This window comes from Muscardinus avellanarius (assembly GCF_963383645.1).
Source record: "Muscardinus avellanarius genome assembly, chromosome: 21".
Classification (NCBI taxonomy): Eukaryota; Metazoa; Chordata; class Mammalia; order Rodentia; family Gliridae; genus Muscardinus; species Muscardinus avellanarius.
Window position 1 is genome coordinate 19,251,402 of NC_137807.1, and position 134,477 is coordinate 19,385,878.

The following is a 134,477-nucleotide window of genomic DNA, read 5'->3' on the forward strand; positions in this document are numbered from 1 at the left end:
TTTCTTTGTAGCTCAGGAACCTGGGATTCTCTGCCCCTGCTCCATCAGATGCAAATCCATTGAAGACAAGCGGTGAAACGTCCCTCTTAGAAACCTGGGACCACACAGCAAGGGAGGAGACCATCGCAACTACTCTGATGACTTCCAGCCAAGCCAAAAATAGCTACTAAAACATTCTGATCCACATCAGTGAGCGAAAAATTGAATTATTCCTCCCCTCCCCCCATTTAGCAAAACTAACAGTCCACCCGTGAGGAGGCCAGGGGGCCCCGCCCTCCCCGGGCCCACCCGGCCTGCTCCCGCCAGCGCCCTTGCAGGCCCCGAGGAGAACTGCAGCTCTGCTAGTCTGGGTTCAAGCTGGACAAATGCCATGCAATAATCTGGTTTGTTTTTAGTAAGTAGGCGAAAGGTCAAGATTGTATCATTTTCACGCACATTCTGTTGTTTGTATCTGAAACGACTGTACATGTGGTTTGTGCCAGACCCTTCAGCAATGCTCCACGTCAGCACACGCCCCCCACGCCTTCCCCACTTGGCATTCACGTCCCTTATATGCAGTGTTAGCCATCTTTGGCCTACATGGACTTTTTTTGTAAACTACACAGTTTCCAGATGACATTAAACTTTTTATATTACAAAATTTGCCATGTAAAAAGAACTTCATATTTTTATTGAGACTGCTAAGGCACTTGGCCTTCTTCCTTTGTGATTTCGGTGTCTATTAAAGCATGAGTTCCCTGGTTTTAAGTCCGTGTCTGCCTCTCTCTGTATACACCCTGTACCCTTCCAGGTCTGGGGCGAGCAGCAGAGCGCCTGCCCCTGGGCCCCCGCAGTCAGCGCTGGGTGCCAGGATTCTCTGCAGCTGAGGCTGGAGATAAGGTGGCTGTGAGTTCCAAGAAAACTTCCAGGAAGCATTTCAGAAAGAAGGAAAAGAATGCTCTGAACAAACTCTTCAGAACAACACAGGCCAGCGAGCGGACCTGGTCCATGTGGGCCAGGGAAACACGGCTGCAGAGAAGGCAGCCTCGCCCGGTCTCACTGAGGAACAGAGTGCCAGGCAGTAATACTTAACAAAGGCCACGAAGCAGTGCACCGAGGACCGGATTATCTTTAGAATAAGTGAAATATTCATAATCACACAAAAATAAAAGTAGAGGGCTCTATTTCTAAACTAGTTAGTAGAGGAGAAATAGATATATATTCATTACATATATATTTACATATGTTGTTCAATCCCTAGTACTAAAAGAACAAAAGTTCCCAAATGTATTTGGTGTGCTACTTTTCATACACACCAAAGTGCCCAGCCCCGGAAGCCTACCTTCTGTAAGCAAATGAGCAGAGATGCAGCCACAGCTCTGTGTTCTGCACGTGTCTGCGTTCGCCCCAGCACATGCTGCCCTGCTGGGGGGCGGCGGATGGCACTGCTCACTCTGGGACCCTGTGAAGAGGAGTAGAAAAAAGAACAAAACATCAGGAAAAATATAAAATAAGATGAAAAATAAAAAGTCATTCATGGCAAATGTAAATGAATTAAACAATTAAGAAGCAGATTGACAGATAATGGTAACATGCCGTACGGTCTTTAAAACCATGTCAGAGCTGGGCGTGGGGCGCACGCTTGTAACCCCAGCACTCAGGAGGATGAGACCGGAGGATTGCGGTTCGCAGACGGCCTCGGGTACTTAGTGAGGCCTCTGAAACTCAATGAGACTCGGTTTCAAAATAAAGAATAAAAAATAGGATGGAGGATGTCGTTCAGAGGTAGAATGCCCCTGGGTTCCATCCCCAGTACCACAAAAAAAGTCAATAAATAAATAAATAAATAAATAATAAAATAAAATAAAAACCATGTCATTTGGAAGCCAAGCATGATATCCCAGTACTTTGGAGGCTGAGACAGGAAGATCCCAGGATCAAGGACAACTTCACCAAGTAGTGAGATTCTCACCAACCTAATCGCTACTGAAAATAAATTGTTCATTCCATTTTCAAAATAAAAATTGAAAAAAAATTGGGCTAGGGGTGTAGCTTGGAGGTAGAATGGCCCGGGTTCAATCCCCAGTAACAACAAACAAACAAACGAAAGAAAGATAGATAGATTATATGGTATAAAAAAAAACTCCCAAGTGTAAGGGCCTCAAATGGTTGACAAGAAAAGGATGGGAAAATCAAATGCTTACGTAAAAGGCTGTAATAAAAATGAAGACCCACTTCCTAATGATAAACTTAGCAAAAAGGCAAAATTCTAAATCTGCATGCAGCTAACTACATAGTATCAAAATTCATAAAGACTTACCACTTCGAAAGAGACCCCGTTAAAGGGGGGTTTTAACTCCTCTTCTCCATCATTGAAAGCCCAGAGAGACAAAGCGTTTCAAAGCATGAGCAAGGCCTAACTAGGGCAGCAGAAGACGGACCCAGCTCCTCACGTGCACGTGTGCAAAGCTTCTGAAATAGACGCTCACAGGCCACGTGATTAGTCTCAGGAAATATCAAAGACTACACCGCACAATCAGAAGGCAGGACAAGTAAGTCAGACCTAACAGGCACAACCAAAAAGCCGACACGCTAAAATGCCTGCCACCAGATTGCACCAAATGTGTCTGTCAACAGATGAAAGGGTTACAAAACTGTGATACACACAGAACGGGTTTTTCCAGCCATAACGAAAAAAATGTCATTTGCAGGAAAATGGACGAGGCTGGAGATTCTGCTAAGTGACACCAGCCCGTCTCAAAGGGAAGAGCTGTGTTTGCTCCACGTGGAAGCGGGGGAAAGTGTGAGAAGCAAAAGGGGCGCAGACCCAGGAGGGGGGACTCCAGAAAACCATGGGGGCCCCGGGGGGTAGGGGCACAGACCCAGGAGGGGGGCTCCAGAAAACCATGGGGGAGGGGTGCAGACCCAGGAGGGGGACTCCAGAAAACCATGGGGGAGGGGCGCAGACCCAGGAGGGGGGCTCCAGAAAACCATGGGGGAGGGGCACAGACCCAGGAGGGGGGCTCCAGAAAACCATGGGGGCCCCGGGGGGGTAGGGGCGCAGACCCAGGAAGGGGGCTCCAGAAAACCATGGGGGAGGGGCACAGACCCAGGAGGGGGGATCCAGAAAACCACGGGGGAGGGGCGCAGACCCAGGAGGGGGCTCCAGAAAACCACGGGGGAGGGGTGCAGAACCAGGAGGGGGGGCTCCAGAAAACCATGGGGGAGGGGCGTAGACCCAGGAGGGGGCTCCAGAAAACATGGAGGGAGGCCCCGGGGTGGGGGGGTGAGGGGGCCTTCGTGCAACCACACTAGGTGCGCCCATGGGGTATCACTGTAGCCTCAAGGAGCTGTGCGGGCAGGCGCGGCGGGGAAACAGCTGGGCCAGTGGAGGTGCCTTCATCACTCAGAGCCTCAGGATGATGTATGATTATGATGCCAATAAAAGTATATTGCAACATCTATAAACTATGTATGGATTACATATGTTTGCACATAGGTTAATATACCTACATATAATATACTGGATTTTTGATATATGTATATACATATGCTTTAAAAACCCAACAAATTTATGTTAAAAGTGCACCTAGTGGCGTTATGAACCATGGAAGAACTCATAATAGAAGTGAGAAAATATTACACATTGAAATGGGCGCCGGGTGTGGTGGCGCGCGCTTGTCATCTCAGCATTCGGGAGGCTGAGACTGGAGGATCGCAGTTTGCAGCCAGCCTTAGCTACTTAGGCCCTCCGCAACTCAGTGAGGCCCTGTTTCAAAATAAAGAATAAAAAACTGGGCTGGGGGTGATTCGGAGGTCGAATGCCCCTGGGTTCCATGCCCAGTAACACACACACACACACACACACACACACACACACACAAATAGGGCTGGGGTATAGCTCAGAGGTACAATGCCCCTGGGTTCCATCCCAACTACCTACCTCTGGGCTACACACTCTACACTCCCAGACCTATTTTTTTTATGTTTTGAAACAGGGTCTCTTAAGCCAGCAAGGCTGGCTTTGAACCTGCGCAATCCTCCTGTCTCCGCCTCCCAAGCACGGGGATTACAAGCGTGTGCCACCACGCCCGGCTAGCCATTTGCTTTTTGAACCCAAATTGTAAAACTAAACAAATTGATATGTAATCAAGAATTTTTTTTATGCAGGTCTGGAGATGGAGGGGCATTTGACCTCCAAGCTACACCCCCTGCCCTATTTTTTAGTCTTTATTTTGAAACAGAGTCTCACAAAGTAGCTGAGGCTGTTTGTGAACCCTGATCCTCCGGTCTCAGCCTCCTGAATGCTGGGATCACAAGCGTGTGCCACCACGCCCGGCTTCAAGAAAAAATTTTAAAGGCAATTCTTACCTATCATTTCAAAACTTATTCATTCCACAAATACTTGCTTAGAGCTTATGTTGTTATAAATAGAATCTGGCATATAAACATAAACAAGTAACAATTAAGATGGGGCTAGAGCGTGTTACGGTTTGACCTGTTATGGTTTGGAGGGACCGTCCCCTAGACCGCCGTTAGGCTCCCGGAAACTGTTCCCGTGAAGGCGGGTCCTTGTCCAGACTTAGGACAGATGTACACTAGTCCGGACTCTTGCTGAAGACAGATGAGTTTGTTATTACCAAGACAGAAATGCAGGTTGTAAGTGTTATGGCGCCATTAGGAAGAGGGAAGGACAGGCTTAGAGTAAGCACTACCCCACAGAGTGACACAGTGGGATGAGCCACGACAATTCCTGGACACAGAGTATTTTTATAACCAGTCTTCTGACCAGACTAGATCTCAGCGGCAGGCCTTCTGAGGTGCAGATGGCCTGCTCTGTCTCCAGGACAGACCCCCAGCCTGCTGTTACACTCCAAAGTGTGTTGGGTTGCTTATCTGAGTCTGGGACCCCCCACAAACTTGAGGAAGTTCGCTTCTCTTAGAAGTGTAAAAAGGCCCTAGGCTTCTGGGCCCCTGTTCTCTTGCTGATTACCCTTAGACTGGAAATCTGCAGCCCTTTACTTGAAGCTCCTGGCTTTTTTTTTCCTACTACCAAAGATATATTTTGAAAACTGAAAATCTTTTCCAATATTGGTACATTAATACATTTTGAAGCCTCTTCACAATACTGGTATACAGAGTTCATGTGTCAAAGCTTCTGAACTTCATTGAAATATCGCCATCTCACACATAATTAAAACAGCTAATGCTAGATATGGTGGCACACACCTGTAATCCCAGTATTTGGGAGGCTGGGACAGGAGGATCTCAAGTTTGAGGCCAGCCTCAGCAACTAAGGCCCTCAGGCAACTTACTGAGGCCCTGTTTCAAAAAAAAATAAGATAAATAATAATAAAATAAGATAGGGCTGAGGGATGCCTGCGACTGGAGGAGCAGGCAGCATGCTCACGGGTTCCTCACTCTGGAAAACTGGTGGTCTCTGGTAAGATGTGAACACACAGCCGGGCATGGTGGGCACGCTTGTCACCCCAGCGCTTGGAGCCTGAGACAGGAGGATCGCACAGGTTCAAAGCCAGCCTCGGCTACTTAGGCTCTCAGCAACTTAGTGAGACTGTTTCCAAACAAAGTATAAAGTATAAAATAGAGCTGGGGGTGTAGCCTGGAGGTAGAAAAGCCCCTGGGTTTTACCCCCAGTAACACACACACACACACACACACACACACACACAGATGTAAACATACTCCCTATGACCCAGCTATTCTATGTCTAAGTATTTTCCAAAAGAAATGAAAAAAAAACAAAAAACGTTTCCCATAGAGATTTGGACACTCATGTTCATAGCTGGCCCCAAACCAGAGAATGAGATGCCGGCCAGCAGGTAAATAGCAAAGCAACTTTTGGTGTAGCTGTGCAGTGGAATTCTAAGTTCCAGGACGGTGTGAATGGTGCACACATCAAAACCCTGAGACGAACCCAGCATTCCAGAGTTCCCGCGCAATTCACTTACGAAGCCAGGACGGCGGGGTGCGGGTGGTGGAGAGGAGCGGGAGTCCTGGGCGCTCCGGGACACCAAGTGCTCTCTGCGCTGACTGGGGTGCTGATTACATGCGCGCAGGCACTTGTCAAAACTCAGTAAATTTCACCCTTAAGATATATGCACTTTTATTGTATATAAATTATAATAAAGTGCCCCAGCAGGGTTTTGTTTGGTAGGACTTAACAAGCCAATTCTAAATTTTATATGGAAATGCTCGAAGCCAAGACACCAAGGCGTCTGGAGGACGAGGTTGGAGTGACTGGCCAGGAAGCAGCGGAACAGACCACGCAGAGGACCAGAGTGGAGCCTGGCGTGGCCCTGAAGGCTGGAGTTGGAGGCAGCCGTGCGGCTGGGGTGGGGCGCCTTCTATCAATGGCGCTGGGCCAGGCTGGTAGATCAGTTCTCCATGCGGTGTGTGCCTGTGTAAAGGCCGGCCCAAGCAACCTGCTAGATGTTGTCTTACTAAAAAAGTAAATGAACAGAAGTGATGTGAGCAGAGTGTGGTGGTACACTTCTGCAGTACCAGTACTTTGGAGGCTGAGACAGGAGGATCACTGGTTGAGGCCAGCCTCAGACACTTAATAAAAGCATTTCAAAATAAAAAATATAAAATAGGGTTGGAGGTAGAGCTCAGAGGTACAATTCCCTGGGTTCAATCTTCAGTACTAATAAAAAAAGAAAAGAAAAAGAAAAGAAAAGAAGGGAGATGTAGCTCAGTGCTGGTGGGTTTGATTCCCAGCATGCGTGCGTGTGCGCGCGCGCACACACACACACACACACACACACACACACACACACACACACACACGATAAAGCCCACCTGGGTGCTGGAGAGCGCTTGTCTGCCAAGTGAAGGGTCCTGGGGTGAATAAAACAACCTCACCTGACTTTTCTGTCCAGCATTAGCCCCTCTCAGGTCGTCCACGATGATGAAGGGCAGCTCTACCCTCCCAGCTGCTCAGGACAAAGCCGGCAAGCGAGGCCGAGGCTCCGCGTCCCTCACCCCACAGGCTCTTCTGCCTGCCGCTTGGCCGCATCCCCCGTGGGGGTGAGGGAGCCGGGACAGGGACCGCCTCGGCGGGCACACGACCGTAGGCCGCTCCAGCGCAGACACGCCGGGTCCAGGCCTCCGGTGCCGCCCACCGGGAGAGCTCACCGACAGACACACACCTTGGACCAGCCCTCCGCGACGCCACGCTCCGCCCGGGTGGCTGTCCCCTGGGACTGGTCACTTGCTGATGCAGAGGTGAGTGGGGCCAACCTCAGCAGCCCAAGAGAGAAGAAGGCACCCACTCCGAGCTGGCGTCTCAGGACGACCGGCTGGAGAGGAATCGGGGCTCTTTGGAAGAGGGCTGATTTCAGGGCAGGAACGTCACGCACATCACAAAGTTGGAAACTGCGCAGAGCATAGCTGGGACTGGTCAGCAACGTGTCATAGCAAGGCAGAGGTCAGCTCGAGGAGGCGCCACTGGCCAGACCAGGTGCCATGTGAGTACTAAAACAAGTAATGCTGGTTAAGGTTAGAACCCACTGGGTAAAAGGGGAAACCACGAGTCCACACCGGTATAAACCGATGAATAAATTGAGAGTTGATGAAGGAAAGGATGGTGTTCATCTGTACACACTGAATTTAGCCTTTTAAAAAGATTTATCAGCCAGACGTGGGGGCGCACGCGTGTAATCCCAGCATTCAGGAGGCCGACGCAGGAGGACCGCGGTAATGTGGCCAGCCTCAGCTACTTAGTGAGACCCTGCGTCAAAATAAAGAATAAAAATCAAGGCTGGGGGTGTAGCTCGGAGGTCGAATGGCCCTGGGTTTCACCCCCAGTAACATCTCCCCCCCAAAAAAGTGTGTCGCCCCTCCCTGCGCTCCTCTGCCTTCTGGACATGTGAGCGTGTCTGTACCTGCTGTTTCCGCCCTGTCTTCTTACCCTCTCAGGCAAGCCACTTCTGTCGGGTTGGAATGAGTTTCTCCTCATAAAAGGTTACATTATTTTCCTGTCTTTTTTGTGTGTGTGTGGTACTGGGGGTGGAACCCAGAGGCTTTCTACCTCCAGGCTATACTCCCAGACCTATCTTTATAATTTATTTGGAAACAGGGTCTCACTAAGTACCTGGGAGTCTCACTAAGTAGCTGAGGCTGGCTTCAAACCTGTGCGATCCTCCTGTCTCAGCCTCCCAAGCGCAGGGATTACAAGCATGTGCCACCACGCCCAGCTTTTTTCCTGCTTCTTTGCACCTCTGGCAATTACTGATGAGATGCTGGATACCCTGCGTCTAGACTGTAGGGTGTTGGATTTTTTTTTTTTTTGGTTTATGTATTATTGCGTCCTTTACCCCATTAAGTGCCAAGTTTCTGATGTGAACGCAATCACTTCAAAGTTACAATAAGTAGCCTGTGTGTTGCTCAACGTCAGTCTTTAGAGGCATCTGGTGTGGATGCGGGGAGAACCGCCTGCCCACGCTCTCGCTTGCTGTCTTGTAGGGCAAGCACGGAGCAGCCTACCAGCCCTGCCACGGAGGGCCTCAGGGCTAGCGATCGCCCGTCCACGCTGTGGCTCTGGGTGTCCTGCCTGCTGCCCGCAGCGCCCTTCCCCGGCCTCAGCCGCTCCTGGCCTTGCTCCGCCCTCTGGCACTGTCTTGCTGGAGCCCAAATTCCACCTCCGCCGGAGCCCAGCGCCACTGGCCTCCCTCCCTGGGCTGCGGCAGGACAGGCCCTGCTGCCCAGCACCCAGGGTCTGGAAACACTGCTCCCTGCGTTCCACTCTACTTCTTCTATTGTTTGTTTGTGTCATTGTTATTGTTTAAAACAGAAGGGAAAACCCAGAACCTATTATTCCACCATGGCTAAGAGGGTGCGGGAAAATGGGATGTTTACATGGTTTCAAAGTAACAGGGAAGCCCTGCTACACTGTCAAAATGCTCATCAAAGCAGGGGGAGTAACTTTACGGAGAGCCTGGGAGGTATCATTTTAACAAATCGACCAAAGTCAACATTGCCAGAAATGGGACAAGTCGGCCAGCGTGGAGGCGCCACTTGTAACCCCAGCACTCGGGAGGCTGAGACCGGAGGATGGTGGTTTGCGGCCAGCCTCAGCTACCTAGTGAGGCCCTTTGCAACTCAGTGAGACCTGGTTTCAAAAAAAGAAAAGATAGAGCTGGAGGTGTAGGTCGGAGGTCGAATGCCCCTGGGTTCCATTCTCAGACCCGAAAAAAAGAAAAAAGAAATGGAAACAGTGCCATTTTATAATGAAGGTCTTCCTGAACACACTGAGAAGCACATGTGAAGTCTGTGCTATTTCTGCCAATGATGGACAACCTGAATCTAATCACCAGGAGACAACAGAAGAATCCAAGCAAAACCCACTAAAACAGACTGACCTGCGGACCGTGAGCACAGACGGAAAGAGACTGAGAGGCTGGCTAAGCGCCGACACCCTGGGACGCACCCACTGAACTTCACGGGCGCACAGACACATCCAGCCATACTCTACTCATACGTGTGCACAAGAAAAGACCCACAGCCTTGGCTGCCATAGCACTGCTGAGCACAGCCGAGCATTAAAGTCAACGTAAACGTCCACCGAGAAGACAAAATGTCTACGGCAAACAGAATGAAGAAGAGGTAATGCCGATGAACGCCACTGACGAGGAGAAGTAAAAACAGTCTGCTCCAGATACGCACGGCAGCGACAGCATGCATGCGGAGAGGTGACGGCGTGGGAGGGCACACCAACCGTTTCCACCGGACTCAAAATGTCTCATTTCCAGAATGAGACAGTGAACTGCGATCCTCTGGTCTCAGCCTCCCGAGTGCTGGGGTTACGAGCGGCGCCACCACGCCGGGCTAATTTGTCCCATTTTTCATGATGTTGATGTTGGTCAATTTGTTAAAATGATACCTCCCAGGCTTCTCCATAAAGTTACTTTCCCTTTTGTTTCCAGCCAGGCGTGATGGCGCACGCTTGTAATCCCAGCACTGGGGAGGCTGAGACAGGAGGATTGCGGTTTGCAGACAGCCTCAGCTACTTAGGCCCTTTGCAACTCAGTGAGACCCTGTTTCAAAAATAAAGAATAAAAAATAGGACTGTGGGTATAGCTTGGAGGTAGAATGCCTCTGGGTTCTATTCCCAGTACAGTAATAAAAAAGTAAACAAATAAATAAATCTCTGCTAAAATAGCTTCCTTGAGCACGTCTCGGGTTTTTGAGAAGTGTGCTCCTAGGACCTGGCATGAGAGGACACCAGGTACAGTCCCACTGTGTTAACTTGCCTAGCACCCACAGCAGTGGGACCGCGCAGGGAGGCAAGCCGGGCTCGGCGCTGGCTGAGTGACGGCGGTGCATCCCCGGTCCTGAAAGGCCGGGCGGACGGCCGAGCCCTGCAGCTGTGGCAACGCCACACACGCCACGTGCCAGGCGTCTGTAGGCATCTGTACGCGTTCAGCCACATCACAGATTAGCTCACCAACCTACAAGTCACTCTAACCAAGAGATCCGCTCGCCAGCCAGATGAACGCGCAAGAGAGCCTCCAGCTGCCAGGCCTACGGCTCCTGCCACAGGACGCGCAGGCGGCTGCCCCAGGCCTTGGCTGAGCCTCCACGTAAGATGTGACCCCGCGTTAGGAGCCACTGGGCTGCCGCGTACACATCAGTCTTTAGAACCAGCAAGAGCACCTGTGCGCACAGGTTCTCCAAGGCAGCATCTTCCCGTGACCGAGCCCACGCCACACGATCCACTGAGATCTCCCCGACTCCGGCCCCCAGCCCGTCTTCCCGCCGACCCCGGACACACAGCTGCACCTTCGGAACAGGCAGACGGCGCCGCGGTCCTGGGAGGATGGATTTGGATACGTATTCCTGACCACAGAAGGATGTCTGGAACCAACAGGTCCTTTTTAAAGAAATAGTTGCAAACAGCAGCTCCCCCTTAAAAACATGTAAAAAATTCTTTTGAGAGAAAACACATGAAATAGGACTTGCAGAATGCATTCCATAAATCCCTGAGAAACCTGTTCTTATATATGTATATATTAATTCATATGTTCATGCTATAATGCATGTAGAAATATATCACATATATATCCTTCCGTTTACAAAAAATGTTTTAAGGAGATTCAGAGGACGACGAGGAAGATGGTGGAGGCCGCCATGGCAACCGCGGCAGCCAAAAAGGACATGCATTCCTCAGGGAAGTCCTGGATATCAGATTTTGGTTTAATATCTGAGCGGGACAACTTAAGGAGATATTTCCAGCGTGACTTCCTACCTAGTATACAGGAGAGAGAGTGGATAATGGCAGAATTAGAAGCAAGATGACAAGGAGGCGCCCGCCACGCAAGAAAAGTGATTTTTGGAAGAACATCCCAGAAGAGATTAGAGAAAAAATGGCTTCAGCTGCATATGCTGGGGACTCTTAACAACATACCTTGTAAGAAAAATGATCCGGGCATGCTGGAGGGAGTCCAGCAGAACTGGGCGGGAAGTCCAGCTGCGTGTCCCGGGGAAACTCAGTGCGCCTGGCTGCCGCGCTCCGCTATGCTGCGCCAAGGGCTGGGATGTGCTCGGAACAGCAGATCCTGCTCTACATGGTGAGGCTGTGGGCCTCCACTCGTAGAGGGGAGATAAAATTCATTGCTGCTGAGTGCTCAATCTCACAACCTCCTTAAAACACACATACATACTGTCTTCTCTTATTAAAAATATTGGAGAGGGGCCAAGATGGCAGCAGCAGCAGCCAGGATCCAGGAGATGCAGACAAATCCTAACCAATCCACCTTAAACTTTTTGGGGAAAAAAAAGTCTCTGGGAAGGGGGACTGCTCCTGTCGCATATGCTTAAGAATTCTGGGCTTCATACCATGCAAGGAAGGAGCTCAGCAGAGAACCAGGAGGAAGGCGGTGGCAGCAGGGGCGGCAGAGGCCAGTATTTGGGAGAGGCAGAGATCCAACCAAATCGGTGGCAGTGACGATGGCGGCTGCGGCAGCGGTGGTGGTGGCTAGTACTTGGGAGAGATAGAGATCCGATCCAATCGGCGACAGTGACCGCGATAGCAGTGGTGGCGACGGCAGCACCTAGTATTTGAGTGAGGCAGAGATCTGACCCAATCCACCTTGATATTTTGAAGAAATCACCCCAAAGGTAGATTGCTACCATTGTGCTTGCTCAGGGATTATGGACAACATGCTATGTGGGAAAAATGTTTGGGAGAGAATTGAGATGGTAGAAGCAGGGGCAATGGCGGCAGCCAGTATTCAGGAGAGACAGAGATCTGATTCAATCCACCTTGAGCTTTTGAATCAATCACCCCAAAGGTAGAATGTTACTGCCGCACATGCTCGGGAATATGAGACAACATGCTTTGTGAATACGCTGCTCCGAAGAAAACCGAGATGTCTGTGGTGGCAGCAGCAGTGGTCAGTATTTGGTAGAGGCAGAGACCCAATCCAACCCACCTTAAAATTTTAGGTTAGGCTGGTGCTGGGGCCAGTGAGGCCTGCATCGGAGCCTGCCTTGAGGCAAGGCTGGTACTGGGGCCTCGAGGCCAGGATAAGAGCCTGCCGAGGGGTTAGGCCGGTGCTGGGGCCAGCGAGGCCGGCATCGGAGCCTGCCGTGAGGCAAGTCCGGTACTGGGGCCTCCGAGGCCAGGATAAAAGCCTGCCGAGGGGTTAGGCCGGTGCTGGGGCCAGCGAGGCCGGCATCAGAGCCTGCCGTGAGGCAAGGCCGTTACTTGGGCCTCCGAGGCCAGGATAAGAGCCTGCCGAGGGGTTAGGCCGGTGCTGGGGCCAGCGAGGCCGGCATCGGAGCCTGCCGTGAGGCAAGGCCGTTACTGGGGCCTCCGAGGCCAGGATAAGAGCCTGCCAAGGGGTTAGGCCGGTGCTGGGGCCAGCGAGGCCGGCATCGGAGCCTGCCTTGAGGCATGACCAGTGCTGGGGCCTCCGAGGCCGGGATCGAAGCCTGCCGAGGGGTTAGGCCGGTGCTGGGGCCAGTGAGGCCGGCATCGGAGCCTGCCTTGAGGCAAGGCCGGTACTGGGGCCTCCGAGGCCAGGATAAGAGCCTGCCGAGGGGTTAGGCCGGTGCTGGGGCCAGCGAGGCCGGCATCGGAGCCTGCCGTGAGGCATGACCAGTGCTGGGGCCTCCGAGGCCGGGATCGGAGCCTGCCGAGGGGTTAGGCCGGTGCTGGGGCCAGTGAGGCCGGCATTGGAGCCTGCCGTGAGGCAAGGCCGGTACTGGGGCCTCGAGGCCAGGATAGGAGCCTGCCGAGGGGTTAGGCCGGTGCTGGGGCCAGTGAGGCCGGCATCGGAGCCTGCCTTGAGGCAAGGCCGTTACTGGGGCCTCCGAGGCCAGGAAAAGAGCCTGCCGAGGGGTTAGGCCGGTGCTGGAGCCAGTGAGGCCGGCATCGGAGCCCACCTTGAGGCAAGGCCGGTACTGGGGCCTCCGAGGCCAGGATAAGAGCCTGCCGAGGGGTTAGGCCGGTGCTGGGGCCAGTGAGGCCGGCATCGGAGCCTGCCTTGAGGCAAGGCCGGTACTGGGGCATCCGAGGCCGGGATAAGAGCCTGCCGAGGGGTTAGGCCGGTGCTGGGGCCAGCGAGGCCAGCATCGGAGCCTGCCGTGAGGCAAGGCCAGTACTGGGGCCTCCGAGGCCAGGATAAGAGCCTGCCGAGGGGTTAGGCCGGTGCTGGGGCCAGCGAGGCCGGCATCGGAGCCTGCCGTGAGGCAAGGCCGGTGCTGGGGCCTCCGAGGCCGGGATCGGAGCCTGCCAAGGGGTTAGGCCGGTGCTGGGGCCAGCGAGGCTGGCATCGGAGCCTGCCGTGAGGCATGACCAGTGCTGGGGTCTCCGAGGCCGGGATCAGAGCCTGCTGAGGGGTTAGGCCGGTGCTGGGGCCAGCATCGGAGACTGCCGTGAGGCAAGGCCGGTACTGGGGCCTCCAAGGCCAGGATAAGAGCCTGCCGAGGGGTTAGGCCGGTGCTGGGGCCAGTGAGGCCGGCATTGGAGCCTGCCGTGAGGCAAGGCTGGTACTGGGGCCTCCGAGGCCAGGATAAGAGCCTGCCGAGGGGTTAGGCCGGTGCTGGGGCCAGCGAGGCCGGCATCGGAGCCTGCCGTGAGGCAAGGCCGGTGCTGGGGCCTCCGAGGCCGGCATCAGCCTGCCTTGAGGCAAGGCCGGTACTGGGGTATCCGAGGCCGGAATAAGAGCCTGCCAAGGGGTTAGGCCGGTGCTGGGGCCAGCGAGTCCGGCATCGGAGCCTGCCTTGAGGCATGACCAGTGCTGGGGTTTCCGAGGCCGGGATCGGAGCCTGCCGAGGGGTTAGGCTGGTGCTGGGGCCAACGAGGCCGGCATTGGAGCCTGCCATGAGGCAAGGCCGGTGCTGGGGCCTCCGAGGCCAGGATTGGAATCCTGCCAAGGGGTTAGACCGGTGCAGGGGCCAATGGCCAGCATCGGAGCCTGGCGTGAGGCAAGTTCACTCCTGTGGCCTCCAAGGTCGGGACCAAAGCCAGCTTAGGGGTTAGACCGGTTCAGGGGCCAGCGAGACCAGAACTGGGGCCTCCCATGAGGCAAGGCCGCTGCTTGAGCCAGCGAGGTCTGGATCAGTCCACTGAGTAGCCAGGCCACTACTGGGACCATCAAGAGTGGGATCGGTACTTGCAACGCAGCATGCACAGAGAAATATCGCAGAAAATATAAATCAGACGCTTCTCTTAATCAGCAATAACTAGGAGGAAAAGGGCAACAGGAAGAGGTTGAGCTATAGAAAGGGCCCTATAGTGAAGCAACTAATGTGACCAATCAGAGGGTATGTAATACTGGAGGACGGAGCCTCTTTAAAACGCAGGAGGTACATAAACAAATGTATCAAAGTAAATCACCAAAGAAGTATGGGATGGAGGGAGGGGGAGGGAATGGGATGGGGGCTGGAGGAGGGCTAATTGGATGATGTGTGCTTGTATATCCTCTCAAGTCTTGTACTCCAATGTGATTGATATATGACTACAATGCACCAATTTAAAAAATAAATTAATTTAAAAAATTAAAAAAAAAATTTAAAGAAATGCCGGGCATGGTGGCGCACACTTGTAATCCCTGTGCTTGGGTGGCAGAGACAGGAGGATCATGCAGATTCAAAGCCAGCCGCGCTGGCTTAAGAGACCCTGTTTCCAAATAAAAATATAAAAATAGGTCTGGGAGTGTAGCCCAGAGGAAGAAGGGTTTCTAAGAACCCCAGTACCACCAAAAAAAAAAAAAAAAAAAAAAAAAAAAAATTTAAAGAAATGTCCTCAAAGGTAGACTGCTACTGTCACACATGCTCGGGAGTTCTGGAAATCATACTGTGAGGGAAAGGTGTTCAGGAGAGATCCAAGATGGTGGTAGCAACAGCAGCAGTGGTGGTGACCAGTATTTGGAGGGGCAGACAGATCCGGCCCAATCCACCTTGAACGTTGAGGAAATCCCACCAAAAGTAGACTGTTCCTGCCACGCAAGCTTGGGAATTCTGGACTACATGCCAAGTGGTAAAAGGGTTTGGGGCGTATCAGAGGGAGCCCCGCATAGCCGGGACAGGCCACCACGCTGCGTGGTCTGGGCCACCACACTCCTCTTCACAGAGCGGGAGGCCAGAGTACAAGTGGAGCAGCAGAGCCTGCTCTCCAGAGTGAAGCTGTGGACCTCTTGCCTTTGGAGGGAAGACAAAATTCATTGCCACTAGGTACTTGGCGTCCCAGCTTTTGCAAAAGACATGTACTGCTTTCTCATATTAAAAAAAAAATGAAGAACGCCGGGCGTGGTGGTGCACGCTTGTAATCCCCGTGCTTGGGAGTTGGAGACAGGAGGATCACGCAGGTTCGAAGCCAGCCTTCCTGGGTTAAGAGATCCTGTTTCCAAACAAAGATATGTAAAAAAAAAAAAAGGTCTGGGAGTGTAGCCAGGAGGTATAAAGGTTTCCAGGAACCCCAATACCACAAAAAAAGAAAAAGAAAGAAAGAAAGAAAGAAAGAAAGAAAGAAAGAAAGAAAGAAAGAAAGAAAGAGAGTGAAAGAGGAACATCTGTAAACGACCTGCTCATAGTGACAGAGACCGGAACCCATGCACAACAAGGCTGGTGCTGAGGCCTTTGAGGCCAGAATAGGAGCCTGTCATGCGGTGAGACCAGTGCTGGGGCCAGCGAGGCCAGGATAGGACCTGCCTTAAGGCAAGGCTGTTGCCAGGGCCTCCGAGGCCGGGATTGGAGCCTGCCAAGGGGTGAGGCTGGTGCTGGGGCAAGGCTGGGATCGGAGCCTGCCGTAAGGCAAGGCTAGTGCCGGGGCCAGCGAGGCTGGGATTGGAGCCTGTCGAGGGGTGAGGCCGCTGCTAGGGCCAAGGAGGCCAGGATCGGAGCCTGCCATGAGGCAAGGCTGGTGCTGGGACCTCTGAGGCCGGGATTGGAGCCTGCCAAAGGGTGAGACCGGTGCTGGGGCCAGTGAGGCTGGGATTGGTGCCTGCTGTGAGGCAAGGCAGGTGCTGGAGCTAGCGAGGCTGAGATCAGAGCCTGCTGGGTGGCCAGTGCTAGGGCCTCCAAGATTGGGATCGGAACTTACAATGCGGCATACACAGAGAAATATCACAGAAAATAAAAAATCAGATGATTTCCCTAATGTGCAAAAACTAGGAAGAAATGGGTAATAGGAGGAACTCTAGTTGAAGAAAGCACCCTATAGAGGAACAATTCAGGTGACCTGAGTGGATGTACTTAAGCAAATATATCAAAGTCAATCACTATATCAAGCATGGGAATGAGGGAGGGGGACAGAATGGGATGGGGATTAGATAAAGGCTAATTGGGTGATGTGTGCTTGCATATCCTCAGAGTCTTGTATTCCATTGAGATGTCTGACTACAATGCACCAATAAAAATATAAAAAATTGTTTTAAGGAGCTCAAAATAAAAATAAAATCCATAAAAACGAGTCGATGAGAGCAAAAGAACAGTTTTTTTTTTAAATTAGATCTGGGCTGTGATATTGACAGCTGCCACCGTAGCCTCCCGGGCCATTTCCAGAGTGGATGGTGTGGCTGAGTGTGGTGCCTCCTTGCTGGGAACAGAGTCCACACAGGTGACTTTCCCTGTGCCCTGCGGCCTGGCGGGCGCTCCACTTGGAGCCACCAGGGCCAGGGACCATACTGTTACTGTTACCATGTTCTAAACACTATTCCAGTTGGGTGTGCTGGCGCACGCTTCATCCCAGCATTTAGGAGGCTGAGACCTCATGGTTCGTGGACAGCCTCAGCTACTTAGAGAGGCCCTCTGCAACTCAGTGGGACCCAGTTTCAAAATAGAGAATAAAAAATAGGGCTGGGGGTGTAGCTCAAAGGTGTGTGTGTGTGTGTGTGTGTGTGTGCGCGCGCGCGCGTCTCTGTGTTGTTACTGGAATTGAATGCAGGGCATTTTACCTCTGAGATACATCTCTAGCCCTTTTAGTGTTTCTTTCTGACACGGGATCTCGCAAGTCTCCTTAGGCTGCTGAGGCTGGTCTACGATCCCCGTCTCAGCCTCCCAAATGCTGGGATGACAAGTGTGCGCCACCATGTCCAGCTATTATTAGTTTTCTTAAATCTGGGATGGGAGCTAGGGCTGGCACAGTGCAGTGGACACCAGGGGTCTTCAATGAGCTTAGGGCACAGAAGCGTGGCCAGCCCTCCGTGGTGCCAGGTGCCAGACATGTGCGTCCTGCCTCCGGCACAGATGTGCAAACTGGTGCCATCTCTCTTCCCTCAGAACCACCCCGTGATGGCTGGGAAGGCTTTGGGACAAACTCCAGCATATCCAGGCCCTGTGGTCCTGGAGACCGCACACTTGCTGGGCAGCAGGGGCCGGAAGCTGACCTTGCTTCCACTTCCGACGTCCTGGGCTCTGGGTCTGGGCTCTCCCCTCTCCCTTGCTGTGCTCTGAACTCTAGGCAGGGGTTGGTTTATTGTAGAATGAACTGATAAGGGGAATCAGTAGAGCTGTCTGTTAACGTGACTCATAAACTTTAATGGTTTATTACCCTGAAAGACATCCAATTACCCCAGCTCAAATACCTTGCTAATCTTGTATTAAAGCCTGTTTTAAAGGGGAAAATGCCACTGAGTAGTATCAGTGCCTTCCATTTTATGAAAATTAAGCTGAACCATAAAACGATATCTAGTAAGCTAAGAATATACTTTTAATGCACCAGGATTTGACTATGATCAGCAGACACTTTCCAGATGAACTCAGAGCTCCTTTCTAGAGCACTGCAGTAGAGGACAGCCGCACCAGGAAAGCTCAGCACGGTGGGGCCCGGGCCTTCCAGAGCCCAACTGCAGAGGCGTGGGATTCACTGTCCAGCCACCACGCTCAGAGCAGAAAGCTCGCTGCGCCTAACCTCAAGGACACACCTCGACTGATCACAGAAAAGAGCTACTCTCCTTTGGAACCATTTATTCATTTTTATGAATGGAATTGTGTTTATAAGTACTTAGGGTAACACCATTTTGATGTGGTTAGATTTGTCTTTCTGCATAAGTATTTATATGTGTGTTTGTGTTTTGCTGGGGATTGAACCCAGGGGTAGCTCTATCTCTGAGCCAGCCTCAGCCTCGATTTTATGTTTTTGTTTTGGATCAGGGTCTTGCTAGGTTGTTGAGATTCTCGCTAAATTGCTGAGGTTGCCTCTCAACCCGAGATGCTCCTGTCTAAGCCTCCCGAGTACTAGGGTCACAGGAATGCACGACCATGCCCAGCTAAACTCGTCTCATTTGTATCAATCACATTCTAATGCAGTAATCATGCCTGAAAATTCACAAGGAAAAAAACCTTTTTTTCTGCAAATCTTTTCTAAAACAACCAAGTACAAGCTGGGTGAGGCTGCACATAGCGGTGATCCCAGGACTTGGGAGGCTGAGACAGGAGAATCGCAGGTTCAAGGCCAGCCTCCACAACTTAGTGAGACCCTATTTCAAAATAAAAATAAAATTAAATAAGGTTGGGGTATAGCTCAGAGGCAGAATGCTCTGAAATTCAATCCCTAGTACTGCACACACAAACAACAAACAAAAAAATTAAATCATCTAGAATTAATCTAGAATTGAATTAAAATCATCTAGATTCCTGAAAGCAGAGAAACAAACCCAGAAATGTTCAGGTGGGAAAAATTCACTGAGCTGCTGTTATCAGACTAAATGTCATGAAACTGCTTTTTATTTTCCACTAATTGTGGACCTTTGAGTTGGGGAAATACATTCGTACATATGCTCTCCTTTAGGATTAACTCGGCTAAAAATAAATGTTTTTCTATTTACAAATAATATGGAAAATACAGAGAGGAAAGGGGAGTCACCCAACCCACCAGCGCCTGCTAAAACCCTTCTAAGTCTGCTGTGCGCTCACTCCAACACCTCCCATTATGGTGACGTGTACGTCAAGAACTCCACCTCAGTCAGTTCTCAATGTACAACCTGATGACATTAAGTACGTGCAGTGTTACATAACCACCACCACGAAGACTTTCTAACCGTCCCAAAGACAGATTCTACTCCGGTTTGTCATGGGCTAAGTGGTGTCCCACAGATAAAGATGGACATTGAAGGCTTTCACAGAAAGTGGCCGTATGTGAACAGAGCCTTGCAGATGTGGTCAGCTTCAGGTGAAGCAAACACGGTCAGCAACAGGCCGGGTACGCAGCCCACCTGTTACTTCTCTCTTTTATGACTGTACTTTGGGGTCATACTTAAGATGATCGGATTAGAAACCTTTTATTTTTATTTTTTATTTTGGTACTGGGGATTGAACCCCGTGGCATTCTACCTCCAAGTTACATCCCCGTCTCCCCTTTTCTGTAGTACTGGGATGGAACCTAGGGGCATTCTACTTCCAAGCTACACCCCCAGCTCTATTTTTTACTCTTAATTTTGAAACAGGGTCTCACAGAGTTGCAAACAGCCTAGGTAGCTGAGGCTGGCCATGAACCATGATCCTCCTGTCTCAGCTCCCCAAATGCTGGGATTACAAGTGTGCGCCAACACATCTGGCTCCCCCATCCTTATTTACTTGTTTATTTACTTATTTATTTATTTATTTATTTGTGGTACTGGGGTTCCTGGAAACCCTTCTACCTCCGGGCTATACTCCCAAACCTATTTTTTTATATTTTTATTTGGAAACAGGGTCTCCTAAGCCAGCAAGTCTGGCTTCGAACCTGCGTGATCCTCCTGTCTCCACCTCCCAAGCATGGGGATTACAAGTGTGCGCCACCACACCCGGCTATTTATTTATTTTTAAAACAGAGTCGACTCTGGGCCCCGGGTCGGACCGTGTGTAGCATGCCAGATCCCTGGAGAAACCGGGCCCAGTACCCTGGGTCACAGGCAGGGGTCGCGCGGGGCACGCCAGCCGGGGCCCGGGTTGCGGGACTCTGGGCCCCGGGCAGAACAACGCATAGCACACCAGACCCCTGGAGAAACCAGGCCCAGTACCCTGGGTCCCAGGCAGGGGTCGTACGGGGCACGCCAGCCGGGGCCCAGGTTGCGGGACTCTGGGCCCTGAGCTGGACCGCGCATAGCACGCCAGACCCCTGGAGAAACCGGGCCCAGTAAGACCCTGGGTCCCGGGCAGGGGTCGCATGGGGCACGCCAGCCGGGGCCCGGGTCGTGGGACTCTGGGCCCCAGGCGGAGTAGTATGGAGCACGCTGGACCCATGGGGAAACCGGGCCGGGTCACAGTGCTACTGAGTGCCTGACCCCACAATCTCCTCAAACCACACATACTGTCTTCCCTTATTGAGAAAAAGAAAAAAAAAAGGAAAAGAAAAAGAAAAAAGAAAAATATCAGAGAGGGGTTAAGAAGGCCGTTGCGGATGCCAGGATACTGGAGATGCAGACAAAACTTATCCAAATGCACTGGAACTTATGGAAAAATTCCCCATGAAGGAAGACTGCTGTTTCTCTATATTGTTAAGAATCTTGGACATCACCTGTAAGGAGAGAGTTTAGCGGAGACCAAGGAGAAAGGCGGTATTGAAAGTGGTCTCCATGATGGCGGTGGAGACTTGTATTCGGGAGAAGCAGAAATCGGATCCTACCAATCTTTTATTTTTTTGAGAAATTACACCAAATGTCGAATGCTACCGTCATGCATGCTTAGGAAGACTGGACAACATTCAGAGTGGAAGAGCTTGGGAAGGATTTGAAATGGTGGAGGCAGTGGCAATGGCAGTGGCCAGTTCTCAGGGGAGGCAGAGATCTGATGCATTACACCTGGAACCTTTGAAATAATAACCCCAGAGGCAGAATGCTACCTACCACCACGCACCCTCGAGAACGTGGGACAATTGGTTGGGCAAAGAGCGTGCTTGGATTGGAGCCTGCTGAGGGGTGAGGCTGGCGACGGACACAGCAAAGCTGGGACTGGAGCCTACCGTGAGGCAAGGCTGGTGCTGGAGCCTCCAAGGCTGGGATTGGAGCCTGCCGAGGGTTTAGGCCGGTGCTGGGGCAGTGAGGCCGGGATCAGAGCCTGCCATGAGGCAAGGCCGGTGCTGGGGCCTTCGAGGCCAGGATTGGAGCCTGCCGAGGTGTTAGGCCGGTGCCAGGGCCAGCAAGGCTGGGATCGGAGCCTGACGTGAGGCAAGGCCGGTGCTGGAGCTTCGAGGCAGTGACCGGAGCCTGCCGAGGAGTTAGGCCGGTGCCAGGGCCAATGGCCGACATCGGAGCCTGCCATGAGGCAAGGCCACTACTGGGGCCTCCGAGGCCAAGATCGGAGCCTGCCGTGAGGCAAGGCCGATGCTGGGGCCTTCAAGGCCGGGATCAGAGCCTGCCAAGGGGTTAGGCTGGTGCCAGAGCCAGCGTGGCTGGGATCGGAGCTCACCGTAAGGAAAGGCCGGTGCTAGGGCCTCCGAGGCCTGGATTGGAGCTTGCCGAGGGGTTAGGCTGGTGCTGGGGCCATCGGCCAGCATCGGAGCCTTCCGTGAGGCAAGGCCGCTACTGAGGTCTCCGAGGCCAGGATCGGAGCCTACTGAGGGGTTAGGCCGGTGCTGGGGCCAATGGCCGACATCAAGCCTGCCATGAGGCAAGACCAGTGTTGAGGCCTCTGAGGCCGGGATCGTAGCCTGCTGAGGGGCTAGGCCGGTGCCGGGACCAGCAGCCGGCATCGGAGCCTTCCCTGAGGCAAGGCCACTACTGAGGCCTCCAAGGCCGGATCAGAGCCTGCCAAGGGGTTAGACCGGGGCTGGGGCCAGCGAGGCTGTCATCGGAGCCTGCCGTGAGGCAAGGCCAGTGCTGGGGCCTCCGAGGCCGGGATCGGAGCTCACCGTGAGGCAAGGCCGGTGCTGGGGCCTCCGAGACTGGGATCGGAGCCTGCCGAGGGGTTAGGCCGATGCCGGGGCCAACGGCCAGCATCAGAGCCTGACAGGAGGCAAGGCCGCTACTGGGGCCTCTGAGGCTGGGATCAGAGCCTGCCGAGGGGTTAGGCCGATGCTGGGGCCAGCGAGGCCGGGATCGGAGCCTGCTGTGAGGCTAGGTCGGTGTTGGGGCCTCTGAGGCCGGGATGGGAGCCTGCCGAAGGGTTAGGCTGGTGCTGGGGCCAATGGCTGGCATCGGAGCCTGCCGTGAGGCAAGGCTGCTACTAGGGCCTCCGAGGCCGGGATCAGAGCCAGCTCGGGGGTTAGGCTGGTGTCGGGGCCAGCGAGACCAGAATCGGAGGCTCCCATGAGGCAAGGCTGCTGCTTGAGCCAGCGAGGTCTGGATCAGTCCACAGGGTAGCCAGGCCACTAGGGGGCCGTCAAGAGTGGGATCAGTACTTGCAACGCGGCATGCATAGAGAAATATCACAGAAAATAAAAACCAGATGCTTCCCCTAATCAGCAAAAACTAGGAGGAAGAGGTTGAGGTATAGAAAGGGCCCTATAGTGAAGCAACTAAGGTGACCAATCAGAGGGTATGGAATAGGGAAGGATGGAGCCTCCTTAAAATGCAGGAGGTACCTAAACAAATGTATCAAAGTTAATCACCAAATAAGCATGGGATCGAGGGAGGGGGAGGGAATGGGATGGGGGCTGTATGAGGGCTAAATGGATGATGTGTGCTTGTATATCCTCTCAAGTCTTGTATTCCAATGTGATATATGATTACAATGCACCAATTAAAAAATAATTAAAAAAAAAAACAGGGTCTCACTAAGTTGCTAAGGCTGACACCTCACACCTGCAATCCTTCTGCCTTGGCCTCCCAAATACTGGGATTACAGATATGCGCCACCATGCCCAGCTTAGAATCCTTGTGAAAGAAAAGCCTGGACATGGACGTGGGTGTGGAGTGAGGCAGCGGGCAGCTGAAGGCAGGTCTTGGAGGCCGCAGTGCTGGTGTTTGCCCCGGAGGTGACCAGGAAGCAGGAGCTGGAAGGGGCAGGGCTCGATGCCTGAACAGGCTCCAGAGAGCACAGCCCTCCCGACAACTGGATTTTGTACTTACTTTCCAGACCTGTGAGACAATAAATTTGTTTTTCAAACCACTCCTGTCCAGTACTTTGTTCTGGGGGGGCCCAGGAGACAAGTATGCCAGTGAGCAGTGACTTCTTCCACCCCGAGGCGGCCATTGTCTGCTTCCTGTGCCTGTTCCTGGTATAAGTGTAATCGTACAGTGTTTGTCTACCACATCTGGCGTGCTTCCCTTCTCGTCAAGTCCTCAGGGCTCGCCCACGCCATGGCTTTGTTACGGATGAGCAACATCCCGCTCTGGGTCCTGGCGCAGTCACCCGGCCACCTGTGGGTGCACCCGGGGCTATTCCGCCTCCGGTTTCCGTGACCTCAGCTGCTCTGAGCCGGTGAACAGGCGTCGGGGCCGCTCGGCTGTGAGGTGCGTGAGGAGGTGCTGGGTAGCGGCCTGTCCGCTACTTCCTCCTTTTATGACTGTGCTTTGCTAGTCAAAAGCCTAGCAATGCTCTTCCCCTGGAAGTTTTATAACTGAAGCGCTTGTACTTAGGCCCATGGACGAGCCTCTTAGAATTCCCTTCCCCTCCCTCTCTTCTTTTCTATTTTTTTGGTGGTACTGGGGGTGGAACCCAGAGGCTTTCTACCTCCAGGCTATACTCCCAGACCTTTTTTATATTTTATTTAGAAAGAAGTTCTCACTAAGTTGCTGGAAGCCTCACTGAGTAGCTGAGGCTGGCTTCGAACCAGTGCGATCCTCCTGTTTCAGCCTCCCAAGCGCAGGGATTACAAGTGCGCGCCACTGCGCCCAGCTCCCTCTCTTCTTTTCTACCTTCCTACTCATATGAAATTCCAGTTGTTCTGCCACATGTTGGAAAGACAAGCTTCTCCTCCACTGAGTTAGCTTGTCAACTCTGTAGAAAACAAAACCCCAAAACACATGCTCTGCCCACAGTGCAGCGAGCAGTTCCTGTTCTGTCCGCAACCAAAGAGCAGACAAAATACACAAAACAGTTTTCCAGACTAGATATCAGGCAATAAAGACCCACAGCCCTGAGAAATGGACGCTTGGATACGAAGGGAGCCCTCCGCTGCCCGGCTTGCAGCCCTACCTGACAGTGTCCCCAGGACTGGGCCCAGGAGGAACCACGGGGTCCAGCGGGTTCTCCGGGTGAAAAGTGGCGGTGAGTGCAGAGACAGCAAGGCAGAACACGGCGGGGTACAGGGACCACGGAAGCCCTCGGAAGAGCACTGAACCTCAGAGGCAGGCGAGGGCCGCCAGGGCCGAGAACTACCCGAGCGTAGGCTCGCCCTAGACCAAGAGAGGTGCTGTTCCCACCTGCCCAGGCTGGGCCAACTCACTGGTAGCTGGTGACAATTAGCCTAATGCTGCTACTGCTCTGGACCTGACAAACCTCAAACCACGCCCTAAAAGGACTGTTTCCAATAAGTTAATTGTGTCCCAGAACAAGCCCAATAATATTTAGCAGTAAGTACCCAGCACCTAAGAAAGTCTGGTGTCCAACAAGAGGCTCAGGTATGCAAGGAGACAGGGATTGAGGCATATAATGAGGACAGATCGCCCGCAGCCGGCTCCTCATCTCAGGCAGGAAGCAGACCGCCTTTTATCATTAACACCAGAATATCTCCAGGTGCTTCTGTAGATACCCCTGTTATGTTGGGGAAAGTCTGTCCTGTCCCTACTTTGTTGAGTTTTTACCAAACTTGAGTGTTAGATTTTTATCAAATAATTTTCCCATGTACAAGATGATCACATTTTTGTTCATTCTACTTAACATGGTGATTCATGGTAATTAACTTTTTAATAATAGCCTATAGAGGTCATTCTCTTAAAGGCATATCATTAAAAGGTTTTTGCTGTAGTCAGAGCTGTACAGCCATTACCGTAACTCGGGGACGTTTCCATCACCCAGCCTGCACCCTGCACCTGCGCATCCTCGTCCCATCCTGGCTAGTCCCCGGGATCCACCTCCCTGCTTTCTGTGGCCAGGGCTATTCGATGGTCTGTAAAGACCGACTCCCTCGGCACTGCCGTTTCATGGCTGGATTCGTGCAGTTAGCCTGTTCTGAAGGCCCACTCACACTCTAGCAATGTGTTGAGATTTCTTTTCTTAATTGCATACAATCTACTGTAGGGATATACCACATTTTATTTTCGTTGACTGATAGAGCGTCATCTCCACTTTTTAAGCTTGGATGCCGCTGTGATGACACTTGTGTGTGTGCACTTGTGTGGACCTGTTTTCCTTCTTCTTGGGGTGAAACTGCTGGGCCGTGTGGCAACTCTGTTTTACTTTTTTTTTTTTACTTCCAAGCTACACCGCAGCCATATTTCCTATTCTTTATTTTGAAGCAGGGTCTCACCAAGTTGCGGAGGGTCTAAGTAGCCAAGGCTGGCCGCAATCTGTGCTCCTCCTGTCTCAGCCCCCAGGTCCTGGTATTACAAGCGTGCGCCACCCCTCCTGGCTACTGTTCCACCTTCTGAGGCGCCACCAGAGTGTTTTCCAAGCAGCATCAACCTTTATCCCTGCGGCAGTGCCCGAGTTCCAAGGTCTTCACATCCCGCCAACAACCTGCACTGCCGTCGTCAGATCGCTGCGTCCTCATGTTTAGGTCGCTGCTTTCCGGTGGGTATGGCTCCTGTTTTCTGACGCTGAACCATTCTGTAGTTCTGTGTGCCATGCTGCACGAGTTTTGCAAAAAGAGAAACAGTTTATTTGAAAAGGAGTCGAAGCCTCGAACCATCCCTGAGCAGGTTCAGGCGTAGTTATGGGATAAAGCAGCACCGAGGTTTAGGTGACTGACGGTCTATCAGTGGTCTGCACGTGGGCAACCGCGCCCCGTGGCTTTTCATGGGCACGTGTCCAGAACACGGCAGCTGGATGTGACCTCAGGGCGGAGCCTCTGGGCTTCTGACCACGTCACCCACTGGATGCTTGTGTGGCCTTCTCTGAAAAATAACCTGGGCAACTGTTACACCGCTGCCCACGGGTCAGAGGTGTCCCTGCAGCAACGCTCGTGGGAGACAGGAACGTGCTGCTGAGCTGCATGACTTCTGGAGTGGACAGAGAGTCACAGCAGCCACAGGACTCTGAGCTTCGCTTATTTGCTTACTGGTCACTTTTCTGTCTTCCTGGGAGAAACGTCTGCGATCCTCTGCCCACGTTTTACTCGGGTTGGCTTTTAGCCCTGAGTCGAGGAATACTTCCTGTACCTTAGGCACAAATACATTCCAGGTACACTTTCTCTCGTTTTGCACGCTGTCATTCACTTTCTTGGCGGTGTCTTTGGAAATACCGAGGTTCTTGACTTAGATGGAGTTGAATTCGTTTTTACTTTGTTGCTAGTATTTCTGGAATCCCCTCTCAGAAACACTGCTGAAAAGTTCTTGTTTTCTTTTTGTGGTACTGTGGCTGGAGCCCAGGGACATTCTACCTCTCAACTACACGCTGGCCCTAGTTTTAATTTTGAAACGGGTCTGAGTTGCTGAGGGCCTCACTAAGTTGCTGAGGCTGGCTTTGAACCTGCTCTCCTCCTGTTCCAGCAGCCCAGCACTAGGATCACGGGAGTGCGAGACCAGCCCCGGCTCCTCTGGTGAGTATCAAGGTGTAGAGAGGGGGACCCTCCACCCTGGAGTGGATAGCGCGCCGGGCAAGCTCCCAGAGCCACGTTGGCTGTCCCCCTCCGCCCGGGGACCCGTCTCTGTTAACAGCCTGGCTCCCAGCCTTGGCTCGTGACTAACCTGATTCCGGCTGTCCTGTGAGGGCCTGAGCCAGCCCAGCCGTCTGCCTTTCTCTTGGGATTCCCTCGTGGAGCCCCGCCGCCATTAACTCCAGGTTCGGAGTCACTGCACTCCCTTCGGTTCTTGGCTATCCATGTGTATGTTAGAGGGTGATAATCTCCTCTAGAAATGTCAAAGGACTGTGAAAAAAAGAGCAAAGAAACCACTGCTTAACCCACAGTCGCAATGGCGTATGCCTTTGGTTTCGTCTGAGAGTTTTAGTTCTCAGTAACTTAAGGTCTGTACCCAGGGTGTCCGATTCATCCTGCTTACTCACCCTGGAGCCTTTGCCAAACGCTGGCGATTACTGTCTGGGTTATTTCTAGTTAGTTTTTTTTTTTTTTTTTTTTTTTTTAATCAGGTTTTCTTTCTCTCTCTCTCTCTTCTTTTTTTTTTTTTTTTTTTTTTTGCAGTACTGGGGGTGGAACTCAGGGACCTTCCACCTCCGGGCTATACTCCCAGATCTATTTTATATTTTATTTGGAAACAGAGTCTCACTAAGTTGCTGAGATCCTCACTGAGTAGCTGAGGCTGGCTTCGAACCTGCGTGATCCTCCTGTCTCCGCCTCCCAAGCGCAGGGATTACAAGCGTGAGCCACCACGCTCGGCCTTTTTTTTTTTTTTTAGCAAGTTTTAAAAGCATGGTGTGGTGCAAACTGTTCTGGCTCTTCTGGGTCCCTTGGACTTCCGCATGAACTTGAGATCAGCTTCCCAATGCGCAGACCCCAGCTGGGTTTCCATCGGGCTCACACCAAATCTGTCCACGTGACAGAGGGCTGCCATTTTAACAAGTCTTATGGTTCACGAATGTGGAGTGTCTTTCCACATATTTAGGTCTCTAACTTCTTTCTATATATTTGGACATTCAGAACATGTTATAGCTAGAACTGTTTTCTCTCAAAAGACACTAAGTCCTAACTTCCAGTACCTGTGCATGCGATCTTATTTGGAGACAGCGTCTTGCATATTTAAGACGAAGTCGTTAGGCCTGGACTAGGTATGACTGGGACTGTGGTAGGGACACTGAAAGACAGGCAGATGTGCCCAGGATTCGTACCATAGGCGGGGGCAGTGCTGCAGGGATGCCAAGGACCAAAGTAAGTAGCAGAGGGTGGGAGACAGGGATGAATCCACTGCTTCACAGGAAGTAAACTTACACCTGATCTTGGACCGACACTTTTAAGCCTCCAGAAATCTAAACCAAAAATTTCTGCTACTTATGCCACCAATGTGTGGCATACTTAAATAACCTGGGCAACTGTTACATAAATAGCATAATGAATACATAATGAATAGCATAATGAATACCTGGACATAAATAGCAAAATGAATACAGTAAGTTTTATAATACTCAGATGTATTTTAATCTTATAAATGAAGTTGCATTCAATTTCTTATTTGTTCTTAGAAATACAAGTAATTTTTGTATACTGATCCTATACCTTGAAATCTTGAACTTTTCTCTATCTACTAAAATGACATTTTTCCTTTCCTATTAATATGCAAACTGATTCATTTTTGGATGTCAAACCAACCTTGCAATAAATCTCACTTGATGACTCAGCCTGTGGAATGCTGGGATTACATGTGTGCACCACCACGCCCGTCTTTGATCTTCCTTTCTAATGTATATTTGAAGCTAACAGAAACATTGCTTATGTGGAACCCCCAAAAGTTTTAAGTTCACATTCATTTTAATTCACTTCAAGATATTTTGCAGCCAGACATGGTAGCACACACTTGTAACCCTAGTACTTGAGAGGCTGAGACAGGATGATCACAGGTTCAAAGCTGGTCTTACGAACTTAGTGAGGATCTCAGCAACTTAGGGAGAACCTGTTTCTAAATGCAAAATAAAATAGGTGTGGAGGTGTAGCTAGATAAAGGTCCCTGGGCCCCATCACCAGTAACACACACAAACACACACACACACACACACACACACACACATTTTCCAACATCCTTTGTGATTTCAATTCATGATCTATTCAGAAGTGTGTTAATTCCCAAGTCTTCAGAATATTTTTCTGTGCATTAATTTTTAATACTCTCAGGCTGAAGTAAACTGCATAATTCCAGTTCTTTGACTTTAGTTAGCAGTGTTCCATAGGCACTCAAAGCCGTGTGCATCTTGTCGTTGCTGAATGAGAGCTCTGTATTTTCTTTCCATGGAGCTGGCTGGCAGTGGGGCTGGAGTTTTCTGTCTCCCACTTCCTGGCTTTTCCATGAGTTCCTAAGAGCGCTGAAATCTCAGCTGGACCTGTGGAGCTGCTGTCCAACAGCTGTCCATCAGCCTGTGCTTCAGAAATGTTATTACTATTCAAATATTTATCTTATATTCATGTCTTCATGTGTTTTTATTAAGTACATTGATAACTGTTAAATCTTCCTGATTTTCCAGCCCCTTTGTCATTACAAAATGCTCCTCCTTTGTTTTTAGCAATATTTCAAAAGTCTATCTCACTGGGTCCAATATAACTCCAAGAACCACTTTTTGGCATATATTTTTCTATCGTTTTGTTTTCACCCTATTGTCCCTTTTAGTGTAAAGTGCACCTTTTCTAAGCAGCATATAGCTTTGTCTTGGCGTATGCATTCCATTCATATTTAATGGGAGTATCGATACAGCTGATATTACACCTATCAATTTGCTATTTGTTTTTCTGACTTAACATTTTTTTTTTTTTTTAATGCGGTACTAGGGATGGAAGCCAGGGGCATTCTACCTCCGAGCTACACCCCCGCCATATTTTTTATTCTTTATTTTGAAACAGAGTCTGAATTACAAAGGGCCTCACTGAGTAGCTGAGGCGGTCCTCAAGCCGCGATCCTCCAGTCTCAGCCTCCTGAATGCTAGGATTACAGGCGCACCACCACGCCCAGCTCAACGTTTCCATTATTAATGGATAAATTTTATAGTTCACATTGCCATAATTTATTGCTTCCCTATGTTATATCTAGGTTTCTAGTTTAACTTTGGGGTATTTGTCTCCTTGAAATAAATCCCTGTAAGTGGGATTTCTAGGTGAAGTGTCTTAAGAAGTTCTTCACTTGTCTCCACTTGAAACCTCACAGTGAAACGGTAGACGGACATATCTACCCCTAGTCCTTTGTTGTCGTTGTTGTGGTGGCACTGTGGCTCCTGGAGGCCTCCACCTCCGGCCACACTCCCAGACCTATTTTTATATTTTTATTTGGAACAGGGTCTCCTAAGCCAGCGCGGCCGGCTTCGAGCGTGCGCGGTCCTCCTGCCTTGCCTCCCAAGTGCGGGGATTACAAGCGCGCCACCGCGCCCGGCGTTATTTCTGGCACTTTTATATATTTTTTTATTTTTTCGTAGTACTGGGGATTCTACCTGGAAGCCACCCCCAGCCGTTTGCATTGCTTTGGAACAGGGTCCTGTCTTGCTGGGTTGCCTAGAGTCTCACTATGTGGCTGAGGCTGGCCTTGTGCCGGTGGCCCTCTGCCTCAGCCTCCGGCACCGGGGCTCCCGAGGTGCGCCGCCACATCAAGCTCCTCTTCCTCTCCCTCCTGTTTAGCTCAGGCCTATTTCAACCCCAGACACACACTATTTTAACCACTGCAGCTTCGTCTGAGACCATACTGGGCAAAGCCTTCTCGTGTTTCTCCAGATTCTAAGGTCTTCCGTTCTAGATAAACTTTAAATAGAGTAAGCTCTGGAAATTCCTATTTTTAAAAATGAATTAAAATATTTGTCATAAATGAATAAATGTAAAAGTCACATTTTTTGGAACTCTAGACAATAATATGCATGCTGAAATGTTTAGGGGAAGAACAAATGTATCTGAAGTTTAAAAACTCCCAAATGATCCTGTTATTTCAGTTAGAATTACATTATGTATAAGTATTATTTTAGGAGTTTGATGAACATTATACATATTCAGATATTTCTCCATTTATGAAATGTTTTTTATTTTCTTTATAAAGATTTTATAATTTTCTTCAAATAGATCCTTGCATGGTTCTTGTTAAATTTAGGGATCTTTCCCCAATTATATTTTCTAAACAGTTCTGGCACACAGAACTACTTCAATTTAAAAAAATTGCCAGTTGTGGTGGTACAAGCTTGTAACCTCAGTCTTGGGAGGCTGAAACAGGAGGATCGCAGGTTTCTGGCCAGCCTCAACTACTTAGTGAGGCCCTCCACAACTTAGTGAGACCCTGTTTCAAGATAAAGAATAGGGCTTGGGCGTGGCGGCGCACACTTGTAATCCCAGCATGTGAGAGGCTGAGACAGGAGGATCGCGGTTTGTGGACAGCCTTAGCTACTTAGTGCAGCCCTGTGAAACTCAGTGAGACCCTGTTTCAAAATAAAGAATAAAAGATAGGACTGGGGGTGTTGCTTTGAGGTAGAATGACCCTGGGGTCCATCCACAATACTTAAAAAAAAAAAAGAATTAAAAAATAGAGCAGGAGGTATAGCTCAGAGGTAGATGCCCCTGGGTTCAATCCTAGTATCCAAAAAAAAAAAAAAAAAAAAAAAGTTTACATTTGGCTATGTTTCTGTTTTGTTGAGGTTTTTTATTTTCAAAATAGCTGTAAATATTTGTTTTGATTCAATGTACCACATGCAGTGGTACAACGTGGGACAGAAGCAGAAGACATGCTGAGTAGGAAGTTAACAGAATGTCAAGCCAACACTTAAGAATGTTTTTGAAAAGAAACTATGCTTCAGAAAAAAATATGAGAAGATAAGAGAAATTGGTCAGGAAAATAGCTGTCCTCAAAGGACATATTGCTAAAAGTACGGTGAATGTAGCTCTGAGTGCTTTTATAGAAACCACAAGTGAACTGTTTTACTAATGCTATTTTGATTCTTCAAAAGCAAAGCCGAAATTCCTAGTATTCAACATGCACAGTATGAAGAACACATCAATTCCTGCTGTTAAAGCATCCACTCGAAGAGTCCGCTTGGCTGGTGTCTCCCGTGCCTGCTGGAGTTTGCCCCAGCATGGCGGCGTGGAGCGGGTGGGAATTCCCAAGGCCAGTGGAGTGCTGCCGGGAAGGGCACCGAGCAGGGAAGGGCACCGAGCAGCGGCGGTTCTCCTGGAGCCTCGGTAGCGCCCACGGCAGCCTCGGGGTGGAAGCTGGCCTGGCCCGCCCAGCCCCAGGAAGCGACCCCTTCCACCAGCTCAGCATCCGGCTGGCCTTTCTGCCTCCACAATGGTGCGCTGAAAACGCCTTTTATCTCCGTAAGGAGCCTGTATCCTTCACCACACTGACAACGACGGTGACTAATGCCCAAAGTATGGGACCAGCACGGAATAGAAAGACGAGTGAAAGAAGACTGGAAGAACAGAACCAAACCGAATAAACAGAAAGGAGATATGTGGGCAAAGCGCTATCTCAGATCACTAGTGGGAAAACAAATTGTTCAATAAACAGTCTCAGGACAACTCACTATTTCAAAAGATAATAAAATTGGTTCTATAGCTCACACCAGGACATATTCCATATGAATCAAGAGTTTAATGTTAAAAAATGAAACCATAAAGACACTAGAAGGAAATATAGAAATGTTCTCTAAAAACTTTAGACTGGGAAAATACTTTTACTAGACTCGACATCCATTATCATGAAAGAAAAGTCCTGCAACGTAATGAAAGCAAAAGTGAAACCAGCCATAAGTAAATTCAAAACAGAACTGACAAAGAGGAAAATACTCGCAGCTAAGACCACAAAGGACACACAAATCGCCCTAATATACAACACTGACCAAGGAATAAAACAAGATTAGGTCATTTTGTCAAAACGCAAAAACCTCATAACATATTCTATTGGCAAGATGAGGAGGAAGGGGCGGGATAGGTATTCTTATATAGCATAGCTAAGAGCATAAACTGGTACAAAATTAATCACTGATCATTTGTAATATTCTTCAAAATTACACGTCTCTTTCATTCTGCTTAGCAATTCTAATTTTTAGAATTTATCTTATGCATTATGACACACATGCGGAATAACATATAAAATGATTTGCCTTGTAGCACGGCTTGTAAGAGCAAAAGATAGTACACAATATTAACAAACACTAGGAGACTAGTTAATGAAAAAAACTGTGCACCCAGGAGAACAGACTCTAGGCTAATCTGTAAAGTCAATTTACTTCCCTGTCACATCTTTGCAAAATACACACACACGCTGCTGTTTATGTCCATATATATATAAAAATCTCTGACATAAGTTAAAAACGAAACAAAACATAAACTGTATATGAAGCCGGCATCTGTGTATGAGGAATGCTCACTTCTACTTGCATGTGTATGGAACAGTCAAAGCCTTCAGAGTAGACGCAGCTAGGAACAAAAGTAGTCTTTTGATATTTATTTACTTATTTATTTATTTTGCGGGTCTGGGGATGAAACCCAGGGGCATTCTGCCTCCAAGATACACCCCCAGCCCTATTTTTTATTCTTTATTTTGAAACAGCGTCTCACTGAGCCTAAGTAGCTGAGGCTGACTGCGAATGCTGGATTACAAGTGTGCGCCACCATGCCCTTCTTGAAAATGTCTTTCGCTTTTTAGATGAGTCCAGATCTAGGCAGTAATAGAAATGGAGCCCTCCTAGATGGAAATGCTAGGTCAATGAATAAATGCACCTAGCCCGGCGCGGTGGGCACGCTTGTCAACCCCGCGCTTGGGAAGCTGAGATAGGAGGATCGTGCAGGTTCAAAGCCAGCCGTGCTGGCTTAAGAGACCTTGTTCCCAAATAAAAATATAAAAAATAGGTCTGGGAGTGTAGCCCGGAGGTAGAAGGGCTTCCAGGAACCTCAGTACCACCAAAAAAAAAAAAAAAAAAAAATGCATCTAGCATTTTCTTAGATATTGCCAAATTTCCCTAGATAGAAGTAGTGGCATAATACACCTCACCCATAACACATGCGTGCCCGTCTCTCCACAGCATGACCAAATGTTTGGACTTCTGCCAATCAGGTAAGAAATGATATAACAGTGTAGCTTTTATATGGTTATTTTAAAATCCAAGTTGAGCTAGGTGTGCGGTATAGGTTTGTAATCTTAGTACTTGGGAGGCTGAGACAGGAGGGTCACAAGTTTGCGGCCAGCCTCAGCGACTTTATGAGGCCCTTCACAACTCAACGAGACCCTGTTTCAAAATAAAGACTACAAAATAGGGCCGGGGGTATAGCTTGAAGGTAGACTGCCTCTAGGTTCAGTCCCCAGTATGACAAGTTAATTAATTAATTAATTAAAATTCAAGTTTATTGAGGTATCATTTTCGGACAAAAACGCCATTTTGGGGGCGTAGAGTGAGTTTTGACAAATATATATGTTTGAGTAACCACCACCACCACCAAGATATCAAACATTCTCACACCCTCAACAGGCCCTCAAGCCCCAAGTCATCCCACGCAGCCCTGGCCCGCACAGCACCGGTGCCTAGCCCCGGATGCCTGGAGCCCTGAGGGCGGCGCAGTGTGGTCCTGGCAGTGTGTCTCCCTGCTGCTGAGGACTAAATACTTCAGCCTATCCCGTCGCAGGGGTTGCACTGAGTTCCGCCTCTGAATGGGACTCAGCATCCTTTCCTCGGTGTAAATGCACTTGACCTTCTTTTCCTGTTAGTCTCTGCCTGGCCTCTTACTGGACTTCCCATCTTTCTTCTCACATCTGAAAGCTCATCGTGTATTAATGAGATTAGCCCTTACAACAACAAATTGCAAATGCTATTTCCCAGTTTACTATTTAAAGTATTTTTAGATGCAAATGTTCTCTAATTCTTGTGTAGTCACATTTGTCAATCTTTTCTTAATGTATCAGAGCAAATCAAATTAGAAAGGCTTTTGATGTGGGCAATGATTTTTTAAAATATGACCTTGAGCACACGAGCAAAATAATGAGATTACATCAAACTAAAAAGGTTTTACACAGCAAAAGAAAAGGCAACAGAATGAAAATCTGTAATGGAGCAAAATACTTGCAAACCGTACATTTGGTAAAGGGTTAATATGAAACACATAAAAGGAGCTCAATATAAGAAAACAAATCATTCTGATTTAAAAACCGGGTGAGTTTCTGGGTGTGGTGGCGCACGCTTGTAATCCCAGCATTCGGGAGGCTGAGACAGGAGGATCTCGGTTTGCGGCCAGCCTCAGCTACTTAGAGAAGCCCTTCACAACTCAATGAGACCCTGTTTCAAAATAAAGAATAAAAAATAGGGCAGGGGGTGTAGCTCGGAGGTAGAATGCCCCTGGGTTCCACTCCCAGACCCACCAAAAAAAAAAAAAAAAAAAAGGTAAGCTGGGCCTGGTAGCACACGCTTGTCATCCCAGTACTTGAAAGCTAAGAGAGGAGGATTACAGGTTCAGAGTCAGCCTCAGCAACACAGTGAGGCCCTGTTTCAAAACTGAAAATAATAGTAATAATAATAAGAAGAAGGAGGCTGGGAGTGTAGCTCTGAGGCAGAATGCCTCTGGGTCAATCCCCAGTAAAACACACACACGCGCGCGCGCACACACACACACACACACACACACACACACTCTGTCTGTCTGTCTGTCTGTCTGTCTCTCTCTCTCTCTCTCACACACACACACACACACACACACACACACACACACACACACAGATGAAGCGACTCATGTCTATTACCTCAGCAACTCAGGAGGCTGAGGCGGGAGGACTAACTAGTGAAACTGTCTCAGGTAAAAGTTTTCAAAAAGACCTGGGGACACAACTCAGTGGCAGCGCTCCCCTGGGTTCAATCCTCGGTGCTGAGGAAAAAATACCCACACACCAATGTCCATGGGTACAGGGAAAGACGTTTGGCATCACCAATCACCAGGAAATGCAAATGAACCCGCATTAAGATACCACCTCATACCTGTTGAAATGGCGATTAGCGAAAGGACAAAAGACAAGTGCTGGGAAGGGTTTAGAGGAAAGGAAACTCCACAGTGGAAGAAGGGACAGATGTAAATTAGTATAGCTGCTCTAGAGAAAAGCACAGTGGTTGCTCAGTAAATTAAAAACGTGACAAGCACAAGGCGCAGCGATCCTGTTCACTGGGGGAGCGGAATCAGTTTGCCAGTGAGGTGCCGCCCTCCAGGCTCACCGCACTCAGCGCTCTTCACACAAGTCAAGACATCAAATCAGTGTCCATAAACAGCTGGACAACAGGTACAAACAATAGTTTAAATATATAATGAAATACGACGCAGCCTTTAAAAAGAAGAAGAGGCGTGGTGGCACACACTTGTCACACTTGCCACTGCAGCGTTCGGGAGGCTGAGACAAGAGGATCACGGTTTGCAGCCAGCCTCAGCTACTTAGTGAGGCCCTCTGCAACTCAGTGAGACCCTGTTTCAAAATAAAGAATAAAAAATAGGGCTAGGAGGTAGAACGCCCCTGGATTCCATCCCCAGTACCGGAAAAAAAAAGAGAGATCTGTCAGTTCCAACAACACGGGGGAACCCTGTGGGCATCAGGTGAAATATGCCTGACACAGAAAGACACAGCAGTACTTATCCTTGGAGGACATGTTCCATGGTACAATAAAGCTGAGACATTCTGTCTGGTAACAGGGAGCCGTTAAGTGAGTAAGTGCGTGCAGAAACGCTGGACAAGACACGATTCACATCCCAGATGGCCTGGTACAAGGTTTCAGCACGGCACACAGTTTAAAACCTGGAAATTGTTTACGGACTTGATTTTGCAGTCAGTATTTTGGGCCTGGGTTGACCACAGGTCGACTGGAACTGCAGAAAGCGAGACAATGGACGAGGAGAGCCCACGCGGGACGATCGCATTGAGACGTGGGCTCTAAGGTAGCGTGGCGGCCACTGGCGCGCTAACTCGCCTTCCCGTAGCAATTCTAGGGAGAGCCAAGGAATAAACCTAAAACAAAACTAGATATACATGCTTCCCTTTCATGGCTGAGCTGCTACTACAGACCTACGTATGGGATAAGATTTTCTGAAGACGAGCTGATGTGGGCGCTCGAAGCTTTTGCTAGCACTTAACGTAAACACACTGTCCCATCTTTACTAGTGTCACTAGAGACCAGCCACAGAAATGAGGACTCAGAAGTTCAAGGGAAACACAGAACACAAGAAATAAAGGCGTGTCGCAGGAAGGGCACCGTGCGTGCTTACGAGAGCAGCCGTTATAAACGCGCCCATCTTAGTCACGAGCACACGATCCTTGGCACAGCCACGGAGGGTCTTCCTTCCCCCCTCATCTGTTCACTTGACCTGAGGGCGCCTACCAAGGTGATCTGTGTTGTCCTCCAGGCTTCCTGACAACCCGAATAATCACGAATCTGTAACAGGATAAACTCTGGAACCTCTCCTCTGCCACTCTTTAACCTTATGAGAAGTGAACTGTAAGAAAAACTAGCAGAGAAATCAAAAACTTTATTAATTATGAATGGCAAGGAGAGGAGAATTCAAAAGTCACTGTACTGCCCCATTTTAACCGAGCATCCCCTCCAGCGCCAAGACTTATCGCTAATTGATAATATGTGAGAAGATTCTATGCAAGTGAAAACAGAAAATGCAATTACATTTTATTGCAAGAAATTTGGAAAACGTATTTTTAACAAAGTTAGCTATTCAAAAGTGTTACCTTAGGCTGTCTCTTAATAGCTCCTTCTCACAAGTGTGAAATTTAATGAAGGCAACAGCATTTACAGGCAAGACCAAAATGGCATCTTAATTACCAGCCGCATCTTCTTAGGCAACGAGAGATTAAATGGAAAGAGAAATTAGTTTTACAAATGGCATCATACATCTTTATGTTACCCCCCTCCATCAAGTCACAGATGGCTATGGATCTTGAACTTCTAATATCATAGGCAATTTTCTCTTCCTTGGGCACACCCAAATCCATCACAACTCTAAATTATGTATTATTTGGAATCATCTACAGGGGCTAAAGCTGTTTGTCATAATGAGCTAACATTTACTGACCACATGAAATAGGCTTTCCCCTTAGTGAGCTGCACATGGATATGAGGCGTGAGATCTGCTTAACCCACTGGGGTTCAGAGGAACGAGGGCTGCCTCGCCCTCACCTAACTCATGGGGGCTCTTGCCCAGTCACTACTGCCAAATGGAACAGACGAGCCGGGACGGTGCCTGGTGTAAACGCTGCCGTCATGTCAGGAAACTCCTGTCGTAAGCAGGGCCGGGGGCTCCTGTGGGACGCGCCCACAGCAGAGTGTCTGCACAACCGTGCACGCTCAACAGCCCCGAGGCCTTCCTGCCCGTCCTGACCAAGGAGTTCCTACAGTTAAACCACCCACAGGTAGCAGCGATCAACGCTGGACACGATGGGGCCTCCCTGCCTGACTAGAGCCACGGAGCCAGCAAATGCAGGAAGTCTGCGGGCTTGGGGTCTGAGTGCTGGTATGAGTTTTCCATTTACTCTTTAGGCAGGACCCAGCCATACCATACACAGATGTGAAAACTCAGATTTAAAATGGCCACAGGTTTACTTTCTTGTCCCGGAGGACAGCGTACAGGGAAAACTCAGCAGCAGGTGAGAAGGAAAATACCATAAAGGTAAACGCCAGAGTGGAGCAGTCCCCAATTGTATTTTAAAATATTGCCCAAGTCTCTGGCTAACTTCTTAGGCACAGATGTGTAGGCAGACTGCAAGGAGTGCAGACCAGGGTCTAGAAGAGCTATACTGAAACTTCAGCTGCTGTTAGGTTGGAGGGGCAAGAAGTTCCAGTCCTGCCTCCCTAATGGCCTAATTTAAAAAAAGAAAAAAAAAAAATCAATACTCTTAGGAAGAACATAACAAATTCCAAAGTCTTCACAATGCATCCTTTTTAATGTTTAGGATACAATCCAAAATCACACCACATAGGGCTGGGAATGCCTTTCAGTGGAAGAGTGCTTGCCTAGCATGTAGGAGACCTTGGCTGGGTTCCATCCTGAGTATCCCAGGGGGAAAGTATACCATGTAAACAGAAAACACCCAAGAGACGTTCAGCCCGTGCTGACCAGAAAAGGACCCAGTATGTCAGAAATCGCACGCAAGAAACTTAACTGGTAATCATAGCTATAGAGACAAAAATTTTTTTGGTACAGAATAAAAAAATCTCAGCAAAGAGCCAGGCGTGGTGGCACACACTTGTGACCCCAGCTCAGAAGGCTGAGACAGGAGGATCACGGTTCGCAGACAGCCTCAGCTACTTAGTGAGGCCCTTTGCAACTCAGTGAAATCTTGTTTCAAAATAAAGAATAAAAAACAGGGATGGGGGTGTAGCTTTGAGGTAGAATGTTCCTGGGTTTCATAAAAAAAAAAATCTCAGCAAAGAAACAAAAACTATATAAAAGGACTAAATGGACACTTTAGATTTGAAAAAGTATCTTATCATTGGCAGGATGGATGGAATATAGTTTGAAGATAAAACAAGGAAGGACATGTGAAGATGAAGAAATCAATGGTAGTCGGGCATTGTGGTGCACGTTTGTCATCCCAGCGTTCGGGAGGCGGAGACAGGAGGATCGCGGTTCGCGGACAGCCTCAGCTACTTAGCGAGGTCTGTATGCAACTCAGTGAGACCCTGTTTCAAAAAATAAAAAGTCTAAAAAACAGGGATGGGGGTGTAGCTCTGAGGTAGAATGCCCCTGGGTTCCATCCCCAGTACCAAAGGAAGGAAGGAAGGAAGGAAGGAAGGAAGGAAGGAAGGAAGGATAGTCAGTCTTTGTGGGGGATACCGGGGATGGAAGCCGGGGGTTTGCCCCCATGCTACCTCCTCGGCCCTATTTTTTTTTAAACACTTTCCTGAAAAGTGATAGTGTGATGGCCTCAAACCTAGGATCCTCCTGTCTCAGATTCCAAGTACTTGGAGTATAGGAATATGCCACCACGCCCAGCCTAATTAGCCAATCTTTAGAGAGAAACAGTTTTTTTTTTTTTTTTTTTTTTGGTGATACTAGGGGTGGAACCCAGAGGCTTTCTAACTCTGGGCTATACTCACAGACCTTTTTTATATTTTATTTGGAAACAGGGTCTCACTAAGTTGCTGAGAGCCTCACTAAGTAGCTGAGGCTGGCTTTGAACCTGTGCGATCCTCCTGTCTCAGCCTCCCAAGCACTGGAATTACAAGCAGAAACAGTATTTTAAAAATGGAGTCCTAAACTGGGCGTGGTGGCACACGCTTGTAATCCCCTCACTTGGGAGGCAGAGATAGGAGGATCGCGCTGGTTCTAAGCTAGGCTGGCTTAAGAGACCTTGTTTCCAAAATAAAAAGTATAAAAAATAGGTCTGGGAGTGTAGCCCAGAGGTAGAAGGGCTTCCAGAAAAAAAAAAAAAAAAAAAAGGAGTCCCAGAAAGAGGAAAGAAATTTCACTTGAAAAAATATTTGGAGGAAAGACTAACAGCCAAAGAGTGATTCCGAATGCTGGAAGCAACCACGTGAGGAGCTCAGCGAACCCCAAGAGAGACAAGTACAAAATATAACCACAAAACCATGCCTAGTCACACGCGCCACCAAGATGACAGAGACCAAAATAAGACACAATCCTGAAAGGCGCTGGGGAGGCCACACAGTCACACGGTACACCGACAGGAAGAGGGAAGGGTTCAGTCTTTGTGATTCTCATCAAAAGGCAAAGCCACCATGGATAGGCAGCTAACGTTCTAACAGAATAATAACTTTTTAAAAAGCCAGAGTTCTATATCCAGTAAAAATAGCCCCCACTAAGGTGAAATGAAGACTTTGTGTGAGTGTGTGCAGACCTGGGGAGGAAGCCAGGGGCATTCTACCTCTGAGATATATCCCCAGCCCCATTTCATTCTTCTCTTTTCCCTCTCCTCTCCTCTCCTCTCCTCGCCTCTTCTCCTCCCTCCCTCCCTCCCTCCCTCTCTCTCTTTTTATTTTGAAATAGGGTCTAAGTTGCTGAGGCTGGTTGAGAACCTGTGATTCTGTCTCAGCCTCCCAAGTACTAGGATTATAAGCATGAGCCACCATGCCAGCTTGAAGACATTTTTGAATAAAATAAAACCAAGCTAATTCATTGTCAACAGACCCACATTATGAAAACACTGACAGAAGATCTTTAGGAAGAAGGCAAAAGACACCGAATGGTGACAGTGGTTTTCATAAAGAAGCGAAGAGGACAATAAATGGAAACATGAAGCAAATATAAAAACAGTATTTCCCATTAATTTCATAAAATTCATGACTAGAGCCGCGTGTGGTGGCGCACGCTTGTAATCCCCGCGCTTGGGAGGATCGCACAGGTTCGAAGCCAGCCGTGCTGGCTTAGGAGACCCTGTTTCCAAATAAAAAAGTATAAAAAATAGGTCTGGGAGTGTAGCCCGGAGGTAGAAGGGCTTCCAGGAACCCTAGTACCACAAAAAATAATAAATAAATAAATAAATAATTCATGACTCTAAAAGCAAAAATTATCTATCACATTATATAACGGAAGTTAACCACATTTCTAAACATATTATACAAATAAAATATTTCATATAGGGTAGGGGAATGGAATACATGGAACTATATAGTTGTGAGCTTTCTGCATTTTATGTGCTATGGTACATAAATTTTAACTAAGTAGATAATGAATATGTTTATACATTTTAACTCCTATAGCAACCATTATAAAAATGCAAAGAGGAAGAATTACAAAGCAGAAATAGAGGAACAAAAACAAAAGAGATAATGATAACAAAAGCAAACACAATAAAATAAGCCCATAACAGCACAATCACTTCGGTTACAGCTGGGCGCGGAGGCAGGACAGGAGGATCGCAGGCTTGAGGCCAGAGTGTTGTAACTTCACAAGCTCCTTTCAAAATAAGTAGTGCTGTGGGTGTAGCTGAGCGGTAGAATGACCCGTTTTCACTCACCGGCACCATGCACTCCCACAAATTTAAATGATTAGTGAGCTAAACATTCAAATAGCAGGTTGTCAGAATGGATTTGAAAACAAGACCTGGTTAAATGCTGTCTGGAAGACACAACCATAGGATGGAATGGAGGAAAAGACATGCCACTCAACAACAGCAAAGTATGAGTGAGACCAGAGAAGTGGATACATGATACAGTGAAAGGCAGACACTGAGACCAAAACACAACCAGAGACAAAGAGTAACATGAGAACAGAAATGAGCGCCAGGCATGGTGGGCACGCTCGTAATCCCAGCACTCGGGAGGCGGAGACAGGAGGATCTGGTTCAAGGCCAGCCTCAGCTACTTAGGCCCTTGGCAACTCAGTGAGACCCAGTTTCAAAATAACGAATAAAAAATAGGGCAGAGGGTGCAGCTCGGTGGTTGAATGCCCCTGGGTTCCATCCCCAGACCCCCCCCCCAAAAAAAAAGAACAGGAATGAGGACAATATAGAAATCACAAATGTGGCTGGGCGTGGTGGTACATGCTTGTAATCCCCACACTTGGGAGGCGGAGACAGGAGGATCACACAGGTTCGAAGCCAGCCTCCCTGGCTTAAGAGACCCGGTTTCCAAATAGAAAAATATAAAACAGGTCTGGGAGTGTAGCCTGGAGGTAGAAGGGCTTCCAAGAACCCCAGTACCACCAAAAAAAGAAGAAGAAAAAAAAATCACAAATGTGTATATACATAAAAACAAATGGGAAATGAAGAAAATACCATTTATGATAGCACCCCAAAACTTAAAACTTTAAACCTATACAATGTCAAGAGAACAACGCTGAGATACAAAGACCTAGGAAAATGGAGATATACTATGTTAATGGATGTTAATGTTAATGGATTGGAGATTTCAATATTGTTAATAGGCCAATTCTTCCCCAATTAACAAATACATCCAATGCAATCCCACTCAAAAACCCACCCAGCAGGTTTGTTTCTGTAGAAACTGAAAAGCTCTTTCTAAAACCTATACCGAAACCGGGAGCTTGTAATTCCTGCGCTTGGTGAGTGAGCAGAGACAGGAGGATCGCGCAGGTTCAAAGCCAGCCTCCCTGGCTTGAAACCCTGTTTCCAAATAAAAAATATAAAAATAGTCTGGGAGTGTAGCCTGGAGGTAAAAGGGTTCCATCCCCAGTACCACAAAAAAAAAAAATTAATAATAAAAATAAATCTATATGGAAAGAGGTGGCAAAAATTACTTTGAAAAATAACAAAGATAATGGACTGATTTCAAGCCTTACTATAAGCTTACAATAAGCAAAGCTGTATGTTACTGGTATAAGGATATAAAGACACAAAGATTAAATGAAAACTGAATATGCATGTATAAAAAATTAACTTTAACCCTTAACTTACACCAGAAAAATTAACTTGAAAGGACTGAAGACCTAAATAAAACAAAGCCACAAAGCTACTAGTAGAAACAAAAAGGAAAAATCTTTGTAACTCTAAGGTAGAAAAAGATTGCTTAGAACACCAAAAGTATGAATTATAAGCTCTAGAAAACTGATACCTGGGTGCTGTGCACGTGAGCCTCAGAGGGCCGGAGGCACCAGCGGCAGCTTGAGGGAGGCCCGGCCCCTCTGCAGTTATGCCTGGCAGAGCCTGTGCCATTCGAGGGGCATCCTTTCCTGCTGCCCAGATAATCAAGGGTTCTGGCCAGACCTTTGAGCACACACCAGATGAAAAGCAGAGACTATGGCGCTGAATCAGACAGTGATCTGGCCCGTGACTCTCCAGCACAATTCACTGGCAAGCCACAATGACGGGACCTAAAAACAGCCCGCATCAAAGCGGTGCATTATTTGTGACAATTCTTTCTCCTACAGCCCACCCCTTCGAATCACCCAAGGTGGCATTTACAGCAGCATTCAAGTATTAACAGTAATGGCAGCATGTCTTCCTATTCTAAGATGACACTGGTCTCTTGGTTTAACTATTTTTTTTCCTTTTATTTTGTGGTACTGGGGCTGGAATCCAGGGGCATTGTATCTCCGAGCTACACCCCCAGCCCTACTATTTAGTCTCTTTCTTTCTTATTTATTTACTTATTTGCGGTACTAGGAATGGAACCCGGGGGCATTCTACCTCCAAGTGGTACCCCAGTCCTATTTTTTTTATTCTTTATTTTGAAACAGGGTCTCACTGAGTTGCAAGGGACCTCACTGAGTAGATGAGGCTGTCTGCAGACCACGACCCTCTCGTCTCAGCCTCCTGAATGCTGGGATTACAAACGTGCACCACCACGCGTGGCTAGTCTCTATTTTGAAACCGGGCCTGAGTTGCAAAGGGCCTCACTAGGTAGCTGAGGCTGGCCGAGTATCTGGATCCTCTGGTCTCTCCCTCCCAAGTGCTGGGCTTACAAGGGTGCGCCACAACACCCTGCCTAACTATTTCTAAAGTTCTTGTATCCATTTGTTCACTGCTGTGTGATCTAAACCCAGAAGACCCCTGTGCCAGAGACTGATCAGGACTACAAAACAGAGATAAGCTTGACAGAACATTCAGAAATGAACCCAAGCATGCCGTGTGATGCTACCTCAAAGTCAGAACAACCTGCATTATAGATGGAATGAACTGTAAAAAACTGATAAAGCCGGAGGTGCACACTTGTGATCCCAGCATTCAGGAGGCTGAGAGCGGAGGATTGTGGTTCATGGACAGCCTCCGCAACTTAGTGAGACCTTGTTTCAAAATAAAAAATAAACCGGGCATGGTGGCGCACGCTTGTAATCCCTGCGCTTGGGAGGCTGAGACAGGAGGGTCGCACAGGTTCGAAGCCAGCCTCAGCTACTTAGTGAGGCTCTCAGCAACTTAGTGAGACCCTGTTTCCAAATAAAATATAAAATAGGTCTGGAAGTATAGCCCAGAGGTAGAAAAGCTTCTGGGTTCCACCCCTAGTACTACACACACACACACACACACACACACACACACACACACAAGAAAAAAAAAAAGAATAAAAAATAGGGCAGGTGGTATAGGGTTCCATTCCCAGAAATGCAAAACAAAACAAAAAACAAGAAAACAAACCTGATAAAATGGAACTCATCAAAATTAAAAGCTTTTGTTAAGAAATATCACTAAATAAATTTTCATTAAGTAGATTAGGCAAGTATCAAACAACTCACATTCAGAATATATTAAAAGGCCGGCTTCGAACCTGCACGATCCTCCTGTCTCCACCTTCCCAAGCGCGGGGATGACAAGGTACGCCACCACGCCCGGCTAAAAGTTTAAAACTCTGAGATTAAAAAAAAAAAGCAGTAACCAAACACCTTTGTGACTCTGGAGTATACAAACATTTCTTAGGTGGTATACAGAAAACATGAACCATAGTACGAAAAAACTGAATAATGTGACAGGCGTGGTGGCGCACGCTTGTCATCCCAGCACTTTGGAGGCTGAGACTGGAGGATCACAGTTCGCGGCCAGCCTCACCTACTTAGGCCCTTTGCAACTCAGTGAGACCCTGTTTCAAAATAAAGAATAGAAAATAGGGCCGGGGTGTAACTCAGAGAGGTAGAAGGTCCCTGGGTTCCGTCCCCGGTACTGGGGGAAAAAAAGAATTTCCAACTTGTGCTTCTAAATATACCATTAAAAAGATGCAAAGACAAACTGCCGATGAGTATAAAGAGTAAATATTCAAAACATCCACATGTGAGAAAGGACTTATTCCCCAAATATCTTACACTCTTCCAACCCATTAGCAAAAACAAACCTAAGAACAGTCAAAAGAATCAAGATGCCTGACCACAGAGGTACACATATTTAATAAGCACATAAACGCTCATCAGCATTAGTCTCTGGGCAAATAGAAGGTCAATCAAGGTCAATCGCAATGGCTGCCACACATTTCCTCTAGAACGGCCAAAAATCTGCCAACGTCAGCATTAAAAACTAACAAATCTCTTAAATCGGGAAGAAGACACCCTTCGTCGTGGTCCAGGGTGACCACATTCTAATACGTGGCTGGTGGAAATGGAAGTTAGTGTGGTCATCTTGCTAATCTACCTGGCAATTTCTCCTACACTTAGACAAACCCTTCTGTTATAATGCAAGGGAAGTTATCAATAATGAATATAAGCTGGAAAGAACTAAATGTCCCTCAGTAAGTAGATAAATTCTGGTATATGAAGCCGGGCGCGGGGGCGCACGCTTGTCATCCCGGCATTCGGGAGGCGGAGAGCGGAGGATCGGTTCACAGACAGCCTCAGCTACTTAGCGAAGCCCTTCACAATTCAGTGAGACCCTGTTTCAAAATAAAGCATAAAAAATAGGGCAGGGGATGTAGTTCGGAGGTCGAATGCCCCTGGGTTCCACCCCCAGACTTGCAAAAAAAAAAATATTCTGGTATATCTCCACAAAGAAATACAACGGAGCAAAGAAAAAGGATTACACAAACTACAGAGTTCCAAACACATTGTGCTAAAGGAAGACAGACACAAAAAAGTATATAGTGTATGTTTCAATAACGTGAAAGTCTTATAAATATACATTGGACAAAATCCTTCAAACCATGATTAACAGTCAGAGAGCCGATTAACATCTTCTGCACAGCAGAGGACAAAAATAAGATTTCTCCCTAAATAGGAACAATGACAGGACCTAGTTCAGAAGACGCTGTGATGGGTGAGTGGACTGTGATTCGTTCATATGAAATGCTCAGGACTTGCCCGGCATTAATAGACACTCAAAGCGCATTAGCAGGGCCAAATTTTCTTATCTTCAAGATAAGTAACTCTGTACATCAAAGTTGATATATACAAGAAGGTCTCGGCTGAGGGTAACTTTGCCCTCAAGGGACAATGGCAGTACCTGGAGACAGTCTGGCATCACAACTGAGGGGCAGTACTGGCATCCGATGGACAGAAGCCCGGGCACTGCTAGCCAGCCTACAAGGCACAAAACAGCCTCCACAGAAAAGAATGATCTGACCCCAAACGCCAACAGGACAGACGCCGAGAAGCCTGGCGATAAGCAAAATAATGAAATAATCCACAAACATCGACACAGAATTCAAATCCAGTCTGTGTCTGTATGTGTGTATGCACACATGTATACCTCCTAGAAACCAAGAAGAAATTAACAAAACCAATGAGCGAGGATGGAAAGAATGAGAACACGGCCAGTAAATGCTTGAAAAGATCCTCGTCCTGCACGGAAACGCAAACTGAATACACAGAAAGCACTTTAAAACCAAAGGACGGGCGTGGTGTCGCGCGCTTGTAATCCCCGCGCTTGGGAGGCTGAGACAGGACGATCGCACAGGTTCGAAGCCAGCCTTAGCTACTTAGTAAGGCTCTCAGCAACTTAGTGAGACCCTGTTTCCAATATAAAATAGGTCTGGGAGTATAGCCTGGAGGTAGAACACCCCTGGGTTCCACCCCCAGTACCACCAAAATAAATAAATAAATAAATAAATAATAAAACCAAACAAGTTGCTAAAAATAAAAACTCCGACAATACTAAATGTCAACAACAGAACAGTAATCTGTATTATGCACTTCAGGGAAAGAGTAAATTATTACAGCCAATATGAATACAAACATGAATGCGTATGTCCATATACAGATTCTTCTTTATGTATTAGAATAATGAATAGTAAGCCGGGCATGGTGGGCACGCCTGTCATCCCAGCATTCAGGAGGCTGAGACCGGAGGATCGCAGTTCACGGACAGCCTCAGCTACTTAGTGAGGCCCTCTGCAACTCAGTGAGACCCTGTTTCAAAATAAAGAATAAAAAATAGGGCTGGGGGTGTAGCTCGGAGGTAGAGTGACCCTGGGTTCCACTCCCAGTCCCGCAAAAAAAAAAAAAAAAAGTGAATAGTGATTAGAGATATGGTTACCTCTCCTGCTGGTGTGGTGACCACACACCTGTAACCCTCCCAGGACTTGGGAGGCTGAGTGGAGGACCGCAGGCTGAGGCCAGCCTCAGCAACTTAGCAAGAGCATCAGCAACACAGAGACCTATCTCAAAACAGAATATAAAAAGTATTGGGAATATAGCTGAAAGGTTTAATTCCCGGTACTCTTCCCCAAAGATAATGGTTAGCCCTAAGGATTTCTATCTTAATTTAAATTACTGTTCCTGCTCTCTGGAAGCTCTTAAATGGTTCCTATTCATGGAACACCTATTACGCGCCAGGTAATGTGTAACACTGACGCTTTATTCCTTTATTTATTTATTTATTTATTTATGGTTGTACTGGGGGTGGAACCCAGGGGCTTTTCTACATCCGGGCTACACTCCCAGACCTATTTTATACTTTATTTGGAAACAGGGTCTCACTAAGTTGCTGAGAGCCTCACTAAGTAGCTGAGGCTGGCTTCGAACCTGCGCCATCCTCCTGTCTCAGCCTCCCAAGCGCGGGGATTACAAGCGTGCGCCACCACGCCCGGCTATTCCTATCTTTTATTCTGTAAAGTGCGTGTGTTGTAGACATTACTAAGCCTCCTTTTTATACACATAAATTGAATCTCTCAGAGAGTGCTATTTATTCAAGATACATTTTTTTTGGTGGTATTGGGGGTGGAACCCAGAGGCTTTCTACCTCTGGACTACACTCCCAGACCTATTTTATATTTTATTTGGAAACAGGGTCTCACTAAGTTGCTGAGAGCCTCACTAAGTAGCTGGGGCTGGCTTCGAACCTGTGCGATCCTCCTGTCTCAGCCTCCCAAGCGCGGGGATTACAAGCCTGCGCCACCACACCCGTTATTCAAGATACTTATGCACCTTGAAGCGCAAGGGTCAGTTTCCAGGCCCAGGTCTTTCTACTTCAAAGTCCAACCCCGTCTCTCCCACAGTGACACAGTACTATGTCCTATGCCCTAGCCAGGCAGCGTGGCGCAGGCCAGTACTTGGGAGGCTGAGACAGGAAGATCATGGGTTCAAGGTTAGCCTCAGCAACTTACTGAGATCCTACTTCTTTTGTGGTACTGGGGACTGAACTCAGGGGCATTCTACCTCTGAGCTACACCTCCAGCTCTATTTTATTTCTTATTATGAAATACGGTCTGTTATGGAGGGCCTCATAAATTTCTGAGACTAGTTGCAAACCTGCAACCCTCCCGTCTCAGCCTCCCAAGTACTGGGATAACAAGTGTGCACCACCACGCTCATCTAGGAAACCCCGCTTCAAAATAAAACAGAGCTGGGGGGTACAGCTTGGAGGCTGAATGACCCTGGGTTCAGCCACCAGCATCAAACAAACAAAAAAAAATTACGTCCTATGCCCTGATGTCCCACAAAATTAAACCATTCTTGGGGCTATTTCTAATTTTCATGGAAATATTCTCAATTAAAATGATCCAGAAATGAAAAAACAATGGGGTGGCAAAAGGCAGAGAATGTAATGCAAACAAAAGGTATAGACGCCTCTGCCCCCTCCTCTGAAAATGTGCATAGACGTGAAATTGTGTCATCTCAGCGGTTCACAAATTCCCGGGATCAATCGCTGAAAGGCCTTCGGATTCCAGGTAAACTATCCTTCTGTTTTAGGGACAGGGAAGAGGCTAGATTGAACTAGGTATTTAAGGAGGTTTTCCAAGGTCTTTGACCAGAGTTGTTACATCAACTAGTCTACACAGTGTTTCACACACTGCTTGTGCTCAGGAACTTTCGTTTGCCTCAGTAAAATCTACTGTGCTTACTATACGGGGCTCTCTCCTCCAAAACTAACATACGAGGGCAATGTTAAAATTAATGGCAATAAGGAGCAGATGGGATTAATCAAATTCAATTGGATCTCTCGTGCAAAGTTACCTATGTTGAGGATTAAGTCAGGCAAGGAGCTAGAGGTATTAGGCTTAAAAATGGGGAGGTCTGGGCTGGGCGTGGTGGCGCACGCCTGTAATCCCAGGACTTCGGAGGCTGAAGACAGGAGGCTCGCAGGTTAGAGGACAGCCTCAGCTATTTAGTGAAGACTCTCTTCAACTTGGTGAGATTTTTATCAATATTAAAAAAAAAAAAGGCCTGGGGGTGTAGCTCCGAGGCAGAACGCCCATGGGTCCAGAACACCCTCCATACCGCACAGAGTAAATAAAACAAGGCTCTCGGCTTCTGGAACATCCTCCCGTGGGACCCGCCAGAAGCCTCCGACGTGGACTTTGGAAGTGAGGCGTCGGTCAGCGCGGCGGGCCTCTCTGGGTACAGTCAGCACTGACGGTGGCCAGACGCCTTCCAGGGAACCGACTGGAAAGACTCACCGGAAAGCGTGGGCGGCCCAGACGCCCCGAGGGGCCGCGGCGAGGGCGGAGCCGGGCGTGCGCAGGCGCAGTGGAGGCCGGGAGCGCGCCCGCGCGCCGCGCAGGCGCAGTGGAGGCCGCGTGGGCCCGGGGCGGGGCGGGGCCGGGGGCGGGGCCGGCGCGCCCGGGGGCGTGACGTCACGGCTCGCGGCGGAAGGGGGCGCGTGCGCAGGCGCGCGAGCGGCTCGCGGGGCCGGGGGGTGGGGCCGCGCTTGCGCCGTGGGAGGCGGTGGCGGTGGCGGCGGCGGCGGCGGCGGCAGCTGTGAGGGGGTTCCGGGAAGATGGTGCTGATTAAGGAATTGTGAGTGGGTCTGCGGGCCGGAGCGCGCGTGGCGGGCATCGGTGGCGGGGGGCGTGCCGATGGGGAGGTGCTGGGCCGTCCCCCGGGCCGCGGCGAGTCCCGGGCCGGCCGCTCCCGCCCGGCCCTTCCGGCGCCCCCAGACCCTCCGGGCGGGCGAGGCGGCGGCACGGCGCCCTCTGCCCTCTGCCCTCCGCCGCGGCGCGGGGCGCTGGAAGGCGCGGCCGCGGGTGTCCGCCCGACCCGCCTCCAAGCCCCCCAGCCGGCCGGCCGGGCCCTCGGCTCCCCGCGGCCGTCGGGCGGGGCGGACCGGGCTCGCGAGGCCGGGAAGGTGCGTCTGCGGCGAGGGCGGCGCCCGAACTTCTTTGGGGCCCGGAGGCAGCGCGGCCGCCCCCCGCCCGCGAGCCTGTGCCCACTCTGTAAGGTGGGGCGACACGCAGGGCTCCGCCTATCTCACCGGGTGTAGACGAGGCTTTAAACACATGGCCTGATGGAGGGGCGCCCCGGTGCCTCGGAATGGCCAAGGGGTTCTTTTGAAAAGTTAGGTTTTCCCCACTGTCGGGCACCGTGAACGTTGCAGGAAGTCTGGTTGGCCGGGATGTTGAGCTGTCACACCTGGATCCTGTCCTCAGCATCCCTGGGGCAGTCAGGGATTTCAGATGTGGCCTATGCTTTGTTTTTTTTTTTTTTTTTCTTCTTCTCCTAAGTTATTTTTTTTAATTTAAGTTCATAAATAAAATTCTTTTGTTGAATTCAGCTCTCTGTAGACACCTTATTTTTGGTGTTCATTGTCAGAGTTCATTTTAAAGGTACTCAAGTCGCTTCTCGGCTTAAACCCTCCAAAGACTCCCTGTCTTTTCAAGAGCAAAAGTCGATTCTCACAACACCTGGCCAGGCCTTACGCTGTTTTTTCGTCTGTGCTAATCTCACTTAACTGCTTTTCCTATTGCAGCGGCACAAGATCTCCTTGCTATTCCTCCACCAGTCTACAAATAAACCCGTTCAAGGCCTTTCTGTTTGCTTTTGTCCCTCTGCCTGAAGTCTTTTCTTCTCGGTTCACTAACCCATCTTTACCCAAATGATGCCTTCTCAAGGAATTTATATTCCAGGTGTATTGTAACTACATGTAGTCTCCCGAATCTGCCCATTTTCCGCACTTTTTCCTGGCTCCAGCTTTTAGAATAGTCTCTAGCACATAATAGGTGCTCAGTGCGCATTTGATAAATGACTATGAAAAACTATAATTCTTGTCAGCGACAGGGACCCAGTAAAGAGAGATTTTTGCCATTTGCTATGAAGTTTTGCAGTTAAAGCTTATTTATAGTACTGAGCTTTGGATTTATATAAAATGGTTCTCCCAAGTTATTTAAAACAGTGTATCATGTTTTTTCTATTTTGGCATTTAATCCATAGAGGAAGTGGCAGATATTAAGACACACAGAGAATACAAGACCAAAGGAAATTCACTTGACCCAAGCTACATAGAGAATTGCAGAACTGATTTTAGATATCTTTTTTTTTTTCTTTTCTTGGAGTTACACCCTCCCTCTAAAAGTAGGAATTAGTTGTTCAACAGATTCCTTTGACAGTTATGAGTAGTATCAAACAAACACGTGGAAAGCACACTATGGAATTTGCACGCTATGAATTTTGCAAACCTTTACTTTCATTATAAAAATTAAATGCACTGAGGTAATGAACGTTTGAGATGTGCCAGAAGCCTTGTTACGTTTTCTAAGGTGTACGTTAAACTTCTGCATGTTTACTCCTCGTGTATGTCTCCCCTAAATGGTTTTTTCCTTTTCGGCTTTTTTTAAGGTAGAGGCTATTATAAGTGTTCCACATATCTAGTATAGGATGTAGTGCTGTTGAATGAAAAAACAAAAATAATTCTTCCTGCTCTCCAGTCAACTTTTTTTTTTTTTTTGGTAGTACTGGGGTTCCTGGAAGCCCGTCTCCCTCCGGGCTACACTCCCAGACCTATTTTATATATATTTTTTTATTTGAGAACAGGGTCTCTTAAGCCAGCGCGGCTGGCTTCGAACCTGTGCAATCCTCCTGTCTCCGCCTCCCTAGCACAGGGATTACAAGCGTGCGCCACCACGCCCCGCGTTCCAGTCAACTTTCTAAAATTATTTTTAGTAAAAGCAGTGAATAGGTCAGTCTTCTCTGAAGGTAAAAAATACTTTGGCAAATATTTGTTGTCTTACAAAATTGCATCTATTTTTAATTAAAATTGGAAGGTTAGAAATGACTGAGGAGCCAGGCGTGGTGGACACTCTTGTAATCCCAGCATTTGGGGGGCTGAGACAGGAGGATAGCAGTTTACTGACAGCCTCAGCTACTTAGCCCCTCTGCAACTTAGTGAGACACTGTTTCAAAATAAAGGAATAAAGGATCAAAAATAGGGCTGGGGGTATAGCTCCAAGGTAGAATGCCCCTGGGTTCCATTTTCAGTACTGAAGAAAAAAAAAGAAAGGAAAGAAATGAGTTTCAGGGTGGGCAAGGTCCCTTCCAGTTATTATTTAGGCAATAGATGAAGTTGTCATTAGTGTAAAGTATGGTTTTGAAGGATTTGTTACTGGGTCCATCTGGGAAAATTTTCATGAGGATTTTCATGGACGCTTGTAAATTTTCAAACTACTCCATACATTAAATATTGGTTTTAGAATAATCATAGAAACCCAAACTTGTCGGTTTCATTTTATCTTTTACTAAACAACTTTTTGTTTGTTTGTTTTGCGGGACTGGGGATGGAACCCAGGGGCATTCTACCTCCGAGTGACATCCCCAGCCCTATTTTTTATTCTTTATTTTGAAGCAGGGTCTCACTGAGTTGCAAAGGGCCTAAGTAGCTGAGGCTGGCTGCGAACCACGATCCTCCTGTCTCGGCCTCCCAAATGCTGGGGTTGCAAGTGTGCGCCACCACGCCCGGCTCACTAAGCAACTCTTGAAGAAGATACTTGACTCATCATTCAGGATGCCTTAAATCACTTTCGTTTTGTGAAAGAAGTTTCCCTGTAAGTGCTGTTAAACGGAAATGGCGATTTTCGTGCTCGTATTTGTTAAAATTACTCAGCTGTGATTCTTTGGTTTTGTGAAACATCAGGGGAGACTGTCTCTCCTCTCTCCCGTCCTCTCTACACTCCCACTTCTGCTTCTCCGTGTTTCTAAGCACTTACAGGTGACCTCGCAGGTTACTTGAAGTGTGTCACTTTTTGGAATAGGCTTCCAGGCTTTCTGTGTCATTGACCTCTTGGAACAACCTTCCCAGGCTTCTTGTCACCTACTTAATAATTTCTTGCCCTAGTGTTCCAGGCCCTCAAAATATGTCCTAATCTGTATCGTTCTAGCCTCCCTTTCCCTAGTTCACATCCTGTTTCCTGAAACAGTGAGGAAGTTAGCGTGTACCCTGAGGAAAGATCGGTAGGAGGATTAGGGAGTTTTGCATACAGAGAGACTTAAAAGTTTGTTCTTGGTGAGAGAGAAGAAATTAGTGACCAGTGTGACTTTGAGAGTGTGCAACATTTTTATGTCACCATCATCAGGAAAACAGTGGTGAGTGGTCACTAGTAGTCAGGGGGAGGGAGTAACAGGACACACGTGTTGTGTGTGTTGGAGACCAAGGTGAGCCCTCAGGCGTGGATGTTTGAGGAGAATACAGAGAGGTGAGAATTGCCACTGGAATTGAAATGAGAGGTAATATTCTGGGGTCTATTGCTCTTTTCATATTTTTGTATAAGAAAGGCAGTCAAGATTGTCTAGGCTCAGACCCTGCCTCAAAAAGCCTGAGAGAGTAGTTCCCAGGTAGAAACCCTTGGGCTCAATCCCTAGTCCAATTGTCACTAAAATAAGCATAAAACAAAAGGACTCTTATTTGGAGAGAAAAGTAAAAAGAGAGAGAGAGACTGTAGCCGAAGAGAAATTGGAATTAGTAAAACTCTGGGGAAATTTCTGTCAAATGACAGTTAAGATAATTGAAATATCTCTACCCTCTCCCTTAGAAAAATACAAGGACTAGAGGGAGAGGGGAGCTGTAGTCATGAAACAGTTGATACCCAGGAATGGCTTTTGTTTTCAGAACTTGCTGTAAAGAAATACGTTCAAAGTTTCTCTAAAATCTGTAGATAAAATGTGATATTCAGGTATGAAATAATACACCCTAATATGCTTTCTTGTGTATGTGGTACTGGGTGGAATCCAGGGGCTTTCTATCTCCGGGCTATACTCCCAGACCTATTTTCTATTTTATTTGGTAACAGGGTCTCACTAAATTGCTGAGAGCCTCACTCAGTAGCTGAGGCTGGCTTGGAACCTGTGCGATCCTCCTGTCTCAGCCCAAGCGCTGGGATTACAAGCATGCACCACCACGCCTGGCTCTGATATACTTTTAAAATTTCTCCTCAATACTGTATTGTAGGTAGGGTGAAACTGTAAACGCATTCTTTTGGTATGTCCAGTAGTATACTTTCTCAGACAGCATCAGACATATCAGTCTTACATTGAATCTACCTTGGAAGAGGTTATTGTATTTATAAAGTTCAGTGGATTCTTTAGTCAAGGTTATTTCTTCCTGATTTTATAGAAAAGCTCTTATATCACCCTATTAAACACAGATAATTGGGTAGCAAAGGAAAAGTTTGTGGACGCGTTCATTCTGACACTGGAGATTTTGCATTCTGTGAGAGGTATATAAACAAAGCGCACGGGTGCGGATGGTGAGCGGGGCTGCGGGAAGGGCTCCTGTGAGTGGCACAGTCGGCCCTGTGGTTTTCAACGACGAGTTTTGGTCTTAACTCAGAAGAGTCGCTGCAACTGCATCTTTGGGGCCTGGTACAGTGAGGGCACCCAGTGCAAATGATGCTTATAGATCGTGATACAGGAGAGGAAGCGCTGTTTCTGCGCTTAAAAACCCTTATTTGGGGTTGTAGTTATTCCACAGACCCTTTTCCATAAATAACATAATTGTATTTGCAGGCTTAAGACTCCCATTTTTGGTATCATTGGGTTTAAAGTTCCTTTTAATCTAGAAATCTGTTTTGAAGCCATCTCGTGTGTGACGTGTTTCTCTTTTGTCGTTTTAGCCGCGTGGTTTTGCCGTGTTCTGTTCAGGAGGTAAGTCTTCTGCATCATTTTATTGGTGTAATTTATTTGGATATACTAACTTAAACTGATATCCTTGTATCGTTCATGTTTTCATTCCAGCTTTGTGACAAAATAAATTGTAGTGTGTTATAGATCATCAATTTGTATGGGGATTTGTTACAGTGCTTTTTAAAGAGTAAGGAATGTAGTTTAACCAATATGGGAATTCGTTCTATTCTATCCTAGAGAAGGAGGCTCAGCCTCACCTTTAAGCACTGTTAGGGCCAGTGGCTTGTGCGTAGAGAAGAGGCTCTTCGCTGTTGGCCATTCTGAGCATCGTCTCCACTCCAGGCCCAAACCTGTCTTCCTTTAACGCGTGGCTGCTGTTTCCCGCTTCATCCCACCTGGGCAAATGGGCATTTAGCCTGCTCTGTTGTAGCCCTTCAGGGTCTATACGACGGCTCTCCCTGCAGCCCTCCTGCCCTCCCAGCACCTTTGGTGCTTGGTTTTGGGGGAGGGTACTGGGGATGGAACCCAGGGCCGTTCTACCCTTGAGCTAAACTCCCAGCCCGATTTTATTTCTAAGGCTGTCCTCAAGCCTGCGATCCTCCTGTCTCAGCCTCCCCCACGCGCGCACCACCAAGCCCAGCTCTTTTGTGCCATTTAGAGAGGTCCCAAGGAACGTTCCCCACACGTTCATGGGCTAATACAGTGTGGCCTCTAGCCTTGGTTACCGTGGGTGGCATTACTGCGTGTGTAGTCGTTGCTGCTTTGAACTGAGGACAGTGTTCCAGACCTGGTCTGGCCAGCGTACAGCCGAGAGCTTGCTAACCTTCTTTGCATGTGCCATAGAAACATCACATAGAGGACCTGTGTTCTGTAGATACGCTGTGTCCTGTAGCCAAAACTGAGCATGAAAGTAGCAAAGCTGTCTTGAAAGTGAAGATCATGTGTAGCAAAATTCCCCAAACCCCGGGGCCCTTGTGCTACTTGCACACAGTTTTACTTACTTGTCTGCTTTTCCTAGAGCTGACAGTAGATTAGAAGCAGTGAGTTGGAAGTGGGACAGAACAGACTGATAACCTAAGAAGTGACAGCTGACAGAAGCCAGGGAAGACGCGGGACGAGCCAGAGCGGCTGCTGAGCGCAGACAGGAGCGCAGCCGAGGCCCGCTAGTGCCGGGATCCGCTGTACTCACACACGACAAGCCAGGCGCCCCTGTTCTTTATTTGCACAATTGATTGTTTGAAAGCAAATGTGGAACTTGACGTTTGTTTTTGTTAGTTTTTTCCTTTTGGTTTCAGCTCGTTGACTAGCTTGCTGAACTCTTGCTAACGCTTGGTATTATTGCCCAGTACAGTCAGTGTGCTTACCTTCTCTTTATTTTGATTTAATAAACATGTCTACTGTCTCCATGTAAATTACTCCTAATACGAGAACAAGAGGAAACCTAGCAGTGTGCCACATAAGACCATTAATAACTCTTGGATGTGGTCATTCAGTTGTTTTTGCGTGAATTTTTGTTAGTCTGTTAATCAGGACTAAATTTACGTTTTGGCCAAGAGAAATTTAATTCTGTTTTTAATCATGCCGTGCTGAAGTCCATTTCGAAGGATTTGAGGGTTGTGGCATTAATAGACTAACCCTAGAATCATGGAGAACCAAAAGAAACAGTCTTCTCTGCGGTCTAAAATCCCTACAGATACTTATTTTTGAAGCATTTAAGAAATTTGTTTCCAGTTTTCTAAACCCTTCCAAATTGAGTAAGATTGTATATATTTTTTAAAAATTTAATTAACCTACAAGTAGCATCATATCCCCATGAGCTTTTGTAGATATGAATATCTCGTGACCTAACAGTGAACCCTGTTCTCTCAAAATGTTGGTTTTGCTTTTTTGTATGTGGTTCTGGGTTGTTGTTTTTTGTTTTGTTGTTTTGTTTTAACCGGGACATTCTTATTCCAAGCTACATACTCCAGCCCTTTCTTAAACCTTTTGTTTTGAAGCACGGCTTCACTGAGTTGCTGAGACTGGCCTAGAACTTGCAATTCTCCTGTCTCGGCCTCCTAAGTACTGGAATTACAGGCTTGAGCTAAAATGTTTTTGGATTAATGAGTTCGTGGAGGTAGATTTTTTCTACCTTTTCTTTGAAAATACTAAGAAAACTTTTTAGGCTGTCTTCATTGGAAGGAAATAGTTTAGTCAGATTTGAAGAGACTGGAGATGGGGCTCATTCATTGGAAGGGATTGGGCCTTAGGAACTTAGTTTTTACTACGTCTTGGAGCTCTTGGTGGCATAGAGCAGCGCCGCCTACTCACAGGTATTGGTGCCGACCACTGGGAATTCAGGCTCAGTTTAAATGAGAAAGAAACTACCGGCAGCCATTTTTTGCCTTTTATGGCAACACTTGTATATTTATAATACTTTAAGTGATCTTAAGTCCAGTACTGTTTCTCTTTGGCTGAGCAAGGGCCTAATTGGGCTTGTCATAAATAGTGGAAATCCTGTAAAACCTCGAGTGTAGTGGAAGCTATGTGATCTGGTCTTTGTTGTTTCAAACATTACACTCTAACCTGCGTTGTGTTTTCATATAGAACACACCGTGGTTTGGATGTTAAGATTTCAGCATAGGGAATCGCTGCCATTGCTGCTGACTTAGCGAATGTGTGCTTTTTGACATTTCAGTACCAGGTTGGGCAGCTTTACTCTGTGGCAGAAGCCAGTAAGAATGAGACTGGAGGTGGAGAAGGAATTGAAGTCTTAAAGAATGAACCGTATGAGAAGGATGGCGAGAAGGGGCAGTATACACACAAAATTTATCACCTGAAGAGGTAAGGGGGCCTCACAGACAGTCACTATAACCTTTCTAGAAGATGTGCTGGGATAATGTGGTTTTTATTTCAATGTGTTAATATGTTGCATTGTAATTTGTTGCGAGGATTCCCGCTTTATTGGTTATTGAAAATCATAAAAGCAACTTTTCTGTTTATAACAAAAATTCACACAACACAGAAGACTATAAAATAAAATCTTGGAGCCATGCATGGTGGCACCCTCATGTAATCCCAGTACTTAGGAGGCTGAGACGGGAGGATCTCAGGTTCAAGGCTAGTCTCAGCTACCTAAAGAGGCTCCTCGTAACTCAGCGAGACCCTGTTTCCAAGTAAGAAATAAAATAGAGCTGAGAGTCTAGCTTGTTAGAACGCCTCTGGGTTCAATCCCCAGTACCAAAAGAATAAAGATAAAGACTTAGTCATCACCCCTCGCTATAATATATCCATAACCATAGACAGAACACGTTTAAGCTTGATTTTTCCAGACACACACACACACACACACACACACACACACACACACACACACGGGATTGAACCCAGAGGCATTCTACCTCTGAGTTATACTCCTGGCCCTATTTTACTCTTTATTTGGAAACGGGATCTTACTAAGTTGAGGAAGGCCTCCAAAGAAGCTGAGGTTGGCCGAGAACCTGAAATCCTCCTGTCTCAGCCTAAGTACTAGGCTTACAAATACCACCTTCTTAATACATACACACCATAGTAAGTTTGTTTAGGCATTTTAGGTATTTTCTAGGTTTTATCTGTTACAAGTTACGGTTCTACCTAGCATGGAGGACAGCCTGAGCAAAGCAGCAAGGCTTTGCACTGAAGTAGGGCTGGGGGTGCGGCTCCAAGGGAGAAGCCTCTGCACTCAGTCCCAGGTGCCAGAAGCAGACACAAAGCAAGTAACGTTCTTTAGACTTGGTTGTACATAGTCTTGATGCCTTCCATTACTACTTCTCCAGGAGAAATGCCTAGAAGTAAGATTTCTCGGAGGCAGTCCTCATTTTCTTTGAGTCTTTGTGGGGTGCTGGAGATCCAGCAGCATGCTACCTTTGAACTGCACACTTCGGCCGTGTTGTGTAATTGTGAGACCGGATCTCAGTAAGTTGCTGAGGCCTCGCTGAGATTCCGAGACTGGGATTAAGCCTGCAGTCATTTTGTTTTAGCCTCCCAAGTGATCAGAAGCACACACCACCATGCCCAGCATTCATTTTAAAATTTGCTATTACTCACAGATTGCCATAAAAGAGTTTGAGAATGTTTAATATTCTTCCTTTTTTTTTTTTTTCGGGTCTGGGGATGGAACCCAGGTGCATTTGATCACCTCCTACCCTATTTTTTTTATTCTTTATTTTGAAACCAGGTCTCACTGAGTTGCAGAGGGCCTCACTAAGTAGCTGAAGCTGTCCGCGATCCTCCCGTCTCAGCCTCCCGAATGCTGCAATTACCAGCGTGCGCCACCACGCCTGACTGAGAATGTTTAATTTTTATTTAGTGTTTAATTTATTTTTCTGTCTTTTTAATTTTTGCTTATTTTATACATAGAAATTATCCTCATTTTAAATTTGGTTTTTTGAGGTTGAATGCCTTATTTTGTTTATTCATTCATTATTTGTTCATTTTAATTTATTTTTCTGTCTTTTTAGTTTTTGCTCATTTTAAACATAGAAATTATCCTCATTTTAAATTTGGGGTTTTGAGATTGAATGCCTTTTTCTGCTAATAGACCATTTGAATGTTTTGTGTGACTTGACTTTTTATTTTATTTATTTATTTATGTACTTATCTTGCAGAACTGGGGATGGAACCCAAGGGCATTCTACCTCCGAGCTACACCCCCCAGCCCTATTTTTTATTCTTTATTTTGAAACAGAGTCTCACTGAGTTGTGGAGGGCCTCACTAAGTAATAGCTGAGGCTGGCCGTGAACCGCGATCCTCCCATCTCAGCCTCCCAAATGCCGGGATTACAAGCGTGCCCACCACGTCTGGCTCTCCTTAGCCCATTTCTTTGTGTTGTCCAAAGCCTTTTTGATAGCTCATTGCATTTCTGAAGTCTCTGAGAAGAAGGGATGAGGAAGGCTTGATACTGGACGTGTATTTTTGGTAATTCAAGAATTTGGGGATGAGGAAGGCTTGATGCTGGACATGTATTTTTGGTAATTTAAGAATTTGGGGCACTTGTGTGTACGCAGCTGCGTGTACTCTCCTCCGTAACATCAGTAAAATTTCAAACTTGTCTGTGGCCTGCAGCACTTTGTTTTGTTCGAGATGTTTAAATTTGGGGGTTCACTTTACCCAGTGTAACTAAAGTATCTGTGTTCCCCAGCCTGTAAGCTTCATAGTAAGCAGTATACACTTACTCTCAACCAGAAGGTTGAGAAACAGTCTTGGCAAGGTATTAACAAAATGCAGAAAGTTATTGACTCTTTGCAGGGACGTTTCAAAATTTGGCTCCTGGACTCTTCAGTAACTGGTCACCGCCTCTCTGCTGTTTGGTAGCAGAGCAAGGATGAGAACCCAGGCAGGCGCTGTGGCTCCCCAGGCCCACCCTTGTAACGCCTCACTTGCTCCTGGTCCCTGAGAGAGAGTAGAATATTTCCCCATTTTAGAAGTGAACTGCTTTGGACTTTACAGAGGTATCCTTCCTGGAATCACAGCTTTCACCGTGTCTCGTTTCTTTTATTTTTTCTTTCTTTTTCTTTCTTTTTCTTTCTTTTTTTTTTTTTTTTTTTGTGGGTCTGGGGATGGAACCCCAGGGTCATTCGAACTCCGAGCTACAGCCCCTGCCCTATTTTTTATTCTTTATTTTGAAACAGGGCCTCACTGAGTTGCAGAGGGCCACACTTAGTAGCTGAGGCTGTCTGCGAACCGTGATCCTCTGGTCTCAGCCTCCCAAATGCTTGGATGACAAGCGTGCGCCACCACGCTCGGCTACCATTTCTCATTTCTCAAAAGTCATCTCATCAGGTCTTTCAAAATAAAATTGAACTTATCAAGGTACTCGAGTTATCCACAGTAACTCCCATTGATGCACCTCCATCCAGAGTAAAACCCCTTAGCCCTAAGCAGGCCAGTCTCTTCTCTGTCCTCCAGAAGTACCTGCTCAGGGCTGGGAGTAGAGCTCAGTGGCAGAGTGCGTGCCTGGCATGTGAGGCCCCGGGTCCGAGCCGTCTAGCATGGCCTCCGTGTGGCCAGACCTTTGGCAGCCTGCTGGGCATCCCGGCACGGTTCGGCCTGGTTCTTCTGCCACCTGAGTTTTTACTGCCCTTTCTTGCCTTGCCTCAGCGTGTCATCTACTCATTGTGATGCTCGTTCTTCTGCCTGCCTGCCTCCTTGTGCTGGGCACCAGACCCCAGGGGCGTTCTGCCTCCAGGTCATGCCCCAGTCGTTTTTATTTTGAAACAGGATCTCACTAGATTGCTGACAGTCAGTACATGCTGAGGCTGGCCTTGAACTTGCGATCTTTCCAGTCCTGGGAATACAGGCGTGCACCAGTGTACTTTCCTTTACTCTGTGTTGGTACCGTCACCATCCTCAGCCCATCCTTGATGATGGACTTTGTAAAGCTCTGCCAACTCCAAGGATAGCCCTATTTTGCTAAGCTGGTGCCAATAGAAATTTTATTCAAGAATCATTTTTAAATTTTATGTAATTTAAGGGTTGAGTTTATTTCGTTAGTCAAGAGGTGTCTTGCTAAGAACTATATTATGCTTAAAAATAAGAATTTTGAAACCGCTAAGGTTGGTATGTCTGATGCTTCACATTCAGAGAATGTTTTATGCGAGTGAGAAATTAATAAGTATCAGCAAATATTATTTATTCTTGGAATAACTGGCTATTATAAACATGTTTTTTTTTCTTTGTAATTGAGTCTTAGTTTTACATAAAGTTCTCAGAATAGTTGAACACACCTGTAATCCTATTACCTGGGAGGCTGAGACAGAAGGATCACAGGTTCGGGGCCAGCCTCAGCAACTTAGTGAGACCCTGTTTTCAAAATCAAAAATTAAAATGGTCTTGGGGTGTAGCTCACAGGTATAATGCCTCTGGGTTCAATCTTAGTACCAAAAAAAGTTATGATTCCATTCCAGAAGAGTATCAGAAATACTCTCTGAAATACATTACTTCTTCTATATCTCATTTGTCATTAAAATTCTCCTTTTATAAGGGGAAAATGGCTTTTCTCTTTTTCTAATAATTCTTCAATACCTTAGAATTTAGCCAGTCTGTGTCTAGTTATTTTACTCCCTTTTCAGAAACCCTGGCTTTGAGTCATTGTTCTGTGTTTTCCTTTATGTACACTCAGAAAGTACTCGTGTTTTTAATTATAAAATTATAAAATGAAAATTTTATAAAAATTTAAATTGATTATAAAATGAAGGACTAATTATTATAAAATGATTATAAAATGAAAGACTAATTGCTGTGTGTATGGAGCATCAGTCTGGCCTCTGACCTGCATTTGGAGGTTTTGATTGTGATTCATGCACGATGGGGTGGGGGAGACTTTCTGCTCGTTCTCTGTGTCTATTAGGCGTTTGAGTGACTTGCCAAGGTGTCTGTCACGGGGTAGGATGTCGAAAGGAAAGTCCGTAGGCCAGCATAGCATAGCGTGGCTGCGGCTGCTCAAGCTGGATGTGCCCTCTCACTCAGCACAGCTCCAGCTCAGTGAAGACCGCTAGAGTTGGCCTCCGGTTACGTATTCCTAAGTGCACCTAGAGAAGGGCAGGAGGGCTGTACGTTCTCGGAGGACCTCCGTGTTCCTGGCGTTCCTTGGGGCCCTTCTCACTCTTGAGCAGCAGAAACACCAGCACTGGTGAGCATCGGCTGTGAGAGCGTGCCGGTCCCTGGAGGCTTGGGGCAAGATGAGCCTCACTCGTTTGTAAATTGGCCCCTTTTCTCAGGCTCCCTTGGCCTCCAAGGCAGCGTTTCCTGCATTTTACTAAGGTGACTTCCCAGGCAGCGCTGAGGTGGAAGGGTGCTATCAGCCTCCATCGTGTGTAAGTGGCGCTGGAACTGCCTTGTTAGGGAATGGTGGGTGGCGGAGGCCATCTGTTAAAATCCATCCCCTTTAAAGTCGAGCTGAGTTATGTTTGCTCCATTTAGATTCACTTTTTATATTGTGTGCTCCTCTACTCAGTTTCTTCTCTCCCTCTTTTAAATGTAGTTAGAGAAACTCTCAGCCTATTCAAGCCATCTGGGGAGTTTCGGGAAGCATTCTCCAAATTTATTCTCATCAGACTCTTGGCAATACTGTGATTTATTCATTTTCCCCAAGTGTAGTTACTTAGATTCATTGAGAGCTGTATTTGTTAATATTCTCATGTTAAATGTAAAAAAAGTAAATTTGGGACAAAACTGGCTCAAAGATTTAGATTTTTATCAATTAAGTCACAAAACAAAAAAAATAAATTGTTGAAATTCACATGATGGAAAAGTATCCTGGAGATCGGAGGGTAGGCAGCTGGGATCGAGATGAGGAAATACATCGCTGGGCACGGCGGGGCATACTTGCAACCTCAGTGCTTGGGAGGCTGAGACAGAGGATCTCAAGTTCACAGCCAGCCTCGGCAACCTAGCGAGGACCGATTTCAAAGTAGAATAGGTTTGGGGATGAAGCTCGGTGACCGCACGCCCAGGCTCAATCCCCACCACCACAAAACAAGAAGTGCTAATATGTTGCTGTAGATTTTGTTCTTGGTGGCCTTTAATGGCTGTCATTTTTTGCCTGTTTGAGTCAGCTAATTTTAGAGCCTTGATTGACTATTAAAGTTGGTCCCTGTTGAGCACTGTAGGAGAGCTAAAGTATGTTTGTGAACCAGCAGGTGGCTTTTTCTTTTCTTTTTTTTTTTTTTGCCTGCCTTTTCTAAGCCGGCCGTCTGGTCCATCGATAGGTCCTGCCCTGTCTCAGCTGGGCTGAGGTGATCTCGTAGCTGTATGTGCTGCCTTCCCCTTGGTCAGACCTCACCTGCACTAAAGGGTGTTGATGCTGGTTCCTGAGCGCTGTGAGAAGTTTTTTGTACTAAATATTCTTTGACTTTTAAGGTAATACTGGTCTTAGTTACTCCAGCTTTTATTTCTGAAGTTTATATATAAATCACTTAGGATTTGAAAAGAAAAAGTGATCACAGACTTAGCCCACTAGTGTTGATCTCTGAAGGACACTGGAAGCACAGGGAACCTGGGAACCTCCCTTCACTGCCACAGTAAATCTCACCTTAAATTTCCTTTCCTGTTAACTACTTTGCCAGAAGAGCGCTAACCCCATGCTTGGACCCACTTATGTGCCTTGGCCTGACGGCTGAGGCCTCAGAGGACAGGGCTGTCCCGCTGCTCCTGACAGCGAGCTCTGGCTGCTGTGACTCCTCGCATCCATCTGAGGAGCCTTTGCTGCCCGCAGAGGAATGGTGCTGGTCCGCTACTCCAGCGCGGGCAGTGCCAGAGCCCTTTCTGGGCCCACGTCGTCTTAGTTGGTTCTTTCTCTTGGTGGAAGAAATTCAGTGGTACTTAAAGTTCTCAGAGAAGCAGCTGTGATGTGGAAATGTGTCGATAGCTTTTGAAGTTGGAGGACACAGTTTTGACATGTATTAGCCGCTAAGTTCTGGTTGTCTGAAATGATGAAATAACACCTCATGGTGTCGCTAGAAGATGACGTGAGAAAGCTGTGCGAGGCGCCTCGCTCCGCCCCAGGTTATAATTAGGAGCCAGGAGCTGCCATCCTTGAGCTCTCATGGCACCATGCGCTACGTAGTGGCAGGTGTTACCTGATCGGCTGCTCAGTGCTCCACCGACTCGTGAGGGGTTCAGAGAAGCCGAGCCGCATGTCATGTGCCACTCCACTTCCTGCGGCGATGCTGGGGTTCAGCCTGCTGTGTGTGGAGACCTTTTGTCACAAAGCTGCTCTCTGCAGCAGATCCCAGTCAGTAGAAATGATCATTCCCTTGGCATTTCTTTGAAGACTGGTAGGATAGATTGTTTTTTGTTTTGTTTTTGCAGTACTGGAGATAGAACCCAGGGGCATCTTACCTCCGAGACACACCCCCAGCCCTAATTTTCTTATTCTTCATTTTTAAACAAGGTCTCACTAAGCTGCAGAGCGCCTCACTGAGTGGCTGAGGCTGCCTGTGCCTGCAATCCTCCTGTCTTGGCCTTCCAAGTACTTGGATCACAGGCGTGCGCCGCCACACCCGGCTTCCCCAGTTATGTTTAACGAGTAGCGTTTTGTAGACAACTGGTCTACCTGCGCTGGAACCCAGCTTCTCTCCTCGCTGTGTGTTTGGTGCGGGGGATGGAGCCGGGGCCTGGCGTGTGCGAGGCCGCTGTGTGCTGAGCCGCCTCCCAGCCTGTTTTCTGTCTCCTCAGATCGCTCCTGCTTGTTAGGGATTGCGCAGGTGTGTACTTGAGGCAGCGAGCGACAGTCCTCTTTGAGACCTCGGAGTCTATGCCTGGATGTGCCTCATCTTCTCATTTCCTTCCGTCGTCCATATTGTCGCTGTTCTGAGAGACGATTAAAAGACGTTTATCTAGAGGTGTTCCCTTACCTGGGCTCTTTTTGTAAGGAAACAACATCATGTCATCCAGCTACATGAGAGAGCTTCTATGTCGTGTTGCTGGAAGTTTAGTGGTCTCCGTTAACAGAGATCAAAAGCTGAGAAAGAATTGCTTCTATTTGTTTAAACAATCCTACATACCATCTGACTTTATTAATCATTTTGTTTTTTACATTAATTTTCTGTGTGATTGAAATAAACTTGGTAAGTCTTGAGTTCTAGCTCATTGTGCTTAGAACATGATCCCATTTGATAACAGTACTCTTGGATACCAGCAGAACATTGACGATACAGATGAAAATAATCCCAATCTCTTTCTTCTCCCAGCAAAGTTCCTGGGTTCGTGAGGATGATTGCTCCCGAGGGCTCCCTGGTGTTCCATGAGAAGGCCTGGAATGCCTACCCCTACTGTAGAACAAGTAAGCCTGCCCCTGGCCACTCACCCTTGCACCCGAGGTCGAGGAGAGGGCGCCACGCCTGGCGCGATCTGCCGCCAGGCTCGGCCTGCGCGCTCGCGTGGCCCTGCCGGAGGGTGGCGGGGTGGCTCCTCAGGCCTGTGTGCGGGGCACAGGTTCCTTCCTCGGTGACAGCCACAGCTGGCCTCGTCAGCAGTGCTGGCCCCGGGTGAGCCACCGAAGACTTGTAAATCTAAAGGCAGCTCACACAAGCGCCTCTCGGTGTACATTCGACTTGTACCACCACGTGACACGGGAGGGAAAAGAACAACTGCCAAGACAGCGTCCTGTCTCTTGCTAAATTAACTTTATGACATTTTAAAGCTAGATTATTCTCCATACTTTATTTGTATTCCATAATCTAAAGTATTAGCCTATTGTGTCACTTGTGTAGAAACTGTGCTTGGAAGATCTAAGCTACTAAATGCTCTGTGTTTTCAGGTAGTTTAGTTTTTATGACATAATTATTGTGACATTGTTTTGACTCCAATTAATATTCTGAAATTTCCCCATTTTATTGCCTGCCTCTCCGTGGTGCCTCAGTTGTAACGGTGAGTACAACTTATTTTTGTTTTGCGTAATAATCATTCCCTTGGCTCTTTAATTAAAACCACCCACTGCTGCGTGGCTCCTCTGTGTGCGCCCTCGCCAGCCCGCACTCCGCCACACGTCCCAAGGATTAATGGGCTCTCCTGCCTTATCTTTGAATCTCCCTCTTGATTTTATTTTGCTTCTGCTACTTTCTTGGAATGCCATATTTATTGACCAAACCTCACAACTTCTTATTAGCTCTGTATGCTGCATGACAAGTAGAATTGTTGCAAAGCTCGCAGCCTTTGCTTTGCCTGACACGTCTATAAAAATCAGTAGCTAATCGTTCTTTGTCTCCTGAGATCAGGCCTGCTGGTAGCGTTGGCGCAGGGTCAGGGTGCTGGTGGTGGGTAGGGCTTCCACGGACGCCAGCCCCAGGGTGGTGAACAATCAGCCATTTCCCTCTTGTGTTCTCTGCAGAATGAATATATGAAAGATGATTTCTTCATTAAAATTGAAACATGGCACAAACCAGACTTGGGAACATTAGAAAATGTAAGTTTCAACTCTGCACTTGGAGTGCAAAAGCCCTGGAAGTGGGAATGCCTATAGGTAGTCTACTTTGAATCAGCCACGGGAGGGCAGCCACGTGAGCCTGGCACCAGGCCTGTCGGGCTCAGGTGAGGCCAGCGGGCGGCCAGAAACAAGCAGGCTCTCCCAACCCGCCCGCCCTTGCAGCTTGAAGGGGCTGCCTGAGGCTTTTGTTTTTATCTATCAGCAACTCTCTATCTGGAACAGGGAGAGCGTGGATCAACAAAATTCACAGATAATCCCTGCACAATTTAGCCATTAGTTTTAGATTGCTTTCATCCCCGTGTATTTGGCAGAGCTGCCCTACATAGCAGAATCGGTGCTGTAGTTTGCACCTCCACTCTGCTCTGATGGGTTATTTGATATCGGAGAAATGACCAGGAGGCAGGAAGATGGTACTTTGAGTAATTTACAAAAATGTTGACAAGCTCCTGACTTAACAGTTCTAAATTGATGCCCTCCCTAAAGTACACTTCAAAAATGTCAAAGAAAAGTAATCACTAAGGCTGATTGGGGATCGTGGAAGGCATCAGGCACACCTACAGGTGTCTTGAGGACTGTGGTCCCTGGACCAGCAGTGGACACGTCTGCAAACTTGGTAGGAATGCAGATACTCCTGAACCAGAGTCTCTGGAGGGGGCTCGGGGTCTGCTTCTTGATGCAGATACCCCGGCCTCCCAGAGCTCCTGAACCAGAGTCTCTGGAGGCGGGGCCGCGGGGTCTGCTTCTTGATGCACACCCAGCTTCAGAGCTTCTTGTCCAGTCTCACGATACGGTATTAGAGGAGTATGGATTAACAGTCGTGGCGGGGTGGAGTACACGCTGGTAATCCAGATACTTGGGAGAATCTCAGGCTCACAGTCAGCCTCAGCTATTCATGGAGGCCTTTCACAACTCAGTGAGGCCCTGTTCAAAATAAAGAAGGAAAAACAGGGCCGAGGGTGGAGCGCAGAGGCAGAATGCCCCTGGGTTCCATCCCCGGTACCAAGAAAAATAACAACAATAATAACAGTTGTAGTAAATTCTGTTCTTACTGTTCTATTACTGTGCTGTTTTCTTAGTGATGCCAGTTAATAGAACTTTTGATTTTTAGCCTGAGTTTTCCTTGAAGTTGTCATTTCACATTTCATGTTGTTTTCACAGTAAGTTTCTGAAATTTAGAGTGTCAGTGAGACGGCATGGTTTGTTTTCATCCGTGTGCGAGTTACTCTGCTATTTCTAGCTTTCAAGTGGGCATGTCAGCACTTTTAAGCGATTCTTAGTTGGTTCATAGTTTCAAAAGTAAGTGATTGAACAACATGAAACGTAGAGGAGTTGACAGACTGAAAATGAGATTCGGGGCCACAGTACAGGGAGAAGCTTAGCCCCGGGGTGCAGCTGGGGCCTTCCACCTTCCAGGTACACCTCCAGAACTAGTTAGCCATCAGTTTTAGATTGCTTTCATATCCGTGTGTTTGGCAGAGCTGCCCTACATAGCAGAATTAAATTAACAATTAAAAATTTTTTAATTTTTTATTTTTGTGTGTGTGTGTGGTACTGGGGATGAAACCCAGGGGCATTGTACCTCTGAGCTACACCCCCCAGCCCTATTTTTTAGTTTTTTTATTTTCAAAACTGGGTCTCAACTGAGTTGCAAAGGGCCTCACTAAGTAGCTAAGGTTGTCCACAAACCGCGATCCTCCGGTCTCAGCCTCCCGATTATTTTGAAACGGTCTTGCTGAGTTACTGACAGCCTCACTGAGTTGCTGAGGCTGGCCACAAACCTGTGATCCTCCTGTCTCAGCCTCCCAAGTGCTGGATTCTAGCTATGCATCACCATGCCTGGCCAGATGCTTGTTTTATATAAATCATCTCAAATTGCTACCAGGAAATAACACGACAGGTTTCTATTAATTTGTTACTGTCCTCACTCATACCCTCCAACCCCTTACTTTGGAGGATCTGTAGTGAATGTTAAACAACTTACAGATTCCTCAAGATTTCAGACAGCTAATTTGCTAGTAGTAATCTGCATTTTTTCATCCCCCATGATGTGCCGTAAGAGACCTAAGGTAGAGATTATGTATGAAAGTGTAGTAGTTATCTAACAAGAATAATCTAGGGTTTCTTTTCTCTGTGTCCTTTATAGGTCCACGGTTTGGATCCAAACACGTGGAAAACTGTTGAAATCGTCCACATAGACATTGCAGATCGAAGTCAAGTGGAGCCGGCAGTAAGTCTGTGGATGGCGCTTGAGCGCGCTCCCTCTGCTCTCATGCGCCACACTGAACAGACCCGCACGCGGGTCTGGGTGTGTGCTGCAGGCACACAGGCAGGGGTGCTCTGTTCTGTGAGGTTTGCCACTGTATAAGTGATCCTTTGAAAGGAAAACCCCAAAGATTTCAACATAGCTGGTGTGTGTAGCTGTGTGTTTTCATTGAAAAACAAACCGTGGTTACAAAAGTCTTCTCCCTCGAGCTTCTTTAAGTAGCACAAGTCTGAAGGTGTGATGAGCTGTGCAGGGGAGCGAGGAGGAGCGGGAGCTGGACCTCGCGAGTCGAGACTTCATGCTGGGCTTTAAGTCACTTCACACCAGCTCTGTGCACCCGCTTTGGCAGGCGCGAGGAAACCCACGTTCACGTTCACCTCCAGAGCGAGCGTGGGTGAGGCCAAGTGGCAGAGATACCAGTGTGCGTGCCCTTCGACCTAGCAGAATTCACGCCTAGGATTCTCTGCCAGTGGGATGGACAAGTATAGAGCCCAAGGCTGGGAATCGAGTCGAATGTTTCTTCAGCAGTTAGAAGGCAGACATCCACTCGAGTTTGCACAACGGGGCTAAGGCTAAAGTTGCCGTCTGTGAAGGATGCTTGATGTGTGATACCCAGTTTAATCGTTGCTTAGCTTTCTGTTTTGATTCTTAGCAAATGTAAATATGTGTTTTTCAGGCCATGACTTAAAATAGTTTTTCCCCAAGTAGAGATACTCTCTGTGCCAAGTGAAGACCCTGCACTTCCTTGCTGGTGATTGAATATTAGCTCGATCCTATGGCATACAGAGTGATTTGCTGGGCGTGGTTATAGACTTTTTACATGTTACAACAACCAGTGATCCTTTCGCCAACGTAGAGCCAACCTTTGGAGAGCGAGCGGCACCTCGGCTTGGGCGTGGTCAAGCACAGGGCGTTCGGTCAGCGTCCCGCAATTCTATTTTTAGTGCGTATTCTCTGAACTTGAGCAGTGTTGTCGACTGAGCAGAAGTAAATCAAACACTAAATATCTGATTTTGCTGATGAAATTGAAAGGTAAACCTTCTAAAACCAAGGTCCCTGACCATTTCTCAGAAAGCACTGAGGTGAGGCAGGAGGATCGCAGTTCTCAGACAGCCTCAGCTACTGAGGCCCTCTGCAACTCAGTGAGACCTTGTTTCAAAGTAGAGAATAAAAAATGGGGCTGGGGGTGTAGCTCGCAGGTAGAATGCCCTGGGTTCCATCCCCAGTAACACACACACAGTAGTTTAGTGACATTTAGTATTTTAGTGTTGTGCTGGCATTACCACTTTCTAATAATTTCAAACTATATTCACCATCCAAAGGTACTCTGTACCCATCAGTAGTCACTCCCTACTTCTGTGCCCTCAGCTTTGGCAGCCGCGAATCTGGAAAGTCTGGGGATTTGCCTGTTCTGAATATTTCCTATGATGGAATCATAACGTGCGTGGCCGGCTCTGTCCGGCTTCTTTTTTATACCTTGCACAGTGTTTTCAAGGTTCACTCATTAGAGCGTGTGCCAGTAATTCATGGCTGAATAATTTCTCACTCTTTATGGAGGTACAGCTTTTGACCATCCATGGTTATTTTGGCTGTTTCTGTGTTGGGGCTGATGTGAACATTCGTGTTACAGATACTTTGCATTGTACTTTGTCAGTTGTGGGTGACAGGACAACTGATTGCACGTAGGAGCTGTGAGACCATGTGACGCCAAAAGCAGAGCCCCAGGCCGAGTGGGGCACATGCCCGTGATCCCAGTACGTGGGAGGCTGGAGGATCACAGGGCCCAGGCCAACATGCAGTAACTTTTGAGACCATTAAGACCAAAAAAATAGGTCAGTAGGGTTGGGGTGTAAGTCAGAGATAGAACACCCTGGCTCAGTCTTCTGTGCCAGAAAAAATAAAAATAAGAAAAAGGAATCCCAGTGTGTAATTTTTCTCCTCTAAAGGCCAGGGGGAGAGCTCTGGGGTGGCGTGCGTGCCAGCGCAGTTTCCGTGGCGCAGGGCTGAGCTGGCTGGGTGGAGGGTGGGGCCAGGCCCCCGACCCGGGCACGTGGTCATGGCCCTGCGCTTCTGCACGCCCCGTCTGCTGCTCTTCTGGCACGGACGCTGTCCCGGCATGCAGCCTAGGTGGGCTCTGCCCCACTGTTTGGCTTGACTCGCTGCTATTACAAGCTCCTGGTCTACCTGGAGTAGGGTTTTATTTGGGAAGGGGCTCCTGGGGGCCTGAACCCAGGGCTTCTTGCAGGAGAGGCAAGCATCTATCACTGAGTGACGTCCCCAGTTCTTGGAGGTGTTACTTTCATTAGATTCCGTTTTGCCGAGTTCGTTTGATTCTTCTCTGGCATACGGTTTTTCATTACTGGACGTCGTAGTCCACGATGTTGATGACATATGTAGCGCACTTGGCATTCTGAACCAGCAGTGTCCATGTAGCGGTCCACGGGCATGGAGTGCCCTCGGTGTGCGGCCCGTGAAGCTGCCCAGGGTAGGGGTACGCCTTGCGGGCAGACAGTCTGCGAGGAGTCCAGCAACCTCACACCGCTTAGAGGCAGCAGAGCCATGGCCAGAGAAGTGCGGAGCTGAGGAAGCTTGCCTGCGGGAGCCGGCGCTCCGTGGGCCAGAGGCCCAGCCACACTCCCGTTTTTCCCTCCTGCCCTCTTTGCTCTGATGTACAAATTTCTTGGTTCATTTCTTTCTCTCCCTTCCAAACAGAACTGGCCCTCAGAGGGAAGAGTCTCTGCTGTTCCCTGTCTCCCAGCTCCTGCTGCAGGGCTTGGTGGTAGGTACTCTGCAGATCCTGTAAGTGAACAGAGAGGTTGTAGTCAGGCGGCGTGGACCTTAGGAGAAAGCGCGTTGTCTCACACGGAGTGGAATCGGGGGCGCAGCAGAGGACGCAGGCGCTGCTTTCCAGCTGTGCTTGGCAGTGCACTCAGGGTTTCTTGGCAGCCCTCAGGTTGCCAGCACCGAGTGACTAGAGTGTGGGGCTGGAGTTCCTGCCTGTCTCCTGCCAGCGCAGCTCTTCTGGTCTCGACCCTAAAATTTACTCTGAACACCTTTCTGTAGAAAGTTCGGTTTCAGGATTACCTCTTGTTTTACACCCGAGGATGAGCCCAGATGAGTGAGGTGTCCCCAGGATCACGGGCCGTGTGCCAGCGTGCACGTAGCTCCAGCCCCCGATCGGCATGTGTCCCTGGCGCTCCATTCCGTCAGGGAGCGGCCCCGCCTTGCCAGCCTCTCTGAAGTGCCATTTGAGCGGGATCTTCCTTTCCTAAAACTGACCTGCCATCAACCTTACTGTGTTTCTTGCCTCGGCAGTCTTCTCCCCTCCTTCCTGGGACTCCTGCCTCTGTCCAAAGCCTGTGTCCTTCAGGGTCTAGGTCAGATCCCACTTCCCCCAGGGAGACCTCAGATGCCCCAGGGGAGCCTGAGGAGAGGGTGCTGCTGACCTGTGCGTGTCAAGAGTTTGTTCTGGAGTGATACCTGGATTGGCAGGGCCATGAGGTACGAAGCTCGCACTCACACACTGCCTGTGGGAGTGTAAATTGTAAAAACGGTCAGCGGGGTTATCAGTGTACATGCCCCCACTTCTAGAAATTAACTCTGCCCAATAGGATGTGACAAGCCAGAGGTCCAAACGTGCCTCCATCCGTCTGGAACGACTCTAAAACCTCACGACCTACACGTACGGCAGCCGTTGTAGTGATTAAGAGGGAGTGAGCCTCAGCCAGGCGTGGCGGTGCACACTTGGGAGGCTGGGACAGGTGGGTCACAGGTTCAAGGACAGCTTCAGCAACTTAGCAAGACCCTGTTTCAAAATAATAAAACTGGGCTGGGGTGTAGCTCAGCAGTAGAAGCAGAGCAAAACAAACGGGAGTGATGTGTGCTGGTGGAGATCCCCTTTCACACGGTAACTCGGAGAAGGAAGGGATACAGCCCTGCTTTTGTTTGTAGTATTTTTAAAATGGGAGAAGATACATCTTTGCACGTGTATTTGCTTACTGATGTCTTTAGATGGTGAAGAAGAATTTGTGAGGCTCCCCATCTTCCCTCAACATGGTCTTTTGGTGGGAAGCCTGTCAGAGGTTCTCTTGGCATTACTGGAGGGCACTATACAAGAGTGTGACGTGTGCGGGGACAGACAGCACCTCGCGTATATCTGCCATGCCAGTCGGCAGTTGTTACTGCCAAAACTTGTTCTTTAGGGTTGAGGCGGCATCAGAGAGCTGGGTAACTAGTGAGTCCGTAAGGTGGGTGGGAATGATCACCCGCAGCGGGCTGAGTCGTCTGTTTGACTTTGGTAGGGGCGGGAGGTTGGCGAGTTGGGTAAAGTTGCCTTTCTTCGCAGATTTGCTGAGGCTGAGTCTGCCTGGGTTGGGAGCATCCTGGTGGGATGGGGCCTGGTTAATGGTGCTGCCCTGCCCATTGCTCATCCTGCCCTCTGCGGGAGCCCTGGCTCTCTGCCCAAGCCTGTGCCAGGAGGCTAGGTCCCACCTCTGCTTTCCCAACACTACCCTCTTGTGGAGGGGTCATGTGATGAATCATCTGTGCCCCTCTCGTCTGTGTGCAGATCCGTGCACATCTGAAGGGATCAGGATACTGTGCCATTGGAAAGAGCCACAAGTTAGCATGGCGGTGGCCTTGGCCTGTCGGTTTAAAAGTTGATGACAAGATTTGACCCTTTAACCCCTAAAAGTGAGTAGTACTCTAGGAAAAGAAGGAAGGAGGGGGAACGAAAGAAAACGTCAACCCAGAGGCCAGATGCTGAGGCACAGAGTGAGGGCGGCACTCAGCCCGCCAGAGGATCCGTCTCCGCGCACTCAGCGGGTTTTCACTCTGTTCAGGTTGAGCGCCTCTGGGTTGCATTTGTTTCTTGGGTGAGCTAATTTTTTTTTAAACCTCAAGTGGATGAGTATCTTTTATATTGTTTGCTTTAGAAAAAAATGAAGCACCTTTTTTTTTTCTTCTCTCCTGTGGTACTGGGAATTGAACCCAGGATCATTTTTCCACTGGACTACATCTCCAGTTCTTCTACTTTTAATTCTGAAACTGGGTCTGGCTGAGTTTCCCATGCTGGCCTCAAAACTTATCTTCCGAGTCACAGGGGTTCCAGACCTGCAGCACTGGGCCGGCTTGCTTTAGAATTTTGGGAGGGTAAGTAGCCAAATCACTTAGAATTAGGACAGATGTTAAAATAGCTGGAAGTGCACGAAACCAAGAATTTTGAAAGTGAAACATGAAACTTAACTCCACCTGGTGGGGTTTTGTTATCACTACAGGTGAATTCATACAAAACACAGCCTCAAACATTTCAGTCGAGAGTGACGACCGTTGATTACTTTTAAAGCTTAACTCTAAGTTGTCAGATGGCTCGTGTATCACTAGAGGTGTAGACTTGCTGGTTTGGGTGTTTCTTAGGAACTGTGACTTCGCCGTATGTAGAAGGGATGTGATTTGGATATAACAGTACTTTGCTAGATGCTTCGACATGTTTACAGAATCAGTGATATTGTCACAATAACTAGAGTAGGGTGTGTTGTGAAACTCTGTTGGCGCGACCCAAGTTCAAAGTCACTGCTGTAGAAATCTTACATGTGTAAGTTTATGGATTATTAGCGTTTTTGATGATAACTTCTGGGAAGTCTTATGGCTGTTGCTGTAGACATTGTTCCTTATAATTTTCTAGAAGATATACTTGCCTATAGAAACAAAACTGCAGTCTGGGATTTCTGCTTAAATGTCTCTACAGGCTTTCTTTTGGCCCTGTTAGAGTGTATCCACCATACAAACAGATTCCTTGTCTCAAGGGAATGAGGTGCTGTAGTGCAGGGTCCTGTGAGGAGGAGGGTCCTCTCCCCGTGCCAGCTGTCACGAGGCTCACCGAGCGGCACGCAGCACACCCGTACCACGCTTGGCTCCCCGACACACACCTACCCTCCTTTAAGGTATTCTAACCCAGACACCACTCCTGAAAATCTTCTCTGTCATTGGAGCCCTGAGGGCATAGGTGGGGCGGGATCCTACGCCAAGGCTGAGAGTCACCATTCCTGCGCCCATGAGCTTGAGGTAGGGAGACTGTCCTTGAAAAAAAGACATCTGAAGAACTTGAAGGTTTTATTGTTCAAGTAGTAAGTGAATGCTCCTTTAGCAGTTTATTAATTTTAGATGATGAAAATGTGTGATGTGCCTTTGCTTCTGGAAATTCTAAGTTGTTTCCAAGTAAACAACCTTTTGGTTGGATTTAAAAGTGTGGGGTTTTTTTTTTTGTTTGTTTGTTTGTTTTTTGTTTTTTGTGGGTTTTTTTTTTTTTTTTTTTTTTTTTTTTTGGTGACACTGAGGTTCCTGGAAGCCCTTCTACGTCCGGGCTACACTCCCAGACCTTTTTTTTTTTTTTAGTTTATTTTTTAAATTGGTGCATTATAGTCATATATCAATCACATTGGAGTACAAGACTTGAGAGGATATACAAGCACACATCATCCAATTAGCCCTCCTCCAGCCCCCATCCCATTCCCTCCCCCTCCCTCCATCCCATACTTCTTTGGTGATTTACTTTGATACATTTGTTTATGTACCTCCTGCGTTTTAAAGAGGCTCCAGGCTCCGTCCTCCAGTATTACATACCCTCTGATTGGTCACATTAGTTGCTTCACTATAGGGCCCTTTCTATAGCTCAACCTCTTCCTGTTGCCCTTTTCCTCCTAGTTATTGCTGATTAAGAGAAGCGTCTGATTTATATTTTCTGCGATATTTCTCTGTGCATGCTGCGTTGCAAGTACCGATCCCACTCTTGGTGGTCCCAGTAGTGGCCTGGCTACTCAGTGGACTGATCCAGACCTTGCTGGCTCAAGCAGCGGCCTTGCCTCATGGGAGGCCCCAGTTCTGGTCTCGCTGGCCCCTGAACCGGTCTAACCCCTAAGCTGGCTTTGGTCCCGACCTTGGAGGCCGCAGGAGTGAACTTGCCTCACGCCAGGCTCCGATGCTGGCCATTGGCCCCTGCACCGGTCTAACCCCTTGGCAGGATTCCAATCCCGGCCTCGGAGGCCCCAGCACCGGCCTAGCCTCATGGCAGGCTCCAATGCCGGCCTCGTTGGCCCCAGCACCAGCCTAACCCCTCGGCAGGCTCCGATCCCGGCCTCGGAAACCCCAGCACTGGTCATGCCTCAAGGCAGGCTCCGCTGCCGGCCTCGCTGGCCCCAGCACCGGCCTAACCCCTCGGCAGGCTCTTATTCCGGCCTCGGATACCCCAGTACCGGCCTTGCCTCAAGGCAGGCTGATGCCGGCCTCGGAGGCCCCAGCACCGGCCTTGCCTCACGGCAGGCTCCGATGCCGGCCTCGCTGGCCCCAGCACCGGCCTAATTCCTCAGCAGGCTCTGATCCCGGCCTCGGAGACCCCAGCACTGGTCATGCCTCACGGCAGGCTCCGATGCCGGCCTCGCTGGCCCCAGCACCGGCCTAACCCCTCGGCAGGCTCTTATCCTGGCCTCGGAGGCCCCAGTACCAGCCTTGCCTCACGGCAGGCTCCAATGCCGGCCTCACTGGCCCCAGCACCGGCCTAACCCCTTGGCAGGCTCTTATCCTGGCCTTGGAGGCCCCAGTACCGGCCTTGCCTCACGGCAGTCTCCGATGCCAGCCTCGCTGGCCCCAGCACCGGCCTAACCCCTCAGCAGGCTCTGATCCCGGCCTCGGAGACCCCAGCACTGGTCATGCCTCACGGCAGGCTCCGATGCCGGCCTCGCTGGCCCCAGCACCGGCCTAACCCCTTGGCAGGCTCCAATCCCGGCCTCGGAGGCCCCAGTACCAGCCTTGCCTCACGGCAGGCTCCAATGCCGGCCTCGCTGGCCCCAGCACCGGCCTAACCCCTCGGCAGGCTCTTATCTTGGCCTCGGAGGCCCCAGTACTGGCCTTGCCTCACGGCAGGCTCCGATGCTGGCCTCGCTGGCCCCAGCACCGGCCTAACCCCTCGGCAGGCTCTTATCCCGGCCTCGGATGCCCCAGTACCGGCCTTGCCTCAAGGCAGGCTGATGCCGGCCTCGGAGGCCCCAGCACCGGCCTTGCCTCACGGCAGGCTCCGATGCCGGCCTCGCTGGCCCCAGCACCGGCCTAACCCCTCAGCAGGCTCTTATCCTGGCCTCGGAGGCCCCAGTACCAGCCTTGCCTCAGGGCAGGCTCCAATCCCGGCCTCGGAGGCCCCAGCACCGGCCTTGCCTCACAGCAGGCTCCGATGCCAGCCTTGCTGGCCCCAGCACTGGCCTAACCCTTCGGCAGGCTCTTATCCTGGCCTCAGAGGCCCCAGTACCGGCCTAGTCTCAAGGCAGGCTCCGATCCCGGCCTCGGAGGCCCCAGCACCGGCCTTGCCTCACGGCAGGCTCCGATGCCGGCCACACTGGCCCCAGCACCGGCCTAACCCCTGGGCAGGCTCTTATCCTGACCTCGGAGGCCCCAGTACCGGCCTTGCCTCATGGCAGGCTCTGATGCCAGCCCCGCTGGCCCCAGCACCGGCCTAACCCCTCAGCAGGCTCCGGTCCCGTCCTCGGGGGCCCCAGCACTGGCCTTGCTTCACGTCAGGCTCCGATGCCGGCCTCACTGACCCCAGCACCGGCCTAACCCCTCAGCAAGTTCCGGACCCGACCTTGGAGGCCCTAGCACAAGCCTTGCCTCATGGAAGGCTCCAATGCCACCCTCGCTGGCCCCAGCATCGGTCTAACCCCTCTGCAGGTTCCAATCCCGGCCACGGAGGCCTCAGTAGTGGCCTTGCCTCACAGCAAGCTCCGATGTCGGCCACTGGCCCCAGCGCCCGCCTAACCCCTCAGCAGGTTCCGATCACTGTCTCTGTGGTTATTATTTCAAAGGTTCCAGGTGTAATGTAGCAGATCTCTGCCTCCCCTGAGTATTGGCCACTGGCATTGCCACTGCCTCCACCGTTTCAAATCCTTCCCAGGCTCTTTTTCCACTCTGAATGTTGTCCAGTGTTCCTAAGCATGCGTGATGGTAGCATTTGACATTTGGTGTAATTTCTCCAAAAAAATAAAGTTGGTAAGATCCAGTTTCTGCTTCTCCTGAATACAAGTCTCCACCACCATTGTGGAGAACTCTTTCAACACCGCATTTCTCCTTGGTCTCCACTAAACTCTCTCCTTATATGTGATGTCTGAGATTCTTAACAATATAGAGAAATAGCAGTCCTCTTTCACGGCGAATTTTTCCATAAGTTCCAGTGCATTTAGATAAGTTTTGTCTTCATCTCCAGTGTCCTGGCATCCATAACGGCTTTCTTACCTCCTCTCCAATATTTTTTTTTATCTTTTTCTGTTCTGGGCCCGGTTTCTCCAGGGGTCTGGCGTGCTACTCGCAGTTCGGCCCGGGGCCCAGAGTCCCGCGACCCGGGCCCCAGCTGGCGTGCCCCGCGCGCGACCCCCGCCCAGAACCCAGCGTCTTACTGGGCCTGGTTTCTCCAGGGGTCTGGCGTGCTACTCGCAGTTCGGCCTGGGGCCCAGAGTCCCATGACCAGGGCCCCATCTGGCGTGCCCCGCCCGCGACCCCTGCCCTGAACCCAGCTTCTTACTGGGCCCGGTTTCTCCAGGGGTCTGGCGTGCTACTCGCAGTTCGGCCTGGGGCCCAGAGTCCTGCGACCCGGGCCCCGGCTTTTGTGCGCTGCGCGCGACCCCTGCCCAGAACCCTATATATATTTTTTTATTTGGAAACAGGGTCTCTTAAGGCAGCGCAACTTGCTTCAAACCTGCATGATCCTCCTGTCTCCGCCTCCCAAGCACCAGGGATGACAAGCGTGGGCCACCACGCCCATCTAAAAGTGTTTTGATTAGATGGAATTGTAATGAGAGGATAGCTAGCATTAAAACACCATAATAAAACGTTTAAAGATTATTTATTTTTTTATTATTTTTTTTTGCAGGTCTGGGGATGGAACCTCCAAGCTACACCCCCAGCCCTATTTTTTATTCTTTATTTTGAAATAGGGCCTCACTAAGTAGCTGAGGCTGGCTGCAAACCATGATCCTCGGGTCTCAGCCTCCCGAATGCTAGGATCACAAGTGTGCGCCACCATGCCTGGCTAAGTTTAAAGATTTGTGTTTTGATTTCAGTTTCTAAAGTTGTTATTGATACACAACCACAGTAAAAAGTTGGGGACTCCTTAATTGTCCGGATGAAATGCACGTGCATATCTTCAGCTCATTTCTAAAATACACACAGCCAGTCAGTCGACATCTGCTTCTGCTTTTTTCTTTAAGGTATGAATTGGAATCCGGCCCCTTTTAATCATCCCCAGCACTTTGTCTAAGTAGCTTGCCATGATTTGTATACAAAAGTCGCTTCCCAAGAGAGGAAGACTCTTTAAAGTGTAAGCTGAAGTGTACACATGATTAACATCAGAGAGACCTGCATTTTTGGAAGTAATTTGAAAGCAAATGAGCACAATTTTTAAAAAAGAAATTGGAACCATATTTTAAGGTATTTATGCGAAACAAGAAAGGATTCAACCAACCTTCCTCTATAGTACATGGCTGTGTTGCCTTTTTTTTTTTTTTTTTTTTGTAGAAATGATTTTAACTCCATGTTTACCTTTACACATCTAAAAATGGTACATTTTAACATCTGTTTCTTAGATGTCAATAGTAAACAGATATTAATGATAAAAGTATTAAATTGTTTACAAGATGTAGTTTTTAAAAAGGAGGGATCTATTTCTTATTAAAATGCAACAAGTTTAAAGATAGTGAATTTTTTCCTGTTATGTTTCGAAACGTCTGAGTGTAATGGTCTTACTCTGTGGTACAGGATGTTTTTCCCAGGTAAGGCATTTTAAAACCAAGGGTTAACGTTTAGGGAGGACCTTGGTGATGCTCACTGAAGATGGTATTCCTAGAAAGGTAGCGACTCCCCCTCTGTCTGGGCCACGGGAGCGTGTGCAGGGCATGTTGATTGGCAGGGTCCTCTGCTGAGACTCCCACAGAGGTTGGAGACGCTGGTTTTTATGTGTTGCCCAGGATGCTTCACTGCTGTTGAAGTAAACGTCAGATTCCATTCTTGCCACTTCCTTCTCCTCGTTCTATACCTCACTCCCCATCACTGGCAGTCAGACCCATTCCTACTCTTTTCAGCCCTCCCCACCCTAAATGTTATCCCCATGTCTGGTCATTTTCTGGGCGCGAGTGCGGTGTCTGTGTCCCTCCTCTTTTCTGGGTGTCTCCCCCTGCAGATCCCCGGGGAGCAGCAGGGAGAGTCCATCGTGGTGAGGCCTCGGTGCTGCGGTCCCCCTGCCGCCCAGGTGCCTGCCCGCTAGCCAGGCTTCCCTCCCTGGCCTGCCTGTGGTCCTGCCTTCTTGCTGCTGCTGGACACTGGACAGCTCTGCCCCATTTCTTTCAGGCAGAGAAACTTAGCGTGGCAAGCTTTCCAGCAGGAGCTCCTGTGGCCAGACTGTGGGCCCACGCCGCCATTCTCAGTGCCCTGGAGCGCCCAGCTGTGGGCTGGGCTGTTGGTGAAGCTCGGCCTCCCGCGCCTCCCCCGCTCCTCCCGTTCCTCTCTTGGTTTTGTCGTAGAGTGCCGGTTGTGGATAGGTCCAGTCCTCTGAGCATTCCTTGGAAGCTGAGGAGTTGTTCTTTTTGAGTCTCCGAAGGTCTCCACAGAACCTGGAGGATCTTGGAGGCAGGGGACACACACACCTTACCTGGAAGCCGTGTCCCTTAACGTTCCCTTCAGCCTTTGTTCTTACCGTTAGGAGATCTATCGCCCGAGCAGCTGCCCCCTCTTTCCCCCTGCCATGTGGCCAGTGGGAGGGAGCCCGGCTGCAGTCCGAGGCTGCTTGCTTCCTTCTTCCTAGGGCCTCTGCTTCACACACCACTGTCCTTCCTTTGCAGTGTGTTGGCCAAGAGCATTCTCAAGGCACACGTCCCAGCGCTGCCCGGTCGTTCGTGTGTCCTCCCTCGTTCTCCGAAACACCAGTTTTCGTCTGCACCTTGGTCCCTGCTCCCTCCAGTGCTGAACTCTGGCTTATTTCATTTTGCGTCTGTGCAAAGAAAGGGCTTGGAGATTCCGTGGTGTGTTTTGGCTTGGGTATTTGCAGGGCACCCCACTCATACGTGTTCTTATTTGTTGTTTTAATAAGTGTTTAGACCTTAGTATTTGCTGTGTGTTAATCTGGGAAATATTTTTTCTCATAAAGGAATACTTGTATCTGTCCACAGAAAGTGCAAGATTGGTATCAGTGAACTAGCTTGAGTGTTTCTAAGTGATTTGGGGGTAGTTTCAACTGTTGCTTGTTCAGATGCTGCTGCTGTCCCTCTGCCAAAGGGCACTCTCTCACAGCGGGCAGTCCCTCTGCCAAAGGGCACACTCTCACAGCGGGCAGAGACCAGTGCTGGGCTGAGGCAGCCATCGTCGGGGCTCACACACACACCAGTCGGGGGGGTCTGAGGTTTTGGACTTCGCTAAATGAACTGCCCACACATTGTAACTGCTTGCTCTCTCTACTCTTGGCCATTTCCTTTGCTTATGTTCCGTTTATTCGGTGGTCTGTCTGGCTACGCAGAACATGTCCCATTTTAGGATGAGGTCAGGAATGTGCTGAGCCAGTACATGACTTTCTGAAATTCTAGTTACCTTTGCAAACAAACATAATTTGTTTTTAGCATCTTAAACCACAAGTGTGTGTTGTTTTAAAAGCGGTGTTTTGCTCTTTGTAAAAATGCGTTATCCTAAATGTTAAGCCTTGGCAGGATGATGGGACTTGTGACGTCCAACCTCTGGGTGAGTGGGTGGTGGCCACGCCTTCAGCTCCGCAGTTCCTTGTGCTTCAGAGGGTTCGGCGTATCTTTTCTTTTGATCATCTATGTATTAGTGGCCAGATGTTAAGTGTTTGAGCAGATAGTTTTAGCAACACATGCTTCACTGCACTGCCTTGGGGGGGTATAATTTTAAAAACATGTAATCATAAAATGTACTTTCTAAATTAAAAACAATAATGAACTCTGACCAGCAGAAGTTAAATGTTGGATAAAGCCACGTGAAGATGTCATCTGTCTGTTCTTGAGCTATGCAGCGCCGTTTCTTTCCAGCCAAGCTCAGGTGGTCCCTCGTTGGCCTCGGGTAGGGATGTCCTGCCTGCTGGCCACTGTGAAGTTTGCTTCTCTCATGTTGCCTCTTGGATGTAGCGTTTGTTCCAGCTGCTGCTGCTGGTTTCCTAAGCAGGGCTTTCTGCTGCGTGGAGCTGTGCAGTGCTGCATGCTTCTTCAGCTCTACGAGGAGCTCTTGTTGAGAAGGCTGTGGCTGAGGTCCAGGAGTCCTCTGGCTGCCAAACGTTCTTTGGTTAGTCCTCTTGGGCAGGAGCAGACACTTGACCTCGCGGGAGCACCTCCTCCCTTTGCTGTTGAGATGGACATGCCTCTCCACATTAAAAGTGTGCGCTCTGGCTGACCCATGTGGGAGAAGCCCAGGAGCTCGCTCTTAACGCTGTGCAGTTGCTGACTTTGCTGTGCTTAAATCTACACTTGTCTAGGCTCGCGACACTTCACCTTTGCTGCCCATGAAACAGGCCGCTGGCTAGGTGTCTCTTGTCCTAAGTCACAGAGGATTTCTCCATCCACAAAGAAAATATAAATAAATGCAAGCGTGGCTCGTATTGGAAGGAGGCTGCTGCCTTACATGGCCAGGCCCTCCCAGCAGAGCGAGCTTCAGGCAGCACGGGCGGCAGTGCCCCCCTGTGGGGAGAGAGCATATCGCTTGTTTCACACTTAAATCTTAGCAAGCATTTGTAAGTTTTTGTTAAAATTCTGTGTGGACAAGCATGTTTTGCACAAAATTCTTTCCCTCTAGAATCCATTATTAACTAATTTTATTCCCAGTTTTCTCCATGTTTTAAAAGTGGTGAAGGCGGTGGCATATGCGGTAGGATTTGCTCCAGTTCCTTGGATGAGGGGAGAATTCTGAGGAGAGCCAGAAAATGTTGTTCTCAAGTAGCTAATGGCAAATACTTTTTATTTTTGGTGGTACTGGGGTTCCTGGAAACCCTTCTACCTCCGGGCTATACTCCCAGACCTATTTTTTATATTTTTATTTGGAAACAGGGTCTCTTAAGCCAGCGCGGCTGGCTTCGAACCTGCGCGATCCTCCTGTCTCCACCTCCCAAGCGCGGGGATGACAAGCGTGCGCCACCACACCTGGCTGGAAAATACTTTTTAAAGTGTGCCCCTTTCCAGCAGTGGAAACTCTTCCTTAGGGAAGGTTCTCCAAGCTGAGAAAAGGTAGAGAGCCCTCCAGGCACCGGAGTGGAGTGGGACAGTAGAGCGTAAAGCACTTTGCAGCATGATATTGTGCAGCAGGGCTGGCGAGGGGCCAGCAGGGCAGTGGGCAGCCCCGCTCTGCTCCACAGGGCTGGCGTGGCGCGGGTCTGCACCGCCCCCAGTGGTGATGGGCGGTAGTGTCAGTCTGAGGCTGCCAAAATTAGCTGGGACCCTGCTGCCCGGCCAGACACACGAGTGCTCTAAAGCAGTAGGAAGGGCATGTGCGCCCTGGAAGGGCGCTGCCTTTGCTCCCACTGTAAACAAATGGCTCTTTTTTTTTCAGTAATTTTTCTTTTTAATGTTTGTTAAGTTGGTGGTCAAAGGTTAAATGGGATCCTGGCATTTGGGAACGAAAGGCTGAATCATGGGCCAGCACTTTATTGGAGAGGGTCCAGCTCAGGGTTTTTAATAGGATATTTTTCTACATTTTAGTTGAAGGAAACAAAAGTATTGATGTTAAAACTTACGCATGTAACTTATATTTCAGATACTGCAATTTAATTCTAAAGTAGGTGATGTTTAACAGACTTTTAACAATGATATGTTGATATGTTAAAACTCGGTGATGAGTTTAAAGTATCTTCATTTTGTAAGGAAAATATAAGGTATGATGTTCCAATAACGCGTCTGCTGTGTATTTGTACATGGAACACACCCCACCCATCACCCAGCTCCCCTGAGGGGAAGGGAGCAGGGAGCCCACCAGCCTCCTCTCCAAGACCCCCACACACGCATGCATGTGTGTGCGCGCACACCTGGGCTTGTTCTCTTTCTGGAGGAAACTATCTGGTTGTAACTCCCCTCCTCCCTCAGGACCAAACTCTGACTTTCTCTGTTAATTTGTAACCTTCCTAAGGCTCTGGGGCCTGCCTTCAGGAACATCGGTGACTCCTGGTTCTGTAAAGGCTGAGCTCAGAAGCAGAATCCTGGTCTCGTGCTGCTGTGCCCTGGCACTGCTCTGCCCACCCAGTGACCACAGGAAGCATAGAACCCTTTTGAGACCCCTGCACCCCAGGCCAGGATCGTCCTCATCTCCCAGAACTCCTTGGAGTCTCCGTGAGATTAGGAAGTACAGAAGTGTTCTGTCTGGAGTGCAGATTAGATTGCATTTCTCAGTTTTCAATACAGTTTAAAAATTCAACTTTCAGGCTTCATTGGTGGAAAGCCAGCAAGGACTGATGAGAGGGCTGCATTGTAGAATATTTTTTAATGCAGTTTTGTCCCTCTGAGGTACATTCAGTAACAGAAACTAGGCCAACAAGTTATTGACAATTAGTGGTCCTTTGGGAGTCTGCTTTAATGAATAGATAAGGATGATTTGTAATTAGCATAATAATTATATGCAAATGAATGCCTCTGAATTGCTCTAAAACACTTCTGAACTGTTTAAACAGCCCTCATGAGATCTTGTTACTCTATTAATTTGTGTAGCAAATCTTTTTTTCATAGATCATGCAAAGATAAACTTCAGCCCAGCCCCTGTCCGAGTGATTATGAATTCTAAGGTGGTAGGGTCTGAATTAATGAGATTTACTTATACGATATTAATGGTGCTCGGTGGGAACCTGAAAGGGTGAGGAGTCGCTGGGGAGATGTAATTAAAAATAGAAAAGAAAGCTACTTATTGGAAAATAACTGTTGAAATCAGTTTCTTAAACAAGTTAGTCAATGTTATTTCTCTTTTACACCTCTGCTCTTGGCTGTTGCAACATTTAATGCAAATGTTTTTGTAGTGGGCCCACCCTTTGGAGTCGGGCTTGGATTTTGTCAGCTGTAGTTGTGGGTTTGGCACTAGGGTCGGCAGTGATGGGGTCCAGAGACCTTTTGTTTTGTTTTTTTAAGTGCTACATTACTGAGAACATGCAGAGTAATGCTAATAAATTATGCTTGTTACTTACTTTCATATTTAATTCCACTTTTTCTCCCATCCTGGGCTTTATTTTTAGGATGTGGCTAGGGGAAATAAGCTTTGCTAAGTCAAACTGCAGTACCCATGCATTTTAAACTTACTGATTATCTTTGAGCTATTTGAATAGACACCTAATTAATCATGTTATGCTAAAGGAAAACATTTTATAGCAGGCTGCAAGATCTTAATAGCCCTCTCAAGTTTATATTTATTGACTTTGTGAATCCCCCACCAGGGGGTGTGGAAGGGCAGGCCTTGATCTCTGTGACAGGTGTCGGGGACCCCGATAACCCAGGCCTGGTTCTCCAGCAGTTTCTGGGGTCTGGAGCTCATCTTGATTTTTCCACAAGCTGTCAAGAAACTCATGCCGGCATGCCCCTCCTCTCCTGCTCACGGCCATCGTAGTAATGAGTTGGACCTGGGCTCGAGGACCTCCTTTGGTTTGTGCAACACAGATTTTGTACTTGTATTTTGGGGGACAGACACTATGTTAAAAGATTCATAAAACTAATATTCTGGCTTCAAAATGAATCTGGTTTCTATTGAGAGTTTCTGTTGAGAGCAGTCGTGAGTAACAGATGTACACCCAAGAGGTAGCACAACTTTGGTATTCCAGTGACAGAAAAGAGTTTTTGTAAGAATGTAATGAATGTATTCTGCAGATCCAGCGTGGGGACCCAGTAACCCGTTTACTCACCATACCATATTTTATTTTGTTCTCAAAGGGTGTCTTGACTTGCCTTCACTTTTGCTTAAATAAGAGTTTTCAATTAAATAGAGTTGTATGAACACTAATCTGAATCTACCTTATGCTGATGCCATTGTATTTTTCTGTTGTTCAGGCACTGTTACTGGTGGAGCGCGTAGTGTCTAGGGACATTGCACCTAACCTGATAATGATGGTTTTACTAAACCCTTACCCTAGCCAGGCCTCTGGGCATTATACCGATAATTAAAATGGGATCATAGAAAATTGTAAACACAGTGCACCTTAGCAATAAGATTTTTCTACTTTTAAACATGATTTTAAACCCCATTTTAAAAATGCATTTCCTTGGCCTAGTGAATGTGCTTTCTTTTTTTCCCAAGGATTACAGAAAGTGCATAGCAAATTCAGCCTTCAGAATACCCAGGAGCTGAAGACTCAAGTAGGCTACAGCTGTCTTCACCCACAGTATTCTAAAGGAACTAATGAGATGAGAAGTCTGCAGCTGGTGGCAAGCACAATAAACCACGAGCCAAGGGCTTCTCTTCATCAGCGCCTCCCCTTCCCCATGGGAGCCCAAAGGAGACAGAATACTAACAAAGCCAGCAGGCTGTCTCATTCCACACTGTTGCTCATTTGCAGCTATAATTGGTAGCTGAGGTTGCATTCTGTATGCTGGAACTGTCATACATGAAGGAATATATTTGTTCATTGTGATACGGGTATAAACCGGCCAGTTTTCAAATACAGGAAGCCCAAACTAGAGACCCAACATCAAATTGCAGCAGAGAAGATACTGTTAAAAAAATTAAATGTTTATTGTAAGCATTCAAAACTGAGGTTGTTAAAACTACATCTGCTTTCTGCTTTTTAATATCATGCTACTTAATTCAACTGATTAAACATTTACGCATTCAAACTAACATAAAAAGCACAAAAAATTTTCCTAGGTTTTGACAAGATGCATTATTCTCATCTGTCAAGGTTAAAGTGCTATTGTTAGTAATTGGGTTTTGTTACATTCTCGGTATAAAATATCTTTAATGTTTGCTGCTTTGTATGCCAGAGGAAGAGGCAGAGAGAGGGAACTTACTTTCCTGTGTCTCTGTGTGTGTATGTCTGCCTCAGAGGGGAATTCACTTTGATATCCCTGGTGCTGCAGCTCTCGGTGCTTCTGGAATGTTCTGAGTCTCTGGAATTGTTGACACCTTTGCCGCCGTCCTTGGGAGGAGGCTGAGGAGGCTGGGCCTGGGCCTGCCGAGGCCGAGCCGCCCTGTCGGATGCGGTTCCTTCCTCTGTGAACGGGGGGCTTTGGCCTGGGTTTCAGCTTCAGTTCACCTTCCTGACTGAGTCCATGGTTCACATCACCAGGTTGATCGTGAAGGCTCAGAAACTGGCTTTGGGGACAGCACAGTAGGAGTATGTTGGGAAACGCCGCTTCACTTTCTTTCGCTGACTAGTCTATGTCAGATGGGCGCCGAGACTTCCTGAAGGCATGCACCGGTACAGAGCGGGCTGCAGAAGGGCTTCGCTGCGTGCGCCCTCACATGGTGCCTTCATGGTGCCTCGGGAGTGCTTGGCCCATCTCCTGGGGCGGCTTGTCCCTGAATTCATTTCCCCTTACAGGAGGAGAATTTACACTGGCCACAGTTGAGTACTGGGGGTTGAACGCAGGGGCATTCTGCCTCCAGGACACACCCCTAGCCCTTTTTAGTTCTTGTTTGGAAGCGATCTCATCAGGTGGCCAAGAGTCTTTACTGCTACATTGCTGAGGCTGGCCTCAAGCCCGCCATTCTCCTGTCTCAGCCTCCCAAATACTAGGATTGTAGGTGTGCGCGGCCATGCCAGGCTTACTGGCCAGTTTATACCACTTCTTGAAGCTCGTTGTTTCCTGGTTTCTCTACTCTTGCCCTTACTCCTTTAGTCCTGGCGGTTTCATTGTGTGCACTCTAATTTGTAGGTGTATTTTTCCTTCTCTTCGAGTGGGCAAGTTTAGAATTCACAGCAGTTCTGTGGCCTGCACGTGAATTCTAACATCCTACCCCCTCCTTTTCTCCTCATGTTCCAGCAAGTCCACAGCTAGCAGTTGTCTTCCCGCTATGACGGGCTTCATTGGCTGTTTTCCTTCATTATGGTACATAAAGTGATGGGGCATTTCATAACCGATGGCCTCTCAGATGCAGGAAAACGGGCTGGTTACTGTTCAGCTCATCCAGGTTCTCGAAAAGCTCAGGCTTTGTAAAAACAAAAAAAGCACAAAAACACCAATGTCACACTGTGGTGGTGTTAACACACACCTCAGTCAAGAGGGGACAGGGGTTTCCCTCAAGTGTGATTAACCGGCAGACGTGGACAGGTCAGTCCACTGGCTCTTCAGGAGCCAGAACCGGGCGTGGGTTCTGCTCAGCTCCTCGGACTCCTTGGGCGGAACCCGCTGGCATCCTGCATGGCGCTGCCCAGCACATAGGTTCTGGTTGAAAGGAAGGATGCTGAAAGTTTGATAGGATGCTGGCTTTTAATTGGGGGGGAAATGAGCCTGTCTTTGGATTTCCAAGCCTCTAACCTAGAAGAAAACAAAATTGGAATTATGAGTTTTATGTCAGCACAATAGTCTGGAGATCACCTGTGCAGTTGATTCTTCTCTCCTTCAGAAGTGAAGTTTGTTTTCTGGATGCAGTTCTGAACTGGAGTTGGAGCATTTGTCCTGGCCCTCCGCAGTCGGTCTGAGTGTTGAGGTGCCCGACGGGCGCGCTGGCTGCCGCCGCCCCCTCCTCGCAGTAGCCCTTCTCTTCTCGGGGTCACTCCTGGGCAACGCTGGTGCCTGAAGGCCCAGTGTGGCCCGCGGAGTGGCCCTGTATGATCATTTTAGACCATCAGGAGGCCTTTCTGTGGCTTCTTTGGCAAGCCTTGAACTAAAAGCTGTAAGCTTGAACTTTTACCTGATTATCATTCTTTAGAGTTGGTTTTCTCCCTGGACCTCACATTTTCTTCTTCTTGATATGACTTATTTGAAATGTTCTCCCTAGGAGTCATTCTCTAACATGCCTCGTGCGTGCATTTGCTGGGTCCTGGCTGAGTCTTGAGTGGCTGCTTGCCACACGTTCCTCAGTTTGCAGAAGTTTGTGTTATACGTTAGCCCATGTCCAGAGCATGCTCTGCGCTCAAACTGCCTTTTCTCTAGATCAGTGATTACGGGGTCTGTATCTTGCTTGTCTAGGAGTAAGGATGAGCTCCCTTCACAGATGCCGTGAAGAACACTGGCCCAGAAATTTGCTTAAAAAAGAAAGAGCTTTCTCAGTCCGCAGTACTGCAAACCTACCTCTGTCTGCTGCTGCTACAGCTCATTCTTTTACTACTTCAGAAGCTATTTTTATTCTATCAGTACAGACTGTACGTGTACTGACAAGAGAAACTCAGGTATATCTTTAGGGTACACTGGATCCTTAGGCACACCTAGCCTTGGGGCTGTTCCTCGGGGGCTTGATGTAGCCAGGGCAGTTCCGTGGCAGGGGCCTGCTGTCTTTGGAAGCAGCCCCTCTTCCCTGAGGAACTTAGCACGTGTACCCGCAGCTCTCTGGGCACAACCTCTTAGGAGAGATTGCCCAGGAACTGGAGGTACACACGGCGAACCCCACTGTGGGAGAGATGAGGTGCCAAAGAGCCAGGGGTCGTGACCTGTGCTCCTGCCGGTCCCGTGGTTGCGTTCTGGGGGTGTCAGGAGTCCAGGGCTGCCATCTACAGGTGTTGCTGAGGTGAGATGAAGGGTTTTATTTCTTAAATGTGGTTAGGTACTTACCAGAATTCTGAGATGTAGAAAGTAAATGCGGGCGAGTCCTTTTCCGAGGTAGCTGCCCAGTGACCAGTCACGGCAGATTGCTAGTCAGGACTTTTATTACTTCTTATATAACCATTTGCCTAAAATAAGAATTCAAAGCAAAGGGAACCGCTGCACGCTGTGCGTGGTACAGAGCATGGCACCTCTGTCTGCAGAAGCACGCTGCAGCGGCCGGCTTCTGTCTTGGGCTGCGGTAGCTGCAGGGGGCTGTTCTGCCAAGGGTGGAGCATTTTCTCGGGTGTTCTTCACTGACTTTGTTTTGTCTTACAGGACTACAAGGCTGATGAAGACCCAGCGCTATTCCAGTCAGTCAAGACCAAGAGAGGCCCTCTGGGACCCAACTGGAAGGTACTGGAGGCTAGCCTTCTGACAGGCAGAGTCTTTGCAACAGAACACTTGACAGGCCCTGAGTCTTGAAGAGCTGGGGACGTTTAAGTGAGAAATAGAAATGGCACAAAAATAGTTTTATTTGCAGTAAGGACTCGTGGATGGTTACAGTTGGCCAGCAAATCTGTGCTGTATTAGTGGACAGGACTGAGCCAGACTGTCACCCAGCACAGTGATATTCTGATAGCTCTTAAAGGAGACAAGTGATTTTGATTTTGGGGATTGAATGTTCTCTTTTGAGACTCGAAGCCCTACAAAGATCCATGTGAAATGAAGGGTTTTAGTTCTAGGAAAAATCAAATGAACTCCCTTCACCCAAGTTCACATTCCTAGCTTTTGGATAGTTAGGTTTTTGGAAAGCAGGACACCAGAGAGCAGTCAGTGCTGTTTTTGAATAAAGACACGCCTTTCCTCACTCAGCAGTAAGAACAGCAGCGCCGAGGTGATAGTTTGAATTGCTGGAGATACAATGCACTTGAAAGCTATCTCCTCAACTAAATGACAAACCCTTACAGCAGGCTTCAAGTGCTTACTTGACAGAAGGCACGCAGACCTGAGCCCCTCCACGCAGATTCCCCGCCCGCAGGTTTCCTCAGTGGCTAGTTCCTTGGTGCCAAAGCCATCACAGGGCATTGGCGCACAAGGTGTGGGTGCTGGTGCCGCCTGCAGGCAGAGGGTGGTTCTCACGCCCACAGGAAGCCCGCTGAGTGGCTCTCCGTGGGTATCAGGCTGTTTGGAGACTGTCTTGTCCATCAACTAAAAGGAAAAATTTGTTTTACAAGATGATTCATAATCTATCTTGTGTTCACGTTTATTTTTCTGGGTAGAAACAATTTAATACCCAGAAAGTGACATATGTCACTTATAAATTAAGGAACTGATTCAGGACGCGTGACCCAGATTTCCTCTAAAGGATATGCAGAATGCCCTGCCCTTGCTGCAGAGCGGCACTCCCTCTGGGGACCAGGAAGCCCCCGGCACTCTACGGTAGATGGCCGAGTCTGCGCAGTTGACGCGCCCTTGCTCCGCGAGGTCACCTGCAGGGTGGTCTTGCTCCAGTGGGTACCGACTGGAGCCGGCTTTCCTTCTACAGGGGATACAGGGGTGGAGTTTAAGACTTGGGAGTGATTGAAATCTGAATTCTTAAAATGATCAGCTTTTCAGGTATCAGTCGTTAAGAGTCAGTGCTACGTCACAGGGCATGCTGGTTGTGCTTGGGCTCAATTTACCTGGTTTTCAGCTTCTTAGGAGCTCAGAATATATGTGTTAATTAACATTTGTTTTTTAGTATTGATTGATAATTATTGAAAATTCTGAGTAGGTTAAACCTTTAAAAATAATTTGAATTTAAAATTTTTGCAGGTTTCAGAATAGCTTTTTTTTTTTTTTTTTTTTTGTCCTTAGAAATTAAACTGCGTTTCTCTCCCCCTACACCTTTTTATTTCTTATTTTGAAACATGGTCTCCCTACGTTGCTGAGGCTGGTCTTGAACCTGTGATCCTCTTGTGCCAGCCTCTCAAGTCCTGAGATCACAGGTGTATGCCACCTGGTGTGGCTGTAGGATGGTGGTCTTAAACATAGCAGTGGTAACAATACCTCACTGTCCAGCCATCTTCCTAAAGCCAAATGATGGGTGGTGCAGTTACTCTCAAAACTTGAGTTACCGATTAACTGATTTCTGTGAATTACCATTTCAGAAATAACCAGGATAATCAAGAATAACTAATTAAGCCATTGTTTACTAAAAATACAGCATGCAAAAAATAGGCACCTATGAACTCATCTTAACAGCATCTTCTGTAAAGGTGTTGGGTAGGACCTTGTCTTTCCAGTCCATATCCTTGTACAGCGCTACCCTGGGGACGTACAGTAGTGGAAGTGTTCTGGCATTCCGAACAGGAGGAGCTGATCCTCCATAGCATGGGACTTACCGGAAGAAGAAACTTGGGACCTGCTCGGACCAGATCGTTTGGAAGGATGCTCTTGCGTAGTGCCGGCTGGTGGGTCTGCATCCCCCCAGGTCTGCCGCTTCGGCAGCGGGCTGCTCTCTTACCAGTCCAAGGAATATTCAGGGCCAGCCACCAATCTTTGTCTTTTGTGTGGTGCTGAGGATGAGCCCCAGGGCTTTCCATGCATACTCTGGACAAGTTCCCTCCCACTGAGCTCCTTCTCCAGCCTCTGTGATCTCTGAAGCTTCCCCTTTTGTACCTCAGGGTGGTGATTCCCTTCTCAGTCACCGCCGTCTACACTGCCTGTCTGCACTCGGCTGGGGTAGAGCCCTCCTTGGTGCCAGGTACACTTAAAGGTCACAGTCTCACAGCCTCCTCCCGTGGGTCGGGCACAGCGCTTTACATACAAGAACGTGGGCAGAGCGACAGGCGACGGGTATAGGAGACCAGTGGGTCTGCTGCTTCTGCGGCTCCCAGGTGTGGAGAGGGAGCGCGTTCCAACCCTTCATCGTACTCCCGCGTCTCCGTCTCCACTCTGTCCCCTGTGGGGTCACGGCAGTCATGTGGCTCTGTATGTGTGATACGTGCTGGAAGTTGATGATTCTTACTGTCAGTGGTGTGTTTCCCATAGTCAGGGAATCTTAGTGTTAAGACGTGCTGTGAATCTACACAGTTATGACCTACGTAACTCGCTCTGCACCTTGGTCTCCACACCTCAGAAATGAAAATATTAGTGACCACTCGAGACGGGTGGAGGACTGAGTGACTGTGGTCAAGCTCCAGCCCGCAGGCGCACAGGTGGTGTTGGCTCTGTTGCCGGCATGCTTTCTTCTTGGAAAATCAGAAGGTGACGATAGGCCCTTGCCATCGCGCAGAGCTGAATTGTCCCTCACCTGTCCAGTACCCAGCAGTCCCTTGTAGTGTCTGGGACTGATAAAGATGCCCCGGTTCACCATCCCTGCGCCTCCTGGTTGCACATGGAGAGCGCGTGCTGGACGTGGGCTGGCCGTAAAGTAGAAGGTCACCCCCTTTATGGTAGAGCCTTCCCTGGCGGGGATGGTGGGGCCACTCAGGAAAAAGATTCTTATATTTCTACATTTTCCCAAAGTAAGCGCAATTTTTCAGCCTGTGATGTGATACGTATCTTCTGTTTTTTTAAACCAGGATGCACACTTTAGTTGTATATTCATTTTCTTGCTGAAGAATGGTTTTTAAGACTCGAGTGGATTATACTTGTTACTTCGGGTTCCACACTTGATTGAGCGGCTGTGCACACGGGAGGGGGAGAGCGACTTACAACCCGGCCGGGGCCTTTTGCTTCGAGGCAGAATCGTGCATTTCTGATGGGTGCGCAGGTCCTGTTCCTTTCCCTCGGCACGGTGTGTGTGTGTGTGTGTTTGTTTTGCATGGGAGGCTTTGTGTATTATGACATTGACATGGCTACCTACTCTAATGGTTTAGAGGAAAACACCTTACGAGTGGATTCCTTTCAGCCTTCCAGTTTGCCGCCTCTGATCCGGGTGAGGGGGTTGTCATCCTAACAGATTGAAACACGCCTCAGAAGATTATGGTGTCGCTTTATCCTGCGGCCTGGCCTCGTTTCTTCCTTCACTTAAGCCAGACACCTCGTGAAGACTTAAGCTTCCGTGTCTACGTATGTAGTTAGTAGGCCTCTGAGGACCCTGCAGGGCTCGGCCCGTGCTCCGTTGCCGACGCGTAAGGGAGCAGGTCAGGGGACTGTATCCAGAGTTACAGTAGCCTCGAGTCCCCTCTACTCATAAGGGCCAAGGGCGTGAGCAGAAGCCCAGCCCCTGCAGTTGGGCCTCTGTCCTGTCGGGCTGCTTCCCTGCTGTGGCCTAGCGGGAGCGGCCATTTGGCATCCTCCAGGCCAGTGAAGGCCGCAGTTTCTGTGGGTTATAGAGACAAGGTTGCTTCCTGCCATGGTGTCAAACTCCTCGTGTGTGAAAAAGCAGTGGTTGCTTTGGTCACCAGGGACCTGAGATGAAGTGTAAGAGCCTCTCGGCCATATTGGATGAGTGGAATTGGCAGTGGGAGAGAAGATAGAGTCCAGCTGTGGAAGTCTCTGCGATAGTCCCTGGTGGGAGAGGCCAGGAGCACCTTAGGCTCAGGCGGCACCGGGGCAGTGTCCTTGTCTGGTGGCCACCCCAGGAAAAAGGCTGTTTCCTGGTGTAGACATGTCTGAGATCCAGCAAGGATCAAAGGCATCTGGAAATGTGCTCCTCCCTGCGCTTTGAAACCCCAGGGAAGGTGGCAGAGAGCCCTCATCATTAGCTTCTGATTGTGCCACAATTTTGGACCTACAGTCATAGCTGTAGCAGACCTAGAGTTAGGGCTGTTGTTTTGTTTTGTTTTGTTGGTACTGGGGTTCCTGGAAACCCTTCTACCTCCAGGCTACACTCCCAGGCACCTATTTATTTTAATTTTGAAAGAGGGTCTCTTAAGCCAGCAAGGCTGCCTTTGAAACTGTGTGAGCCTCCTGTCTCCACCTCCCAAGCGTGGGGATTACAAGCATGCGCCACCACGTCCGGCTTTTGTTTTTGAGAGCCTGATTTGGTGACTTGGTCTTTAGTTAAGGTTTTGGTTTTGGTTTTTTGGAGGGTTTTTTTGGCAGTACTTTGGATGGAACCCAGGGGCATCCTTCCTCTGAGCTATACCCCCAGCCCTATTTTTCATTCTTGATTTTGAAACGGTCTCACTGAGTTGCAAAGGGCCTCAGTATTTATCTGAGGCTGTCCTTGAACTGCGATCCTCCTGACTCAGCCTCCCAAGTAATGCTGAGATTACAAGTGGGCGCCCGGCTTAAGTTTTTTAAATAGGCGTTTAGCACTTACATGTTTGAATTACATTAACCTCTACAGAGGACACTAAAACAAGCTGTTCCATATCTTCAAGGACCTGAGGGCTCCAGAGACATGGTCCTCAGCTTGTCTGGGCCAGCGTTCCTCTGTTCTTGGAAAGAGCTGAAGGGTTGGGGCGTGGCTGAGCACGGTGAGCACTCGGGCTCTGCAGAGCTTCCTCGCCTCAGGAGCACACACGTTCTCTTCATGAATCTCATGTAAACGTGACACGTGGCTTCACTTGAACCTAAGTGCCACGTATAGAAAGTGACCACAGACCTCACGAGAGTCGGGTCCTCACTGAGAAAGTGGACTCAGGCGCGGCGCCCGCACGTCGGGTCTGGCTAGAACGTGGACCTGAGCTACACAAGGTCAGGTTTGGAGGAGCCTGGAAACTGCGGCTGGTTGTTTCCTTCAAGCAGGAAGCATTCCTGCCCCAGGGTCGCTTTTCCTATTTTTGTGAAGTTAGCCTGCCATTGATTTGGCTTGGGAGCCCCTCTTACTCACCACGGTAGGGTTAGGGTGGGGATCTCCTGCCTTTGGCCCCCCAAGGGTCTCACCGGTGGCCTTCATCCTGGTGCTTGGCTGGCTCCGGGCGGGTGATGTGTTCACTCTGCCACCCCCCTCCCCATCTCCTGCTTTTTTTTTTTTTTTTTTTTTTTTTTTTTTTTTTTTTTGGTCCTGGGGTTCCTGGAAGCCCTTCTACCTCTGGGTTGCACTCGCAGACCTATTTTATCCTTTTTTTTTATTTGGAAACGGGGTCTCTTAAGCCAGCGCAGTCCTCCTGTCTCCGCCTCCCAGGTGCGGGAATTACAAGCGTGCGCCACCACGTCCAGCTGTGTCTCCTGCGTTTTAAACTGCTGGTGCTGTGCCTTGCTCGTAGTGGGGTCTAGTATTTGCTGGATTCACAGTAACTTATCTTAAACCAAATAGCAAGCAGTTAAATGTTGGATATGCCAAGTACATACAGAAATAAAATGTCCAAGCCTGGTGTGGTGGCACGTGTGTCTCGGGGAGGCCAGATAGCAGGATCATAGATTTGTAGCCAGCCTCGGCAATCTAGGGAGGGCCTGTCTCAAGATGAAAAATAAAAGGGTGTGGGTGTGACTCAGAATGAAGACGCCTCCAGGCTCAGTCCAGCTTGCACACACACAGTGTCTGATGTAGGTCTGTCCAAATGGCCACCAAAATTAGCAGCTGTGGCTATGAATTAGAAAATGGGATTTTGCTTGAAATTGCAGCACATATTTTCCATACATTCTGCAGTCTTGTGTTGATATTTACTGCCACGCACACTGGCAGCTGCCCCAGCAGTGTGCTTATTTTTAACTTTCTCTGTGAAATCTGGCTCGGAAACTTGCATTACAAAACCAGCCTCTCAAATCGAGCATTCAGATCGCCTAGAACTGAAAAGTTGAAATATGAAGGAAATATGTATGACCTTATAGAAACTGCTGTGCCTTTGCAAATAATTAGCTCTGCTTAAACACAGCAAGTACCGTCCCATGTTCATCCCAACACACTCAACGCAGAAAAAGTGTGTGTCGAGTTGGTGTGTCTCGTGAGACTAAGAGAGGGCTGCATTGTTGGAAAAGGAGTTTCCAGAATGCCTTTGGTTTGTGTTTTAATTGTCTTTTACATTTGTATATGTTTGTCACGGATTCAAGAAACTCGTCCTTGTGGATAACATGGGCTGATTGCTTGCGCTGCAGCTAAACACCCTGGGTTTGTTTAGTTACTTTGCGTGGCTCCGGTATACGTTACTCCCCCACAGCCCTCGTCCACATACCTCAGAGTAACTCGACACGCACTGTTAAATTAAAAACATGATTTGAGTTTGCGAGCTTCATTTATACTTAGTAACATGAAATGTAAGGAATTCAGTGAATATACAAACTATTTAAATACAATTTTGGAAACGTTTCACAAGTAACCAGTGCTTGCTATATTACGGGTGAAATTTGAATTATGTGGAAAAGTCCTAACTTGAGATTCTTTTAACCCATCTTACAGAATGTTGGATTGCTCTTATATTTTTTACTTCTAGTAAGTTTTTACTTTTTTTTTTAAGTTGGACTTTTAGATATCCACGCTTTAATCTTTATAAAACTCATTTATCAGCAAAATTTTGTTTGTTCTTAGATTAGAAGAATTAGTTTTTTGTTTGTTTTGTTTTGTTTTTTTGGTGGTACTGGGGGTGGAACCCAGGGTCTTTCTACCTCCGGGCTGTACTCCCATATCTATTTTATATTTTATTTTGAAACAGGGTCTCACTAAGTAGCTGAGTAGCTGAGGCTGGTTTCGAACCTGTGCAATCCTCCTGTCTCAGCCTCCCAAGAGCTGAGATTACAAGCGTGCACCACCATGCCCGGCTAGAAGAATTAGTTTTAATTATCTTGCTTTAGATGAGAGGCTGGATTGGAGTTACGTGTGAAAGCTTAATTCTGTTTTGGTGGTTTTTGTTTTTTTATTTTTTAAGACTGGCAGGGAGGGGGATATTTTCATCTCCCAGGCTGGCCTCAAACCCCTTGATTCAAGCAGTCCTTTGCAGTAGCTGGGACTACAGGCACACCCCACGCCTGGCCTGTTTTGGGCTAATTTTTGAGCAGTGAAAAGAAAAATTCAGAAACTTTACTGTTCAGGGCCAGAAAGGAAGCTTTGCCTTACCTCAACCCAGGCGTGCACCTCCCTGGAGCTGGGGCCTGTAGGGCCAGATACTTGTCTCATTGAGGTTGTTTGTGTTTTGAAGGTTACACATTTCTTCAAAAAAAAAAGTGTTTCTGATAAGCCTTGAGAGTTTTATCTTATTTTACTTTGTATAACTTGTGATTATTTTTAGGAAAAAGTCAGAGTTGGGTTGGACCAAAGTAACCTACTAAGGATCTTAATTCAGCTTTTTGCTTGATTTTGTTTGGGTTTGATTTATTAAACATCAAAAAGAAAAGAAGCAGAAAAACATTTAGGTTTTTATATTTAAAGAACAATGATTTGAAATAGTATCCAGATAACTTGGAGCAAAGCGATCTCTGTCCTAAAATAGTGACTGAGGGGTAAACCGTGTTTAGAGTTAGTGTATTAAGCCTCAGTTCCCTCCCCCATAAGAAAATATGTGAGTTGTGCAAAATAAATCATGCCCAAAAAGGAATAAAAATGAGCTTTATTTCTCCCACTTAATGACTCTCTGGTTTCTGTGGTTTATTTGGTTACAGATGTCTCCGTCAGGTGTAGACACCTGTTTATATTGGCACCATATTCACTCTTCTTAGAGACATGGCTTTTAGCGGTGTCCGCACACTAGCCCGCTGGGCGGAAGGCTCTGGGGTGCTGGGGTCGGCAGTGAGTGGTGCAGGGTGGCTGCCCCTGCTCCTCGCCCGATGCGTGGGGCAGGACACAGTTTTGGAAGCGCAGTGACCAAGTTCAAGGGTCTGTAGTAGAAGGTGAACGGCTATAAGACTTCTTTCATAGTATTAGACTTCACCCCAGAAAGATGGTGCCATGCCAGAAGAATTCCTTAAGGGTTTCCATAGGCGTGTAGGCAGTTTCACACTTTGCAGTTTCTTTATCCAGTATGGAGAATCTTAACGCTCTGTTCTTCACTGTATCGCTAAAGGCCGTAGGTCAGATAAAGAGATGGCGCCTCCTGGTCGTCTTTGGAATTGGATGGCGCCTTCCTTGAGTATTGTGTATGTCAGTAACAGTACTTGAAGAAAGTCGTCGCTGTGTGTCCTCGGCCTGCCCTGGCCCGGCCGAGTGTGTTCTGTCGTCCCCGTGCCTCCTGCTTGAGTGCAGGCATTGTGGGGAACCGGCCACGTCACAGAAGGCAGCAGCGTCTGCTCGTAGTTGGGTTTACATATTTTCCCCTGAAAGCTTTTTTTTTTTTAAATAATTACTTGTTAATTGGATGGGAAATTCAAAGCAGATCGAGAATGAATATACGTCTAGGCTGGATGAGATAGGAACGCTCTTCTCAGTCTTCTCTCACAGTGTTATGTTACTGGGGCTCGGTGTCGGTGGGCAGGAGCAGCCGGCCCCGGTCACCGGACTCGTGCGAGCGGCCACCTGTTGGCTGCGAGCCCCGCGCACTTGCTGGGCCAGGTGCGTGTGTGCCAGGTTAGCTCGATCCTTTAATCAGCACCGCCTTCTGTCCTCGGTGTCTGCGGCTCTCTGGGAGAGTGCTGAAGGGCGGGAGCTCCACCAGGAGCACCCAGGGTTTTCATTAGAGCAGGGTGGCCAGCGCTTCGGGGGTTCAGAACGAGGGTGTCGTGACCCTTAGCTAGCGGGGCCTTTGAGTGTTTGACCTGGAAGTCTTCTTAGGGTTTTTCAGCGTTGGGGCGGGTACTCAGCCATGGAGGAAATCAGGTGGGTGGGTGGGCAGTCAGGACAGTTTGTTAAGCTTGGACATATTGCAGGATAAAAATAAAATTATAAAAAGCTTTTAGGACGAGCCGTTGAATGTAAAGGGCGTATTGTTCTGCCGTCTGCATGTTCACCCTGGGTTGACTCTGACCCTAGAGGACCTAAGTTTACACACACACACACCACGTGCTTTTAGCTTTGCCTCAGAGAAGGATGGAGTCTGCTAAGAGTCTAGCCCTGCTAGAGACGCGGGGCCCAGAGCGGAAAGGTTCCGCCTCGCCTCGGGGAGTCGCCCCTCGTCCCAAGCTAGCACTGCTGCTTGGCAGTATACCTTACAATTAAAGCGCCGTATTCTGCATATACCCAATTAGTGTTGCACCCAAGGGTTTTCAGTGACCCTCGTTGGATTAGAACGCTTCAGTTTGCTTGATTGAAAAGCTGATCTGTGAGCTGGGCATGGTGGCTCACGCTCGTAATCCCAGCATTAGGGAGGCTGAGACCGGAGGATCGCGGTTCGCGGACAGCCTCAGCTACTTAGTGAGGCCCTCTGCAACTCGGTGAGACCCGGTTTCAAAATAAAGAGAGGGTGTAGCTCAGAGGTAGAATGCCTCTGGGTTCCATCCCCAGATTTGAAAAAAAAAAAAAGAAAGAAAAAAAGAAAGAAAGAAAAGCTGATCTGTGAAAGACAAATCTTACTATTTTAGTCTAGCAGGGTTCTTGTGGAGGGCTGGCTGGCCTAGCGCACGTGAGGTATACGTAGCACCTCCTAAGTACTTGTCTAATGCAACTCACTCAGAACGCGTGGTGCAGACGTATAGCATGCTGCCTTTTCCTGTGAGCGCCCTGTCTTACGGGAGAAATCATGAAGACGTCAGGCTGAGCCCAGGCCTTCTGCAGACATAGAATTCCCTTGTAAAAAGCGTGGCGGCACATCCTCGTAGTCCCAGCATTTGGGAGGCAGAGATCGGAGGATCGTGGTTCGTGGACAGCCTCCGCTACTACTTAGTGAAGCCATCCACAACTTAGTGAGACCCTGTTTCAAAAAAATAAAGAATAAAGCCGGGCTTGGTGGCGCATGCTTGTAATCCCAGTGCTTGGGAGGCGGAGACAGGAGGATCGCGCAGGTTTGAAGCCAGCCGCGCTGGCGTAAGACACCCTGTTTCAAAAATATAAAATTGGTCTGGGAGTGTAGCCCGGAGGTAGAAGGGCTTCCAGGAACCCCAGTACCACCAAAAAAATAATAATATTAATAAAAAATAAAGAATAAAAAATAGGGTCAGGAGGTGTAGCTTGGAGGTCGAATGCCCTGGGTTCCATCCCCAGTACTGAAAAAAAAAAAAATAGAGGGCTTGCTGTGATCTTTTTATTTAGATGTTTGCCAGTATTACCTCACTGACTCAACCCCTGTACCAGGTCATTACCCAGAAGGTGAAGCTGGGCACAGTGGTGCCTGTGCTCCTGGCTACCTGGGAAACTGAGGCAGGGGAGCACGGGTTTGAGGCCAGCCTGGGTGACTTTGTGAGACTCGGTTCCAAGTTATCAGAAGAGGAAATATTATTTGGAACAGATATCTTAAGAAAAGCCAGTCAAATAGGTCTGCACAGGAATTTTTGTCCCATTGGCAATAGCAAGATGGAATTTTTTCATGTACTATATCCCTAGATTCACTTAAACCTGGGACAACATAGACAATTTGGGGGAATGTGGTCTGGTTCTGTGGTCGCATAGATGAAAAATGGTCTTGAAGTTTGAGAATAAGCTGGAGCTTCATCGTTCTGAGCGAGTGCACGAAGGGAGCTTCGCGCTCACACGGGGTACTGGAAGCGGGACGTGCACAGCCTGAGCTGACGGCAGGGGCGGCGCGGTGTGGCTGCTGCCAGCTCCCACCTTGGCTCAGTGGTCTCCTTTGCACAGGAGAGGCCCCTTTCGTGCAAGTGATTGAGGTTAAGTGCTGTAGATTCAGCTGTTACAGAACAAGGACTGAGGGAGTTGTGAGCATTAAGCCCTCGAGGCCTGCCTACTAAGGCTGTCGTCTGACAGGCGCAGCCGTCCTAGGGTTACTAGACGCCTGCTGTCGTCTTCTCTTTTTTTTTATTTTGTGGTTGGAACCCAAAGGGCATTCTACCTCTGAGCTACACTCCAGCCCTATTTTATTTTTTATTTTGAAACAGTCTCACCAAGTTTTGGAGGGCCTCACTCTGTATCTGAGGCTGGCCATGAACCTGCAGCCCTCCTGTTCTAACCTCCCAAGTACTGAGATTGATTACATGCGTGCGCCACCACAGCCTGCTCTTTTTTTTTTTTTAAGAGAATGTTTGTATATGTGTGGGGGGGTTAACTAGTAATTGAACCCAGGAGCACTCTAACCCTAAGCTAGACCCCAGCCCTTTTTTTGTGAAACAAGGTCTTGGTAAGTTGCTGAGGCGAGTCTTGAACCTGTGACCCACCCGTCTCAGCCTCCCCGGTACTGGGATTACAGGCGTGTGCCACCGCACAGGGCTGCTGTTTTTCCTTGATCCAAGCCTCCCTTACTGGCAAGTGAGCTCCTGAGGGCGGGGCCGTGCTGAGTTTGCCCACTGCTGTGAGCCTGTGCAGCCTCCAGGCTGGCTTGGAAATGGCTGGGACCCTGCACACAGCACCTTAGAAGTGGCCCCGTCTGAGGCGGACCACAGTGAGCATATGCTCACCCTTCCTGAGAGTGCGCACTCGCGGGTGGTTCTGAGGTCGCCAGTGACGCCCAGCTTGCAAGTCCCCTCCCAAAACACTGAAAGAGCAGAGGCGCCCGCACTCAGGAGTGGCAGTTCTCGCTATACTTACTTTCCCCTTCCCCTTTTCCCTCCGACCCTCCCTCCTTCTTCATAAAATCCATACTTTAGAATTCTTCGGTGAATCCTAAACATGAGGGGAGTTTTCTATTGGGGTAGGAGTGGTGTGCGGCCCTAGCTCCTCACTGCTTTCGGCTCTCGAGATGCTGGGGACGCCGCGCTGCATCTCCTCGGTCTCCCGATTCAGACGCCCCGCCCGCCTGTGCGCTCCACAGCAGGACTCGATTCCTCCTTGACTGCGAGGCGTGGTCATTGCGGACGTCCTAGTCTCTGTCGGACCTGCCTTCGAATGCTTCACAGTCTCAGGCTGCTTTTGCGCCGACTCGCCTCTCGCGCCCCTTCTCCTGCGGTAGCTCAGCCCGGCCAGTGCTGTGCTGCGCTGGAAGAAAGGGGCTCTGAGCTCCTTGTCCGTCCGTTGTGTCTGACATCCACAGGGTAGCGCCTCAGGAGGGTCTGCGTCGCTGAGGCCGGCGCTCGCTGTCCACGCTGCAGCGCCACCGCGGCGTAGCCAGTCTGAGTATTGTAACTTGAGGCAGGGCAGCACTCCTATCCCACTTCAGCAGGAGGAGACAACTGGGTCTGTGGAGGAGGGGCTGCAGCAGGGGAAAGCTGCACTTTAGCTAAAATGATTATACATTTCTACTCACCTGAAAGACCAGACTGAAACTCTTCCTGGGTGTCTGGTGTTGCGCAGTGGTTTCAGTCAAAGCCTACCTGTTCGAGTCTCAGTGTCTCCTCTTCCATCTCCCATCCAGAAGGAGCTGGCAGACAGCCCCGACTGCCCTCGGATGTGTGCCTACAAGCTGGTGACCATCAAGTTCAAGTGGTGGGGGCTGCAGAGCAAAGTGGAAAACTTCATTCAGAAGGTAGGCCTGCCTGGCTGTGGCTGGGAGCTGGGCGACTGTCGGCCCCTTCTCCTCAGCTACCACTTTTCTCCTTTATTTGAGGGAAATTATTGTTTCCGTGTAAGTAATGTCTGCCCTTCACCCTTGGACAGCAAAGGTGGATGTCAGAAGAGGTTTCGGGGCGTTCTGGGAGGTGCTTCTGCCGCCCCAGCAGCCCATGGCGAGCTCTTTCCGCGCACGGCGTGCCCCTGTGCGGGCTGCCCCTCCAGGACACGCGCCCCATGTGAGGGGCTGCCGTAGAGTTCCCCGCTGACAATGGGAGCTTCATTCTGAATCAGGCTGACATAATGAGGACTAGGTCTGCTTTCCTTCATCGTCTTTAGAGAAGTCAGAGGAGCACAGGTAGTGGAAGAGGGGAGCGTGCGGTTGTGCGGGCGCCGGGCTCTGGCAGAGGCTCCCCACATGCGCCAGGCCCTGGGCTCCCCAGCACCCACCAGGCGCGCCATGAATGCTCACTCGCCGGGGGCTGCCGTGGCCTTTATCGTCCTGTAATATGACTACTCTCTTCTCGTTGTGAAGAAGCCCGCATCCTCCCGCTGAGTCCTACCATGAGTTGTGTTTGAGTTTCCCTGTAACTCTTCTACTTTTCAGCTGGAGCTGCTGTAACTTGTTTTTTCTTTTTTCTTTCTTTTTTTTTTTTTAGAAAGCCGGGTGTGGTGGCGCGCGCTTGTAATCCCAGCATTCGGGAGGCTGAGACCTGGAGGATCGCGGTTCGCAGACCGCCTCAGCTACTTAGTGAGGCCCTCTGCAACTCAGTGAGACCCGGTTTCAAATAAAGTATAAAACATAGGGCAGGGGGTGTAGCTCGGAGGTCAGATGCCCCTGGGTTCCATCCCCAGACCCACTAAATAAATAGATAGATAGATAGATAGATAGATAGATAGATTAGATAGATAGATAGATAGATAGATAGATAGAACGCCAAGGGCATTCTACCTCCAAGCTGCACCCCCAGCCCTAATTTGTACTATTTATTTGAAGCAGGGTCTCACTGAGTTGTAAAGGGCCTCGCTAAGTAACTGAGACTGGCCATGAGCCACGGTCCTCCTGTCTGAGCCTCCCAGGTGCTGGGATGACAAGCGCTACCACGCCAGCTCGCTGTAGCATTTTAAGAGAAAGATCTCCAAGTACTAGGAACCTTGCTTGTTCCTGGGCCTGCTCGCGCTGGCTTATGGGAGATACTCTAAGGACTGGCTGGGTCCTCTTGGATCACAGTAACAGACGGGCAGTTCAGTTCTATTAAGTAGAAGTCACACGTGTCATTGATGAAGTTTCTTTTTTTCAAGTATTCACTGTTGGGTATGCTCTTTTCTTTCTTAGTAATGTTGAGTACAACTTAAACAATTCAGTAATTAAAACCAGTTTGTATACATGGCTTTACACACACACGCGCGCACGTGTGGTAGCAGTAACATAGCATCACAGAATTAGTCGAGAGTGCATGGTGACTTTTAATCCCATGAGACACCTCTAGCCTGAAGAGCCCAGTTCTCTCCTCTGAGGCGGAGGACGGGCTCTGCCTCTCAGTGTCCCTTGGCATGCAGACGGTGAGGAGTGACAGTGTGGAGGGTCACAGCAGAAAGAAACCTAGTTGGCCTTCGCTAGCTGACATTTAGAAAAAGGTAAAAATAGATAGGTCCAGCAGCAGCACGTCGGATCAGATTGTGCACACCGTATTTTCAGTTTGTACTCGATCATTATGCCTTTTCCAGGGGAGATTATTTCCTGTTTCACAAGAAAATTTTTCTTTCCATTTTCAAGTTGATTTTAGTTATGGAATTGAAATTTCCACTAAGCCATGTAAAGTGATCTTTTCAAACCAAGTATATGAATTCCATGGGTTAATTGGGACATGAGAAGTTTTAATGTGTTATTAATTTTAGGTTTTTGCCTTCTTGTGCTTCTTTTTTTCTTTGTTTTAAATAAAGCAAGAAAAGAGGATATTTACAAACTTTCATCGCCAGCTTTTCTGTTGGATCGACAAGTGGATCGATCTGACGATGGAAGACATCAGAAGAATGGAAGATGAAACCCAGAAAGAACTAGAAACAGTAAGGCCTGCGGATCGGGCGACTCTGACCCCCTGGCCGCCGTGCGTGCTTAGCCGGGGAGGCTGGGCCGAGGGCGGCGGCGCTATGAAGCGTTCTGTGCTTATTTTCATTAGAGTTTCTTCGCCACTAACATCCTTTCGTGTGTGCCCTCGCTGGCTGAGGCCTTTCCTGAGGTAGACGGGAGCCTCTCGAGCTGGGAGCAGAGCCGGCCCGTGGTTTGCATTCTCCCTCCTGCAGTAGTTCTCTGACTAGACACGCTTGGTCAGAAACAGCATGCCTCTGGCTCAGTGTGCACCACGCAGGCTGTGCTGTCAGCACAGTGAGCCCCACTCCCTCATCTGGAAGAGCCAGGCTTCTCGCTTCTTGCTAAGCTAAGGCACATTGGGGTCCCCAAGGAGGTCAGCATGCTGTGTTGAATGTTAATTGCACCCACCTCCCGCCGAGGGCCACTTTGCAGCCACTGGGTGTCTCCTTTCCCCCAGGATCGGCCTGCCTTCCTGGCTCCCTCTGCAGTGTGTCTGGTTTTGGTTTTGCCCTGGGCTTGTCTGCAGTTGGCAGCAAGGCTCACGGGAAGGAGCCCGAGGAATGTCCAGGGCGCGGGCTTTCCATGCCGTCACCTCGGGCCCTGCCAGGCCCCCGGGAGGCCGCAGGTGTGAGCGTGAGGGGCCTGCATCTCCTGGCAGGAGCCACAGCAGGTCAGGGCCTCTGGCACAGGGAAATCTATTTTTTTGGCGCACAGCATCATAAAGAATCTGTGTTTAAAATTGCTTACTCTTTGGTGATTACACCAGGTCTGCTTCTAATTAGCTTTATACAAACCTTCTGAGAGGACTAGGACATGTTTTCTTTATAAGGCAATAAAATGTTTTAACCTTATCTTATACATAAAGTAAACTATAGGCAGACTCCAGCCTCATGTGAATGGAGTTTGCTCCAAAATTTTTTAGGTTGATGGTTTGAAATTTGGAACATATTTTTCCATAGAGACAACATTATAAATTGGGGCTTAGTTTCTGGAGCAGCCCGTAAAAACCTCTCAGGCCCCAGTTCTTCCTACTGATGTTAGGCCTCAAATTCTGAGCCTTGAGAAGAGTAGGTTGGCGTGCAGCGAGCGCGGAGGACCCTTGCCACCCGCGTGGAGGCCGGCTGCAGCGCTGGGGCAGCAGGTCGGGGGGTTTCTCCCTGTTCCCAGGCCTCCTGCCACCCATGCTGCTGTTCTTAGTTGCCGGTGCCCCCCACTGCTGAGGAGCACCCTGTCCTACCTGCCCGCCGGCGTGGGCTCACTCCCTCGAGCAGCTGGTGTCCTCCCTCCCCCCACCCACCCCCACCACCACCCCGCGTCACCTGTGGCTGCAGGGGCCCCGCCTTCATGGTGAACGTGGCACGGCTCTGCTGTTCCCAGCGAGGATTTACCCGTACCCGAAGGGGAGCAAGGCAGATGGACTGCTGCTGCCTGGCCCAGGGGCGCCCTGGTCTTGGTGTGTGCGGGCGCTGCAGGCTCGGCTACTTGCCACGCAAGTCCGCTTGTGCTCGAGAAGGAGGCGGCTGGTTACTAGCGCCACCTTCCTGTGCCCCATAGCCCAGACCCACTGTGGCCGTGAGATTGGTAGAATCTGTCAGGGTGGGGTGGAGGCGCGGAGCAGTTAAACACTTGACACACATTTAGCAAAAAGTTTCAGCAGTGAATGCTGCTTGTCTTAGTATGAAATTCTAAGTGGATTTGCTGTGGGCCGCCGGGCGGTCTACCCATGGCACTGCCGCTGCCGGGAGCCCTGGCAGCCGGCTTGGGAGTCCTCCTCGACGCTCAGGCTTCCTGGGCTCCAGGCTCTGCCCCCGGCCCGGGTGGAAGACTCGATGCCTCGCGATGCTCTTAACTCACGGCTTTCTTCAGAATCGTGTGGCTCTTTCTCAGGGGCCTTGGCTCTGGAGAGAGGTCCTCGCACCTCAAGAGGCTGGGGGTGAGGGCGGGAGGCCAGGCGGCGGCGGGGCACAGAGCTCTAGAGTGGTTCCCTTCTGCCTGTTTCTGGGTTCGCCCTGGAGGCTCTGTTGCTGTTGTTGGCCTGTGTGCGCCTGGCCTGTCTCCGCACCCCGTCTCCTGGCCGCCCAGTCTTCTGGGCTCCGCTTGCGTCTTCCTCCACTCCCTGTCCAGCCACCCTTGGCCCGAGGACTCCGCCACCCGCACCCAAAGGGGAGCAAGGCAGATGGACTGCTGCTGCCTGGCTCAGGGGCGCAGCGGCAGAGGTGGCTGTCCCGGTGGCTTCCCGTCTGCCGTCAGGGCTGTGGGACGTGAGCCACACCCTAGGGGCGTTGGTAATGGCATGCACCTTACCCACTCCTGGGCATCTGTTTCTTAGGTACAAAATACATGGATGTTTTTCATGCTGTGTAAAAGAACCTCTTTAAGCCGAGATAACCGGAGGAACTCAGAACTCCACTCTCCACGTGGGTGTGGTTATAAACAGGCAGCTGGCACTTCGTAACCCCATTTAGCTTTTCCCTTGCTTACTAACCCTCCCTAGAGTCTGATTTCAGCAGCTCATGCTTTTATTTTACGTTTAGATGCGTAAGAAGGGTTCCGTCCGAGGCACGTCGGCTGCTGATGTCTAGATGAGTCCCCTGTAGGTCAGAGACAATATCAAACTGTGTAAGTGAAGACCTGGGAAGAGTGTTGATAAACCTGTGCCTTTTGGTGAGGGGGAGTTAACTGACTGAGCACAGAGGTGCAAACGGTCAAACGTGGCTTTATTTTTAGAATTTAGAAGATCCGTGTTTTACTTTTAGAATATAGAATTGACAGTGAACACCCGGGTCCCTCTTCTGCAAGGCTCCCATCTGCAGGAGGTTTGACCCAGTGCCAGCTCCAGCCCGGGCACTTTCTCATTGTGTGGCCCTGTCCAGGAAGCGCCTGAGTTACTGTCGGTGGCTGGTTAGCTGCCCTCGGTAGAGCCAGGTGTTAGGAAGGAGGCAGGTTAAAACATTTTCAAACAAAGACTCTTCGTTCATACCTAAACGGCCAACCTCAGCACTTGACTTGAGGTGAATTTTTTCTGTGTCCCTCAGTCGCCTCTGCGGTGTGCTTTGCTCTGTGTAAATACATATTGGTTTTAACTTATGGTATAAAACATTTTCATGTTCTTATTTTTCTAACAAACTGATATGTCCAGGTAACAAATTTCCCTAAAGGGAAATAAAAAGCATCAATTTACCTTATGCCGGGTGTGCTGGGGCACACCCGTAATCCCAGTACTTGGGAGACTGAGACAAGAGGATCACGAATTGAGAACAGCCGCAGCCACTTGTGGAGGCTTCAGCAACTTGGGGAGACCTTGTTTCAAAATAAAAAATAAAATAGGCCTGTGGCTGTGATTGGAGGTAGAATCCTCCTGGACTCAATCCTCAGTGCCACAAAAGTTAAAAAAAAAAAAACAAACACACACATTGAAAGAGTGTGGGTAGCCAAAAACGGGCAGCCCGCGGCCCTCGAGTGTGGCTGCCGAGCTCAGTGAGGACAGGAGGCGGCGAGGCGCGCCCTTCCTGCTCTGGGGCTGCCCGCTCCCCGTTGTTCGGGCTGAGGACGTGTGAGGGGTGAGGTGAAAGGAGTAGATGTACAGAAGGCAGGAGCAGCTCCTCCAGGGCTTCTCTGAACCTCTCTTCAGGGTTAGTGCTTTTTAAAAAACATTTTTTTTGTTTTAGTTATTGTTACTTTTATTGAGTTCTGCTGTATTTTTGTGATGTACTCCTTCTGATTTCATCTTTCCAATGAAACAAAATGTTATGCCATTAATAAAACCAGAATCTTCTTAAATGGACAATTTTTTTTTTTTTTTTTTTTTTTTTTTTGGTGGTGGTACTGGGGTTGGAACCCAGGGGCTTCCTACCTCCGGGCTATACTCCCAGACCTATTTTATATTTTATTTGGAAACAGGGTCTCACTAAGTAGCTGAGGCTGGCTTCGAACCTACGCGATCCTCCTGTCTCAGCCTCCCAAGCGCGGGGATTACAAGCGTGCGCCACCACGCCCAGCAAAATACAAAATTTTTAAAGTCCAGAGGTTGGGGCTCATTTTCTGCCAAAAGTTTTGCCACACTGAGAATGTCTTTCTGGAGAGCATGCGTGACTGGCCGCTGTCTTTGAGTTTGCCGTGTCTCTAACACGCTCTGCACTTTTCTTACAGTTACGTAGTCAAGGTCAAGTGAGGGGGACAAGCGCGGCCGGCGACGAGTGAAGAGGAGTCTGACCAGCGTCTCAAGTGTGCCGTTCTCGCGTGTGCTTACGACGACGCACGCCCGGCCTCGCCGCCCGTCTGTAGCTGTATATAGGACGCATGTAGAGCTGCAGACCCAGATACACGCGTGTATATATGTACATACATACTTGAAGGGATTAGTACCATTCTCCAAAGTACTGTACCTATCTTCAGCAAGAATGCAAAAGAAAATATTTTCAATATATATACCTGGAACAGATTTTAATAATTATCAGAGTAATGCCATTAATGGGAAAATTGACTGCAGTGTGATACTAGCTGGTGTGTTCCATAAATGTCAAGCTGTGGACCAATATGTATAGCTTTTTGTTATTTTTCTGTTCTTTTAAATCAGTGTCTTACAAATTTTTTATTTTAGTCCTGTAAGCAACAGACTCCTGCGGAAAGACTCCTCCAAAATGTTTTGATATTCCAGTGAATCTGAGATGTAAACTCTGAATGTATTTATAATTATTTATTTCTGGATGGTCATTATCTTCCAGCCAAATTTGACATTATTAAGTCAGAACTAAAGTTACAGGCCAGTTTTTACTAGTTTGCCCTGAGAGAAAAATCCTTTTCAGAAAACTTTCCGGTTTTTATTGGAGTTTTATATTTTGAATTTCAAATATTTTTCTACATCAAACCTAGCAAAAAAGGAGATGACGGTTTGTGATTTATAATAAACACTAGAAAACTTTTGGGCTCTTGTTAGGCAAACAAAGAAACCAATATAGAAATTAAACGGTATCGCAGGCTGGGTGGTAAAACAGGAAGCAGACTGCTTCCGTGGAGCGTCCTTTCGGAGGTGACTGTTTTCTGCGGTTCCAGCCTGGAAACTATGCAAATGGCCTGGATTCCTCACAGCCCGCGGGATGGGGTGCCAGAGTTGGGGCGTTTGGCTCCTTTCTTGTTGCTAAGCACTGGGGGGGCTTGCGATGGGGCGGCCGGGCCCTAATGTGCGGCTGTGCTCTCCGAGGGCGTCAGTAGCATCCCGAGCAGGTCTCCTGAAACCGCCGCCACGCGTCCTTTCTCAAGGAAGGAACAGAGCAAGATGCAGCCGTCACCAGCCGCTTCAGGCTGCAGATCTGGTGAGTGAGAGTGCCGGAGCCGGCGGGTCACCGTCGTGTCCAGCCTCCGGGCCCTCCCTCCAGAGCACACCAGCCCCAGTCACACCGCCTCGGCACCGGGCTCGCTCACGGCCTGCCCGCTGGAGCGCTGGCAGTAGGCTGGACGGAGCAGGGGTGCCCCGAGCTCAGCAGCAGAGCCCACGGGCCTTCAGATGTCCTCTGCACTCAGGATAGAGACTGGCGTTTGCTCTCTGGGCACTGGGTAAGATAGGAGTCAGCCGCGGGGGCCAGCGTTGCCGGCCGTGTTGAGAGCCCAGCCCTCCGCACACTTGCTCACCTGGAGGCTCCCCGGGAGCTCGGGGGCACGGGGACGGAGCCAGCCGTGGATTTTAATGTTTCTCTAACAACCGTGGAGATTTGAGGGAATGTGTGGTGAATGTAAAATACCTAGTTTACTTGGCAGTCTCTTGTGTAAATTACAGTAAAACAAAGTAAATGAAATTTAAACAAAAAATAAATTTGATCACAAAATGCCACTTGTGTGTTGAGTGGTGGTTTCCCTGGCGCGCGCTGGCTCGGCTGCTCCTCGACTCCCGTGGAGGAATTCTCTCATTTGTAGCTCTCCTACTCCTACTCCGGGGAAAAAATTTTCTTGTATGTTTTATTGTAAACTTACTAATTGTTTTCTGTCTTGAAAATATAAGCAGTAAAGAAGGATCATATATTATTTGTCACAACAGTTTTTAAAAATGAACTTTAAATGGCTAAGTATGGAGAATCTGGAGTGTGTCTTAAGGACTCTTGTCAGGACTTTGCCGTGAGATGCTGACGCTTTCAAAATTGTGGCTTCTGGCCGCTCCTCTCCTAGGACTTGGTCTTTTCCCGTCTGCCTTTTCAGCAACAAATATGTCCTTGTGGGTCAGCTTACTTTCTAGAGCTACTCCAAGTTGGGAGGCGGCCAGCGTGTGCGCAGGTTGAACGCGGGATGTTGTATTCCCGGGAGCTTTGGGTTTGTTTTCAAGGTGAGTTGCCGGCGTCTGTTTCGGACGCGATGTCTGCGTCGACCGTGACGCTCGGCAGTGTGTATATACCTGGCCCTCGGGTCTCCCCGCAGGTTCCAAGATGCGTAAAGGTGCTGTGCGGCCACTGTGGGAGACAGCGCGAGCAGGCAAATCCCAGGCCAGCCGACAGCTGTGTGAGGGGGAGAGTTGGTTGAGAGGGCTGTCAGAGGCCGCCTTCATGGTACAGAGGAGAAATCAGAAGTCCAGGCCACAGGAGCAGAGCCCAGGGCAGCCCCCGAGGCTCTCCTGGGCTCCCGAGGCCTGCGCTCCTGGAGGTGGCTCTGCGGTGCGCAGCCGTAGGCTGTCGGGCATCTGTCATTTGTGCCCTCTCCCATCCTGTGCCACCCGTTCACCACACTGCCCCCTGGTGAGCCCACAGTCACTTGGCCCACCTGCCCTGGCGGGCCTAAGACCCGGCCTTAAAGAGTTTGGAATTCTGCCGGGCATGGTGACACACACTTGTAACGCCAGGCCAGCGTTTGGGAGGCTGAAACAGGAGGATCACGGTTCACGGACAGCTTCATCTACTTAGGCCCTTTTCCACTCAGTGAGACCCTGTTCCAAAATAAAGAATTTTTAAAAAGGGCGGGGGTGGAGCTCAGAAGTAGAATGCCCCTGGGTTCCATCCCTAGTACCGCCCAGCCTCTTCAGACCACCTCTCTGGGGCAGCGAGAGGGATCTGCTGACACTGTTCTCTGCCCCGCAGCTTAGTTACCAGGGCACAGCGCGAGATTCCCTCCGTGCTTACCTAGGAGGAGTGTTCTGACTTGGTTCTTAAACCCTCAGATCTGATATCATGAGAACCACAAAGGCCATGAGGGAGAGTTCAGAGCACCAGGGTGGGCTTTCTTCAGGTGACGCGGGGTGATTTTAGGGTGAGGACCTGACAGGGGGCCAGACTCCACGAGGGGCGCCTGAGCTTGGCCTCCCGCCGCAGGGCTTCCTGGAACCTCGCTGCTGTCTCTTGGGACGGTTCAGGGACAGCCGGTCTGCGTCGCAGAGCGTGAAGTTGCGCATATCTGGGCCTCTGCCCGTCAGGATGGGGGCGATGGGTGGGGGCTGCTGTCTCGTGGGGAGCCTGCTTCCTCAGTCCTTGCTGCCTGTCATCTTTCCTCCCGCCAAGTTAAATCATGCCTTGCAGTGTGCCCCTGCCCCAGAGGAGAATGTCTGCACTCAGCTGAGCCCTTCCTGTTTTCCGGAAACCAGGTTTTTGGGATTCCGTGCCTGGGGTAGTTTTTCCTTAAGATTGAGACGCCAGCTTGTTAAAATCCAGCTGTCGGCCGGTGACTCTTGTTCCTGGCTACGTCCTCACATCCAGTGGGGAGCCTTGAGGAGTGTCACATCTGTCCACCCTCATTCTTCTGTGCCTCCAGATTAGTTCACCCCCTTTCCACAGGGCAGGAAAAGGGCGCAGGGACTCTCCACACCCCTCCAGAAAGACGTTCCTGCCCTCCACAGCCCTGGGGCTGGGCGCCACCTCCTCAGGGTGCCCTCCAGTCCACTCCTCACTTGGCTCTGACAGACTAAGATACTAGGTGCCTTTTTTGTTTTTTCCTTTTGGTACTAAGGATTTGAGCCAGGGGCGTTTTGCCTCCGAGCTGCACCCCCAGCCCTATTTTATCTTTATTAGGTTGATGAGTCTTCTTGCTGAGGCTGACCTCAACACCTGCAGTCTCCCGTCTCAGCCTCCACGCCTGGCACCAGGTGTCTTTAGATCTCTAATGTTTCCTGTCCCGCAGTGGCACGGGCACTCCTCAGGAGCAGGCATCCGTTTACCCCAAGTCACCTCCCCAGGGGAAACTTTGACTCTGACCCTGGTGATTTTGCCTCATACGCTGTTGTCTGCGACCATGTGTTAAATTGGAGTCCTAGTGTCTGAGCAGAGGACCAGGAGGTCTCTTTCCACCCTCAGACAAGCGAAGCCGCACACTAACCAGCTGGTGGCTGGCGAGTAGGGAAGAGGACAGGCGAGGGTGCTCCAGGTCCAGCTTGGTCCCCGAGCCTCGAAGCTCAATATCCCGTGAGACCCTTGCATCATTTCACCCCCTGCTGGGGCCGCAGGGGCTAACCATAAACTAGGCCTGGCAGACCATGTGATCCGTTACAGCTCTGCAGCCCTGTCTGGCAATGCAGAGACAGCCAAAGACAACAGTACAGAAACAAGCAGGTCTGTTCAGGATGGCTCTACAGGCTGGGTTTGACTGCTGAGGCCACGCGGGCTTTGCTGGGCCGTGTGTGGGGCGGGCTGTGCACAGTTGGCCTTCTGGTGCATCCCGGTGGTCTGGGACCTGCTTGAGCACCCGCGTAACCCCAACACCTGGAGGACCAGGGCGGCCCGAGCCAGTGCTGCCCAGCCTGACGTGAGCACTAGCTGTCCACGGCCGGCAGACCATTTGGAAGGGCGGTGTCAAGGTGAAGGCAGGCCAGGCACGGGGTGACGGTGAGGGTGACATAGCTGTGCAGCTCCTCCTGGGGGGCGGATTTCCTCTGCGTCCTCCTCGGCTGTTAAACTGAGTGCTCCCTCACCAGAGGGCCGAGGCGACCAGTTGCCTCTCGCACAGGTGAAGTTCAGTTCTCTAGCTGCTGATGACGGCCTCTTAGCCTGGGCTGCGGCCCCGACTCCTGCAGTGGCAGCTTAAGCCGAGCCTTTGCCTAGAAACCAGCCTGGAGCTCCCCAGGCAGTGAGGCTCCCCCTGGGTCGGAGGTGCTTGCCCCCGGGTGTCCTGAGAAGCAGGCGGGCCATGCCGCTCGTCCGCCTTGTTGAGCCCTTATATATTCTGACACTGCCTGCTAATCAGCCCAGAACTGCCCGCGCTCCTGACCAGGGGAGTCCATGGAGCGGAACGGAGGAGTGGCTTACAGTGTTTATTAATGCATGTGCTAAACAAAAGCTTTGCCTCTGGGCATCCTGATGCAGGCTGGCTCCCTGCAGCCGGAATACTGATGGCTGTTCTCACAGCCCTGCCCCCACTTCTGTGCCCAGGAGGCCCTGACCAGCTCGGTAGGCCCCCAGCCACCAAGAGGCGCGAGTGCTTCCCCGCCCAAGCAGCGCCAGCCATCAACCACAGACGTCCTTCCAGGAGAGCACTGCGCAGGGCGAGGCCGCGCCCCCTAAGGGGCAGCCGAGGACCAGGCTGGAGTGGCCACGCTGACCCTTTGGACCTTTAGCCCAGGGGCAACACACTTTTTCTGTGGAGGACAAATAGTAAATAATTGGGGCTCCTTGGGCTGTAGATTATCTGTTGAAGCTACCTAGTTCTGCCCACGTAGCCTGAAAGTGGCTTTAGACATTCCACAAGCAAATGGGCGTGGCCTTAGGTCAATAAAACCGCAGGCGTAGGCTCCAGGTTCGTCCCTTTTTGGGGCTCATCACAATTGTTTTAACATATCAGATTGCAAGGATAACACAAATACCAGCACACGTGTAATGGCACCAAGCTCAGCTTATGAGCACCTTCTTGGCACCCCTTTGCAGACGAGGAGCTTGAGGCCCGGGCTAGCGTGGTTTGCCCCGGTCCTGTGGCAAAGTGGTGGAACCCAGCTTGTCACCTGAGGCCCTCTGGCCACTCTGAACCCAGCTTCCATCTCAGGAGAACGGCAAAGCAGCGGGGTGTGTAGGCACACGCCTGTCATCCCAGCACTTGGGAGGCTGAGCCAGGAGGATCACAGGTTATAGAGGCCAGCCTCATAATTTATCAAGACCCTGTTTCAAAATAACAAAAGAGGGCTGGGAGTGTAGCTCAGAGGTCGAATGTCCCTGGGTTCAACCCCCAGCACCACAAAAAGAGAACCGCAAAGCCCGTGCATGTAGTATTGGCTACGGGTTGGATGTAGGAGCGACCCTGAAGCTGAAATTCCACTCGAGACCCCATTTTCCTAAAAGGCCACTGAGGAGCAGGCTTCCTACCACTGGCTCTTGCCAGTGCTCAGAGCCAAGGAAACATCTGCCCAGCCTGCCGAGCACCCCTAGAGCGTGGCTAGGAAGCAGCGCCCTTGCCCTCTGCCCCGCCCTGGGCGGCCTCGGCCTGCTGCTGGCCTGGAGCGTCCTGTCAGTGTGGGAAGCTGGTCTCGTGCCGAGGCCCCCGAGTGGCCCGAGAGCGCGGGGGCATCTTGACGCTCAAGAGGACACACAGTGCCACCCGGGTGGGGAGGCCAGCGTCGCCGCTGCCTGCGGCCAGGAGGCCAGCACCTGGGAGGGAGGGAGCCCGGGGAGGGTAGCGCCCCAGTCCTGATCTTTTGCGGCTGTTTTACTTGACAAGAGACTCTACCTAAACTCCTGAGGCTGCCTGGAGTGCGCCCCGCTCTGTGAGCGCCCGCCTCTGCGCTGCCTGCTCTGGCTGGGGACGGGGTTTCAGGGCCAGCATCTGGGCCCATGAGCTCACTCTCCTTCCCAGGCCCACGCCAGGAACCCGGCGGGGGGTGCGGGGGGGGGTCAGGATTCCTCCAGGCCCGTCCAAGCTGACTGCCTCAGATTTTCCACTTGTGTGTCTGAGGTCAGGCTACATTCCTGCCGGCCTGCTCCCGCACTCAGTGCCAGCCTGGGCGGGGGCTTCTCCGTGTGCCCTGGAATTCACTCCGGGTTCCCCTCCGCCACAGGCCGGCCTGTCCCCACCACGCCTGCCCTCTGGGGTCCCCGTGAGTGACCCCGGGCGGCCCGGCCAGGCACAGGCTTGGTGGGGCAGGTAGGAGGTGAAGAACTTCAGCCTGTCCAGAGATGCGGAGCCCGGTGGCCGCCTCAGACCGTGGGCTTTTACCAACACCTGGAGCCGCCGCCTGCCAAGGCCACTGTACCTGGCCCTGCGCCGCGCGCCCGCCACCTCCGCGGGCTGAGCAGTGCGCCCAGACCGGCCTCGCCCTCGGGCCTCCGCGGGAGTGTCCACGCCAGTCCCTGTCACCTTTGCCAGGTCCCCTAGCCAGCCAGGGTGACCAGCCGCCCTGTTTGCCCCGTCGGAGGGTTCCTGGGACGCTGGAGTCGTTTCTAAGCCCCTAATGGTCCTGGCCAAACCGGACACTTGCTTGCCCTCTGTCAAACCACACATTCCCAAAGCCTGGGACTTGGTTTACAAACACAAAGCTGGCCCAGAAACACAGGAGGTGGTAAGATCTCTGTGACCTGACGTGCCCCAAACGCCCTGAGCTGACGTCACCCCAGCAGAACACTGAACAGCAGGGCCGGGAGCCAGCCCAGGAGGCCGGGCCGGCAGCGCCGTGCCCAGGCAAGATGGCGGCGGGTGAAGGAGAGCCCTCCTCGGATCGCGCACCCATCCACCCGGACAGCGCCCTCTGTCTTGAGGGCAGGAGGCTGCTCAGCCGCTCAGCGCAGGCTTCCAAGGCGAAGGCCGTCCTGGCCTCCCAGGAGTCTTGGCTATCGGGACACAGATGAAGCTCACGGAGCCGAGGGGCCCGCGTGGAGTGCGGCCTCTCTGTCCTGGCCCAGCTGCGGCCTCCACGCCAGGCTCCAGCCTCGACGGCCGTGCACCAGACCCTCTGAGGCCAAAGGCCGTGGTGACCCCCGAGCCGGAGCATTTCCTCCCCCTGGCCAGGTTTCTCTCTCATCCTAAGGTTTGCAGCCACAGAGACGCCTCACCTGACCGGAATCCTTCCCAGGCGCCGCCATCGCACCCACGGCAGCACAGTGCCAGGGACCACTGCCCGCGCCGGGATTTAACCCTTCCCCTCCGCTCCCGGCCTTCGTTACCACGTCCGCAAAGTGCCGGCCCCATGGCCAGGCCCAGCCCCGGGAAGGGCCACGCCACCCGACCCTCTCCTGCCCTCTGCAAGGAAATATTTCTGTTTTATGACTCACCCCGCTCCTCGCTCCTCTCGTGTTATCTTAATGAATTAACTGGGTCCTTCGTCCCCCGGCCCCCCGCAGTTTACGAGCTGCACAGCGATATCTGGGATTTTAGTCAAGCCCGCACAGTTGTTGTGCTGGTTCCTATTACAGTAATTGGCATAAACTTTATTCTTTTGCAGAGAGATTTTTTTGGCCCGCTGAGACTGCATAACCATCTGCCATAAATTGAGACTAGTACGGCTTATTTTGGTGAATGCAAAATCGCATCCCATTCTTTACTCCGTGGCGTGATTCAACTTCCAGATGGTTAATCCACATGAAGTAATAGGAATGCACCGCGGCTCTGCTTAGCTGAAGATGGAGACGTAATATTTATTTGCTGATGCGGAGGCCTCCGAACGTGGCCCTGTCGGGATGTCAATATATAAAACAGCACTACAAAAATGTCAGCTTGTCCCGCAGGAGGGATGGCGTTCCTCTGAGTTGCCAAGGGGGACCCCGATGTCTTTTTTTTTTTTTTTTTTTTTGTCTGCCCTTGACCCAATCTCAAGAGGTTTTGTTCTCTCCTGGGCTGTTCTTATCAGCTATGTCTGCCTGTGTCGCTGGCTTCACATCTGCGTTGACTTTAGTACGTGTGACATTTTCATTAATACTTCTCCAGCGCTGAGCCTGTGTTCCAAATACCCCGCAGGTCACGGAAGCTGCGGCTCAGCTGTGCCCAGCTGGGGGCTGCTGGGAAATTTGGCCCCGCGATATTGACATGCTTGGCCGTCTCCACCCAGTTGGGCTAATCAATCCTTTTTAATTTCTACTTCTCGCTCTCACCTGCTGGGCTGTGCTGGGAGGCTCTGAAGCAGATCGAGGTCAGCCGGATTGGGGTGCCAGACCCCACTGGGGTTTGCACCCCGGAGAGTCTCCACTGCCCCTTGACTGGAATTACTGGCCCTCAGCCAGCCAGTCCTGCCCCCTACCTCCTCCTGGACCTCAGAGCGCGGCCCAGGGAAGACGGGCTCAGGCATCCACCCGGCCCCAAAGACTGCCTGAGACCGCAGGCCTAGCCCGCCTGGCGCACACCTGTAATCCCAGTAATTAGGAGGCTGAGACAGGAGGATTAGAGGTCCAAGGCCAGCCTCAGCAACTTGGGCCCTCAGCAACTTATCAAGATCCTGTTTTAAAATAAAAAATAATAAGCCAGGTCTGGTGGCGCACACTTGTAATCCCAGTACTTGGGAGGCTGAGACAGGAGGATCACAGGTGCGCGGCCAGTCTCAGCTGTTTAGTGAGGCCCTCTGCAAATTTTTTTTTTTTTTTTTTTTTTTTTTGGTGGTACTGGGGTTCCTGGAAGCCCTTCTACCTCCGGGCTACACTCCCAGACCGATTTTATAGGTTTTTTTTATTTGGAAACAGGGTCTCTTAAGCCAGCGCGATCCTCCTGTCTCCGCCTCTCAAGCGCGGGGATTACAAACATGCGCCGCCACGCCCAGCAGGCCCTCTGCAATTTAGCGAGACCCTGTTTCAAAATAAAGAATAAAGTAGGGCTGGGGATGTAGCTCGGAGGTTGAATGCCCCTGGGTTCAATCCCCAGTACCACACAAATAAACAAACAATAAAATGGGCTAGGGGTATAACCTGGAGGTAGAATGCATCTGGGTTCAATTCCTAGTATCAAACCCCCAAAACTGGAGGCTAGCCAGGCTTGGCGGTGCACACCTATAATCCCAGTGACTTGTGAGGCTGAGGTGGGAGGTTTCCAAGTTAGAGGCCATGTTGGACAATTTAGCAAGACACTACCTGGCAGGGGAGAGGGGGCTGGAATTGTGAGTCAGTGATGGCACACTCATGTAGGATGCAGAAGATTCTGGGTGCAATCCCTGGTACCATTAAAAAAAAAAAAAAAAGACCCTGCAGACTCCTGGCTCTAAGGACCTCTGCCGCCCCAGTTTGCCCAGAACCTGGTCTGGTCTTAGTACCACGAGTCCCTCCTCTCCTCCTGGTGAACCCCCAAATCTGGATGTGCTGGGACAGTTTACCCCAGAATGAGAACATCTGAAGGAGAGCCCGGGCTAAGGAGTTTTCTGGGGCCCTGAGGAGCGCTTGAACTTGGGGACCACGGCAGTAAGCCGACTTGCCTTCAGGGCCCCTGGGCTTCCAGAAGGCTCTGCTCAAACATAACACGTGAGCCAGGTGTGGTGGCGCACGCTTGTCATCCCAGCATTCGGGAGGCTGAGACCGGAGGATCGCGGTTCGCGGCCAGCCGCAGCTACTTAGTGAGGCCCTCTGCAACTCAGTGAGACCCTGTTTCAAAATAAAGAATAAAAAACAGGGCAGGGGGTGGAGCTCAGAGGTCGAATGCCCCTGGGTTCCACCCCCAGACCCGCCAAAAAAAATAAAAAATAAAAATAACACGCGGCGTGGCTCCCCTGCCCACTTCTCCCCGTCAGCTCCCTGCCCCACCTGGCCTGGGCTCGCCACCCACAGAAGGCCGATGGGGGGACTACCGGGTATAAGTACATCGTCATGGAAGGGAAAAGGACCCACACCTAATTCCCACATTTGTTTCCAAAGTTCTGGGGTGGACTTGATTAGAAATTTGATCAAGGAAATTCTAGTAGCGTGGGAATGAGGTCTAGGCTATATTTTTAAAGGAAGACCTCCCTTGAAAGTTTCAAGATGAAACAAATAGGGCATGAGATCTAAGGAATTCTCAAACGGAACGGACTGGAATCCAGGTGCAGCGGCACACACCTGCAGTCCCGGTACTTAGGAGGCTGAGACTGGAGGATCGCAGGTTTGAGGTCAGGCTCAGCGATTAGCAAGGCCCTCCACAACTTGGCGAGACCCTGTTTCCAAATAAAAAAGATAAAAAGGTGTAGCTCCGAGGTAGAATACCCCTGGGTTCAATCCCCAGTACCAACAAAAATAAAACAGAATGGACTGGAGCCATCCCCCGTCCCCCGTCCCGGAAGTTCCACAAGGGCCTATTTTGCCCTGTTCTTGGTGCCTGGACCCGCTAGATACTTGATGCTCTGTGAGTGTTTAGAACCGTGAGACTGGAGCCGGGCGTGGTTGCACATGCGTGTAATCCCCGCGCTTGGGAGGCTGAGACAGGAGGATGGCGCAGGTTCGAAGCCAGCCTCAGCTACTGAGTGAGGCTCTCAGCAACTTAGTGAGACACTGTTTCCAGATAAAGTATAAAATAGGTCTGGGAGTGTAGCCCGGAGGTAGAAAGCCGCTGGGTTCCACCCCCAGCACCACACACACTCACTCTCACACACACACACACACACACACACACACACACACACACACCCCGCAAGACTCCCCGGTCTCTTCCCTGTTAGGCCAGCAGCCTTCAGTACCACACGGTAGTTGCAAAGACCACATAAAACCGAACAGGGCCGTCCAAATGTAATAATGGCCATTAGCATCTCTCCCCCCAGAGCGGCGATTCTGGAGCGTTCTCTGTAATTGGAGCGCAATTAAACATATGGCCGCGCGTCCCCGGCCGCCGCGCTGCTTCTGAGCTCGGCTCTGGTTTCTTTCCTTCCCTCCGTAACAAGAAGTCTGGCTCCGCCGTCCTCATCCTCGTCGCAGGCCCGCGAGCCAGACCCCCGGGGAACCCCGGGGAGTGAGATTCATGCTAACAGGATTTAATCCCGAGACGTGGAGCTGTACCACCCAGCAACGACTTCCTGGCTCTTGCAGCCAACATGGGGAACAGCAGGAGGATTCCCGCCGCGCGGGCGAGGCGCAGCTGCCCAGCTGGGCTGCAGTGATGGCGCCCACCGCCCCCGGCACCCCGCGGGGCTCCCGGCCTCGCCCGCTCGCCCAGGGGTGCCAGGCGCCGGGGGAGCCTTCTTGGCTTTAGCCGCATAGGAAACGCTGTGGTTTGCAGACGGCTTCAGAGGCCCGCAGATGAGTCAAAACTAAAAGCACTTACCTGCTGCCCAGCTCAGCCCTGCAGGGAACTTCCCTCAGGGACACGCGATCGTGTCTTTCCAGCTGCATTGGGAACTTGGGGGGATGAAGCCCACGCCTTAGGGGTCCGGCCTGTAGAGCTTGGACCAGCCGTGACACCTCGCCTTTACAGATATTAAGGACGTCTGTAGGCGTCACGTAGACCAGGCTGGGAATGTCACACGTGTCCATCCTGGGGAATGGGAGAGGGGAGGTATTCATGAAGTGGAATATCATACAGCAACTAAAAAGAGGAATCGGGAGCCGGGCGGGGTGGCGCACGCTTGTCATCCCAGCATTCAGGAGGCTGAGACAGGAGGATCGCAGATTCAAGGTCAGCCTCAACAACTTGGGGAGACAGTGTTTCAAAATATAAAACAGAAAGGACCGGGGGTGGAGCTGCAAGGCAGAAGCCCCTGGCTCGAGCCCACGTAACAAACAGGCAACTGATATTCTCCTTGTACCACGTACACAGAATCAACAATTACCATTTTCCTTCCAGGGTGAGCAGGCCTGCCTGCGGCCCGCCGTCCCTCCCAGGAGGTGGCGTGGTGACGGCCCAGGGCTCTCGGCCCCAGGAGCCAGGCTGGCCCGACTCTGCTTCTCATTTTGAGTCCAGAGTGTGCGTGGAAGCCCCCTCCCCGGCGTCCCGGGATCGCTTTCTTCCCTGAGCCGAGTTCCTGGAGTTATTTCCAGCCAAATGGCTCCTCACCCAAAGTCCTCTGCCTCCTTTCAAAACCCAAGGCCACGTCCAAGCTCCGGAGCCCAAACCACGCTTACATAACCCGCGGTGCCTGGTGCGCGTGAGGCCAGGAGCGGCGCCCGCCGGCGCAGGGGACACTCTGTCCTGCAGAAGGGCTCTGTTTGCGACGTGTGCGTGCGCGCCTGTGTTTTTCCCCTCCTGAAATTCCAAAACAGCTCCTTTTGCTCGAGCTGTCAAAGAGGAAAAGGAGGAGGAGGAGGAGGAGGAGAGAGGAGGGGAGAGGGGGAATATGCAATAATTTCAGCGCTGGGCTCAGATCAAGAATTGCAAACGTTAAGAGAATATTTTCCAAAGTTCCGAGGCAAATAGGAGTCGCCGAGTTACTGGAAACCGGAGACCGACAGTGTGAGCTTCCAGGGCCGCGTCTCCTGGCCGCCGCTGCCTCCTCCCCACGGATCTCCAGGCGTGGCGCCCCCGCCACCTCGTCCCTGCTGCCCTCGCCCCTTGTCACCCACCCCTCGGTGGAAGCGGCCTGGCCACTGTGGGTTTGCTGATTGCGGTGTATCAGATCTGGTCCAGAGGACTACGCTGCCGGGGCCGGCTGGGAGCACCTACTGTGTGCACGGAGGCCTCCACGCTGCCCCGTGGCTTCTTGCGGCCAAGACGCGGCCTCGGGCCTCTCTCTGGTCCTCGGGGGGCGGCCCCGGGGTTTCCACGAAGAGTCCTGCCTGGGAAGGTGGCACCTGTAGCCACACTGCGTTCCCACAGCCCAGATCTTTGGTGGAGAGACCCGAGGCCTGGGGTCAAACCCTGAGGGCTGCGAGGCTCACAACCTGTCTCCACAAGACACTTGAAGAAGCGAAAAGAACTTTCCTCTGGGTAAACACCTACTACGCGCAGGGTGGACCTTGTCAGACGTGGTACTGGGGCTGGAACCCAGGGGCTTTCTACCTCCGGGCTATGCTCCCAGACCTATTTTATACTTTATTTGGAAACAGGGTCTCACTAAGTTGCTGAGAGCCTCCCTCAGTAGCTGAGGCTGGCTTTGAACCTGCGTGATCCTCCTGTCTCTGCCTCCCAAGCGCGGGGATTACAAGCGTGCGCCACCACGCCCAGCGGAGGTGACTCTTTAAAATCAGCAGAAAGCCTTCCCTGACTACGTTCAGAGACAGCAGGCAGGCACAGCCAGACAGATGCAACGTTGCTGCTTTAAAGCTGGGCCAAGAAGGGCACAGGCCAAAAAATAAAGAAATAAAAAATAAAATTAAAAAAGGCAGCAGCCTCCAGAAGCTGGAAAAAGCAAGGGGATGGATCTCCCCGGGTGTGTGTGGGGGGTGTCTCCAGAAAGCAACAGGGCCCTGCCGACAATGCCTTGGTTTTAACCCAGTGGGACCCAGGGCAGACTTTTACAAATAATAAATCTGAGCCAGGTGTGGTGGCGCACGCGTGTAATCCCAGCATTCCGGAGGCAGAGACCGGAGGATCGCGGTTGGTGAACAGCCTCAGCTACTTAGCGAGGCCCCTCGCAACTCCGTGAGACACTGTTTCAAAAATAAAAAGAGACTAGAAAATAGGGCTGGGGGTGTAGCTTGGAGGTACAATGCCCCTGGGTTTCATCCTCAGTACCGCAAATAATAAATAATAATAATAATAATAATAATAATAATAATAATAAGTCTGTGCTGTTTTAAGTCTTTAGTTCTGTGGTAGTTTGTTATAACAGCAAAGAGATACTAATACGTTGGAAGAGTTCCAGGCAGAGGGAACTCAGGTGACAAGGCTGAGCACCACCAGGGGGCGCTCCTGAGGAGGCTCCTCTGCCTCACCCATAGATTGCTGGGGGCCCGCTGGCTCCCAGCCTGCACCGGGCAGGTGGTCCAGGGCACCCGCAAGGCGAGCTTGGAGCCGCGAGGAAGGCGACTCCCAGGGGAGACGCGCAGGTGCGCTAGCGTCCTCCTCCAGAGAAGCTGAGACAACAGGGGCAGAGCCCTTTGGAGACGGAGCCCTGGCAGGGCGCCGTGGCCCAGACTTGGGAGGCTGAGGCGGGAGGATCGCGGTTCGCGGCCAGCCTCAGCTACTTAGTGAGGCCTGCTGCAACTCAGTGAGACCCTGTTTCAAAATAGAGAATAAAAAATAGGGCTGGGGGTGTAGCTCAGAGGTAGAATGTCCCTGGGTTCCATCCCCAGTACTGCAAAAAAAAAAAAAAAAAAAAAAATATATATATATATATATATATATATATATATATATAATAAAATAAAAAAAGAAATGTCCTGCAGCTGGCCCCCAGCCGGGAGCCTAAGTGCGGTGAACACGGGCTTTATTTTTTTCTGCCTGGGGAACTTCCCAGCCCAGGTAGGTCGGAGGCCGGGTCTGTTCCTGATCAGAAAGCAGAGGACGGATTCCGTCAACATGGACATGCTTACCCCCCATCCCCCGACACACACACTGCTGATGCCTTCAGGGATTTAAAAAGTATATTTGCAACAAAGAGGCCTCTGTGTGCGGGGCCCAGCGAGCATGGCAGGATCTGACCCGAAACCCAATCCGGCCGCCGGCCACAAACTCCGGGCAGCGGGGGCGGCCAGACTCAACCCGACCTTTGGTCCGATGGTGGCGTCCGAGGTCCGCTGGCGGGCAGGCACCACTGCAGCGTGGCAGCCCGGTCTCGGTGACCTCGCAGTGGCCCAGGGGCCACCAAGCGCCCTCTGGATCCCCAGGTGGCCGCCGTGAGGCCAGGCCCGGTCTGATATGCAGCGCAGAGCCGCACACTGGGTCTAGGCCCAGTTATCCAGCCGAGGCTCGGCGGGCACCTGCTACACATCTCCCTGTCCAGGCACGGGGAGCCGTAAGGGTGATGTCGGCTTTGGCCTATCCATCCACCCACCCATCCACCTAACCACCCATCCATCCACCCACCCATCCATCCATCCACCCATCCATCCACCCATCCACCCACCCACCCATCCATACACCCATCCATACACCCATCCATACACCCATCCACTCATCCATCCATCCATCCATCCGTCCGTCCATCCATCCATTCACCCATCCACCCATCCATCCATCCGTCCGTCCATCCATCCATCAGTCCATCCATCTATCCATCTATCCACTCATCCATCCATCCACCCATCCATCCACCCATCCATCCATCCACCCATCCATCCACCCATCCACCCACCCACCCATCCATCCACCCATCCATCCACCCATCCATCCACCCATCCACTCATCCATCCATCCATCCATCCGTCCATCCATCCATTCATCCATCCATCCATCCATCCATCCATCCACCCACCCATCCATCCATCCACCCACCCATCCATCCATCCACCCATCCATTCATCCATCCATCCATCCATCCATCCATCCATCCATCCACCCACCCATCCATCCACTCATCTATCCACCCATCCACCCATCCATCTATCCACTCATCCATCCATCCATCCATCCATCCATCCATCCATCCACTCATCCATCCATCCACCCATCCCTCCCTCCCTCCATCCATCCCTTCCTCCATCGATCCATCCATCCAGTATTTGTTGAGCCAAGAAGTTGGGAGACTGGGAAAGGAGCCTTCCAGAGAGCGCCGCGCTCTACCGTCTGTGCGCCTCATCTCGTGCCGTGGCACACCGGCTGCGTCTAGCTCCTTTTCGGTTGCTTTCACAATACCCAGCACTTTTCCTGACACATAGTAGGTACCCCAAAACAACCCACTTAATGTACACGCGTGCACACAGCAGGGCTATCCGCAACAGCCAAAAGGTGGAAACAACTCAGATGCCTATCAACATACGAATGAATAAACCAGACGGGGCTAGCCCTTCAGTGGAATAGTATGCAGCCACAGAAAGGAACAGAGCGCTGGTAACATACAGCCTGGATGAGCTTCAAAAGCCCAATGAATGCTGAGTGGACAAAGCCTGGCATAAAGGTCACATGTTGTATGATCCCACTGAGGTGAAATGCCCCAAACAGGCCAAGTCATAGCAATAGGACACAGGGATGATTGCTCGGGGCTGGGGCCACCGATGGGAAATGCCTGCCTAAGAATTATGGGCTTGCTTTTTGGGATGATATAAATGTTTGTACCTGGATCTAAATAAAGGCTGCAGCAATATTGTGCTGTACTGGGCGCTACTGAATCGTCCATTTTATTTATTTAATTTATACTTACTTATTTATCTTTTATGGTACTGGGGATGGAACCCAGGGGCATTCTACCTCCGAGTGACACCCCCAGCCCTATTTTTTTATTCTTTCTTTTTTTTAATTTTTAAGGGTCTGGGGATAGAACCCAGGGCATTTGACCTTCGAGCCATACCCCCAACCCAATTTTTTTATTCTTTATTTTGAAATAGGGTCTCACTGAGTTGAAGAGGGCCTCATTAAGTAGCTGAGGCTGGCCGAGAACCACAATCCTCATGTCTCAGCCTCCCGAATGCTGGGATCACAAGTGTGCGCCACCACGCCCGGCCAGTTGGGTTTTTATTTGCAAAAGAAAGATGAGAGCCGCTGGAGGCTTATGGATGTAAAAGGAACGGGGGTGGTGGCCACACCTGCAAGCCCACTACTTTGGAGGCCGAGGAGGGAGACATCCCAGGTTCGAGGTCGGCCTCAGCAGTTTGGCCAGACCCTGTTTCAAAATAAAAAAAATTAATAAATAAAAAAGTCTGGGGTGTAGCTCAGAGTAGCAGGTCCCTGGGTTCAATCATCCCATCCCTCCTGGGTGTCCTGATGGGATCAGATTTAGGTTCTGGCTGCTGTGGTGGGGGTGGGGGGACCCAGGAACAGACAGATCACGGGGATCCTGTGGTCTGCAGGTACGTGTTTAAGCACTTGCGTGCGTGTGTGTGTGTGTGTGTGTGTGTGTGTGTGTGTGTGTGTGTGTGTAAAGGACTCCAGTGAGGCCCGGGCCGGGGAGCACTCCGGTCCTCCCTCCTGCCCAGAGGAGGAGGTCCAGGGCTCGGCCCCGCCCCGCCCGGCTCTCTGCGGCTCCCTCTGATTTAAGACGCATTTTCCTTTGGGGTGATATAGATTCCAAAACGCCGCATCCATCTCCAGCTCCGCGCAGCACCGCCTGAGTTATAGCAGATTGCTTTCTGCGGGCGGGAAGGGGCGAGGGCACCGTTTTCTCTTCCGCCCTGCTCTCTGGGCCTGGAACATTTGAGCAGCTGTCCTCGCTGGCCCGCGAGTGACCAAGCCCAGATGAGCTCACCGCGGCCCGCGGGGGCAGCCGGCGCCTGGAGCCGCCCAGCGCACCGGGGAGGGGGGGCCCGTGGCCAGCGCAGGGGCCTCCGCCCCGACCCTGAGCGCCAGGCCTCCTCGGGCCCACCCCCTCCACACAGCAGCGGCCATTTAGTGAGTGCCAACTGTGTGCTAAGTGTCCCTGACGGCCCCGGGAGCTCCTCTTCTTCAATTCCGCCTCCAGGGGAGAGCCGAGGTCGCGGGGTCACAGCATCATGCAGCAGCAGGGCGCAGGGCCAGGGCATCCTGGGGACCAGCCACTGATGGCGCTCCTCTGGGCTCTTGGATAGAAGGAAACCTCCGCAGGCTCCTCCCCAAAGCAGTCTGCCTTCCTCCGTTTCCCTCTCGGGAAAGGGGCCCACGTGTAGCCCCGTGGTGGGATTGGCGCTGGAATGAACAACCAGCCGTGGTGGGGCCCCCGCACACAGGGCGCGCTCAGACGCGGGGGCCAGGCTGCTTGCCTGGGTGCTCTGAGGATGCCCGCCAGGCGTCCGCGCCCTCAGGACCTCGGGAGTCCTGCAGAGGGGCGCCATGGCCTCGACGTCCCCTCTGCTCACCTCCGAGGGCGGCCCAAGACGGGACCTGTCCCCGCCGCCCGCCCTTCCACAGAGGACTGCTGGAAACCCAGGCCATCTTTTCTTTTCTTTCTTTTTTTCTTTTTCTTTTTTTGCAGTACTGGGGATGGAACCCAGGGGCATTCTACTTCTGAGCTACACCCCCAGCCCTATTTTCTATTCTTTATTCTTTTTTTTTTTTTGGTGGTACTGGGGTGGAACCCAGGGGCTTTCTACCTCCGGGCTATATTCCCAGACCTATTTTATACTTTATTTGGAAACAGGGTCTCACTAAGTTGCTGAGAGCCTCCCTCAGTAGCTGAGGCTGGCTTCGAACCTGTGCGATCCTCCTGTCTCAGCCTCCCAAGCGCGGGGATTACAAGCGTGCGCCACCACGCCCGGCCCATATTTTATTTTGAAATGAGGTCTCCCTAAGTTGCTGAGGCTGGCCTCAAACCCACGACCCTCGTGTCTCAACCTCCTCTGTTTTATTTTGAGACAACAAGGTCTTCAGCTGCTGAAGTCGGCCGACCTCACACCCGCAACCCCCCTGCCTCAGCCTCCCGAGGAGCTGGGGTGACAGCTGCGGGCCACTAAACTTTCTAAAGGGGAGGCTAAACTGGGACCTGGAGTTTCAGGGGCCTCATTTCCAGCTCCAGCCTGTGGGTTATTTTGGGAGCAAGAGCTGGGCTCCCTCTGCTGAGAGGATGGAATATAGAAGCTCGTAGCTGGATGCTGTCTGGGGAAGAGCAACCCACGCAGAGGTGGCCTGGTGGCCGGGCTTCAAGATCCTGGGACCCAAGTTTGAATCCAGGTCCTGCCACGTGCCGGCCCGGTGGAGCAGTTCGTGGTACCTCTCAGGGCCTTGGTCCGGAGGATAAAGGGGACATGGCTCTCCACGGGCCGCTTTCAAGATTCAGGGAGGTCGAGGAGAGTTGTGTGCTCAGACAAGGGGTGGCGCAGCCGGGCGTGGAGGCGCACGCCTGTCTTGCCGCCACTTGGGAGGCTGAGACAGGAGGATTACAGGTTTGAGGACAGCCTCGGCAGCTTAGTGAATCCTTGCTTCAAAATAAAAAAAAATAAAACTAGCCGGGCGTGGTGGCGCACGCTTGTAATCCCCGCGCTTGGGAGGCAGAGACAGGAGGATCGTGCAGGTTCGAAGCCAGCCACGCTGGCTCAAGAGACCCTGTTTCCAAATAAAAATGTAAAAATAGGTCTGGGAGTGTAGCCCGGAGGTAGAAGGGCTTCCAGGAACCCCAGTACCACCAAAAATAAAATGTAAAAAAAATTAAAAAAAAATAAAAATGAAAATAGGGGGCTGCAGTGTAGCTTGGAGGTAGAACCGCCCTGGGTTCAATTTTCAGCTCCCCCCAAAAAATAACACTAGTGGGTCCTGTTGGTTTTGCTATTCATATTTCTAGGAAATCGTCTCCATCCACCCCTCCCCCCCCTCCCTCCCTGTGCTGGGGTGGAAGCCGGGCCCCATGCACACCGCGCTGCACCGTGAAGCGGCACCGCGGCACCTCACGAGGACTCTTCGCGCACATCCCAGCTGCTGCTGTGCAGCTGAGACGCCGGCGCGGGCTCTGAGCCACGTGTGTGCACGCGGGGTGTGCGCGGGGACAGCAGAGCTCGGCACGGGAAGCCAGCCACGGAGGCCCCTGTGCCCCGTACCTGGCAAACCCAAATGACCCTCCCCTCCTCCCCTCCTCCCCTCCTCCTCTCCTCCCTCCTCCTCCTTTTATGGTACTGGAGATTGAATTGAGGGGCTCTCTGCCTCTGAGTTACACCCCGATTTATTTATTTATTTATTTATTTATTTAATTTATTTATTTCAGTACTGAGGGTGAAACCCAGGGTCATTCTGCCTCTGAGCTACACCCCCACTATTTATTATTATTATTATTTTTTTTTTTTTGCGGTACTGGGGATGGAACCCAGGGTCATTCTGCCTCCAAGCTACTCCCCCACCATTATTATTATTACTATTATTATTATTATTATTATTATTCATTATCTGCAGGTCTGGGGATGGAAGCCAGGGGCATTCTACCTCCAAGCTACACCCCCAACCCTATTTTTTATTCTTTATTTTGAAACAGGTTCTCACTGAGTTGCAAAGGGCCTCACTAAGTAGCTGAGGCTGTCCGAGAACCGCGATCCTCCTGTCCCCGAATGCTGGGATGACAAGCGCGTGCCACTCCCAACTTTATTTTTGTATTTTGAAACAGGATTTCCCTAAGTTACCGGGGCTGGTCTCCAGCCTGCAGTCCTGATGCCTCGGCCTGGGTGTCTGGCGCTGGGTGTGGACATCCCAGGATGGTCCCCCGAGCCGTGTCCCGGGAAGCAGTGACTCCTTGTCCTTCGTGTGGGTTAAAGGGAGAGTTAGTGGCCCGGCCCCATGGAAGCGCGAGGTTGGCTCACCCGAGCCCGTGGGAAGCAGGGAGGTCAAGGGAGGCTACAGAAGGCGGGGTCCTCTCCAGCTGTGGCCAGGCGTCCCCTTCTGGTGACAGCCCGAGGTTCCCTCCCGGGAGCTGGCCTCACAGTGACTGAGCCGTGGGCTGAGGGTGGAGTCACGCTTCTTTGAGTTCTTACTGGCTGTGTGGCCCATTTACCTCTCTGTGCCTTCCTTTTCTTCTTTATAACATGGGAAAAATAGCATGGCCAGCTGGATACAGTGGTCCATGCCCGTAATCCCAGCTGCTCCGGAGGCCAAGGCAGGAGGATCTCAAGTGTGAGGCTAGCCTGGTAACTTAGCTAGACCCCGTTTCTAAATATAGAAAAAAGAGGGTTGGGGATGGGGCTCAGTGGTAGAACACCCCTGAGTTCAATCCTTAGCACCGAAAAAGAAAGAAAGCGTGAAAGAAAGAAAGAGAGAGAGGAAAGAAGGAAGGAGGAAGGAGAGAAGCCACCTCTGGGGCAGCCATAGGATATGAAGACTCAATAGTCTGGCTCTACCATCTAGGTGTCCTCTCTCTGCAAGCTGGGTGCGGCCCCATACTCTCTGCCTCTCTGACACCTTTGACCAGGTGTCGTTACACCTGGTCACCTGGTCAGCAGGTGGCGGGCTGGTTTTGAACCGAGGATGCCTAGCTTTCTTGGACTGTTTCCCCCAGCCGAGGGTCGGCTGGGGAGTCCTGGCCACCAGGGAGCGGAGTCCATGGGCACAGAGTCACTCGGGAACTCTGGTCTGTGCAAATAGCACCGGTCTGCGCTGGCCCGGGGCTGGCTTTCTCCCAGGCGCTGTTTCCAAGGAGACCAGGTGAGGGTGGCTTCTGGGTCCTTCTTGGGGGAGGCAAAGCAGGGGAGACCCTGAGGTCTCCGGGGCCTTGCAAAGGCTCACTGCTGACTGGCACTTGGCTTGGCTTGAAATGGTCTCATGGCCCCTCAGAACAAGGCCCACGGCCCCACTGGCCTTGAGTTGGGTCCTGCCCTACCTCGCCTCACCCTGGGCTGCCAAAACCTTCCTACGCCCATCTGGCCTGACCCCGCAGCTTGGAGGGCCCTTTGGCTCTGTCCGGCTGTCAAACCCCTATCCTACTTTCAAAACCCACCTCTGGGAACCCTCCTCTCTTCCTCCACCCTCCCGGCACAACTCTTTAATCCTCTATTGATGTAGTCCTTCCCTTCGAAAATCAGATACTAGACTTCTTCGGAGCTGACTTGAGCCCAGGGACTGTATTTTCTACTTTTTTTCCCCTAAGTTTCCAGATGGAACCGTGAACATTCTCATGCAACGGACAGACAGAAGAAGAGACCCCAGAAGATGTCAGGCATCATGTGTAGAGAGGAGGTGGGGATGCTGTTGCTTAGCAACCGCAGCCTGTGGCTCCACCAGGGTCTCCTCCCTTCTGACCTCTGGTCAGCTCCTCTCTCCTCCATCCTGCCCCAGTCGGGGCTTCTCTGAGACTCCAGTCCTGGGCAGGGCAAAGTGGACAGACGGTGGACTGCACCATCTTGTACTAGCAGGGCAAAGAGTCCTTTCTCTCAAAGCCTGACGGTGAATGAGGCTGGCTTGTGACGTCTACCAGGTCGCCTTGGACCGCTCTTCTCTCCATCCCCCTGGATTCAAATACTGAAACAAGCCAGGCGTGGTGGCGCATGCTTGTAATCCCCGTGCTTGGGAGGCAGAGACAGGAGGATCGCGCAGGTTCGAAGCCAGCCACGTGCGCTGGCTTAGGAGTCCCTGTTTTCAAATATAAAAAAAATGTAAAAATAGGTCTGGGAGTGTAGCCTGGAGGTAGAAGGGCTTCCAGGAACCCTAGTACCACCAAAAAACAAAACAAACAAACAAACAAAAACACAAATACTGAAACAAGTCAGGCGTGGTGGCACACGCTTGTAATCCCTATGTTTGGGAGGCTGAGACAGGAGGATGGCGCAGGTTCAAAGCCAGCCTCAGCTACTTAGTGAGGCTCTCAGCAACTTAGTGAGACCCTGTTTCCAAATAAAATATAAAATAGGTCTGGGAGTATAGCCCGGAGGTAGAAAAGCCCTGGGTACCACCAAAATAAATATATATTAAAACAATAACAGAGATAATCCTAAGAAGAGCGTCCTCCTTAATTGTCACCTCCCGTGTGTGTGGCGCGCTGTGGGGATCACTCCATAAACCGCCTCTGGGCCTTCCGCTCTGCTCGAAATGGCTTAGGTTTCCCTTTTCTAGTACGGGAAACTGAGGTCCAAAGACAGTATTTTGTCCACTTTCACGCAGATTTAAGTGGTGAAGATAGGATTTGGATCTGGGTCTGAGCCAAAGCCTGCTGGCCGTGTGTGTGCGGTTGTCCTGGGAACTCTCTACCCCAGGTCTTGGGGAAGAAGGTGCGAATCTGTCCTGGGGCCGCTGATTCCAAGGAGCCCCCGGCTGCTGTGGTCCTGCTGGGGCCGTGGGGTCAAGAGGGCCTGGGGACACTGTAATGTGCTCAGGTTTGTGCAGAAAACACACACACACACACACACACACACACACACACACACACAGGCACGCGTTTGTCCGTTGTGTGTGAAACACTGGGGATTGAACCCAGGGTCTTTCTACCTCTGAGCTGTACCCCCAGCCCTATTTTATTTTTTATTTTGAAAGAGGGTCTCTCTAGGTTACTGAGAATCTCACTACGTTGCCAAGGCTGGCCTCGAACCTGCAATCATCCTGTCTCAGCCTCCCAAGTCCTGGGATTCCAAGTGTGCACCACCGTGCTGGCCTCATCACTGTATTGATCGTGACCGTGTGGCAGGTTGCTGACATTGCTTGGTTTTCAGGCTGGGCTGAGTCTTTAACTAAAACCATCACTCAGGAAGTGTGTGTGTGTGTGTGTGTGGAGGGGGAGCTAGGCGGCAGCTTCGCCCTCAGCGGGTTGGAATCCAGGCTCTACCGCTCCTGGGCTTTGGGGTAGTCACCTGACCAGTCAGAGTCTCCGGGGCTCATGGACAAAACGGGGTGATGTAGACTTCCTAGGGTGTGGATGAACAGTTCTTGTGTGTGTGTGCGTGCGTGTGTGTTGCCATTAGGCCTGATGGCAGGGATGGCGACTTGTGTGCCCGGGTGGTAGACGTTGGGCTCCGGTTGTTTCTGTATCCTGGGGTGAAGGTTCACTAGTGCCCCCACCCCTGGGTGGCACCGCCTTCTGAGGTCTCCCTTCCCAGGCAGCCCGCTGAGGCCCTCCGGGCGTTCCCAGGGGCCTCCAGCTCCAGCCCCACCCCCCAGGGCGCTCTCGGTTGTCCCCTCTCTCCCAAGCAGGCGAGACCCTCCCTGCAGGGAGGGGTGGGAGGAGGAGCAGGGCTGCCAGGACAGAGGCCCGCGCTCCCGGCCGGCTGGCTC

The 134,477-nt window shown here is 50.0% G+C and overlaps 1 protein-coding gene across 2 annotated transcripts; it reads left to right on the plus strand.

Annotated features, from left to right (window-relative positions):
* Nucleotides 1–50,615: 50,615 nt before the first annotated feature.
* On the plus strand, nucleotides 50,616–110,277 carry PITPNB (phosphatidylinositol transfer protein beta; the record flags this gene model as incomplete). 2 transcript variants are annotated; one of them, XM_080717624.1, is made up of 11 exons in its annotated part: nucleotides 50,616–50,635; nucleotides 55,717–55,747; nucleotides 58,404–58,549; nucleotides 66,437–66,528; nucleotides 67,550–67,650; nucleotides 69,815–69,898; nucleotides 90,949–91,026; nucleotides 103,809–103,919; nucleotides 105,887–106,009; nucleotides 108,569–108,653; nucleotides 110,184–110,277. In XM_080717624.1, 10 exons carry the CDS (start codon nucleotides 50,616–50,618, stop codon nucleotides 108,614–108,616), a joined length of 834 nt encoding a protein of 277 aa, XP_080573750.1. The 2 variants fall into 2 exon arrangements, with proteins under 2 accessions (XP_080573750.1, XP_080573749.1); XM_080717623.1 differs by lacking the exon at nucleotides 108,569–108,653 and having other exon boundaries at nucleotides 110,184–110,234.
* Nucleotides 110,278–134,477: the final 24,200 nt, after the last annotated feature.